Source organism: Lynx rufus, unplaced genomic scaffold (assembly GCF_022079265.1).
Source record: "Lynx rufus isolate CCGP_SWC_20201006 ecotype Redwood Valley unplaced genomic scaffold, mLynRuf1.p SCAF_2, whole genome shotgun sequence".
Lineage (NCBI taxonomy): Eukaryota > Metazoa > Chordata > Mammalia > Carnivora > Felidae > Lynx > Lynx rufus.
The window spans coordinates 115,995,503-116,116,112 of record NW_025814834.1 but is presented as its reverse complement, the minus strand read 5'-3'; the positions used below and the strand labels follow the sequence as shown (position 1 = coordinate 116,116,112).

General features: G+C 51.3%; 8 protein-coding genes across 51 annotated transcripts; 2 read left to right on the top strand and 6 right to left on the bottom strand.

Annotated features, from left to right (window-relative positions):
- Window positions 1-4,263: 4,263 nt before the first annotated feature.
- On the bottom strand, window positions 4,264-16,632 carry CELF3 (CUGBP Elav-like family member 3). 42 transcript variants are annotated; one of them, XM_047083738.1, is made up of 14 exons: window positions 16,545-16,632; window positions 15,372-15,524; window positions 14,086-14,168; window positions 8,863-8,921; window positions 8,308-8,453; window positions 8,086-8,165; window positions 7,065-7,208; window positions 6,763-6,904; window positions 6,331-6,480; window positions 5,854-5,920; window positions 5,518-5,584; window positions 5,448-5,466; window positions 5,117-5,200; window positions 4,264-4,391 (listed from the first exon to the last, which is right to left on the bottom strand). In XM_047083738.1, the coding sequence occupies exons 1-14, from the start codon at window positions 16,555-16,557 to the stop codon at window positions 4,264-4,266; spliced, it is 1,335 nt and encodes a 444-aa protein (XP_046939694.1). In that variant the 5' UTR covers window positions 16,558-16,632. The 42 variants fall into 42 exon arrangements, with proteins under 42 accessions (XP_046939694.1, XP_046939685.1, XP_046939696.1 ...); XM_047083729.1 differs by having other exon boundaries at window positions 5,057-5,200; window positions 5,518-5,579; window positions 5,855-5,920; XM_047083740.1 differs by having other exon boundaries at window positions 5,518-5,579; window positions 5,855-5,920.
- Window positions 16,633-21,794: 5,162 nt separating this feature from the next.
- RIIAD1 (regulatory subunit of type II PKA R-subunit domain containing 1) lies at window positions 21,795-29,431 on the top strand. Its single transcript, XM_047085696.1, has 5 exons — window positions 21,795-21,878; window positions 22,373-22,449; window positions 27,168-27,214; window positions 28,575-28,702; window positions 29,311-29,431. The coding sequence occupies exons 1-4, from the start codon at window positions 21,795-21,797 to the stop codon at window positions 28,643-28,645; spliced, it is 279 nt and encodes a 92-aa protein (XP_046941652.1). The 3' UTR covers window positions 28,646-28,702; window positions 29,311-29,431.
- A 19,630-nt stretch (window positions 29,432-49,061) lies between these two features.
- On the bottom strand, window positions 49,062-52,406 carry MRPL9 (mitochondrial ribosomal protein L9). 2 transcript variants are annotated; one of them, XM_047084524.1, is made up of 7 exons: window positions 52,275-52,406; window positions 51,945-52,101; window positions 51,367-51,491; window positions 51,115-51,165; window positions 50,022-50,123; window positions 49,428-49,511; window positions 49,062-49,320 (listed from the first exon to the last, which is right to left on the bottom strand). In XM_047084524.1, the coding sequence occupies exons 1-7, from the start codon at window positions 52,389-52,391 to the stop codon at window positions 49,186-49,188; spliced, it is 771 nt and encodes a 256-aa protein (XP_046940480.1). In that variant the 5' UTR covers window positions 52,392-52,406; the 3' UTR covers window positions 49,062-49,185. The 2 variants fall into 2 exon arrangements, with proteins under 2 accessions (XP_046940480.1, XP_046940481.1); XM_047084525.1 differs by lacking the exon at window positions 50,022-50,123.
- Window positions 52,407-52,875: 469 nt separating this feature from the next.
- On the top strand, window positions 52,876-58,856 carry OAZ3 (ornithine decarboxylase antizyme 3). The gene is given in 7 exon segments (XM_047084526.1): window positions 52,876-53,288; window positions 55,453-55,565; window positions 55,844-55,904; window positions 55,906-55,980; window positions 57,083-57,258; window positions 57,767-57,852; window positions 58,598-58,856. Coding segments are annotated over 7 exon segments (687 nt in total). The 5' UTR covers window positions 52,876-53,255; the 3' UTR covers window positions 58,741-58,856.
- On the bottom strand, window positions 58,751-75,006 carry TDRKH (tudor and KH domain containing). 2 transcript variants are annotated; one of them, XM_047084521.1, is made up of 14 exons: window positions 74,925-75,006; window positions 68,355-68,503; window positions 67,314-67,420; window positions 65,833-66,022; window positions 64,976-65,115; window positions 64,544-64,868; window positions 63,328-63,488; window positions 62,973-63,145; window positions 62,689-62,753; window positions 62,278-62,429; window positions 61,728-61,829; window positions 61,392-61,488; window positions 61,134-61,214; window positions 58,751-60,955 (listed from the first exon to the last, which is right to left on the bottom strand). In XM_047084521.1, the coding sequence occupies exons 2-13, from the start codon at window positions 68,476-68,478 to the stop codon at window positions 61,162-61,164; spliced, it is 1,689 nt and encodes a 562-aa protein (XP_046940477.1). In that variant the 5' UTR covers window positions 68,479-68,503; window positions 74,925-75,006; the 3' UTR covers window positions 58,751-60,955; window positions 61,134-61,161. The 2 variants fall into 2 exon arrangements, with proteins under 2 accessions (XP_046940477.1, XP_046940478.1); XM_047084522.1 differs by lacking the exon at window positions 74,925-75,006 and having other exon boundaries at window positions 68,355-72,796.
- An 8,982-nt stretch (window positions 75,007-83,988) lies between these two features.
- On the bottom strand, window positions 83,989-88,742 carry LINGO4 (leucine rich repeat and Ig domain containing 4). The gene is given in 3 exon segments (XM_047086025.1): window positions 83,989-86,311; window positions 86,832-86,878; window positions 86,880-88,742. Coding segments are annotated over 3 exon segments (1,965 nt in total). The 5' UTR covers window positions 87,003-88,742; the 3' UTR covers window positions 83,989-84,516.
- A 2,112-nt stretch (window positions 88,743-90,854) lies between these two features.
- RORC (RAR related orphan receptor C) lies at window positions 90,855-108,390 on the bottom strand. The gene is made up of 10 exons (XM_047085697.1): window positions 108,240-108,390; window positions 100,177-100,262; window positions 99,712-99,853; window positions 97,989-98,501; window positions 97,643-97,764; window positions 96,551-96,683; window positions 96,349-96,456; window positions 96,057-96,167; window positions 94,115-94,224; window positions 90,855-91,115 (listed from the first exon to the last, which is right to left on the bottom strand). Exons 1-10 carry the CDS (start codon window positions 108,244-108,246, stop codon window positions 90,954-90,956), a joined length of 1,494 nt encoding a protein of 497 aa, XP_046941653.1. The 5' UTR covers window positions 108,247-108,390; the 3' UTR covers window positions 90,855-90,953.
- A 10,735-nt stretch (window positions 108,391-119,125) lies between these two features.
- Window positions 119,126-120,326, bottom strand: C2CD4D (C2 calcium dependent domain containing 4D). Its single transcript, XM_047082641.1, has one exon. It carries the CDS (start codon window positions 120,152-120,154, stop codon window positions 119,126-119,128), a length of 1,029 nt encoding a protein of 342 aa, XP_046938597.1. The 5' UTR covers window positions 120,155-120,326.
- Between the last annotated feature and the right edge of the window lie 284 nt (window positions 120,327-120,610).

Genomic DNA, 120,610 nt, shown 5'->3' with positions numbered 1-120,610 from the left:
ATTAAAAAAAAAATACCTGGAGATGATGAGCACTGGGTGATGTATGGCATTGCTGCATCACTATATTGTACACTGGGAACTAATATAACACTATATGTTAACTATACTGGAATTAAAATAATAAGAACCTGGAGAATCCCTGCCCCAAAATGTTTTGTTTCCTCCCCAAAGACCTCTCTTGTGTCTCCTTCATTCAACTTATATTTACTGCTTCTCTGAGAAAATCTGGCTGCAGCCTTGCAGGGAGGGGCACAGCGGTGAGCAGGGACAGTGGTCTTCAGTGTTTGGTGAGGGGCTGCCCGACATCAGGGGACATGCCGGGAGTGGGAAGCTTCCCAGTCCCATTGCCTCCCAGCTCCCACAGCCCAAATCCTGGGAGAACCCAGCAGTCAGCATGTCACTCTGAGACATGCCCTTTGGTCTACAATTCACCTTCCATCTTTCTGTCCTGACCCAGAAACTGTTGTGAGGCCTTAGGTGAGACAGCCCCAGGGAAAAGTTCTAGTGTTGATACCCTACGTACACTTCTGCCTGCCTGTGACCACACATACGTACACACACACCTATATTTGAGATTTTGGATGCTCCTGGCTGGATTCTCTTCCTTCTAAGGCCCCATCCCTTATCTCTGCCAATCTAAGAAACTTTTCTTCCTGAAACAATGTCCATAGGTATGTTTCTATAATACTTCACATGTTGCTCTCAGTTTGGGGCGGTTTAAGAGAAAGTGAATGTGTGGGGGAGAGGTGGGGGGACTTGGTGGGGATTTACACATCCTGATGGAACAGCTCTGGCCTAAGTCTGGCTGGGCTGGAAGGTAAGTAAACAAGTTTAAAGCCGGGGGCATAACGAGGGCGGGGGAGCAGGGTGCAGGTGCTGTGAAGTCAGACTACAGCACCTGTGTGAGCGCCCTGAACCCAGCCCTAAGGTAGTTCACGGAGAAGGATCTAAGAACCAAAGCGGAGGGACCTTAGGGCTTATGCAATCCACTTCCGCTTGATGGGAGTCCCTGCAGCAGCCTGCTTGATGTTTGTTGGGATATTTGCCTTGGGTCAAAGAACAGGTGGTTGTGGTTGAGCCTGCTACTTGTGAGAGTAAGTGGGCTTTGGAGTCTGACAGACTGGGCCTCCTTCCTGCAGCCACCCTTAGTAGCTTTGTGACTCTGGGGAAGTCAGTTAATTGCCCTCCAAAGCCCTTTTTAACCTGTCTGTAAAATTATATCCTGCCTCACAGGGCTGTTGGGAGGTTAGATGAGGAAATGCACGTGAAGGGCCTTCCATAGAATTCACAGAGCAAAGGCTTAGCTCCCTATATGCCCACTGGTGGGTGCAGTAACAGCTCACCCCCGTGAACAAGGGAGAAATGGGGATCGGGAACGTGAGACTCAAGTCCACAGCCTTCAGAGGGACAGGACTGGACACAAGAGGCCTGTTGACCTGCTTTCTTGCCACAGAGCATTCTAGAATTAAGCCCTAAAGAAAGGTGGAAGAATGGGACCGTGAAGCCAGCCAAGGCCTGGGCCTGCTCAAAGGTCTTGGACCCTCCTGACAAGCTTCTCTCCTACGCCTCCCTTCCTCCCCTCCCCAGTGCACAAAATCCCCTATCCTCAATCTTCCAAGACTCTCACTTGATGCTTTTAAACTGTTTTCTTTATTTAGACAGAAAAGACCAACTCTTTAAAAGTAAAATGCAATAAATAAATAAGTTAAGCATAGAGAAGTGTCTGAAACGGACTCCCCAGTCTCCCCTTACCACTCCCTCCCCCCACCCGTTTCTTTCCCCTAAAACCTCTAAAGAAAATGATCAGGTAATAAACCCCTGTCACCCTCCCCACACCCCTCCTCCCAAACACCCAATTACCCCCAAAGCAAAGGGAGAAATCAAGAGAGAGAAAAAATCCAAGGGAAACATTGTCTAAACTCCCAGAAAGAGAGGTGGCAGCATCCGGGCCGGGCCGGGCTGGATAACGCACGGTGGTAGTGGTATTTACACGGAGGGACCAGCAGAGACTGTAAACATTCTTAGGGGTTCGCGGGAAGTCTTTTCCTCGTGAAAGGAGGAGGGTCTCTGTGGCTGACTGGTGGTGAGGCAGCCCTCAGGGCTCCCCCACACCCTCCTTAGAGGGGCCCATGGGGGAGGCAGTGAGTTTTAGGGCCGGGGGCCCAGGGTCCAGGGTCCAGGGATATTCTACCTCTAGCTGAGAGTGGCAGGGAGTGTGAGAACCAGCTTCTGAGAAACCCCTAAGGTGGGGAAGAGGCTGGGGCAAAGGTGAGGTGGGGAGCTTGTGGGAGCCCCCCGCTGCCCTCCCGGGGCCACAGGCCCGCTGGTGGGGGACACAAGTGCGAAAGCTGGGCCAGAAGGTCACCACAGGAGCCCCAGCAGAAGGCAGATCCCCCGGAGCCTTCGAGCCTGTCCCTTGGTCCCTCACAAAGGCCAAAAGGGCACCTGGGAGGAAACAGGCCCTTCAGGAGGGGCGGGGTGCTGGGATGGGCCGGTGTCCTGCTCCCCCAGGGCTATGAAGCAGCTTTTGCCCCAGAGCCCCATGGAGGCCCTGGGCAGGTGTGCAGAGAGGGCTGGGGCCAGTCGTGGGGAGCGGGGTGTGGCGCCCCTTCCTCTGGTGTCTCCAGACCTGCAAAGGAAGGAGACGTGAGTGAAGCTGCGGGGAAGACAGAGCCAGTGCACTGCAGGCCCTGCGGGGGAAGAGGTAGCTGGGCTGGCTGACGCAGTACAGGATGGGGCGGCCTGGGGCAGTTCATCGGGAAGGCTTCAGTCCAAACGGAGCCCCCCAGCTGTTGGACAAGGGGCAGGGACTGAGACAGGAGGGGAGGGCCCAGGATACAAGAAACCAAAGGACATTCAGAAGGAGATATTCACACAGCCCATGAGAGAAAGGCTGGAAGACACGGCGACAGGGACTGGAGGGGACAAAGCAAAGGAGTGAGACAACAGGCAGGCAGGCAGAGACAGCTAAGAGAAAGGAGGAGAAGGGGCAGCAGACAGACACCTGGAGAAAGAGCAAGGCGGCCAGGTGAGGGCCTGGGGCTGGGCTTGGGGCTGCAGACTTGAGGGCTGAGACCCCCCCAGCCCCTGGAGAGCACTCTCATTCCTTTCCAGAAAGGAACAAAGAAAGCGAGAGAGAAATGCACAGAACACAGACCACAGTCACCAACCACTGTTGACCAAGCACATCCCGCGAGCTGCCCCCGGCCCTGACCCTGGGCTGAAGGGCGCTTTCCCTCCACGGCCCCCTCCCCAAATAACAAACAATCGGCTCCAAAGACAACACGCTCGTTCCATGCAACTTACAGGGGCCCGGAGCAGGGGTCCGGGGATGGGGGCTTCGGCCGACAATGGACACGGGCCCTGGGCTGGGGGGCCCCCAGGGTGGGGGGAGTTAAGCAGCCAGGATTGGGGGGAAAGGGGGAGAAACAGAAAATGTGGGTATTGTTCTTGGGTTGTGTTTTTTCAGGGGTTTGGCCCAAAGGAAATTAAACACAAAAGTCACCAAAGTTCACGGCTCTGAGGCCATGAGGCTGTGGGGTGGTGATGGGCAGTGTGGGGAAGGGGACCCATTCAGTAAAATTCAGGCAGTCCGGCATTCTATTTGGCCTCCTCCACCTGAACTGAAGCTGCTCCTGGGAGTCCTGAAGCTTGGACTCCCCCCAGTCTGTTCTGTGAACTCTCCACTGTCCCATGGGTCTGTATTACATAAGAATCCAGAGTCTATACTACCTGGAGTCCAGGGCACCGAAGGTCTGATGTCCCCACCTCTCAGGAGAATGTATATTCCAGGAGCCATGATTCTAGGACCCTCCAGTATCCTCAGCCAGCCCCCTTGCCCCCCCCCAACTCTACTCCCCTAATTCCACTCTGACCCAAAGGAAAACCAGAGAGAGACGCACGAACACATGGACACTGACCAGACAAACGAGACCAGATACTGAGGAAGATCTGGGGAGTAGACACAGATATAGACAGACTTGGCTCCCTCTGGGGTCACAGTGTGTGTGTATGTGTGTGTGTGTGTGTGTGTGTGTGTGAGAGAGAGAGAGAGAGAGAGAATAACTCAGGTGGTTGAAACACAGTAGTGGAGGGAGTGATACCAGATCCCTGCTTCAAGTGCCCAGCATCAGGGGTGGGGTGGGAGTGGGCATCCCCGAGGCTGAGGGAATAGGGGGTGGGGCAGTCCGAGTGAGGGCCCTGGCCTCAGTGTGCGGGAGCTGGAGAGGTCACAGGACGGGAGCAGGACCCACCTGGGGGCCCTCAGTAGGGCCTGTTGGCATCCTTAGGCCGCTTTAGCTGGACTTTGAGGCGCTTCATGCCAATCTGGAAACCGTTCATGGCCTGGATGGCAGCCTGAGCGCTGGCCGGATTGTCGAAACTCACAAAGCCTGAGGTGAGAGGGGCATAAGGCCCGGCCCAAGCTCGCCTCACTCGCCTGTGCTTAGGGCCAGAACGTGCTCTTTGGTTCCCGGGCACCACCCTACTTCCTCCAGGGATCCTGGATGCCTGGAGAGCTGCCTGGCACATGGTAGGCATTTGATGGGTAGCTGCTGATCTATGGGTTGAGTGAATGAATGCAGTCCAGCCAGTCACATGCACTAGGACAGTCTTTCTGGCACTCTTTGAAGGGCAGCCCCTGCCTTAGCCTGGATAACTCTGAACCTGCCTTTTGCAAACACCCCTTCTGGCCCTACGTGACCCCTCAAGCAAGGAGGACAAAGCCCTTTCTCCCCTGAAGCAACTTTTCAAAGACTCGAAGGCAAAAAACTCCACTTGCTGAGCCTCTTCCAGACCTCACGGAGCATGAACGTGACCAGTGCTCAAGGAGAAAGGGCGAAGCTGTGGCATTTGGAGGACGGGCTGAGCCCGGACAGCAGCTGGTATGGGATGTCGCGGGCATAAGGAATGGTTCTTTCCAACTCTGGGACAATCTGGGTTTCAAAGTTTGGGCCCACTGCGACCCTAAATGCCTTCCAATGTCTCAGACCTTGTCCTCGTCTGGAGTGTGGCCAACACATGCCATATTTCGGGTTTGGGATCGTCCTATTCTTACCAAAACACTTGCTCTGGTTGGTGGCCCGGTCAACAAAGACTTTGGCTGAGATGACATGGCCAAAGGGGACAAACATCTGGAGGATCTCTGAGTCCGTGAACTCCTGGGGCAGGTGGTAGATGAAGATGTTGCAGCCGTCAGGGCCTAGGTGGCAGCAGCAGAGACAGAGGAAGAGCTCGGTGACTGGCCCCAGGGAAAGCAGGTCCTGAAGGACCCTCCAGTCCCAGCCCCCTGCGTACGTGTGGTGCCAGACACCTCATCCCCACTAGCTTTCTTCCCACACGAGGGGACAGAGCCAGGCTTGGAGCAGGCGACAGGGAGTCCCCAGCCCAGACAAGGGCACTTTCCATCCCTGAAGGCTGGCAGCCGGGGGGACCCGCCCAGGCCGCACCTTCCCTTTGCTGCTGCTGCTGCTGCTGCTGTTGCTGCTGCTGCTGGGGAGGAGGGGGGGGCTGCTGGGCGACCAGGGCAGGAGGCTGTGGGAACGCAGGCGCAACCAGGCTGTAGGCTGCTGGGTAGGCTGCTGGGGTAGGAAAACAGACAGAGCTAATGGGGGTCCCGGGATCCCCCTGGCCTCCAGCGCGCTCTGGCCACCCCATCTCCCTCCCCGATAACCCAGGCCAGTGAGGTTGACAGCGCCGAGAGGAGGCAGGAAAAGGGCTGCCTGTGACTCTGGGTGCCCTGCCCCTAAAGGTGGGACCCATGGTCAGGAAACCTGAAGGGGTAGCTGGCAGGGCGCCTCAAAGCCCAGCCCCCATCCTGCTTGGTCCCTCCTGTCAGGGGCCAGGGGCTCCTCACCTGTGTAGTGCTGCATCCCCGCGTAGGCCTGCTGCAGGGGGTCCACGGGGGCCGCGGGGCTCTGGGCTGGGGAGGGTGGCACCCACTGTGAGGGTGGGGCGGGGTGCAGAGCACGGGGGGGGGGGGCGGGGGGGGAGACGGCCGGAGGGGCAGGATGGCAGCGGGTGGGTGGGGGGGACGCCGGAGGGGGGGGGACAGCAGGGGGGGATGGCCACGCAGGCCCCGGGCGTGACAGGACAGCGCGCCAACACACAGAGCCTAGAGTCTGTGACTGGCTGTGCAACTCTGGCCGAAGCCTCAGCTTCTCTGGCTGGCGATAGGAGGGAGCATCCCGGCCCAGGGAGGACAGAGCAGGAGAAAGCACCCTCTAACCCCGAGGCCTGGGGCCGGAAGGTGTGTCACAGCTGTCTGCCGGCAGGGGGAGTGGTGGCTTGGATGGTTGCTGGGGAGAGGGGTGGGCAGGCGGAGACCCCCACCTGGGTAGGGGTGAACCCCGTTGGGATACAGAGCATCGGGGGCAGGCTGCCCGGTGGGCTGGGTGGGCACCGGGCTGTAGCCGTTGACACCCAGGGCGGCAGGGATCGCAGAGACGGGCGTGGCGGCCATGGCAGGAGGGGTGCTGGTTCCTGGGGGAGGAGGGAGCGACACAGCAGAGCAGAGACGCAGACACACACACACACACACACACACACACACACATGCAGAGAACCAGTCAGCAAGTCTGAGGGCAGAAGGGAGGAAGCAGGCTGCTCTCAGCCCCGAAGTCCCTTCCAGACCCTATCCATGGCCTCCCCTCGAGGAGTGCCCTGTGTCCCACCCCCCACTGCCCCCCACACCATGTGGTAGTTCATCCAACTCATCCCATCATCCCATTCACACCAGCCCAGCCTGCCTTGCCCGGGCCTTACCTGAGGATGGGGTGATGGGGGTGGCGATGAGGCCATTGGCATTGATGGCAGCCATGTGCTGCATCTGCACGGCAGCCATGGTGGCCATGGGGCTGAGGTAGGCACTGTGAGCCGCTACCAGGGCTGCCTGCTGCTGCATCAGCTGGGGGGTGGGGAAGAGAGGACAGCGGGGCTGGGTCCCCTGTGCCTGGCCCGGCTCCCCTCCCAACCCTGGGCCTTGACACGGGGAGGATGGGGGTGGGTCCCGGAGGCCAGGAGGAGCTGGGGACAGGCTGTGCCCAGCACCAGGGGTCAGTGCTCACGGCCTGGGTGTAGGCGCTGTAGGCTCCAAACTGCAGGGCGATGGGGCTGAACATGCCCAGCTGGGTGGCCACCTGCTGCATTCGGCGGAGACCTCGCTCCTTCTCTGTGTCAGCAAACTTCACCACCAGGCTGGACGAGGCACCCTGGGCGTGGGCCGCATGTGTGGTCAGAGGGACAGGGTTGGGGTCTTTCCTTCCCAGAGCCCTCAGGACCCAGCCTCAGTTCCGCCCATGAAGGCTTGGCCTCTTTGGGAGAGCAGCCATCACTGTGCCTCCGGCAAAGGCGGAGATTTTAATCCCACTCTCCCCCTGTGCCAAGGTGTGCCAGACACTAGAAAAAGTTGAGGAACTTGAAGGCATGTGCTTGAAAAGGGAAAGGCTGACTAGAATCCAAAGGGCATCCCTGGCCTCTACCTGAGGCATCTGGGCCAGAAGTTATCCCCAGGATGGATCAACCACAGCAAATGTTTAATCTCAGGCTGGTCGTGCCTGTAGCTGCCGCAGCCCCCCACCGTGACTCCTACCCCCGCACCCCAGTCCTCGTGGTGTGCTCGGAGGATGAAGCCTCACATTTTAATACCACCCTGCACTAAATAAAAACCCAGCCCAAGAACATTTGCAAGAACTGTTGTAGAATCTCAGAATCTGGAATGCAGTGCTCTCCCCAGTGTTGCATCGTCTGGACCAAGTTCCTGCTAAAGCCTTGCCCTGCCTCTGCCGAGGAAGCTTCGGAGCCAGCTAGTTCCATTTGAGATGTGTGCTCTGCTGGAGAGCCCTCCACAGGTGCCTTGGGTTGACCCTCTGCTAATGTGCAGAGGGCACGTGGGGCCTCTAAGCAAGTGTTCAGATGCCCAGCCGGTGGGGATGAGGGTACGGGAAGGTGGGAGAAGAGACGGGAGATGGAGAGGCGGAGCAGTGGAGGAGGCCAGAGAGGATGGCAAGGCTAGGAGGTAAGGGACAGGGCTAGGAGTCACAGTGGGAAGATGCCATCTGAAATGTGAATGTAAGTGGGGGTGCTCACTGGCAGGGTCCGGCTGCTGTGAAGGGTGTTGATGGCTGCCTGGGCCTCAGCGTGGGTCTGGAACTTCACAAAGGCGCAGCCTACAGGATTCAAGAGCAATGAGGAAAAGGGTGAGTGCCCACCCTCACGGGTCCCCACCATCCCCGTTGCCCCGGGGGAGTCGATGGGGGAGGGGCAGGAAGGCCAGAGGGCCCAGTTGGGGAAGGGGTAGCGACTGGGTACCTTTGCTGGTGCCATCTGGCCCCCGGAGCACAGTGCACTCGTCTATGGTCCCAAAAGGCTCGAACATCTTTCTGACGTCCTCATCTGTCTGCTGCTTCCCTAGCATCCCCACAAAGAGCTTCCGGTCTTCTGAGGGGTAGGGCACAGGAGGAGGGGCATGTTCAGGGCCTCCTGGCTACTTCCGCTCAGGACAGGTAGACATCCTGCCCTTTCATGAACTTCAGCAACTCCCTGGAGCTGCAGAGGCTCCCCTAACCATGGGACTAATGCTTCTAGTGTGTGACACTGGTGATGTCTGGGGCAATGGGGCCCAGTTCCACTGAGCGCTCAGCCCGGTTCTGAAGGACTTGTACTTTTCCCCAGGCTTCGGTTTTGGCATCTCGACAGTGGGCTGGATCACATCCCCTCCGGCCACACTGCCTCCAGTCCCCACCGTGACTGGGAACCCTTTGGAATTCTCAGATTTTCTTCCTCCAGAGAGGCTGTCCCTCAGCTTCTCCAAGCCCCGGGGCCTGCAGGTTGGCGGGGAACGACTGAATCCAAAGTCTAAAGGTCCAGAACCTACCTCCTCGGCTCTCGCTGTCGGCTGGCTTGACCTGGATCGGCCTGTTCATCTAAAAGGGGAGAAGAGAAAGCAACTGCTGGGGACCCGCTCGGAGCTCCCCCCCACACCCTCAAGAGCCCTCCCCAGGCCGGGACCTGCAGAGAGGCTAGAGGGAGTAAACCCCAGGCCCTAAATTGCTGATGGGAAGAAAGGGATGGGCCTAATCTTGTTTAGGATTAGGACCTGAGCGGATTAGAGGCAGTGGAAGGCGAGGATGTAGAGGAGGCTGCTCCTGGGGCTGGCTCCAGGCTCCGGCGAGGCCTCAGGTGACACGGCCAGGGATAAGTGATGCTCTCTTTGGGGGGAGAATGGAACTGCCCATAGGACCTGGGTTCAGAGTCAGAGCCCAACCAAAGGGCTATTCGGCAAGAGCTGCCTCGATTTTACAAAGTAGGAGCCACAGAGGCCACTCCATCAAGCAGCCCCAAAGAAGACAAGACCAAGGGACACCCCACAGATGCCCCGACTTCCTTCTGACCCCTAGAGGTGTGTCTGCCTCTCTTTCTGCCCCCCTACACCCCTTGACCCCAGGGGGAAGGCACTCGGGCAGCACAAAGGGAGCAGATGCCCAGTCTCCGTGGCAACGGGAGAATGCGCGCCATGGCAACCGCCCACTCAGCCTGATTTATCCCTCCCGTCGCCCTGGCGACCGTGGTGACGTCATCACTTCTGCTGCTCCACACACCCGGAGAAGGAGCGTGTGTGTGGGGGGGTGGGAACAGGGTGTGCTGGGGGTGGAAGATTCAGTGGGGGCTGGGAGGTGGGGGAGGGGCCAGGACAAGCTTCCTGATCTGTGTGCCCAGCAGGCTCTGCTGGGCCACACTGTCCCTTCCCCTGCCTTCCTCCTCTAGATCAAATCCTTGGTGTCTCCCGGCTGAGAGGGCTCTGAAGGAGGAACCGCTGTCCCGTGCTTGTGTGAGACCCTCCCTGTACTCTGAAGTCCTCCAGAGCTCTGCCTTCTCACTCCCTTTGTTCAGTCTCCCGTGGAAATGCAGACACCCCCCAGTTCCACTCTCCATGTTCTTGTCTGGTGAGAAGACTTAGCAATGAGTCCTGCAGGTTGACTTCCTTAACTAGGGTGGGAAGCACCTTTGTAACTGGAGGGAGGGGAAGGACTCAGTGTTTCACGTCTGAAAATACTTTGCTATTGCGGACTAGGACCATCGGGGCCACACCTGGTCACCCCACCCCGCTCATCGGATGGTGGGGCAGTCCTAGCTCCAGCGACCAAAAATAAATATTAACAAAAGAAACCATTTATCTACATTCTCGGGGGGCTACAGGTATCTGCAGGAAAGGCACTGGTCTGGGGCTCAGGACTGGCCCCACCACTCACTAGCTGGGTGACCTTGGATAAGTCACTTTTCTCCTCAAGGCCTCAATTTCCTCATCTAAAACAGTGGGGGCAGATCCGGTGGTGGTGAGTCAGGTTCCCCTCAGCTCTAGTGTTCTAGCCTTTTGGAGATCTTGTGTGCCTCACACAAAGAAGGGCAGGATTGATCATTGCCTCCTGCCCCTTCTCATCCTGGACCCTCTTCCCCAGCATCAGGTCATCCCAGACAGCCTGACTGGACTCTGCTGGTGAGGTATCCCCAGCCCTGGATCCAATCTAAGTCCCATCTCAGCTGACACTCCTGCCCTGCCCTACCCCCATGTATAGATCTGAGAGCAGCTGGTTGGGGGAGGTGGGTCACAGTCCCCCAAATCCTCCAGCCAATCTGCCCCCAGCTTTATCCTCCAGCAATCTGGGATTATCCCATCGAGAGACTCAATCTCTTCAGGAGTGTGTGTGTGTGTGTGTGTGTGTGTGTATGTGTGTGCGCGCGCACACGTGTGACAGAGAGGTGTGTGGGGGGGTGTCAGATGCTCAGGGTTCTCAGTCATGTACCCTCCCCCTCGCTGTGCTCCTCAGCACCAGCCACCCCCCTACAGAAGAGGTTGAATCCTAACCAGGGTGCTTTCACAGCATCAGGGAATTCTTTCCTTGACACTAACCCCTTCCCAAAAGCCCCTGAGGATTTGCTGTTCCAGTTGGGGGGAGGGGGGCTGAGACCCAGAGAGAAAGGATGCCATTCCCTTGCTGCACAGGCTCCCAGGCACGAAAATAGCACCTCAATAAATATCAGCTGATATAGATTCACACAAAGACACACGCAAGCGCACAGGCCACAGCACAGACCACACTGAATGGAAGGGTCCCCTCACTCCCTCACAGGCAGCTGCCCCATGCCCAGCCTCTCCTTCTTGGCCTGGCACTTCCTGTGGGAAGCTCGCTCTTTGTTAGCTCAGCTCGGGCACACCTGCCCCCTCCCTTGAGTCCAGCTGGGCCCTGTTTACCTGGCAACCGGGAGCAGGGCGCCTCTCTTCCCTAGCCACCGCCAGCCAGGTGATAAGCCCTCCCAAGAGCCTCCCAAAGAAGAAGAAGCTATTTATACTCCAAGTATCACTCAGGCCCCCCACCAGCTTGGTCACTCATAAGACCCTCATCCTCATCCCCAGTAGCAAAGACCCCACTTCCAGGAAGAGCTCATTATTTCCAGCAAATCTGATTCTCCCGAGGGCAAGGCCTGCTGCTCTACCATCCCTGGCTCCAGACTTCCTTCCTCCAAGTGTCCAGGACTGCACACGGGTCCTCTCCATGGGGGCAGAGTCCACTGGCCCCACAATGAGCTGACAGTGAGGGCCCATGTCTCCAGAGTGGGATTTGGGCCCAAGGAAAGGGGGCAGGGCAGGCTAGGCAGGAAGAGTCCCTCCCCAGGAGGCCACACCCTACTGGCAGGAGGAATCCAGGGGCTTCTGGCAGAGCCCCTCCTGGGAATACTCAGGAGAGAGAAAAGGAAATGGGGCTTGACAGCCACAGACCCAGCCTCCAGATTCTTCCTCTTTGCAGCTTAAGCGTCACCCTAATATGGTGGCACCTTCCAGATTCTGGGGTGACAAAGATGAGGAGAAAGGAGAGAGAGCTAAATGCTCCCAGTAAAAGAGAGCCTGTACTGGGGCGCCTGGCTGGCTCAGTCAGTGGGGCACGCAACTCTTGATCTCGGGGTTGTGAGTTCGAGCCCTGCGCTGGGTGTAGAGATTACTTAAAAATAAAATCTCTTAAAAAAAAAAAACAAAACAGAAAGAGCCCATATTAGGAGGGTGTAGAGGTTAGACAGCAGGAAGAACTTCCCACAGAGCTGGCACACTATACACACTTGCGTGCACACACATGCACAAACAACACTGCCAGGACGGCAGGTGGCAGAGAAAAGACCTGGGGGGGTACAAAGGGGTAGGCAGAGCCTGGTCACAGACATCTGTTCCCCTAGACTGCCCTGATCTGCTCCCCCCAACCCCCAGAATGCGGGGCCCTATAGAGGACGGAATCCCCCATTTCCTATTAGATAAGGCTCTGTCAGGACAACCTGGATTCTGTCCCCTGAGGCAAGGGCCAAAGCGGAGGCCTCAGTGTCACCTGAGAGCTCACGCAGGGGCAGGGCTAGACAATCATTAACCAGTCGCTCTTCTCCCTTACCTCCCACCCTGGGCCTATTTTTTCTGGAAGGGGAGGTGGCGCCTTTCTACACCCTGGGCAGCTGGAGCCCTGCCTGAGCACACAGGCAGCTGGAGGGGGCAGACCCATGACAGGTGCCCCGGCTGGCACAGAAGGCCCTGGGGGCTTATGTCCACCCCCAGGCCATCCCTGTCACCAAGTCTGCACTCTAGGCTCCCTTCTTCTCTCTGCCTTCTCCCTGGCCCCTTCTGGTTCCCGTGGTGGGGGGCTCCGAGAGCAAGACAACAGAAAGAGCCGGAGACACGGTGATAGAGATGAAAACTACTGATCTGTCAGGGTGTCCACAGAGAAAAGGAAGGAAAGGAAAGTTGAGATGTGACGTGATGGAAACCAGGCTGCCCGGGGACGTGTGTACCTACACCCACACACCCAGCCTGGCAGGGCGCACGCACGTGCATGCACACCCACACCTGTGGGCTCCCTGGATCCCAAGCCTTCTCACACACTCGCCCAGGTCCTTGATTCCATGGGCAATGGCTGTCCTGGCTGCCTGGCCACCAGCTAGGATGAGGCGGTGGGCTGAAAGCCGGCTTGGCTTCGAGATTTGCTCTCCTGTGCATTCAAGGGTTGAGGGCCACGGGGAGGGGGTGGGGCACAGACCTACTGAAGGTTTGAAGTTGGGAGTGGTTGAAGCAGTTCTAACTTTCCTGGATGCCCCCACCCTCTTTGCCCATCTGTCTATTTCCCTCCCAGGAAGAGATGGGGAATCAGCCTTTTTCTCCATTTCCCACATGGGGGAAGGGGCAGAGGCTGTGACACGTGTGTCTCCAGCACCCAGGTTGTGCTCAGCAAATGTTTGCGGAGGGTAGGGGTGGGGTTAGCTCTCAGTACTACATCCTGAGCTCACAGGGCAGAAGACAGCGGAAGCGGACAGACAGCAGCATGGAATGGTACATCCTTCCCCCCCCAGGCGCATGACTGGGGACAGCCCAAGATTCTCCATCCCTGCCAGCCCAGGCCTGGGGCAATCTGCAAGCCTGTCTCAGAAGAAGAGAAAAAGAGCTCTGACCTTGCAGGAGAGAGGCAATGGCGGAGGGCAGGCACCCCTGCTACCCTGGGCACACTTTGGGCATCGTCCGCAATGAGGCCTGCCCCTGCCCCTGCTTGACCCCCAGCCCGGGGCCCACCGGGGCCCTACTCCACTCTGATGCCCGAGGCTCTTCCTAGGAGACATGGGGGAGTCTGCTAGAGTTCAGAAGCCAGCACAGACAAAGATGGAAGTCCAGCAGGCACCAGCTGCCCCTGCAGAGCCACAAGAGTGCCTGGGTGCCTCCTGCTCATTTTGTTGCACACTTGGTGATCAAAGTCTATCCCCATGCTTCCCAACCAGCTGAATTCTCTCTCTAAGTGTTGCCCCAAGAGCAGGTTGGGAAGTGGGGACAGGGCTGCATCTCCTCCTTACAAAGGTCACATTTGCTCTGCTAATTGCTGTCTGTCTTCTCTCCAGGTAGAAAAATGCATGCATCTTCAGCAATAAAGAGGGGTGTTAGAAGGAGAGGGGTGCTTCCTGGTGTTGAGAGGAAGCAGAAAATGAGCTCCATGTCTCAGGAAGGTGGTGAGCCCCCTGTCCCTTCTAGGGCCCTTCTCAGACCCCTGGCCCTGAAAATACGGGACTCACCCCTGGAAGCGTCTTCTGTTCGTGCAGGGCGCTCTGGGCCTTCAGGGCTGAATCGCGGGCACAGTATGTCAGGAAGGCACATCCTGAGGAGGGGCAGGGGCAAAGAGACCGGGTGGGGGTGAGTCCCTGGTCTCCTCTCCCTAAAAGTCTCCCCGCACCGTGAGACTAAGGACTGGGAGGCTTGTCTCTTCTTTCCACCTTCTGCCTGCGGGAGTGGGGACCTGTCTGAGGGCCCAGACATTTCGCCCCAGGGAGTCTCGGGGCAGAGCCCCAGAGCCTGGGAGGTTTATATGGTGGTGATATCCAGAGAGGGGGCTTGGTGTTGGGGTAGAAGGAGCATGTGCTGGCCAGACAAGTGCGCAATGTGTTCCTCTCTTCCTTACAGCTGGCCTATTTTCCCCTTCTCCTTCGCCTCCACCTCCCTCCATCTTGGTCCCTATCACCCCTCTCCTCTCCATTTTCCCAATTCCTCATCTCTCTCCAACTCTGAGGGAGGCAGGTGGAGGGTGGAGAGTGAGATAGAGGAGAAGAAAAGGGGAGAACAGTTCCCTACAAGTCTCTAGGCCGGTGGAGGGGGAGACAGCGGCCCCCACCCCCACCACAACCCCCAGTGCCTGGAGCTCTCCAAGTCCTGACCGGGGCCTGACCCTGCTTAGTGAGAGTGCACAGCCCTGGACAGGCCAGAGGAGTGCCTCTTGGCCCAGCGCTCTTAACTTCCTGCCCCCATACTTCCCAGATCTGTACCAGTCTCTGTCCATCATACCCTGCTTCTCAGGTCCCTCTCTTGGGTCCTGGAGCTGCCCTGCCCAGTCCCTGTCCACTCTTACTACGTTGACCCCCACCCCAATAATGTCTGAGGTCACTAACATTCGCAGCCGCGTGTGCACACATACACGCAGACACACACACACACACACACACACGCGCGCGCGCACCTGCTGGGTTCCTTATTTCCCAAACCAGATCTCTTGGTCCTTCATCCTTCTTTGAGTTCATCCACACCACCACCACCACCACCACCACCCCTCCACCCCCCATCTCTAGGATCCACATCTCTGCATCCCCCTCCACAACTCTTCCCCCAAAGAGGCCCTCCTCGGGCCTGCATCTGAGTCCCTGCTCACCCTGGCTGTTCTTTTCCAGCCCTTCCATCGACTCCTTAGCCCCTGAACTCTTTCCTTCCACATTCGTCTTTTCCAGCCACTCAGGCCCTCCAGGCTGACTTCCCCTCCTCCTAGCCTCCCCTCCCACCCCTGACACCTCTCCAGCCTGGCCTGACCCCTCACCCTTGTGCAGCCCGGTGTACTTGTCCTTGATGACAGTCAGCTCGAAGATCCGACCGAACTGTTCGAAGATGGGCTTCAGGTCCTTTTCCTCCAGATGCCTCGGGATCTGCCCCACAAACAGCTTGATGGCATCCGGCTCCTTCATTGGGGCGGCCCAGGAGAAGGGGCCGAAGGGATCAGGGAGAGGCCCAAAGGCCAAGGGGAGCTGCCCAGCAAGGAGGCAAGTGGTGGGGGCCGGGGCCCAGCCGGAGCTGGCTTTCCCTTTGGCCCCCAACCACAGTGCTGAGCAGAGGGGCAGGTCTTCACACAAAGGAGGCCCAGGGAGTTGAGGGCTAGGGGTCAGGGGTCTAGGCAGACACTGTCATGCCACCAGGGGGCATAGCCCAGACAAATGACCTCCCTCCCAGAGATCTGGCAGATATCCCAGGATGAGGGTCAGTGTGCTCAGGACCTGGAGGATCAGGGTGGTATCAGGGGCGCTGGGGACTGGGGGCTAAGAGCTGGAGGGGGGAAAGGGCCTGCGGAGGGTGATGGAGAAGGAGGCTTAGGGGGGAGGGGCCTGGTAGGTTGCCAGCAGCTTCAGGGGTGGGGGCACTCCTGATGTGGGGCAGGTGGAGCTCTCGTTGGCTTTCCCGGGAGGACACCTCCCCTGTGGCTGATCCTTCTGCTGGGTCCGAAGATCCCTGATGCCAGATGCTGGATCTCTGATGGCGGCAGGGCTCCGGGGGTCCCTTTTGCCCTGCCGCCCCCCTTCAGCTCCTCCCCTCTGCCCCCCTCCCACCCCCACCCTGGTCCCCGGGCCTGGGCTGCTGCCGGCTGCTCCCGCTGCTGGGGCTGCCTGCTTTCCCGGTCACCTGGGTCCCGGAGCTCTGCTCTCCGGCCGCGCTCTCCTCAACAAAAACCTCCCCCCTCCACACCCCCCTCCCCACTCCCACCTCCTTTCCCCTGACATCAGTGATGTCAGTCTCAGGGGTGGAATACAAATTCTCTACCCTGGAGAGGGACGCACAATCCAGACAAGAGCCACGCCCTCTTTCTATCTCCTTCCTCTCTGACTCCCTTCCCGCCCCCAGAAGAGCAGCTGGTCCTGTTGATAATAACCCTTCCCCCATCTTACTCCCCAATCACGAGTTGGGCAAGACACTAAGATGGAGAATTTATAGAGGAGCCCTAAGGTGGGGTCCATTGTTCCGGGGGCTGGAGCTGTCCCCGGTGCTGGAGGCGAAGACCCAGGAGAGGGGCGCAGTGGGGAGGAGGAGAGGGAAGCCGGCATCTGGGGATACCGAGTGTGGGGATCCAAGGAAAGAATCCAGGGAACCGAAAATGGCTTGGGAACAGTTGGGCAGGTTGGGGGTGGGGGGAGGAGGGAGGTGTAGATGGGGCGGGAAGCAGGTCTCAGAGCCTGAAGGAAAGGGCAGAAGGGCACCCAGAGAGGAAAGATGGAAGGGGGGGGTGGGGAAGGGGAGAGCCAGGATGAAATGAGCGCAAAGAGAGAGCTGTGCAATTTCCAGAAAAGGATCCAAGAAAAACTATGTCTTGCTGGCATTTGCCAACGCCCCCTTCTCTCCCTCTTGGTGGTTTGTGTGTTTAAGTGCGTGGGCAGGGAGGCGGCAGTGGTGACCACTTGGAGAGCTATTGCTTGGAAGCTCCTTGAAGACCAGGACACTGTTTAATTCAGTATTTTACTGTTTGGTGTCTAGCACAGTGTGTGGCTCATACCTAGTTGCTTAACAGTTATTTCTCAAGTAAACAGTTGATGCAAAGCACCTCTGGTAAGAGGAGATTCCTGATTCCTTTAGGGGGAAGAACCACAGCTGGCAAGCTCCCCTGTAGGGCCAAAGAAACCCAATTTCTCCTCCCTTTGCCTCCTTCTCCCAGTTAGGTTCCTTGAGTGGGACTCTCAAAGTGAGTCTGGTAGCAAAAACGGGCGGGGGCAGCACACTTGTGGGCCATTACTCTCTTAACAACTATTCTATGGGTGATCTGTTTGCCCCATAATCTCCAGGGAGCTTAACCTCTCCATGCACTGGGGTCACTCATAGCACCACTAGGTGCAGGGAGTACCTGCTGACATGGACTCTTCTGGACAGGGCAGCCCTTGCCTGCAACTCTTGTGCAACACCCTGTCTCCCGTCATTCCCTTCTTCACCCCAGAGTGTGGCTGATGTCCCCACAATGGCACTGATGTCTCTGAAATATGTCCCGACTCAGTCCCAGCAGCCTCCATTATTCAGCTACCACAGCAGGCAGGCTTCTCCTCTGGACAGGAAGTAATAGTAATAGCCAGTGCTTAGATGACACTTATGGTGTCCCGGGCATTGTTCCAAGTGCTCTATATTTACTAATTTGTTTAAATCTCAGCATGGCCCTATGAGAAAACTTCTACCATTATCTCCAAATAAAGATGAGGGAACCGAGGCACTGAGAGATAAAATGGCTTACCCAATGTTGTACAGCTAGAAAGAGAGCTCAGTGAGGGTGGAGCCCAGGCGGTCTGGCTCCTCAGTCCTGAGTTTAACCTCCATATCAAATGCTCCCTGTGGGAGTGGGGACAGTGGTTAAACCTGGCCTTTCTTCCTCTGGTCTTCATTTCAGCCCTGTGTGAGAAATGGCCTTCTTTCTACTGCTTGATTCTCTGTTGACCACCTCTCATTCTTCCTTGGCCTGGGTTTGAAGTTTGTGTGTGTGTGTGTGTGTGTGTGTGTGTGTGAAGATATGATTATACTTCGTCATATTGATGCTCAGTTCCTCCCAGTTGGGCCCCTAAGATGGGCATATTGAGGGGAGCTGGTAGAGGACCCAGTTCTGCGTGGTCAGAACACCTGATGACAGTGCCAGGGAACCAAGAGTACAGACACATCTGGAAAGTAACTTCCCACACTCCACCCTCACTGCTCCTTTTCTTGCCTCTTAATCTGATCTTGGTATTTATGGAGATGCTAAATAGATCACACCCTCTGAGGATGTCTTGTCAGCAGGTCTGCTGCCCTGCCTCCCGTTTGGGCTTGGGGCTAATCACATTAATTGAAATATTCAACATTTACAAAAATGAATTATAATGAACTCCCCTCACTCCTCCTCCCAGTCAGCAATTGGGGAGACAGCAGCAGGCAGCAGAATGCCTCCAATCCTTTGCTTAGCTTGTGGTTCCCATTTGGAAGGTTTCCATCTGAAAGGAGAGGCAGGGGTAAGGGAAGAAGAGGCGGGAGCTTGCCTCAGGCTATGCTTGCTGGGTGACTGTGGGCACAACTCTGCCCTGGGAGTTAAGTCTGGCGGGGAGTAAATCCTACCACTTGGAGGCTATTCTGGGGAGCTGCTCTCCAGGAGGAAATGAGGCTTCCCAGCCCTCGGTCTTCCAAGGTTCTTTCTCTACCTGCCATCCCCAGGCTCACCCTCCTTCTTATTCTGCACTCGATGCTAAGCTGCCCTACATAAAAATGATGATTGACTTTATAAAGGGAGAGTTCTACTACTGATTTTAGATTCTTAGAAAATGAGAAATGCTGAATAATTGAGATGTTTTTCAGAAAGGGCAAAATGTGGTGGTGCAAATGGTGGGCAGAGCTGCTAGTCACTTGCTGCCCTCAACAACTGAAAGCAGAGGGAGGCCATCTGCAACAGAAACCATGAGCCCGTACTAGCAACCTATTATATGATCTTCCGTCCGTCAAGGGGCTTCTGTCTCAAATGGAGAGGGAAGACAGGCCAACATCAGGTGCAACAGCAAGGACTGAGATGCTGTAAGAAAGCAGAAGTAGTTAGAAGTAGCCTGTCTTGTGTACACAAGAGGGTATTTGGGCCATGGGATGTGATCAGTCAAGAAAGCTGGATTGCTTCTCAAAGCGCAAGGAGACCCCAGACTAGCAGAAGGAGGATAGTACTTATTTTATGCATGGGGTGTGAAGATGGAGAAAATTTTACATGCTTACACATGCGTGTGTGTGTGTGCACACACTTCCCAGTCCAGACAAGCGCTGTTTATTTATTTAAAAAAAATTTTTTTAACGATTATTCATTTTTGAGATAGAGAGAGATAGAGCATGAATGGGGGAAGGCCAGAGAGAGAGGGAGACACAGAATCTGAAACAGGCTCCAGGCTCTGAGCTGCCAGCACAGAGCCCGACGCGCGGCTCGAACCCACAGACCGCGAGATCATGACCTGAGCTGAAGTCGGACGCCCAACCGACTGAGCCACCCGAGCGCCCCTGGACAAGCGCTGTTTAATATAATGTGAGCCATATATGTAATTCAAACATTTCTAGTGGCCACATTAAGAAAGTTAAAGAAACAACTGAAATTACTTTTACTTCAAGTTTTTATTATTTATTGAGAGAGAGAGAGAGAGAGAGAGGGAAAGGGAAAGAGGGGGAGAGAGAGTATCCCAAGCAGGCTCTGTGCTGTCAGTGCAGAGCCTGATGCGGGTCTTGAAATCATGAACCCAAGAGATCATGACCTGAGCCCAAACCAATAGTCAGACGCTTAACAGACTAAGCCACCCAGGTGTCCCAAAATCACTTTTAATAATAGATTATACTTAACTGATATATCCTAAATATTATTCAAAGTGTTTATATATCTAAACTATCCAACATGTCATCCATATAAAGATTGTTAAGAGGTTTTACTTCTTCAAAAACTACATGTTCAAGGGGCACCTGGGTGGCTCAGTTGGTTGTGCATCCGACTCTTGATTTTGGCTCAGATCATGATCTCAGGGTTGTGGGACAGAGCCCAGTGTCAGGCTCCACACTGAGCATGGAGCCTGCTTAAGACTCTCTTTCTCTCTGCCCCTCTCCCCCACTCATGCTCTCTTTCTTTCTCTAAAAATAAGTTTAAAACAAAGTATGTGTTCAAAATCCAGTGTGTATTTTACACTTGATAACACATCTGATACAGAAACATTTTGAGTGCCCAACAGCCACCGGTGGCTCGTGGTGACCATATTGGGTGATGCAGCTTAAGGGTTTCCCTCACTAGCTTCTCTTGGGGGCGCAGGGGCAGGAAGAGACAGGTCTTGGCCAACAAGAACCACCACCTCTGATCAACCTCTGTTCCTGCTTGAAAAAAATCACTTGTGACAGATGGTAGCTTATCTACTTCCCTGTTAACTCTTTCTCCTAAAAACCAGACAAACCGCAATGATTGCTAACCTGAATGAGATTCCTGGGAAGAGGCCTGTAGCTCACTACCTAATCTACCTTCAGTGATTTTTCCCTGGCCTGGGAACTGCCAACATTTTCACTTCTCCTCCATCTTTGCTGAGAAGGATAGAGGCAGACCACAGAAAGACCCCCTCAGAGGCCATGGCCCAATGGTGGGCTTGCTTCTCCTTGGGCAGTGGTTCCCAAATCTGAAAGACCAGCCTTCCTTCTGAGCTCTTTTCCCTGTTCTCCAGAAGGCCTTTCCTGGGCATGATCTCTGGGTGTGCAGAAACCAGCATGGTGTGTGTTGACAAGGCTCCTGCCCTTTCCAGGCCTATTTCCAGCTCTCTGGCTTTAGGTTTCACTTTCTTTTCTTTTTTTTTTAATTTTTTTTTCAATGTTTTTATTTATTTTTGGGACAGAGAGAGACAGAGCATGAACGGGGGAGGTGCAGAGAGAGAGGGAGACACAGAATCGGAAACAGGCTCCAGGCTCCGAGCCATCAGCCCCTAGCCTGACGCGGGGCTCGAACTCACGGACCGCTAGATCGTGACCTGGCTGAAGTCGGACGCTTAACCGACTGCGCCACCCAGGCGCCCCTCACTTTCTTTTCTTAATTAGACACTAGAAGAACCCACCTTGAAGACCAACTGGCTTTCCCCTCCTCTGTTCAACTGGGAGTGGGAGGGATAATTTAGAATTTAGGAGGAGCACGTTGTCTCCACAAGAAAGTCCAAGAGGGGAAACATCTGGCAAGAGCCCCCCCCCCCCCCCCGTCCTTTCCAGTGTCTCTGGCGTGAGAACGTTCCTTCCTTTGCAGAACTCGGTTCACTCCATCCTTTGGGATGCTTTCAGGCTGCTAAGTGTCAAGTGTCTACAGGACTGATGGAGGGGTTCAGCGGAAGGGGAAGAAGCTTGAATCCTCTCTCCCTACTATTAGGTTTCAACAGTTGCCAAACAAGGGAGAGGGTCAGGAGCCAGATTCTGGGAGACTGCTAATTTAGGAATCCCTTTTCCAGTTTTCCTCTAGAGCCTAGAAAAAACACTATGTGAGGCTGGGTGGGGTCCAGAAGGGCCCATTCCATATACAACCACGACGGGAAATGAGCCCCCCACTCTGGGGAAGCAGATCTCGCGGACAGCTGCCCGAAGTTACTCCTCGGCCTGAGAGCGGCCCCCGCACTGCTTGCCCCAACCCCGCCCCGCGCGCGGGAGAGAGCCGGATTTGGGGGGGCGGGGCCTCTTTGGCCGCTTGGCCCGTCGCCTTGACGACCCGGACAAGATGGCGACGGTGCAGGGCGGGTTTCTGGGGCCGGACCCCGGGGCGCTGAGCTCCGCGCAGCAGGAGCAGCTAAGCCGCTTCAAGGTGGGTGCGCCCCCCACTCCCGCCTCCGTCAAAGGGCGGCTCCCCCGGGACGGGGGCCGCAAACGGGGGGAGGTCCGGGAGGAGGAGCGCGAGGGCCGGTTCCCGGGTAAAGGGGCGGACGGCTGGGGGGCCCCCGGCGGACCCCTGGGCTCGGGGGCCCTAAACCGAGCCCGACAGGCGCCTGCAGGAAGAACTACAGCGGGCATTTAGACGGGGAAGTGGATCGAAGTTATTGCCGGAGACAGTACCTTCGATCCAGACAAGAACTTCCGGGCGGTGGAGACCCGGCCTTAGTAATGGCCCCTGAGCCCGAGCAGGCGGCGGCGTGGGGGTGTTGATCTGTAAGAAAGCAGGCGGCTTAAAATGTCACACATCCCGGGGAGAGACCCAGGTCAGAGGCTCATCTTGTTTCCCCAAGGCCTCACCCCCGCAGGTCTTGAATCCTGAAATCTGGCTCCTCATGGAGCGTGACCTTTTTGCTCTCGTTCCCCCAGATTCAGACTCGGATTGCTAACGAAAAATACCTAAGGACGCACAAAGAAGTGGAGTTGCTCATAAGTGGTTTCTTCAGGTAGGTGGTTTTCCCAGCCGGCCACAACTAGTGGGAAATATGACCAGATCTTGGCTGCGGAGACATGAGTGTGACTGACCGCTTCTTTCTTTAAACACTCCTTATTGCTGCCTTTAGGGTCAGAAAGGTATTGTGTGTGTGTGTGTGTGTGTGTGTGTGTGTGTGTGTGTACACACATATAAATATATTTTAAAGGTTGAGAATATTTTATTTTTTATTAAAAGTTTTTTTTTTTAATGTTTATTTTTGAGAGAGACAGAGCATGAGCGGGAGGGACAGAGAGAGGGAGACACAGAATCTGAAGCAGGTTCCAGGCTCTGACCTGTCAGCACAGAGCCCTTTGCCTGGGGCTCGAACTCATGAACCATGAGATCACGACCTGAGCCAAAGCTGGACGCTTAACTGGCTGATCCACCCAGGTGCCTCAAAAGTTAGAGAATATTTTAAAATTGAGTTTTTGGGGCGCCTGGGTGGCGCAGTCGGTTAAGCGTCCGACTTCAGCCAGGTCACGATCTCGCGGTCCGTGAGTTCGAGCCCTGCGTCGGGCTCTGGGCTGACGGCTCAGAGCCTGGAGCCTGTTTCCGATTCTGTGTCTCCCTCTCTCTCTGCCTCTCCCCCGTTCATGCTCTGTCTCTCTCTGTCCCAAAAAAATAAATAAACATTGAAAAAAAAAATTAAAAAAAAAAATTGAGTTTTTTCTAACTCTGGGATTTGTGGCACCCAGAGTGTTCTTAAGTTATCTCTAGAGGTTTTCTTCAGTTATCTCTCAATTCTCAAAAATATGAATATTCAGTCATTTTAGCTGTAAGGGTAAGTACGTATCTTCTGACACTTGGAAGAGGTAATTTGGCATTGAGAAACTCAACAGGCAGCCATTGGGTGTAGGACACTATTTTGTTATTTTTGACACTCCTTTGTCTTTCCTGGATCTTACCGTTTGTTCTTCATATCCTAGTCATTTCTCCAATGGCAACAGATTCTCACAGGGCAGATAGGAGATGGAGAAAAGGAAAATAGAAACTTGTCTGTGAAGGTTGGTTTATTTGGGCCAGGCATAAGGCTTGGGCAAAAAATAGTTTAGGGGGTCTTTTGTCAATGTCAGTCCTGGGGAGCAGGCCATCACTTTTGCACTTTTTCTTTTTTTTAAAGTTTAATAATTAGAGTGTGTGTGTACCCGCATAAGAGGAGGTGGGGGTGGGGTACAGACAGTGAGGGAGAGAGAGAGAATCCCAAGCAGGCTTCGTGCTGTCAATGCAGAGCCCCACATGGGGCTCGATCACGAACCGTGAGATCACGACCTGAGCCGAGATTAAGAGTTGTGTGCTTAGGGGCGCCTGGGTGGCGCAGTCGGTTAAGCGTCCGACTTCAGCCAGGTCACGATCTCGCGGTCCGGGAGTTCGAGCCCCGCGTCGGGCTCTGGGCTGATGGCTCAGAGCCTGGAGCCTGTTTCCGATTCTGTGTCTCCCTCTCTCTCTGCCCCTCTCCTGTTCATGCTCTGTCTCTCTCTGTCCCAAAAATAAAATAAAAACGTTGAAAAGAAAAAAAATTAAAAAAAAAAAAAAAAGAAATTGCAAAAGCCTGGAATTCAGGTTTTTAAAAAAAAAAAAAAAAAGAGTTGTGTGCTTAACCGACGGAGCTGCCCAGGCGCCCCTTTGTACTTTTTCTTCTAAAGGGAAGTAAAGGTTGACATCATTCATATCCAGGGAGCTTGCAGTCCACATTAGGAATGACTCCAGCAGGGAGGTTAGGGAGAGATGTTAAAAGCCTGAATTAAATCATTTGCGTTGTTCACAAACACAAGGTGTTGGGAGGTGGTGGTGAATGAAAAGGGTGGTGTTTTAGTCACATGTCAGGGATGGCCCAACTTCTCTGTCCAGGAAGTTTCTAGGAAGAACTGGATGTCTGCCTGGCTGCTTCAAGAATAGCCCCTTCTCTTCCTTATTCCTACCTTCCAGGCCAGGGAAGCCGCCAGGATTTTCCCTTTGCTGATCTTGAAGCTACCTACAGGAAATTCTCCTGGCCCCTTTTAGGCCTTTCTCTTTCTGAGGTGGAGGTGGGAGGAGGAGAGGAAGTGTACTGGATACTTCAGATGGTTGTCCCCTTGGGAAAAGAGGAAGGGAGAGGAGGGGATGGAATTGGACAGCATACCTGCCCTCACCTGTTCTTCAGGTCTCTGTTCTAGACTCACTCTAACCCGTGAGAAGCTCCAAAGTGTTTTTGTTGGGAAGCAAGCTCTCCACTTGGGTTTTCCAGATCCTAATGATTTATGGTCATTCAGTCACAGCTTTCCAGGGTATACTTGTACACACTGTATGGAACTCTTATATCTTGAATTTTGGACCTGAAAAATGGGAAGAGTAGGGAAATTGTAGAAAGGCATTATTAAATATTTTAGTATATAGCTAGGCAGATGAATCTTCCCAAAATTTAGAAGAGATAATGTCATTCCTTGGCTGGAAAAATCTTCAGTGACTCCACAGTATTGCCCCCTCTGCCTTTTTTTTTTAACATTCTGTTGAAATGTAATAAAAAGTAGCATACCCTAACCTGAGTGAACTTTCACAAGATGTAGAATATACATGGTACTAGGGTCCAGATCAAGAAATAGAACCTGACTAGCCCCTCAGACCCTTCCAAGGGGCCCTTGGCCCCTTCCAAGCACATCCCCCCTCCCCCCAAAATGTAGCCAGGATCCTGACTTGTCTTAGCATAGATTTGTTTTGCCTTTTTTGCACTTTAGTAAGTGGAATTCTACAGTACATGCTCTTTTGTGACAGTTGCTCAATGGTATCTCCTAGATCCCCCCCCCCCATTCTCATGCCGGGTATGTTCCACTTTGGGACTAGTCTGAGTGTTATTCACCCACCCCCTCGCCTCCTGAACTGAGTGTAATCATCTCTCCCTGGCCTTCCAGCTCTCCATAATACGGCCCCTTTGCTTTCCCCTGTTGTATGTGCCTGCCCCCCAACCAGCCAGACGGAACCTCATCATTCCACTGACCCCATTGACATTGTTGAGGGTGCTGACACTCCAAGTGCTCTTCTGACCCTGGGGTTTCAAAGGTGGACAGGGCCCAGTCCCTACCCTGAGGAGTTCACCATCCACAGAACACGAGCTGTTTCCTTTCATGTCTGGGCCTTTGCTGCCCCCCTCGGTGTGGGATGCCCTTGTCCTGTTTACTGAAATCTCATGTGCACCTCAAGGGATGCCACAGCTGCTCTGTGAAGATTCCCCCTGCCACTCTCAGTAACTGTCTCCCTGTCTGCAGCACACTGTTAACACCCTCTTATAGCCCTTCCTGGAGGTTGCTTGGCCTTTTGGACATTTGAGAACCTACCCCTTCTTGGGGCACCTGGGTGGCTCAGTTGGTTAGGCATCCGACTTTGGCTCAGGTCATGATCTCGCGGTCCATGAGTTCGAGCCCCGCGTCAGGCTCTATGCTGACAGCTCAGAGCCTGGAGCTTGTTTCAGATTCTGTGTCTCCCTCTCTCTCTGACCCTCCCCCGTTCATGCTATCTCTCCCTGTCTCAAAAATAAATAAACGTTTAAAAAAAACATTAAAAAAAAAAAAGAACTTACCCCTTCTCTTTTACTTGACTAATTTCTTTGAGGGGGTGCTGTATTTTATCTTTTTTTTTTTTTTCAACGTTTATTTATTTTTGGGACAGAGAGAGACAGAGCATGAACGGGGGAGGGGCAGAGAGAGAGGGAGACACAGAATCGGAAACAGGCTCCAGGCTCCGAGCCATCAGCCCAGAGCCCGACGCGGGGCTCGAACTCACGGACCGCGAGATCGTGACCTGGCTGAAGTCGGACGCTTAACCGACTGCGCCACCCAGGCGCCCCTGTATTTTATCTTAAAAAAAAAAAAAAATCATTCCCTCGTATCCAGTATAGTTACTTACACAAAATCTGTGCTCAGTAATTCTCAAATGGAATTCAAGGAGGAGGGAGGCCAAATTCTTAAAGCTTGGGAGGCAGGGCTTTCTGGGTGGGGAGGCCTTCTTCCAGGCTGATGGGCAAGGGCATCTGTGGCCGACGAGATGTGATGTAGAGAGCACTGACCTTGGTACCACAAGACCTGGGCCCTTGGCCCTGTATTTACTCACTTTATGAACTTGGGCAAATGATTAACCTTTTGAAGGTTTGATTTCTTTCATATGTAAAATGGAGTGGGCTCATTGCTGTTTCCCAGGGTTGTAAAGTGAGATAACATTTGTGAACATTCTTTATGAACCATAAAACTCTGTGAGGGACCAGGCCCCACCGGCAGCTCAAGTTCATCTTCTCGGCTTTGTTGATGGTATTGTCCCCTGGCCCCTGTGGGAATCCATGGTTGAACGTGATCCTCGGGCTGTGGGGTTGTGTATCTGTGCCTCGAGGACTAGGCAGCGGGCCTTCACCGCCCGCCTGTGGCTTGGCCTCCGGTTCTGTGAAAATGTTTGTTGAATGAATGACAAGCCTCGCTGGGCTGTGGCGCAGCTGTCCTGGGGGGGCAAGCAATGCCCGGGCTTAGTGCCATCTGGAACACTTTGCCCTCTGCCTCTGAGCAGGACCCAAAGGACAGTCACCAGTGGGAGGGTCTTTGTCGGGAGCCCTCCGGCTGACTGACCCCTGGGCGGGTCCATTCCCTGAAAGTGCGGGACCCACAGCCCAGCCCGAGCACAGCCTGCCTTCAAGCCAGCTTTACTCCTGCCCTTATCCCTCATGTTTTCCAGAGAAATGTTTTTGAAAAGACCGGACGACATCCAAGAATTTGCTGCAGGTAAGGCAGCGTCGGTTTTGGTGTCTGAGAAACCAGCACGTTTGTATTATCGCAGATTTGGACTCTGGACGAGCCCACGATTCTCCCTGGGAGTCTGGGTACCTATTCACCTGATGTCCCCCCAGGGAGCTTTGTTCAGAAGGCCCTTTCTTCCACTGTCACTTCCTCAAAATGAGGACAGATCAGAAAGGAGGCGGAGCTTCCTCCTGGTGAGAACCATGAAGAATTTTGAGATTCCCAGAGGAACATACTGGCAGCTCTTTTTTTTTTAAATGTTTATTTATTTTTGAGAAAGACACACACACACACACACACACACACACACACACACACACACGCAGAGCATGAGCAGGGGAGGGGCAGAAAGAGAGGGAGACACAGAATCCGAAGCAGGTTCCAGGCTCTGAGCTGTCAGCAGGGAGCCCGACATGGGGCTCGAACTCACGAAGGCTTAACCTGTATTTAAGCGGACGCTTAACGGACTGAGCATACTGGCAGCTCTTTCCCCACCCCAGGAATCCTAAAGCAGGGTTCTCCCCCCTGGCTACGCATTAGAATCACCTGGGGAGCTTTTAAGACATGCTTTTTAAGAAATGCTGATGCCTAGGCATACTCCCTGAGGTGATTATTTAATTAGCCCAGGGTTGGGGCCCAGCCCCGCAGTTGTAAAGGCTCCCCAGGTTATCCTAATGGGCTCCACTACCTCCCACTCCCCAGCCACTGGCTTAAGGTCAAAGGTATTTGGAAGGAAGGGCTGGGTTGGACACTTTCTTGGGTCCTGTTAGCCCAGGGAGTGGTTTTGGCCTCGCACCATTTCTGAGTGAGTCTAGTGTGTCTTTGCTGCCACAGCAGATGCCGCCTCTGATTCACATCATGCCGGGTGTATGAAAACCCTCCTCTGGCGTCATCGTGTGAGAGCCTGGCTCTCCTCGGAGAGGATATTCTCAGAGAGGAGAGGGCGTGATGTCTCCTAGACGAGCTGGCAAGCTAAGCTGAGGCAAGAATAACACTTGGCATTTGTTTGGGCCCCAGGATGGGCCGGGAGCAGAAAACCCCGAGATCCCTTAGCCCTCTGATGGCTCCCTGTGTTTCAGCACGCCGACAGGCTGCCGGGCAGCGGGGAATGGACCGGAGCCATCCTGTGTAAGCCCTTCCTGGGAAGGCCTGAGCTGGCAGGCTCGGGCGGGGACAGCGACCTCCGGATCTGCTGTGACCTCTCCCTGTACCTCGGAAAGCTGGGCTGCCGGGAACAGCCCTACTGAGGCCGAGCCATGCTGGCTTTTGAGCCGAGTAAGCCATCTCCCTCCCTGCCTTTTCCCCTTGGGTTTAGATAATTTTCTCTTTTCGATTCTTATCCCAGAGTATTTCACGGATCCAAGACTTCCCAACAAGATTCACATGCAGCTAATTAAGGAGAAGAAAGCAGCTTAATTAGCAGAATCTTGATGCTCAGCTGCTGAGAGAGACCAGCAAGAACACAGCCTCAGGGTGGGTGTTAACCTCACTTACAGACAGAGGCTTCTTTACTCCTGTCAAAATAAGCACCGTGTTCCCGTGTTCTCGGCCGGGTGGGAAGGAAACCAAAGGGAGAAGCTGCAGAGAAGTTTCACACAGTGTTTAGTTTTCTTGACACTATTTTGGGGAATTAGGGACTGTGAAGAGCGGCCCAGGGTTCGTCTGGCATGTCCATGGCAGGAAGAGACATCTGTCTTCTGAGCCTAGTGAAATGCAGGCGTGTGGGAGTGAAGGGAGTGAAGAGAGCCAGGGAAATGGGGTAGGGCCCACTCTGCCCGCACCCTGCTGTAGGACTGCAGGGCCCTGAGTGCTCCCACAGTGCCCTTTTCTTTAAGCCCCTGGTGCAGGGGCTTCCCATTGCTTCTGGAAGGGGCAGGAGCAGTTTCCCTCCTTGCATCTTGGGCTGGGGGCTTTCCTGCTTGGTGGAGGGGGGACATCTTTATACCAGGCTCTGCCATGAGGGCTATCTCACATTTTTCAGGCAGGATGATTTCTGAAGTGATTTTGTGGGTTGGGATTGTTTGGTGTGAGGTGGGACAGGGCCACGTTCCTGATTTAACAGCACCGTTTGTGTTTTGCAGGACCGCCTGGAAGCAGGAGAGCCCTGGTGCCATCAGTGTGGGTTTCCAGGCCGCCTCGGGCCTGGTCTGCTGTTACAAAGGCTTGCAAAGCTACTCATTAAAAACAGATGTTTTCGCTGTATTTCACTCCAGAGGAGGAAGTCCTTCTGTGTGGGGGTAGCTCTGCTCCCACTCTGACCCACTAGGCCAGCCCGCCTCTTGCTCCCAGAGCCAGGGCTGGACAGAATAGGGATGGGGACCCTGTGGAGACTGCGGGGGGGTCCTGTGGGGTCCCTGTGGACAACTGATTGGGGTGGAAACAAGCTGAGCCCACGCTTCAGCGGGGCTCTTTGGGGTTTTTTCTTTCATCTTCCCTCCTGGGTTACTGTACAGAGTGTGCGGGCGATGACAAACCTCTTTAGCAGTGACACCAGAACCCGCTTGAAGGACGGTGAGAAAACGAGATGGGACCGAGAAAGCCCATTTAAGGTAATGTGTCTTGTGAAATATGACTCTAACAGGTGACTCGAGGTGGTGGAATTTGTTCTTGAGGATTTTTAGCAACAAGCCACCCGTCCATTTAGTTTTCAGCTAACAGGCAGGGGAGTGGACCAGTTGGCCTTGAGAGGTCCTTTCCAGGCCCAGAAGGCATAGACGTTTCCTGTGTTTATGCCCCACCTCTCTGACCTCCACATCCCACTGTTTGAAGGACCTCTCACCTGTGTGTCTTGTGTCCACATCACCATAGCAACAGGCACAGCCACAAGCAGTCTCGTCCATCTTGTTCCCAGCTGCCAGCACCTGCCGTAGTAGAAGAGCATCTCGAGAACTATTAAAACTATTCATGATAAGCTATAGAACAGGAACCTGAGGAGTTATTTGGGTACTTTCAGAATCACACTTCAGCAGCTGTGGCTCCGACAGTGAGGTGTCCCTGTTTAGAAAATCTGAACGAAGTCTTCAGCAGAAAACACACATGTGCTGAGGACCTCTGATGTGAAGTGTTAAATTAGACACTCTTAGAAACTTTCCTGGGAGGAGAGGCCTGCAGCAAGGTGGGGAGAGAACGAGGTGTTTTTCAGATGCTTGAGTGTATGATGTGATCCTGTGAGGGTACAGTGGCTCATTCCTGGGGGGTTTCCTGGCAGGAAGAAGAAATGCATTTTGAATTTTTTTTTTTTTTCAACGTTTATTTATTTTTGGGACAGAGAGAGACAGAGCATGAACGGGGGAGGGGCAGAGAGAGAAGGAGACACAGAATCGGAAACAGGCTCCAGGCTCTGAGCCATCAGCCCAGAGCCTGACGCGGGGCTCGAACTCACAGACCGCGAGATCGTGACCTGGCTGAAGTCGGACGCTTAACCGACTGCGCCACCCAGGCGCCCCTGCATTTTGATTAGCATGTATTTGCGAGCCAAGGAAAGCATGCATTTGGCACGTGGTCACAGTGCACCTGCTCTGTGGGACACAGTCTGCCAGGTCCACTGGGTGCGATGGGGAGGCCATCCTGCCACGTGATGGCTTAAAGTCTGGGAGGAGATATGCAGGTTTTCTCCCCAAACCTTAACCGTTTGGATCTCTCGCCTTTTAGACTGAAAGCTCCATCAGAGCAGGGACCAAATCTATAAACCGGACTTGTTCAGTGCTGAGTTTCTGACTTCCGGCCCAGTGTCTGGCACACAGCTAGTGCTCAGTGACCATCTGTGGGAAGAATGAATGCTTGCATAACTGAGCAGTCGTGTTATATCAGCCACTATAAAGGCTAGAATGTAGGGCCCCTTGGTGGCTCAGTCGTTTGAGCGTCCAACTCTTGATTTTGGCTCAGGTCATGATCCCAGGGTGGTGGGATCAAGCCCTGCATCGGGCTCAGGTGAGCGTGGAGCCTGCTTGGGACTCTCGTGCTCTCTGTCCCTCTCCCCCACTCATTCACTCTCTCTCTTTCTCTAAACAACACCACAAACAGACTGTAAAGTTAGACACTGGTGACAGAAGTAGGTACATATAAAGGAGGAGGGAAGAGAATACATTGTCAGTCTGCAGGAGTGAGGGAAGCCTCAGGGGAACTGACATGTGCTAGGTGGGAAGGGATTTGCCAGGGAGATGTGGGGGTGGGGGAGTCAGGGTGCCACAGGTGCTTCCATTTTGCTGAGGGTGGTGGTGGCAGACCCTGTTTGTTGCCGGCTCATCCTTGCCCCCCCCCTTTTTCTTAATGTATTTATTTTTGAGACAGAGACAGAGCATGAGCAGGGGAGGGGCAGAGAGAGGGAGACAGAATCCGAAGCAGGCTCCAGGCTCTGAGCTGTCAGCAAAGAGCTGGAAGTGGGGCTTGAACTCACGGACTGTGGGATCATGACCTGAGCTGAAGTCGGATACTTAACCGACTGAGCCACCCAGGTGCCCCATCCTTGCCCCTTTCTTGCTAATGGAGCATCGGCTTTGTTGAGGGCAGCAGTGGGCTCGGCCCCAAGCGGCGGAAGGATGGCATTTACTGAGCAGCAACTACATTCCTTGGTTTCCCAGCCTGCCTTGCAGCAAGGGCAGCCACGTATACAAACACACTGTGGGTTTCTAGGAAAGCTTTTACTTTCTTAACAAAAATAAGGGGGAGAGGGAGTTTGACAGATGAAGATGGTGTGCCCCACCCCCCAACTTTCTCACCTTCCTGATTTGAACCTGCATGTGATGTCTAGAGCCAAGAAGCCGTGGTAAGGCCGTGAAGGGATGGGCAGGAGGGTGAGAGAGCCAGTCCTCCGGAGTGGCAGAGAGGAAAGATCAGAAGACTGAGGCCCTGGTGGCATCTTTGAGCACTTGAACAGCCTAGCACATGCCTGCCTTCGGACTTCTGGACAAGTGAGAAAAATCCATCTGTGATTTGTTTTGAAAGGCCACCAGAATTTAAGTCCTGACCCAGCACTTACTAGATGTGTGGCCTTGGCCAAGGCACTTAACTTCCGTGAGGTTAGCTTTCTCACCTATAAACCAAAACATGTAATTTGTTCCTCTTGGGGCTGCTGGGTTAGGGACAAAGCAGGGACAGTGCCTGGCATGTGGGCAGTGTTCACGAGGGGGTCTGACTGGAGGTGGGCACAGTGCAGGGGCGGGAGTGGTGGGAGAAGATGCCAGATGGGAAGGTGGGACAAGTCACAAAGGGCACTGCCTGCTGGGCACGGGAGGGGGATTTGTATCGTGCAGGCAATGAAGAGCCAGCAAAAGATTTTAAACCAACAGTTCATGAAGAGATGTGCGTTTAGGAAGTGTCAGAGTGTGAAGACCAACTAGGGGAAACTCGGACTAGAAATGGAGAGCCCCGTAGTCCACACCACTTCCCCACCCGCATCTTAGCAGGTCTGTGCCGACTCCTGCCTGCTTTGTGAGCTGCTCTGCGTGGAACAGAAAATCAATTTACAGCCGCTCTCGCCAGTGGGGCGTTATTCTTCTCACCCAATAGAACCCCAGGCTGTAGGCAAGATCCAAAATTTCAGTGGTGTCAACCAGCACCCAGACGGGCTTCCGTGTCTTCTGCCTTAGCCTGGGGCCTCACTGTTGGGAGGGGCTGCTCTGTACTCCAGGCGGGGAGAAGGAAGGAGAAGAGAAGTTTTCCTGGAAGTCCCCGTCACCTTCCTCTCACAGGCCAGATCAGGGTTGTGAGGTCTACCCAGGTGCTCTAGCGACCAGGAAAGGGAACCTTTAATTCCTCTAGCTTCTAGAGAAGAACGTGTCCAGAGAAGAGTGGGAATTGCTGTTGGGTCAGCCCCAAAGCAGTGTCTGGCCTCCATGGTTCCTTCTCCATGTCCTGGCTAGTATGATCCTCTAAGAAACCTGAGTCAGACTGTCACTCTCCTGCCTGAAACCCTCCCGTGGTCTTCCAGGCACTTAAAATCCAGATGGCTCTCCAGGAGCCTTGGAGCCTTGCAAGACCCCCTCTCCCTCTCGGACTTTTCGGGCCCCCTGACTCCTGCCTGTCCGTGTTCCAGACACACAGGTCTTTTCTCCTTCACACGTGCCAGAGGAGCTCCCAAGCCAAGACCTTCGAACTCTGCTTGGATTCTCTTCTCCAGGCCTTCATGGGGCTGGCGGTCCAGCTGGGATCACCTGCTCTGAGAGGAAGCCTCTATTTAGGGCGCAGGCCTTGCTTCTCACACATGTTGGGTCCAGAGTGGTCTCAGGACCTGCCTCTGCAGTTTCCCCCTTCCCGCAAGGCTGAAGGATCAGCAGGAAGGGACTATACCAGGGATACTTGTCTCTCTTTTCTGGAAAGTAGGTCTTCCCCAGAACACTCCGCCCCCCACCGCCAGCTCCCACTACCATCTCATCGACCAGACCTGTGTACATGGCCTCCTCCTCAAGGGAGGCTGGGAAGTCCAGTGTTTAGTCAACCCACGATGCCTGAGATAGGCACTTTCTCCGAGTCCTTTCCTAGGGATCCAACTGTCCAGCCTTCCCCAGACATTTTTAATTGTCCCGCCCCGCCCAAGGCTGCAGCGCGGGGTGGGGGGCGGGTGCTGATCTGTGCACGGGCCTGGAAATAGATGAAGTCTAGTGTTAGGAGGAGGAGTTGGCGGGATGCAGTTTGAATGCGGTGGAGTTCTAAGGGAAGGCACAGGCTCTAGAATGACTTCCTGGCTTCTTGTATGGGCAGAGGGAGAAGTGACGGGATCACTCACAAAGAAGGGAAGCAGGGGGCAGGGGAAACGGAGATGGATTCAGACCCGGAGGTGTCCACTGGGTTTACAACTGGGCTGTGGGCGAAGTTAGTGTGAACCGCTGCAGCGGGGTCGATGGGGGTCCGGCTGAGTGGACTTCCTAGCGGATGTGAACTGGGGAGGTGGGTGTGATGCACCTAGCGTGGCGGCGGAGGCTGCCGCTGAGGAAGGGCGGTAGTCAGCCGTGGCAGCCGGGTCAAGGGTGGGCTCTTGTAAGGGGAGCTGGTTGGGCATCCAGCTATCTGGCATTTTTCATCTCTTGAGATCTGGTTTACCTTCGGGCTAAAAACGGTAGGAGCCTCTTGGAAATGTTGCACAGGTTGGTCCTGATATCGGAGGTAATGGGGACTAACAGGCATACCTAACTATGCCACCTTGTGACCCGGAATGACCTGTGTCAGCTCTTCCTCCTCACACTTGGGGCAGTGGCTCTCACAGGCCTGCAGGAAGAATCGCCCCAGTCTTTTTTTTTTTTTTTTTTCCTAATACTTATTTTATTCTTGAGAGAGAGAGCGAGCACAAGTGGGGAAGGGGCAGAGAGAGAGGGAGACCCAGAATCCGCAGCAGGCTCTGAGCCACCCAGGCGCCCCTGGATCGCCCCAGGCTTGAGGCACAGGGTGGCAAGGAGAAAGGGCAGCATCTAGAGGGTGAGGTGCTCTCCTTCCAGCCAGACGGGCTTCTACCGCCCTCTTCTGGGCATGGCTGCGGAGCCGGGACGCCCCTGGAGACCGCCCGTTCCAGGCCTGAGTGAAACGGTCAGCTCAAGAGAAACAGGGCTTAGGAATGGAGAAATAGTCACAAATTCACAGATTCCTGTAGAAGGAAGTTTCTTCAGAAGTTACAACACCCAGGGCCTCGTCTCTAGCAGTCCTGTTCCATGAACTCCTGGATGTTTCTTTCTTTTTTTTTTTTTTTTTAAGTTTAACGTTTGTTTATTTTTGAGAGTAAGACAGAGTGTGACTGGGGGAGGGGCAGAGAGAGAGGGAGACACAGAATCCGAAGCAGGCTCCAGGCTCTGAGGTGTCAGCACAGAGCCCGACGTAGGGCTTGAACTCATGGACCATAAGATCATGACCTGAGCTAAAGTCAGATGCTTAACTGACTGAGCCACCCAGATGCCCCTGAATGTTTCCTTCTTAAAAGTGCCGGAAGAAAAAAACCTTGGAAGGTTGATCATTCATTCATTCATCAAATATTGAGGTATACTATGTAGCCAGGATGCAAAGTTTGGGGAATAAAATACTCTTCCCTCGTGGAACTCACAGTCTAGTGAGGGAAGACAGATGCATAGATAGATAATTATAATACAGTTTCAAAGGTGAAGGAAGAGAAACATGCAACTCATGATGGGCATGCAAAGGGGGTGAGCAGACAATGTGTCCCAGCGTGGGAACAGAACACCACCAGATGGACCAGGATTGTGGGCCCAAGTTACTAATACCACATCTCCCCATTGTTAGCTCTGAAGAGCAGTTCTCATTTCCTCCAAGGGAAGTTCTTGCTGAAGTCTTGCCTCACTTTTATGTCTGTGTTTAACACAGTCTGTCAGGGCCTTGCTTTTCACAGAGGGGCATGCTACTAGATGTTACGTTTGAGCATCACTGACATGACCGAACTCTAGGGATGCTAATATTCGATGCACAAAAACATCTCCCTGGGAGCAGGTCGGCCTGTGCCTATGGACATCCTTGGGAAAATTCAGCTTTGATCCAAAAGAACCAAATGTGCCTTACGTACCATTGCCTCTCCCTAAATGCTTGTTGAAAAACAATAGACTCTCAGTGTTCTTTTTTTTTAAGTTTATTTATTTTTACTTATTTTGAGAGAGTGTGTGAGTGGGGGAGGGACAGAGAGCGAGGGAATCCCAGGCAGGCTCTGCACTCTGAGTGCAGAGCCTGATGGAGGGCCCAAACTCATGAACCGAGAGAAGCTGAGCCCAAGTCCAGAGTTGGATGCTTAACCAACTCAGGCACCCAGGCCCTCAGCGTTCTTAAACCAGCCCTTTTTGTTCCCTTGGGTTGCTGAGTTTCTTCATCTCTCAAGGGGAATAACATTCCCTTGTGGATTTGTTGTGAGGGGTGTCATTATGCACCCAGGCACCCATACCCATGTCTGGCCTGTGGTATTATTTCAACGAAGGAGCAGAACTCAGTGCATTCTCTCTCTAGGGCCAGGATTGGTTACCGAGGACAGGTCACAGTGGGTGCCCTGGTGAAGAAAGGGAGTAAACTAAATGCAAGTTAACATGTTGGAGTTTAGGACTATTTACTGTGAGACTGATGATGTAGAGCTTTCTCAAGAAAGCTTCTTCCGGGCCCAACACAGTGCTTCAGTAATCACACTTCTGACCCCATCTCTCACAGGCCCCAGGGGGACTGGAATCGGAGATCCTTCAGAAGCAGGACTTCACAACGTACCCTATTCTTGCGTCATCAGGGTGGAGAAGTGACAACACAGAGCCCTCAAAGAAGTACAGAGACGTGAGGATCTCTGGGGGTGGGGAGAACAAAATGCTAGTAGGTGTCTGATAGCTGTAGGGTGGCTTCATTGTCCAATTAACAAGTACCTGAAAACAGAATCTGATGGAACGAGGCTCAGTTGATTACTGTGATTCATTTCCACACTTCATGACTAGAGAAAAGAAAACCAAATGCCAAAGAGGACTGAATTGTAGACCTTCTCCAAGTGGAAATTGCCTTAGATCCACAAGTCCGATCTTAGTGACAGATGAAGAAACTTGCCCACTGATGAGTGGCAGAGGGGCTGGCAACCCCCTGATTTCCCATCTAATGTGATTCCAGTATTTCATGCTAGAAAAAATAAACCTAGAATTATTTAGCTGGGAGAACAAAGCACGGCTACATGACAGTTCAGGAACACGGAAGTGTTATACCTCTGGGTAGTTAACCAGCCTTCTAACTGTAGGTGAGGACAAAATCCAGTCATCCCTTCGGCTAACATTGAGTGCTAGCTATATCTCACTCAAAACCATTTCCGGCTCCATGAGTTTTGTGAATTCACTGTTCTGCACTTCGTCTTGAACGAGATATGGGAACATCTACTGAGTGTAAGGAAGGGAAGTCCCCCGCCTCTAGGAAGGTGAGCTGCCCAGTGTATTCTTGATCACATGTACTGAAGAGGTCATAGTGGTGTTAGGACTCATCTATACAATCCAAACACATTGTTTGGTTTTGGACTATGCCACTTTCTGATTTTTTTCCCTCAGCTGATGGCCCTGCCTGCCCACCCCAGACCACCTAGGAGGGAAGAGAAGTTGTCTGTGGCTGTCCTCGGTGCTTAAAGGTGCTGTAGTGGATGCTATGCTGTGCCATCCATCCGGACACCCCTCTTCAGGACTGACACACTCACCCCTGTGCCCCCTCCTGTCCATGCTGCTGGGAATTTTGGTGGCTAACAGTTCTCAGCTGAGACCCATCTAGGGATTGCCCTCCATTGAAAAATCATCCAAGTCCACACCCCCTCCTGAGACAGCCTGTAGCGGTTGGTCAGTGTGGGAGGACAGAGGTCTGATTCTCTTGCCGCTGCGGGGAAAACTCTGAAGGGTCACAAGAGCTCCAGAGTTCCTGTGTCCAATTCTGTGGCCTTCTCGCTCTCACAGGTGGTACTGATACCAACACAAGCTTCATAAGCCTTTACTCAGATTTCTTTAAAAAACAAAACAAAACACATTTTATTTATTGTTTTTAAGTAATCTCTACACCCAGCATGGGGCTGGAACTCACAACCCTGAGATGGAGAGTCCCACCCTCCACCGACTGAGCCAGCCAGTGGCACCCTTTACTCAGATTTCGGTCTCAAAGTGTGTTTGCCCGGAAACTCAACCTGCCAAGAATCGGTGCCAAGACTACCAAGGAGAGCTGAATCTAAACTGTGATTTTGTTTTATTTTTTATATTTTACTGATAGATTGGTGTGGTTGACATCTTTATTGCTTTGGAGGTGGGGGCAGGTGCTCAGGAGCTCTTGGTGGGGGCGGCTCCCTCTTCACCGGCACAGGCTTCTGGCAGCCATGTGCACATCTGGGCGGTACTTGCTCTTGCGGGTCGTGTGCCTGGTGCTACTGAGGGTGGCCCGGGCATTCTTGTTGACAGCAGTCCTCACGCAGGAGGTGGCGGGGTTTCGCTGGCCGGATCTCTGCTTCCTGACCACCGCTGCACCATGCCTTTGGTCAGCAGCTCGGTGCCCACCTGTGCCCACCCATGCCCACAGTCTTGCGGTGAAACAAGCCTGTTGTAGCAGAAGGAGTTGTGAGCCTTCGGGTTATCTGGCTGGGTGCTGGGTGTCTTCTTCTTCCTCTTGATCAGGAAGCTGGAGCAGCGCCACACGACCGGACGCGGCAGTGGGCACACCTGACGCAGCCTCGCACTATGGGAAAACAAATGGGGATTTCAAAGCCGAATCACCTGTTGGCCAGCTGGCAGTGAGGCCCCCCATCCCCGGTGGTAGGTAGAGCATGCGTGGCCCCCGCACACTGGATCAATGCAATTGTTGAAACCCTCACTGGCCGTGAAGTAGGATGGGATCCTGGGGAAAGGCAACGCATCAGTGGGGGAAATACACCGTGTCTGAGAAGTTATAAAGACCGTGGGACTGGGCGGCTGCTCTGCTGGAGGCTCTTGATACCTCGGGGAAAAGGTGATGAAGGGCTGAGGGTAATTAATCACCAGCTAAAGGCCGACTGTAAAGCCTGAGGCCCTCCTTGGCAACTTATAAAGAGACTTTTACCTCCTGCATCTTCAGGACCCTGAGAATAAGCTCCAAGATTTAATTATGAGAGTAGGAGAGCTCCCGAGAAGTTTGAATTCTTAACTCTGGCAGGTCTGTTTGGAAGGAGACACGAACTGGGACATCTGGGTCGATGCTTTTGAACATCCTGAATCCCCCATTCTCCTGCATCCCTCTGGCCTGCGAAAGTACCCACTTCTTCCTGTCAGAGGCCATCCCTCCTCCCTTACCCAGCTGGGTGCCCCCTCATGGAAGACTGCCCTGCAGACACCAGCGGGCCTGGCCAGCATGTACTGGCTGCAGATGGTTGAAGATGTGTTGGGCTGGGTTATGAAGTGTTGGATCAAGGAGGGTGGGATATAAAGTTTGATAAGGAAGATGGATATGGAAGTAACTTCCCGTGATACAGGACTTAATGCTCTAACAAGGCCCCCAAGAGATGTTGCTAATACTCGGATAAGGTGCCTCTTAGAAAGCCAGAGGAAGCCATGGCCCACATTAAGTGAAGCAGAAATGCCAGAACAGGGTGCCTGGGTGGCTCAGTCAGTTAAGCGTCTGACTTTGGCTCAGGTCATGATCTCAGTTTGTGAGTTTGAGCCCCGTGTCGGGCTCTGTGCTGACAGCTCAGAGCCTGGAGCCTGCTTCAGATTCTGTGTCTCCCCCTGGCTCTGCCCCTCCCCTGTTCGTGCTCTGTCTCTCTCTCTCTCTCTCTCTCTCAAAAATAAATAATAAAAAATTTTACAAAAATGCCAGAACAGTCATGGTAGATGGTGGAAGAAAACATCAAAGGGCTAAAAAACGTGGGCATCTTAGGGTAAATATGCTAAGTAAAGCCAGAAAAGTCACCAAATGATTATGTTCCATGAGAGGGCCCAAGGGTAGTCCATCTACTGAAGCGATGAAGAATGTCCTGGTGAGACAGGCACCAGTTTCATTGAGAAGCTCAGGGATGGCCTCACCCTAAAGCTAGTGCTGAACTGTCACAGAACTGGGCTCACTGGTAGCAGTGGGGATGGCAGGGCACTGGAACAGGCAGGTGGTGGGTGCCTAACTGTTGGAATCAAAGTAACTGAATTACTGCACTGGGCGGGAAGGTTGGACAGGCATCCAGGGTCTGAATCTGATTGGCAGATTGCTGGAGATGATTCACAGAACATGGCTTTCCTAGGAACGAGATAGATGGCACTCAACAAGGCTATTTTTTTTTTAATGTTTATTTTTGAGAGAGAGAGATAGAGCAAGTGGCGGAGGGGCAGAGAGAGAGGGAGAATCTGAAGCAGGCTCCAGGCTCCGAGCTGTCAGCACAGAGACACGGGGCTCAAACTCACGAACTGTGAGGTCATCACCTGAGCCAACGTTGGACACTTAACCGACTGAGCCACCCAGACACCTCTCAACAAGGCTATTATTGCCCAATCTGTACCATAAAAAGAAATCAAGGATGGACGATCAGGAGGCTGAGGACAGCCACCTGATAAAAAGTTACAATTCATTAAAAGAGAAAACCTTATAGTTCCTTCCTGTTTCTACACCTGAGCCAGCTTTAAAAAATCATCCTTTATTGGGGTGCCTGGGTGGCTCAGTCAGTTAAACGTCCGACTTCGGCTCAGATCGTGATCTCATGGTTTGTGGGTTCAAGCTCTTCGTCGGGCTCTGCGCTGACAGCTCAGAGTCTGGAGCCTGCTTCAGATTCTGTCTTTCTCTCTCTCTCTCCCTCTCTGCCCACTTGTTCTCTCTCTTTCTCTCTCTCTCTCAAAATAAATAAACATTAAAAGTTTTTTTTATTGAAGTATAATTTATTTACATTAAAACTCACCAATTTAAAACGTACATTTTAGTAAGTTTTTCAAATTAACCATCACCACAAGATAGGTAACATTTCCATCATCCCACAACATTCCCTTATGCCCAGTGAGGTACTAGAAGAGCCAACTTATAACATCTAATGAGATCTGATTGTTAGCTAGCACCTCTTGCATACGCAGTGTTCAATGACATCACACTGGATACATGAAATTGTCAGTGGAAGGGGTATTTACACCACAGAAATTGGCAAATGCTACAAACCAGGGCTTCCTTCCCACTGAAAGCAGGTTGTTAAACATTTACTAGCCCACCACTGCTCATGCCCCTTTGCAGTCCAAGCCCCATCCAAAGTCTGTCTCCTAGCCACCGCTGATACTTTGTCACAAGAGTTTTGCGTGAATGGAATCATATAGCATGTAGTCCTTTGTGTTTGTCTTCTTTCACATAGTGTATCTTTATATATTTATTTTTAATTTATTTAGTTTGAGAGAGACATAGTGCGAGTGGGGCTCGAACTCACAAAATTGGGAGATTGTGACCTGAGGTGAAACCACGAGTCGGACACTTGACTGACCCAGCCACCCAGGTGCCCCTCACATAGTGTATTTTTAGATTTATCAGTGCGGTGTGTATCATTAGTTCCTTTACCTTGATGAGCAGTATTCCATTGTTTATGTAATGTTGATGGCCATGTTTCCATTTGGGGTCATAAAGTTCCTATGAACATTAATATATCATTAGTAATTTTTCATTTCTCTTTAGTAAATGCCTGGGAACAGGGCTCCTAAATTAAATGGTAAGGACATGTGTAACTTTGTAAGGAATTGCCAAAGCCTTTTCCAAAGGCTATCGCATCCTGCATTCCTACCAGGAACATCTGACCAGTTTCTCTGAATCCTCACCAGCATTTGGTGTTATCAGTTTTTAATTTTAGCCATTAAAATTTTAAAAAAAATGTTTTATTCATTTTTGAGAGACAGAGAGAGGCAGAGCGTGAGCAGGGGAGGGGCAGAGAGAGAAGAAGACATAGAATCTGAAGCAGGCTCCAGGCTCTGAGCTGTCAGCACAGAGCCCGAGGCAGGGCTCAAACCCAGAATCGTGAGATTATGACCTGAGCCAAACCTGGATGCTTAACTGACTGAGGCACCCCTAATTTTAGCCATTTTGATAGGTGTATAGTAAGACCTCATTTGTGGTTTTAATTTGCATTTCTCTCATGGCTAATTATGTTGAATATCTTTTCATGTGCTTATTTTCCCTCTATATACCCTTTTTGATAAAACATGTTCAGGTCTTTTGCCCATTTTCTGGTCAGATTGTTTGTAATTTTTTTCACTTTGAGTTTGAGAGTTCTTTTTACATTCAAGATACTGCTCCTTTGTTAGATCCATGATTTGCAAATATTGTGTCCCAGTAGCTTGTCTTTTCATCCTCTTCACATGGGCTTTCCAAGAACATATTTAAATTTTAATGAGGTCCACATTCTTGATTTTCCCTCTTATGGATCATTTGGCATCAAATGTAAGAACTCTTTGGGGTGCCGGGCTGCTCAGTCGGTAGACCATGCAACTCTTGATCTCAGCATTGTAAGTTTGAGCCCTGCATTGGGTGTAGAGATTACTTAGAAATAAAAATCTTAAAAAAAAAAAAAGAACTATTTGTCTATTCATAGATCTTGAAGATTATCTATTTTTTTAAAAAAAAAGTTTTATAGTTTTAGTTTATATTTAGGTCTGTGGCCATTCTGAGTTAAATTTTGTATAGGGTGTTAGATGTAGGTTAAGTTTTATTTTGTGCCTATTGCTCTAGCTTTGTTGAAAAGGTTGTCTTTCCTCCATTTTATTGTTTTGGTATCTTTGTCAAAAAAAGAAAAAAAAGTTGGGCACATTGGTGAGTCTGTTTCTGGGATCTGTATTCTGTTCCATTGATCTATGTGTTTATCTCTCCACCTACAGGGATACCCAGCATTGATTATTATAGCTATATAATAAATCTAAAATTTGGGTAGACTGATTTCTCACACTTTATTCTTCTTTTTCAAAATTCTTTAAGTTATGCTAGTTCCTTTGCCTTCCACATAAACTTTAGGACAATCTTGTATATGTTTACAAAAAAAAAATATTGGGATTTTGGTAGTAATTACATTAAACCTGCATATCAGTATAGGGAAGAAGTGACATCTTTACTATGTCAAGTCTTTTGATCCATGAACACAGTATGTCTCTCCATTTATTTAGATCTTTGATTTTTTCATCGACATCATGTAGTTTTTACCATATATATGTCGTATGTTTTGTTAGATTTATACCTATGTATTTTTGAACAATTTTAAAGTGTATTGTATTTTTAATTTTGGTGTCCACATGAGTGTGTGTGTGTGTGTGTGTGAATTTATTTTTAGGAGTTTTTTTTGTAGATTCCTTTTTTGTAAGATTTTCTACATAGACAATCATGTCATCAGTAAATGGGGACAGTTTTCTTTTTTCATCTGTATGCTTTTTAGTTCCTTGTCTTGCCTTATTGCACTGTCTAGAACTACTAGCAGTATGTTGAAGAGGAGTGAGAACAGATATACTTGCCTTTTTCCTGATCTTAGGAGAAAAGTGCTCAGACTTTCACCATTAAGTATAATATTAACTGTAGACGTTTTGTAGGTGCTTTTGTCAAGTTGAAGAAGTTTCCCCATACTCCCATTTTTCTGAGAATATATATATTTTTAATCATGAATGGGTGCAGACTTTTACCAAATGATTCCTCTCCATCAATTGATGATCATGTAATTTTCTTCTTTGGAGGGTTACTGTGGTAGATTACACAGATTGACTTTTGAATATTGAGCCACATTTGCATCCCTGGAATAAACCCCAGTTGAGCATGGTATATAAATCTTACCACAATTTGATACAATCTATGTGCTGATACTTTGTTAAGGAGTTTTGCAGTTATATTCATGAGAGATATCGGCCTGTACTTTCTTTTGTACTATTGTTTTGTTTGTTTTCATGGTAATACTAGGAATTGGGAAATATTCCCTCCTATTTTGTGGAAGAAATCATACAAAGTTAGCGTTACTTCCTCTTTAAACATCTGGTAGAATTCTCCAGAGAAACCATCTGGACCTGAGAGCTTTTTGGGGGGACATGGGGGGCGGATCTTTAAATCATGAATTAATTCTCCTTAATTGTTATAGGGCTATTCAAACGATCTGTTTCACCCTGGGTCAGTTGTGGTAGTTTGTGCTTTTCGAAGGATTTGGTCCATTTTGTCAAATTTATGCATGTAGAGTTTATAGTGTTCCCTTGTCATTTTTTGACATTTGTGAAGTTTCTAGTGATATGCTGTGTTTCATTCCTGATATTTGTAGTTTGTGTCCTTTTTTAGTCAGTCTTGCTAGTGGTTTGTCGATTTTATTGGTGTTTTTCAAAGAACTAGCTCTTTCATTGATTTTCTTTTTCTTTTATAAATTCCTTTGCTTTCTGTTCATTTTTTTTGTTATTTCCTTGCTCATGCTTGTTTTGAGTTTACTTTGGTCTTCTTTTTCTAAGTTCTTGAGGTGGGACTTTAGATAAAATGTATGCATTTAGTGCTTTGATTTTTCCTCAGCACTGCTTTAGCTGTGTGCAACAATGTTTGGTATGTTTTCATTTTTATTCAGTTCAATGTATTTAAAATTTATTTCCCTTGAGAATTCCTTATTGACCCATGAATTATTTAGAAGTGCATTTAGCTTTGAAGTATTATAAGATTTTCCTCCTTTCTTTCTACTGTTGGTTTCTATCTTATGTCCATGGTCATCAGAGAACATGTTCTGTATGACTCCATTTTTAAATCAGTTGATATTTGTCTTACGGTCCAGGTTACGGTCTATCTTGGTATATGTTCTGCTGGAGCATAATAAAGGTCTATTCCGCTGCTGTTGGGTGGAGTGTTCTATAAATGTTGATTAGGCCCTGCTGTGTTGTCATTTCAGTATTGGCACCTATTGATTGTCTTTTTTCATTCAGTTTGAGATCTTCTTGGTTCTTGGTATGAGAGACCCCCTCCCCATATATAATGACTTTATTTATTTTAATGTTTATCTATATTTGAGAGAGAGAGAGAGAGAGTGCACAAGCAGGGAAGGGGCAGAAAGAGGGAGACACACAATCCGAAGCAGGATCCAGGCTCTGAGCTATCAGCACAGAGCCTGATGTGGGGCTCGAACCCACAAACTGTGATATGATCTGAGCCGAAGTAGGATGCCCAACCGACTGAGCCACCCAGGTGCCTCAAAACTTTATTTTTTTAAGTAATCTCTACACCCAACATGGGGTTTGAACTCACCACCCCAAGATCAAGAGTCGTGTGCTCTTCTGACAGCCAGTCAGGCAACCCATGATGACTTTTTATTGGAACCTAGATATTTTTGTGTTATGAGATTGAATCAAAATTTAAACTTCTGTTTTAACTTTCTGTGAACTGCTTTGGCATGGGAAGGGGAGGTGGGACTTCATGACCCTCCTCCACCAGCTCTAATCTCTGGCTTTGAGATTCCCCCCTCTGCCATGCTCCCTACAGCACAGTGCAGGAAACTATCTCTAGGTTCGTGGCCATTCTGAGTTAATTTTTGTATAAGGTGTTAGATGTAGGTTTTTATTTTGTGCCTATTGCTCTAGCGTTTGTTGAAAAGGCTGTCTTTCCTCCATTGAATTGTTTTGGTATCTTTGTCAAAAAAAAAAAAAGAGTTGGGCACAACTCTCAGTAAACTGAGGCTATCATAGGGCTCATCTCATTTATTTCCCTTTTCTCATTTAACGAAGTTCTGTACTACTTGCTTTTCAATATCCATAAACATTTTTTATAATCTTGTCTGGTTTTTTAGTTGTTTATAATGGGAAGGTGATTTCTGTCGGTGGAAGTAGAAGTCTTCCCGAACCAGTTTTTCAGCTGGAAACAACTGATGTAAGAGGCTAGGCCCCTAGAACAGCATGACTCTCTTGCAGGTCCAGCATATGTCCTGGACCATATGGACATTCCACAGATCATCACATTACTTCATTCAAGGTAATAATTCCCCTGGTCCTATAAGGACTCACGACCATTTGCTTAATACATGCTGGAGAAAGAGGCACAACCATTTGAGAAACTGTTGTATACAGGGTCTTATCTGATACTGATGTCCATGGATCTGAAGCATCATCATGGCCCCCTGGTAGAGTGGCAGTGTATGGGGATGGGGTGACAAATGTATTCCAGACCCAGGTCTAGCTCTCAGTGGTCCTACTGGGTTCGTAGATCCACCCAGCGGTCATTTCACTGGTCCTTAATGGGTAACTGAGATGGATATATTTGATAGTTGGCAGAACTACACTAACCATGATAGGGTTAGAAAGGCCAGCACGAAGCTCCTGAAGTTGCTGCTACCATCTCAGGCCAAGATAATAAAAACTACCATCGTAGTGGCCCTCTTGCAGATCTAAAGGATGCAGGGATGGTGGGCCCATTAAAACACTATTTAATTCACTAGTCTGGTCCCTGGTAAAATCAGAAAGTTCTTGGAAGATCTCAATCATTTCAATTGTATCTGCTGTGCTAAATGCTAAATGTGGTGTCTTTGCTAGAGATTAACACAGCCGCAGGTACATGATAGGTGGCCATTAATCTGAGCAATATATTCTTTTCCATCTCTGTAAGGACCATAAAAAGTACTTTCACTACTGGGATGAGCAGGAATAGTCTTGCACCTGGACCATGTAAAACCTCCCACCCTGTCATAATATGTCCTGGACCATATGGACATCCCACAGATCATCACGTTACTTCATTGATGACATCATGGTAATTGTACAGGATGAGCAAGAAATGGCAAGTGCACTAGAGGCCTTGATAGGATAAACATCCTTCAAGTAGTGGTACATAAAACTGCAAATACCCAGTAATGTTTTTAGAGGTCCAGTGGTCTGGACCATGCCAGGATGTTCCCTCCAAAGTAAAGGAGAAATTTTACTTCTCACATCTCACTCCCAAGAAGGGAACACAGTGCCTGACAAACCTCACTGGGGTCTACAGACAGCATATTCCACACTTGGAAATACTGTTCTGACACATGTATCAATTCTGATAATGGACAGATGCAGTCATGGCCTGCAAGGGCATAATGACCAGGTACCTTATCAGGTAACCTATTTGGACCAGAAGTACAAGTTGAGGGGGTGTGGGTAGGAATCTAGATGGGGAGTAGAGAAGGGAGACGAGTACCAGTGCAGACAGGGTAAGTTACAGCAGCAGGGGCTACGGCCTGTCCCAGACCTTCCTCTGTTAATCAGTTTTCCCAGGAAAAGAGGCCCATCAAATCCTGAAGGGATCACTCTAGAACTCAAGAAACAATGGATCCGAACAGCACGAAAGGTGGACTATAGTGAAGACCTAGTGTGCTGCCCAGATTCCCCGCTTCAGGACTGAAGCACTCATTTCCCAAGCTGCTGAGAATGCGGACGGTGCTCTTCTGAGTCCCCTTGGGAGCTGCCTTTTCCCGAAGTCAGACACCTCACCCAAGGTCATGGCCCCTTTTTAGCCAACGTGGGGGTACGTATGTGGCCACTTGCCTCAATAGAGTACACATTTCCACACAGCCATCCTAGCTTGAGTGTGAGGGACTGACGGAGGTCTTTGTTGAGACCAGCTTAACCTCCTCCTCTACCGAATCCTGCTTCCTGGACTCCCCCACAGGTGTCAACCCAGTCTAAGATCCCTTCATCATAAACTCCCTGCACACAAATTTCCAATTCAGTTTGTTTCGCCAGGAACTTACACTATGACAAATATTTAAACACTTTTGAGACGAGCTGTGTGGAATGTTGTGGTTGTTGCTCAGGCAATTTCAGAGATGTTCTGATGGGGACATGGTGGTGTGGAAAGATGTGTTAAATGAGCTTTTCACCAGTAACAGTAGGGATGAAGATCATTGAAATGGCAGATTTCAAACAACACCAGTCGTAAGTTTCAACACACCTTGAGTTATGGAGTCTGCTGGCTAGTGTGTGGCTGGCTAGTTTTCAGCGCAACTGATGATAGACTTCTATCAGTTGGGATGGCCTCATGTGAATCAAAGTGCTTAACGGACTCATAGTGGTAGGTGAGCTCAAACATTAGGTTAGAAACTAGTCTCTCTGAGCTTCTGATAAAGACAGCAAAGAGTCATAAATTGTGTGACCTCACATTGTATTGGAGTGACTAGCACAATCCATTTGTCAGCAGTTGGATCTTTTTTCCACTCGTAGACCTTGAACTTAGGCAGAATTATCTACTTCCCTTATCTCCTATCAAGATACCTGTTCCATAATTACCTAATGACTAGCCCTATATCTTAACCTTGCTCTGGAAACCAAGATGCCATCTTTTTCAAAATTTCAGGGTTACAGAAACAAAGTAAGTTCCCTTTTTAAGCTTTTTTCATTGCAGCTTCATTTTCTCCAACAATTACCCTTAGGCCTTATTTGGATCCCTTTAGAAAAGTAGAATCCATTGTGCTTATTCATATTTATAGCTTTATAAATATACCTAACAAAAATGACTTTTAAGACCTAAGACATATCAGCTTGTTAAGTAATTTGCCCATAGCACCCACAGGATATAGCCTACAAATGAATTTTATTTTCCCTTCCTTTTTAGCACCAAACCCCAGTAGCTCAAGAGTACAACCTACTTGGAAGTTCTGCTCCCAGTCTACTCATGCCCAGTAAACAGCATCTAAGAACACAATCTCTCTAGTCAATGGTTTTGTAATAGCACTGCATGGTGACAAACGGTAGCTATACAGCATAATGTATAGAATTATCCAATCACTACGCTGTACACCTGAGGATGTAACACGGTGTTGTCAACTATACATTAAAAAAACCTAAAAATTAAAAAGGTAAAATTTATCAAAACTTACGCACACACGTAAAGACCATACATGGTGCCATTTGCTTGACAGAAATGTAAATAGACATAAAGGTGCAGTACTAAATCATAACTGCATAAAATTAACTGTAAAGACTGTAATAAACTAAAAAATAAGTAAAAACACAATCTCTTTATTTCCTCTTGAGATACAAATGTTCAATTTGTATGAGAATGAGCCTAGTGACGGAGACAGTGACTAGCTCTTCCATTTGTTCCAGTGAATTTCAGGCTAAATAAGATCCAGACTGTTTCCACCTGTTAATATTCAGCTTATCAAATCTACAGCCTGGTACTCCTTGAGCAGGACTACCCCAGTAAGGCCAGATGTGGTAACAGTCCAAGACAGAGGTGGGAAATACGGAGGATTCAACGTGTATATGCAGTTTCGGCTGTTGTCTCCATATGCTCTGTAAAATTCCACTATTTCGTCAGAGCTGGGAGTTGATCAGGGTGATGGCCCATCGTTGCTCCACTGCTCCTGATTCGGCTCTTCTTTTTTGCTTATTCATTTGGGAAGAGAGTGTGAGTGGGGGAGGGGCAGGGAGAGAGGAGGACAGAGGATCCAAAGCAGGCTCTGCACCGACAGCACAGAGCTCAATGTGGGGCTCAAACTCACCAACCGAGAGACCATGACCTGAGGTAAAGTCAGATGCTCAACTGACTGTGCCCTCCAGGGGCCCCTGATTCTGCTCGTCTGATTTTGAGGGAGAGTAGATTCAGAAAGTCTGGGAGCTGGTGGGGGCCATTCCCTTGGCAGCTTGTTGGGCTAACCAGTACTTGTATCTTTTGGTCTTGGGCCTCTCAAAGTTCACCACAGACATAGGTACCCTCACAGTGTCAAGTCCATTTACCTGTACACAAAACCAAAGGAATCCTCAGAGGTTAGCTGGGCAGATAAGAGCTAATACCAAGCTTTTTACCCAGCCAGAAAAAAGGAGACAGGACGTGAAATACTCACCGTCACCTCACACCAGTACTTGCCCCACTGTGTAATGGGTTCTTCTGGTAACTTTAATGCATGTGGGGCGACCACAACACCAAGCTGCAAAAAAGTCAAAGCCAAAAGGAGCTCTGTTTATGTTGATGTAACTCTAGGCAACCTCAAAGAAGGTTCTGGAATTTCCTGTACAGGAATGAATAAAACTGAGTTTACCCTGGCTGATACCATGTTTACCCTCCACAGATAGTGGCAGAGAAACTCAGTCCCAATTTCTCAGAAAGGGAGGAGGATCCACCAGAGAGAAACAGGGCTTGAGACCAAAATCACTTCCTCCACACAAGAGTAGAAACTCCACAGTGGGTCACATTTCCCAGGTTTTTCCTAGAGAGGAAATAAATGATGCCACCATCTTTTCCTATCAGTCTTCAAATTTTGACCACCCTTACTCTTTAGTCATTTCCCTTCCTCAACCCTGCAACCAAGAACACTTTCCCTAACTCCAGCTGGACGATCACACCCTTTCCTAACGAAGGGATCGATCCTGGGCCTCCTTCCCAGGGGTAGCTTCTGCCCTCAGAGGGACAGTGGTGCTTGGTGCTTGGGAACACTCACATTTTTGAAGAAATGGCGGGCAACTATTTCAGGGTTTAGTTCCCATTTGACGTTGTTTTTCATCCCCACCTCCAAGTGACAGCTTTTGAGAAACGTCACTGTCTGATAGGAAATATAAACAGGGGCTAGGTTAGAGTTGGAATCAAAGGAGAAGAAACATGTTAGCAAAAGGCACAAGGTCTGAATTCAGGAAAGAGGCACAATGTCTGCCTCACAAGCATACAGGTGAGAAGATGAATAGGAAGGCGAATATTTCTACTGCCTCAAGGCTGATTCTGTACAAAGAAGGAGAATGTCACCTATTCCTGGTTGTTCCTAAGCAAGGAGAAACAGGCCATGTCAAAGTTAGACTTATCAGTGGGGACCACTGATACACCCCAGGATAGAATGGCTTTCGTACACCATTTTAACCCAATACTTCTGGCCCTTCAGTCCCACCTCTATCCTTTCTGCTTATAGAATGAAATATAAATTCATCAGCCGAGGATTCAAAATGTTTTACAAATCTCACCCCAACTCCCTTTACAGCCATAAGTATTATCCTGTATGAGTCCTCTGTTTTTGCTAGACTGGTCTACCTTTTATGTTAAAGCGTGCCTTAATTATCTACGTACACTTTTTCTTCCTTAAGAATACCTTTCCCACCCTCCTGGCCTATCTAAAGCCTACTAATCCCACAGGGGCCAATCTAATCCCATCTGAAGAAAAGCCCTCTCCATCACTCTAATCCTTTTTGGTCCATGTCATTCTTCTAATCTACTGCCTTGAAGTTACTGATCACTTTCTCATGTGTCTCATGTTTTTTGTGACTTGTCTGTAAACATCTATGGAGGCAGAGCCCTCATCTCACACTTTTCCATGGGTCCCCTACTACCTGGGTTGGGGCTTTACTCAATAAGCTAGGGCACTTCACCCAACAAGTCAGGATCTCCCAGGAGGTCTCAAAACCAGTTTTGGCAGCCAAGCATTTCCCCTTTCTCCTACACGTGTGTCTGCAATCAGGATACTTCAAGGAAATCAAGGAGCCTCTCAGGAAGAGGCTGGTAACTCCTTAAGTGACAAATAAGTAAGAACTTTCCATGTTTTTACTCACCATCTCACCCGCCCTGGTCTGGATCCTCTCTAATTTTCCTTCTTGTCTCAGCTAGAAAAAGAAAGTTAAAGGTGAAAAAAATGAAAAGAAAAATGAGTCCATGATAAATATCAAACTCTTATTATGCTGGACATAGGCTGGGTTTCTGGATTCCTATTCTAATCCCTATTTCGTTTTTAAGTTAAATATCAAAGGGAAGGAAGTTGCTAGAAGAAATCTTGAGGTTTTATTCTTCCAAGTCCCTCTGCTCACCAATTTCTCCTCTTCAAAGAATTTCTTGTTTTCAGGGGATGCATATACAGCCAGACCTTGAGGCAACAGTCGATTCCGGCCCAAAGGTTTCTTCACTGAGACCAGGTCACCCCGGACTCCAAGTCCTGCCAAGGAGAACAGACACTGGATCAGATGACCTCCTAAAGAGGCGATGATCAAAGACACACCTCTTATTCTCTCACAGTACTTATTCCTCCTAGAAAAAATATTAATACTAAGAACAACACTTAAGAGACTTCTAATTAGTTTTTTTACGGCCTGATTTAGAAGTTTCACATTCCCTGTACAAAGTGAGAGTTGTCCCATCACAGGGTTTCAGTCATTGTAGCACATGCTGTTGGGCCTCCTTTCCCCTCTACACAGTTGCCCCATTCGCGTTCCTTTTTCTATGCAGGAGGCCAATGGCACAATCACAGTACTTTTTATGGCTTCCTCTCCTCAAATACAGAGCAGATCATTTCTACAAACGGCGAGAAATAGCTAAACGGGGAGGGCAGGAAAGAGCTGACGCCAAACGGGGCCAGCCTGAGGTAGGAGATACCTTTGCCGGGCCTTACCTACCACCGACTGGGTGAGGATGAGCTCCAGGTTGCCTTTGGGCCCGTGTTTCGTGTCCTCTACCAGCTTGTAGACGCGGTGTCGCCGGTGCAGGCGCGGCTTCCGGCCGTCTCCAGCCAACGGTACCTTCCACCAGCGCTCCACGATGACCGTGCCCTGGCAGTTGGGGAGCGGGGGTGAGCGAGTCTCCCGGGGAAACTCCTGGCGCCCTCGGGCGCCGGCACAGTGTGAACCCGCCACCCTCAGGCCGGAACCCCTCGGAAGCAATACTCGGGCGTAAAGAGCCCCGCCGGAGGCGAGGACCGCCACGGCTCAGAGCTGGGCCTCACCCGACTGTGAGAGAGGCTGAAGCCGCGCTCCGGGCCGGGGGCGGCCCCCGCCGGCGGCAGCCGCAGCAGCTCCCGGACGGCTCCTCGCAGCAGCACCCACGCCCCAGCCGCCGCCATGCTCCCGGCGCCGAGGGAGAGCGGAGGAGGCCCCCGGCGCCGGCGCAGGAAAGGCCCCAGCGGCTGCCCGCGGCGCGCCTGAGCCGCCGCTGCTCCCGCCGGCGAAGCCGAGGGGCAGGCCCGGCCCGGGTCTGACCGGCCTCCCAGCCGGGGTCTGGGTTGACGCTCCGTGCTTCAGCGCTGCCTCATCCCCTCTTCACTGTTTCTTCTCGGGGCAGGGACGCCCGTAGTTATTGGCAGATCATGGAGGGAGCTGGAAAAGGCACCGTGTCCCTCTTGGCTTCGCTTTAAAATGGGGGCTTCATGGGGCACCTGGGTGGCGCAGTCGGTTAAGCGTACGACTTCAGCCAGGTCACGATCTCGCGGTCCGTGAGTTCGAGCCCCGCGTCGGGCTCTGGGCTGATGGCTCAGAGCCTGGAGCCTGTCTCCAATTCTGTGTCTCCCTCTCTGTCTGCCCCTCCCCCGTTCATGCTCTGTCTCTCTCTGTCCCAAAAATAAATAAACGTTGAAAAAAAAAATTAAAAAAAAAAAAAATAAAATGGGGGCTTCGGTTTAGCTGCAGCAGCTCTGAGGGTTCCAGCTCTGGCATTCTGTGATAACCGGATGCTGAGGGAAGAGGGACGCTGCTTTCCCTTTTGCTTACTGCAGATCTGCCTAAAAGTGGGGGAGGGATGGGATCCTCTGGAAAACTATGGCAGCCCCGGGAGGAGGCTAACCCTTAATCTTTACACCTGCGGTATTTAAGCTCGTGTTTAAAGCAGAATTCAAAATCACAAGGGAGATGAGCCACAGAAAAAGGAAACTGTGGTAGAGTCTGGACCGTTCGAGAGTCTCAAGCCCTCGAGAGAAGACCATCTAGATGGGATGAGCAGGGTCTGTTTTGGCAGCGGAGATTGTGTAAGGGCGCTCTCAGCATCGTGTTGTTTTACTTGTTTGACCGGTAAACGTTGTCCCTCCTCCTAATTGCGCTTTCCTCGCTTAGCTTCCAAGACACCAGTTTTGTTTTTGTTTTCTTCCTACTTCACCAGTTTTCACAGTCTCCTTGCCTGGTTTCTCCTTTTCTCCGAATTTCTTAGGGTGCCGCCTAGGACAGTCTTTGGATCTTTACTCTTCTCAGTATACACCCCCGCTTTGATCTCCTTCAGTCTTGATGACTTCCAAAGTTCTCCATCCTAGACTTCTCCTAACTTCACCCAACTCGAATAGCCTGCTGCTTACTCCTCTTCTTGTGTGTCTAGTGGACACTTCAAAGTTAATATGCTCCAAACTAAACCCGTCTCTAGAGCCTGCTTCAAACTGTCTCACCTTGCAACCTTACCCATCTCAGTTGATGGAAACTTCTTTCAGTTCTTGGACTCAACTTCTTTCTCTCATGCTCCAGGAAATCCTGTGGGTTCTATCTTTAAACGATTTCCAGAATCCAACCACTTTGCACCACCTTCAGTGCTTCAGCCTGGAATAAGACACCATCTTTCTCCTGGATCACTGTAGTAGTTAGTCTCTTGGCAAATCTCCTTTAATGCTCCCCAGTTTATTTACAACACAACAGTCAGGATCTTTTAAAAAACATAGATAATATCATATCACTCCTCTACTCAAAACTTCACAGTGACTTCCCTCACACTGTAGTCTACAAGGCTTTCCCAAATCTGGCCCATTAGCTCTCTGACCTCACCTCCTGCTTTCCTCAGAACTTACACTGCAGCCTCCCTGCTGTTTCTTGAAAACACCGGGCACTCTCTTCAGGGCTTTTACATCCACTGTTGCGTAGGCATGGAATCCTCTTATCCCCAGATGCTGGCTTGGCTGACTCCCTCACTTCCTTTAAGTCTTCGATTAAATGCCATCTTTTCAATGAGGCCTACTTGGATCACTGTATTTGTTTCCCCAGCCTGCCCCACCCCCTTCACCTCCTGACCTTCCTTTATCCTGCTCTTTTCTCCATAGCAGTTCTCATTGAACATCCTAAGTTTTCTTACAATGTTTACTGTTTTCTTTTGTCTTCTCACTGTTAGAAGCTAAGTTCCATTAGGCAGGGATCTTCGTTTATTGGTGGATCTCGGCACCTAGAATTCTGCCTGGCTTTCAGTAGGCCTTCAATAAATATTTGTTGAACGAAATGAGTGAATGAATATGCAGAGGTCTCAAACTGGTGGCCCCAGAATCAAATTTTGCTCACAATGTTGATTTTTTTAATCAACAGCTTTTATTTTTTAATAACCACTCCTTTTAAAAATTTGGAGGAATTTAGCACAAAAATCTATCTTTCCATTTTATGTTGAAAAATCATATCATCTGGAAGCACTGAGTCTGCATTTCTGCAACTGGATGAAACTGAGTTGTCAGCTTATTTTAGACAGTATATGAGCTTTCCATTTTGCTACAGCCCCACCCAGCAGCTCCATTAATTTCCATTAGCTGTCTTGGCTCCTAAAGGCATTTATAGTTTGCAATTTCTACCCTCCAGGGCAATGAGAAAGTTCAACAATGTGTAGCACCCCTGGATTATTAAAGGTAGGGATGACAATAAAAATATTGAATTGATAGGAACTGAGAACCAATGAATCAAGTCAGGCATTGGATCAGGGCTTTGGAAACCTACAGTGTCAGACACCAACCATTTAGTTGCTGAAGTGGGATGTGTGTGGTGTGTGTTACATGAGTGTGCGCACATGCACGCATGCCGCTGGAATAAGGGGCCAGGTTGAGGGCACTCAACAAGTGTTCAGGCAGGGCTATTCGCCAATCAGTACAGAAGCTAAAGTACTGGTACAATTAAAAAAAAAAAATCACTGGTACAGCCATGAAGTACATACTAGGTAAGTAGGAGGCTTAGTTAAGGGGGTTGGGTGGGGTGGAGGAGCAGCAGAGTGGAGTCTTGAAGTGACATAGGGCTGACCCTTTGCCCATGTCATAGTGCCCACCGGGTCACAATGACACCAGACTGCCTGAACCCCTGCCACTCATCTCTGAACCTCACTTTGCCGCAGGGAGGCACTGAACTGAGAAACTGCCTTGTAACAGGTTGCGCCCTTCTATCTTCTCTCTTTCTTATATCAAGAGGGGAAAAACACGGAACTACCTCTACCCGATCTGGTCACCATACGCCTATTACCTTTACTGTTACAAATACCGGATCACCCTCCGGGAGAAGATGCTGCCTTGTTATAAAAGGTACTTGTTTTCCTCTCTACTTGTAGTTGTTTACGTAAACTGTCAGGAAAAATAAGAGAATTTGAAGGAAGTGGCAAGAGATAATAATAGCAAAATAGGATGGAAGGCTGGCATGGAACTTAAAATTTTCCCACCTGGCTGGCCTGGGAGAATGGAAGCAGATAGGCTCATCCACAAAAGATAGTGCCAGAGCCTGGTCCTATGTACCTGGAAGTTATGAACCCCTCCCCTTCTCAGATGCAGAGGTAAACTAATTTGGGCCCCCTTTTCCTAACCAGCATCATATATAAGGAACGGGAGGACTTGACACTCCGGCCCCGTTACTGCCTTCAGTGCTCCTGAGTCCCCAGCAGGCCTCCAGGGGGTCAGAAGCACCGAGCAGGGTGACCACGACCAGCTTAAAGAATTATACTCGGTAAGTGGACTGCACACTGATGCTGTCCGGGGGCGGCCCCTGGCTTGCTGTAATGACACCTTAGGGAGAAGGGGCATAATTAGCTAACTGGAGAACAAATTTTAAAGTTTTTTTTTTTAACGTTTATTTATTTTTGAGACAGGGAGAGACAGAGCATGAACAGGGGAGGGTCAGAGAGAGGGAGACACAGAATCTGAAACAGGCTCCAGGCTCTGAGCTGGCAGCACAGAGCCCGACGCGGGGCTCGAACTCACAGACCACAAGATCATGACCCGAGCCGAAGTCGGCCGCTTAACCGACTGAGCCACCCAGGCGCCTCTGGAGAACAAATTTTAGATCTCGAGGCTCATGCAGAACAGCTACTTGCTTTGGAAACAAGGATTCTGGCCCAGAGATATTAAGTCAAGATCACAGAGCTGGTGGTGAGAAGCAGGATGGGGAAAGAGGAGGTTGGAACAAAGAGCAGAACGGATTAAGAGTTCTGGGACGGAAACTTGTTTAGATGCCAAGAGGGGACTAGAACCTAGAACTCCTCGACTTGGCCCTGTACCATACTACAATAACATGCCTGTGGGTGACCTCTGCATTTTAACTGAGAAATCCGAGAATTCAGAGAAAACCCCCATGATGTAAAAAAAGTGGAAGAACACGGTCAGTGAGTCCGTAAACAGATGACATGGCATTGTTTAAAGAATAAGCTCCCTAGGTGTGCCTGGCTGGCTCAGTTGGTGGAACATGCGACTCTTGATCTCGGGATTGTGAGTTCGAGCCCCATGTTGGGTGTGATTAAAAATCTTAAAAACAAAACAAAAACAAAAACAAAGCTCTGTGATGTAAATATGTTTCTGAAGTGTTGGTGCACCCCTCGGGTGAGGTTAGCAGGCAGTGATATTGCAACTGCATTGACTGCTTTCCAGATTGGTATCAAGGAAAACTCCACAATAGAGAATTAGGTCCTAGGACTAAGGGACAGAGTGAGGATTTGGCTCCAATTCGGTCAGCCCCAAATTTGCTTCCTCAGACACAGCCAAATTGGCCTGAGATCTGACCTGAGGACTAGATGAGAACAGGAGGCTATGTTACTCTTTTGTTTCCTTTCCAGGCTGGGAACCTGACGGTGCTGGCTACTGACCCCCTGCTTCACCAGGATCCAGTACAGTTAGACTTCCACTTCCGCTGCACCCCCCAAACCTCTACCCATTGGCACGGCCTTCTCTGTGATCATCGACTCTTCCTGGATATCCCATATCAGGTCTTGGATCAAGGCAACTGGGAAAGGTGACTGAGCCCTGATAGGAAAGTGGGGTGGGTGAGCGGGGAAGAGGCAGGAGGGTCCCTTCTTTCATCATGTCATAATCAGGTGGTGGGCGTGCTAACCCATGAGGGTGGATTCAGGAGCTAGATACTTTCACACCACCGAACTGGCATGCAGGCAAGCCCGTGAGCTGAGCCACGATCTGGGCTTCAAGGGAGAAGAGCCCCCAGGGAGATTGATGGACCCCGATTCAGAAACACAGAAGTGAGGATCAACAACAGGATGTGTCTTCGGACTGTCTTTCTAGAGTGGCTCCTTCTCCCCAGGCCCCTCTAGGATATGGAGGTCAGTCCTGTTGTAATCCCTGTTGGGCTTCGAAGAAACATTTACCAACACCAGCTTATCAACTTTCATTTCCTGGCTTGGGTCAGGAAAAAATTGAGCCATGAGGTTTCTTCTACTCAAGTAGGTGTTTGGATTTTGAATTCACTAAATATTTCATCAACTAGGATTCCTCTTTCTGGCCCCTAGTTTGACTGCCACACTGGAGTATGTGGAAGAGAAGACCAACGTGGACTTGGTGTTTGTAAGCTTCCAAAATAACCGGAATGACAGAGGTAGGGATTGGCAGTCCTTCCTGGCCCCTGGTGCTGAAGTAGCTGACAGCAACTTTTCCTTTGTAGGAGACCCTCTTCCCTGACTTTTTAAAAAAGATCACACTCATGCACATTTCAGGGATTTAACCACCATCATCCCCACCCCCGTTCCAAGGAAATGAAGGCAACTAGCACTCTGTTCTCAGATTGCACTTGGATTATGAGGAAAGCCTCGAAGGTAGATTTCAGAAGCCAGACCGAGGAAGCACTGGTGACATTAACAGAACTATTCAAGGCATGTAGCTGGTAGGACAGAAAGGACCTCAAATGTATTAAGCACCTACAGTGTGAAAGTGTTGGGTATAGGGCCAGGAAGATAGGAATGGGTTTATCCGGATGCTTGGAGCACACATTCCAGAAACTACGACCTCCTCCCTCCTCCTCCCCCGCTTCTGTGGGACAGAAGATGGTCAAGAGCTTAGTACACCATCATTGTTAGGCATTTCATGATCATCTTATTTAATCAAATTCTGAGGAAGATCACCATCTTATAAATGGAAAAACTAAAGCTCCAAAAGGGTAACTTGTACAGTGTCACAAAGCTTAGCAAGCCTTAGAGCCAGGGGTGGAATGTAGGTTTGTTAGTCCAAAGCAGATCACCCTAATGCTTGCACTACATGGCTTCCCTTCAGCCACTCCCTAAAGAAGCCAAATCCAGGGAAAGTTGTATAGAGCCTCAAAAAATGTTCTAATTTTTTTTTCACAGGTGCCCTGCTACGGGCCTTCAGCTACATGGGCTTTGAGGTGGTCAGACCAGATCACCCTGTCCTCCCTCCCTGGGACAATGTCATCTTTATGGTGTATCCCCTTGAAAGGGAACTTGGCCACCTGCCTAGTGAGCCTCCCTGAACATGCCTATTCCTGTTGAGGGGCTGGGAGCCTTGACCAGTGGGAACCAAGATGTGATTCAGGACACCTTTCATCCTAGAAATAAAGGGTAGTGCAATCCTCAAGTGTTCACTATTTCTGGGGGTGTGGGGGAAGGCAGGGTTGGCTGTAGTGGAACATTAGCCTTACAGAACTGAATTCACTATAGAATAAACGTTTAATGATGGAAAAGTCAGAAAGGGAAGAGAGCCAAGGATTTTAGGTTCCTTTGCTTTCCCCTCTACTCCAAAATCCATTTACTTATTCTAACCAGTAACTGTGTACTTGCCAAGAGCAAAAGCCAGGGACTAGGGAATTCAGAAAGACAAGCCTTGTTGGGAGTTTTTCCTTCACATATTTCAGATTGGATTAGAGGCAAGTATGAATTCCTTCTCTTTGGATGTGGAGAAAATCCAAGAAGGTAGCTGGACCCCACAGCTTTGGCTCAAGGGGAAGATTTCAAAAGACAAAATAAGAAATATGGAATAGAAGAGGGTGTTCCAGACAAGGACAGGGTGTGTTGGAGCCCATCCAACTGGGACATGAACTGATGAGACATAAAAGCCACATAAATGGAACAGACTTGTACTCACGGGAAGAAGCCAGGGCTAAGAATGAGGCACTGCTTGTTTTCCTCAGCAAGAAGTCCTACCAATGAATTACATCAGGGCCTCCTTTAAGAGTGAAGGCCAAGGGGCCGAGGAGCCTGGTGACTGACTAGTGGGCCTCGTGACCCTGTTGTGGAGCAGTTGCCAACCCCAGGGCTGAGCCTGCTTCGGGGGGGAGGGGGGGACCACGGTAGTTCACTGCAGCCAAGGTCCGAAACCTTGTCAAATCAATGGCAGCCCTCCAAGGATTCTTCCAAGATCCCACAAACTCATCAGAGATGCTCCTTCACTGGAGCCTTTCTCTAACACATGGTACTGTTTTCTGAGAAAATAAATTTTGAAAATTTTGGCTATGGGAAAACCCATGCGGTATATGGGTAGGCCTAATTACTAGATTAAAAAAACAAAACCCTGCATAAAGCATCCTTATGTGCTAGTTTTAAGTTTTGTAGTTCATCTTACAGATCCTTAAAAAGCCCTCCCTGTTCATCGGCCATTACCCCACCACTCGCATTACTACACACTTACACTTGCTGCCAAGTCCCTTTCACAGCTCTCACTGGCTGAATGCTACTGGCCACGATGCAGGGGTGCGTGAAGACATGGCCTCCCGGAAGGCTTACAGTAAGGTCATAGTGGAGACCTACCAGAACCCAGGCCTCTTCCAAATACCTAGTTTGGGTGGGGTCCTTATTCACAAAGGTTTGGTTCTTAGTGAATGTTTAATTCTGAAATACCTTTAGGGAAAGGATAGGATCTGTGCATGGGATGGACACTCGCTTCAAAGACGGGCCCTCCACGTAAGGTATGTGACAAATTCCAGGACCCATAGTCCTGCTTCTACCTTGATTCAACCAACATTTAGTTTTAGATCTTTCTTGAGAACTTTATTCATCAAAGAATCCCCCAAATGATTTAAACGGCTATGGAAGTTCTCTTTCACTTCATGGAGGTGTGTGTGTGTATACATATAGATACTACACTAGCACTTTAGAGTATTTCCTGAAATGCCCTCTCTTTGTCTAACTTGTATTTTAACCAAAGTTAACAGGGAAATAGCTGGAGCACTGTTTCAAAAAACCTACCTCCAATAACATTTCAGCAGTTGAGGCTGGGAGGCAGTGTTCTCTTCCCATTTCCTGAGGCTTTTTAATATAATCATGCTGATTTGTGCCTGTGCCTCCCAACTCAACTGCGGTCTTTGAGCTAACCACTCAAAAACCTCCTTTAATTAACAGAGTCACCTGAGGAGGTGAGTCAGAAGTCTGCAGAATCATCACTTCCACTGACCAAAACCTGGCTGCTTTCCAGCCTCAAAAAGGACACAGCCTTGCAGAAGCATACAATAATCGCCTGGCAGAGAGCAGCGGACCAGAGGCTGAGCAGCCTGGAAGCAAACTCGAAGAAGATGGGGTCGGGCAGGTGGAGAAGGGACATGTACTTGTCCTCTTCTCCACCCCACACTCTTTGTGGTAGTCCAACAGAAGGAGAGCATGCATTTGGTCCACAGCAAGCCAGATCATGTAGGTAATGGAGGAAGGACTGCATAGATCCCTTTATCATAGGCTCCTCTCTCCAGGCACCAAATCCTGCCAAGACACAAACACACAGACACAAAAGTCTGAATAGGCTCAACCTGAGAACGAGTGAAACTGCAGGAAAGCAGCTGTAGTCATGCTAAGATGGGCTAGGGAAGGGAGGACAGAGCAAGCCCCAGCTGTCCCCTGGTTACTTTCCTGTTGCTAGACAGAGGAGAGGTGCACTCACATGGCACAGCAGACGGCGTCAGCTGACTTCACAGTAAGTAGTCCTCTTCAAGATTATCATCACCAGACACAGAGGCAGCTTCTGCTTAGCAGAAAGGGGAGGAAGTTAGGCATGGCCACTGAGACTCAGGGAATACGGACTTCTTGGTGCCCCGTGGCTGCTTTTTAAGAGCTAAGTCTTAACATTGTCCCTAGTTTGGAGACCCACTGAAAACCAGTAATTCCCAAAGATGCTCTGGGGAGGAAATGCGGTTTGTACCTGACAAGCTGAGACAGGACAGGGTATTTGCTATTTCTCCAGGGCTCTTCCTGGTCTCAGCGAGCATGTTGCCGAGAGAGACCTCTGTTTCTGTGGCCTGCAGGGATGAAGACAAGAGAAGAAGACTGTAGTGGCTGGTGGGAAAGGAGAGGCCGCCCTCTCATTTTGTCCTCAGGCTCTGGTTAAGGCAGTGGAGTCAGATAGCTGAGAAGAACAAGGATGCCCCCTTAGGAAAGGCATCCTTAGCACAGAGTCCATAGCACGTCACGTGTGACCAGAAGCCCTCCCGTCTCCCAGGGCAGACTCGCCCCAGGGAAGCACATTACATGTACTCACCACATCGTGCAACATGTCTGGGATGGCTCTGTTTTCTTCCATGTCTTCAGGAAGTTCAACTGCATATCCTTTACGAACTAATTCTAACCCAATATCAAGTTTCTGAGAAGAAAAATGCAAAGGGAATGATGTTCTCTGTAGAGAGGGGCATATCTGAGGAACCAGGACAGCAGGGTTAGGAGTGATACTTTAAAGACATTCCTTCAGGGGTGCCTGGGTGGCTCAGTCGGTTGAGCGTCCGACTTCAGCTCAGGTCATGATCTTGTAGCTTGTGAGTTCAAGCCCCGTGTCGGGCTCTGTGCTGACAGCTCAGAGCCTGGAGCCTCTTCAGATTCTGTGTCTTTCTCTCTCTCTGCCCCTCCCCCGCTCACACTGTCTCTCAAAAATAAACAAACATTAAAAAAAAATTAAAGACATTCCTTCAGTAAGCAGGATCTTAGGAGGCAGGAATAATAGCAAATATCAGATAAGGGCTTCTGGGAAAGAAAAAATGAATGAAGATATAAATATACTGACGAGACGGTGAGCAATGAATAGACCCCAGTCATACCTTCCCATTGCTAGTATCATATAAGTAAATCTTGGGCCAAGTTGAGATCCCAGTCTGGACATAGCTGGAGATCTTAGCCACCAGGGGCTTCCAGTCAGCACAGTGAGTGAGTCTGTCAAACTCATCCAAAGCTTCCTCTTCCCACTGTTCACCTGGCAAAAGATTGCAGGGAGAACCTAAGAAGGAGTCCCTACTGATGGGATGAGATTATACCCACCTATTTCTACTCCAAAAGACACCTATGTCTGCCTGCCAGGCGTGTTCCTAGTTATTGCTTTCTACTGCTGGGAGGGAAAAGACAACTGAGTGCCCAGAACTCAAAAAGCCTGGGAATGTGAGAAATCCTGCCAAGTGCTATAAGGAAGTTATTTTATTTGGAGGCAAGGTCAATAGGTATTGTGACCAATTTACCTGAGGGGGCGATCCGTGCCAGACTACATTCTATTGCTTGAAATGGAAGACTTAGGAAGTCACTCCTAAAGGAAAGAAACAAATTAGAATCCCAGTGCCAGAAGGGCCTCTTACAGTCTGTGTTTCTAGACATCACCAATGAACCCAAGGGAGAAGATAATCATCTGCTCTCTGTCAGCAGGCTCTCTTCCCAACCCCCCCAGTGATGAGTGCCAAGAGCACACCACCTGCGATGGCCAGGGCTGAGTTAACAGCTGGGACTCCACCCCGGCCTCCACACTGACCTGAGTGCCCGGAGGTCCTTCAGTGGGCAATCGCCATTATCTCCAAAGTCAACGAAGTACAGGTCCAGGTTCCCATTCTCCAAAGTGCCAAGGACCCGAGCTCGGTACCAGGAGCCATTTGTAGGTAGAGGTGCTGCTACAATGTCTCCCACATGCACAATCAAGTCTTCAGGCTGCACATGAGGAGGGGGATCAGGATTGGGAGAGTTAGGATGGGCAGGCTAAAAAACAGATAAGCAGTAAATACGAGGAGGAGAAAGAACAAGTAGTTGTTCCCTAGGAAAAAAAGAGAACATATCACAATAAAAAAGGCCCCCTTTTCATCAAACCCAACCCTGTCCCTACAGTAACTCACTAGACTGTTCTCATAGTGCTGGGTCATCTCACTGACAAGCTTATCCAGCTGCAGACTGCGGGAGCCAATGATCTGGATCCAGAAGTGGTTAGGGTGTTCAGAGGCAGACACGTAGACTTCCAGGAACTCATCGGCATGGAAACTGAAGTCCGGACTAGGGACTAAACACAGGGATAAGCAAGTTAAGCTACAGAATCCTCACCATCTAACCTGGTGACCATATTAAAACTATGGTTGAAATGGGGAGACTGGAGGTGCCTGGGTGGCTCAGTGGGTTGAGTATCCCATTCTTCTTTTCAGCTCAGGTCATGATCCCAGGGTTGTGGGATTGAGCCCTGCATCAGGCTCCACATACAGCACGGGGCCTACTTAGGATTCTCTCTCCCTCTCTCTCTCTCTCTCTCTCTGCCCCTCTCCCCTGCTTGTGCTCTAAATTAAAAAAAAAAAAAAAAAGGCAGACTGCATCAGAAGCGAGAGTTACAAAAATAACCAAGTGGCTATCACCATTTAAAAAATGGCTGGAGGGACAACTGAATGATTCATATAAGAACATCCTGAAGAAAGGTGCTAAGCTGAGTGGTGTACCGTTCTATGTAACTGAGTAATAAGTTTACACTTCTAGTCATCTGCCATGTATTCAAATCAGACATCAATTATAACTGCAACATGGACCAAAGGAAAGATGTGGGCCTGTTCCAGATCCTACTCTATCACTGACTCATTGTGTGACCCCCAAACAAGTCTATGAACCTCTTAGGGGGCCTGGTCTTCCCCGTCCATCCCCAAACCTATGCACAGAAGAGAATGCTCACAATCTTTTCATCCTCCTTGAATGGTGATGATTTTTAAAAGCAGTAATGAGATAAGCCAAAAAAAAAAAATCAGGCTGAGTATTTTACTTGTTTAATAAATCTGTTTAGAAATGAATACCATGTAAATTCAATTACTTGATATATTACTCAGACTAGTTTCCTGTGAACTAGTATATTTCACTAGTATATTATCATTCTCCATCACTAGTCTGGTTTGTGTTCCGAAAATTATTCATGGTTAATAGTAACCCAAGTAAAATATCACCACACAAAAGGACTTCTGTGAAGAGGCTCATAAGTGCAGTCAAGAAAACAGAAATTATTTTTACTGCTTCCTTTTTTGGGTTGTCTAAGCCAGTATTTCTACCTTTCATATGGTAAATGGGTTCCCATTTGTTACATACTTTCAAACATGGACATCTCTGGACTGGTCTGGGCTCCAGATTTCTGAAAGCTGTCCCCATTAGGTTTCTCCCAAGCACCTTCTGGCCCTTCGACAGCCATGTCACTGCTTCCTTTTCGGGGAGGAACTCTCAGTGGTGTAGCCGGCTCCGGCCCGGCACCAGTATCAGTGCTCTTCCACAAAGCTGGCTCTCCAGCTCCACCAGACTCTATCGCTTCCTCTCTTCTTACACTGATTGGCTGCTTGCGTGGGACTCTGGTTTCTGCAGAATGAGCAATTCTCTTCCGAAGTTCTTCATCTTCTGAAACTTTCTCTAGTATCAAATGCTGTGGAAAATAAGAGAGGAGATCGATTTGGCCACATATTTTGACCCAGGGTGGAGTAAAGGATTCTTCTCATTCTTAGACACAATTCAAGTCTATTAACTACTTGCCTTGGCTGCTGCCACTTCCTTCTGTGTTCCTGAGATTTTTATAAGCCTTGATAGTAGTAGCGTCCCCTCTGATTCTTTGTCACAAGTAATTTTGGCTCCAGAGGCTTTACAGATAGAACGAATTGTCTCGCCACCCCTCCCTGCATTGAAAAACACATAAAAACCTGTCCTTCCCTCTTGGCCAGCTTTAACCACTAGAAAAATCACTATTTTGTATATACTAGGAGAGGAGAGTCTGTTCTTATTTTCAAAGTGAACAGAATGTAAGATACTGACTAGAAAGCAGGAACTATTGCAATCCTTACTATATGAAGGGGAACAGGGACAATCTTCTCTTTCTGCTTTACTTAAACTCTAAACATTTAGTGTACTTCACGTCATTCCCATTTTTTGGCCACTCAGCACACTTTATATCTGCACTTTATTAGAAGATATCCTACACAGTGTGAGAGGCACTGAGGCAAGAATGGACAATTCTCTGCCTCTAGGAGAAGCATAAGGACTGCTCTAGGGGAAGGCATAGCAGGTGCTCTCTGGAAGAGCACGGTCTTGAAAGATCTGGGATAAATATGAGCAGGCTTAGCTCTCCTTTAAAAATCTATTGTGAGGTAAATACATTTACCTGAGCCCTTCTGGAGCCTATTTGTAAAGTTCAGACCATATAGCTTCTTGGGGTAATGGGGTTTGGGTTTACCACTGCTTCTGTAAAAATGTACAGCTCTGGTCTCAATGTTCCTGTCTCCCCACGCTCTCTCAGGAAGGTGATGGGGAAGAAGGCCAGGAAAAACCCTTGGGAAGGTATGAAAGGAAGGCAAAGGTGAAAGAAAAAGGAACCAGCAGAAGCTGTCCAGTGGTACCTATGATCCTGCCCACGGATCTCTGTGGAACAGAAAGCTGCTCAGACACAGGGGTATTCTCTGTCAGGATCTGATGGATGGCTGCTTTGGCCTTGCACACCTGCACAGGAAACCCACTGATAAGCAGCACCCGTTCATCGCCTACATCCTCTGTGTCCACATCAATCCGAGCACCTGTCTGTTTCCGCAGCTGCAGAGAAAAGGATACGTGGCAGTCCGCTCTGGAATAGCTCCCATTTGGGTCAGCTAGGTATACTTTCAACTTAACCCTGGAAGTAGATGGAACTGGACAGTTATCAGTTAAATCAAGATGCTATAAGCTGTCCTCAACTATCTGTACTGATGAAAGGCGATTAGTGACAAAGGTAACCCCAAATAATAGTTCATTCAAAACAGTTTCTCTTTATATTTTTAAAAAAATTTTTAGATGCTTATTTATTTTTGAGAGAGCGTGCACGAGTGCAAACGGGAGAGGAGCAGAGAGAGAGAGAGAGACACAGAATCTGAAGCAGGCTCCAGGCTCTGAGCTGTCAAGCACAGAGTCCGATGCAGGGCTTGAACTCACCAAACTGCAAGATCATGACCTGAGGCAAAGTCAGAAGCTTGACCAACTAAGCTTCTAACTAACTAACTAACTAACTAACTAACCAACCAACCAACCAGGCGCCACTCTCTTTGTATTTAGAACCCTCTTTCCCTCTCATTTTATTTGGATCAGAGAATCCAATATTTTGTTTTCTTAACAAACTGAATAGATAATAAGAAAAATTAGGCCAATTCAATATTTACTATCAATTAATGAGAGCTAATTAATTCCACAGTAGAAAAGAATGGTTCAGACTGCACCAAGTTTAGAATCACACAATCAAAAATTCCCATTTCAGGGCATCTGGGTTGCTCAGTCAGTTGAGTGTCCGATTTCAGCTTAGGTCATGATCTCATGGTCAGGCTCTGTGCTGACAGCTCGGAACCTGGAGCCTGCTTCAGATTCTGTGTCTCTCTCTCTCTCTCTGCCCCTCTCCTGCTCGCACTCTCTCTCAAAAATAAATAAACATTAAAAAAAAAATTCAAGAGCACCTGGGTAGCTCAGTTAAGTGTCTTGACTTCAGCTCAGATCATGCTCTCCCATTTTGTGAGTTCGAGCCCCACAGCAGGCTCTCTGCTGTCAGTGCAGAGCCCACTTAGGATCTGCTGTTCCCCTCTCTGCTGCTCCCCTGCTCACGCGTGCATGCTCACTCTCTCTGCCTCTCTAAAATAAACATTTAAAAAAAAATCCCCATTTCAAGCTAAGTCATGCATACTCTGGGGAGAAGTACTCTTCTTTAGAAGGAAAAGAGCATGGTTAGCTAAATGTTCCTTTATTTTTTTCTTTTAAAGACCTACATAGTGCAGGTGGCTTTTGTGGGATGGGGGCGAGGAGGGAAGAAGTTATTAAGCAGAATCAATCCCTGGGAAAGCCAATTGCTTGCTTACACACTTACCTGTTTAATATTGGCTCCTTGCCGGCCAATGATGAGCTTTACGGCCTCCTGGGGAACTCGCATCTCTATTTCGATGTCGTCCTCCCCAACAAATGTCAACCGTTCTTCTGCATAGATCATGGCTCATCAGATCAGACTCAGATAGCATCCAAGTACCCCAGCCCTCCCCTGAAACTAGGTGTCAAAGAGACTGATCCACAAGACAAAGGATCTCAACCATAATGACAAAGAAAAGTAGCACCTGAGTAGGAATTAGAGGGTCCCAGAAGATAGGCATTGTTTCTGGGATACTGTTTCAGATGCTAAAATGGGAGAAGCATTTGGCTCTGCAAGAAAGGGGTGCTGGATTTTGGGTAAGCTGTGTCTCCCAAGATAGGACTCCTGGAGAAGAACAAAGACTAAATTGCCCAATGAATACACTGGGCTCAGAACTTCTGCTTGTACCTAAATCCTTTCTCTAGGTTCAGCCTGTGTGGAAGCTGGACCCCATGGTTAGCTTTCTAACAACTAAATGCAAAAAGCATATAAAAAAGATAAAGAGTATATGGGGCGCCTGGGAGGCTCAGTTGGTTAAATGTCTGACTTCGACTCAGGTCATGATCTTACGGTTCGTGGGTTCAAGCCCCATGTTGGGCTCTGAGCTGACAGCTCAGAGCCTGGAGCCTGCTTCAGATTCTGTCTCTCGCTCTCTGCTCCTCCCCCGCTTGGGGGCACATGCTCTCTCTCTCAAAAATAAACATTAAAAAAAAAAAAACTATTGTAAAAAAAGAGATTATACTCTTTACTATCTATAGATACTAAAAAAGAAAAAGAACCCATTGCAGTGCTGCTGTTGCTGAAGGGAACAGAGAATAGAATTAGGAGTTCTTCATTCCACAGACTAGCTTCACATTAAGAACACAGAAAAGAAGACCCCCTCACAGAAAGCCAATTACATCCCAATAGACATACCCAGTCCAACAAGGAAAATTTTCATTTCAATTTAACAAGGCCAGAGCACAGCCTGAACATTTCCATATTTACAGCCGGGGGTCCACATACCTCTGCTCTCCCTGTACCTGCGGTATAGGATATAGGCAACTGTTGCACTGGCTGGGATCCCGAGGCCCAGCGCTATTTTCTGAATAGTGGACAAACTTGTCCAAGAAGTTCGTTCAGTGGACATTTTCTGCTGTATTCTGACTTACATCCTGAAATAAGCAAATGAGGGAAAAGAAGCAATTTCATCCCAACCTTTACGACTGGCAGAGAAGCATGGGAACATATGACAATATTATTGAAAAGAATACTACAATATTATTGAAAAGAATACTGCCTACCTTCCCATATCAAGAGCTTGAGCAGTATCAAAATCTTTTTTTCCAAAAATCTATTTCATGTAAAAAGGTCTCGGTATTTTTTAAAAGTTGCTAAGGGACATACACAACAGAGGCATACTTCATTCCTTCCCCCCTCCTAGGGAGAACTATACGTTGATCACAACTTTATAGGACAAAGGAATAAAAAAATTATTATATGAATCAAACATTACAAAAATACACCTTTAAATTTCACATCAGACTGCTTCAAATTCCTTATCTGTGCTCTTCCATGTCTCTAGGCCTTTCCAGAAGCTGTTGTCTCTGTAAGGAATAGCTTTCTAGGCCTTTCAGGCTCTCCTCCCTTCGACTTCTAGACTCCGCTGCTTCCACTTCATTTTCTTTTATCTACACTCCTGATTTCTAGTCATTCCTCAGCGAACACTGGAAGGAGGTCTGCCCTACTCCTTTACCAAAACAACAACCTCCCAGGTAGCCAACAGAGATGGCACGTATAAGCCCTACCTAATCTCCCCTATGTGCCCTTCTTCTCTTGGCTTCTCCTTCTCTTGCCCTGGAGGTGCCTTTGTGGTTTTGGTCTTGTTTTCCTGTGGCCTCTATCCACTGCTACTGTCACTCTGCTGTCTTTGGGCAATTTCATCCACACCTGCAGCCTCAACTACTACCTATATGCTAGTAACTCCAACAACACAGCACCTGATTCAGAAGCTCATTGAATCTCATTCAGACCACTGCAACAGCCTTCTTGCTTAGTCTGACTCTGTACCTTCATTTTGCTGCCTAGCTAATCTTAACATCTTCACTATATTTCCTTATTCTCTAGTCTTTCTCACCCTCCCAGGCAATTCATACGGTCTCTTCTCAAGCCTCTAGTGCCTCCTTCTCCATCCTCACTCTCAAATCATGTTCTCTTCACTTCCTACTCCACTGAGAAAGTAGAGCATTCAGAGAAAACATTAGCCAAGTTCCACCACATTTACCCATCTACTTCTATCTATGCCCAAATCCCTACCTTCTCTCCTGTAACCATGGATGAACCATTTCTGTTCTGGGCACTGAAGTCTCTCATAAAAGCGTCGCTCTCCTTCCTTCTCATACATTGTTAAGGTTTTCCTCTCTACTGGATCTTTCCATCAGCAAACATACCACTGTTTCTAGTTTCTTTAAAACTCTTGATTCTACTTATTCCTCCAAATACTTCTCATTTCTTCCCTTCCTTTTACAGGAAAACTCACAAGTGCCAATACTTCTGTGCTCAATTTCTCTTCTTGAACCCACTCCCGCTGCTCTTGCCAAGGTCACCAGTGACATCACATTGCTAAGGTCTTCACTCTACCTGCCCTTGCCCCCACATCTGGCACAGCTGGGGATCCCCCTGCTCGGAGACCCTTTCTTCACTTGGCTTCCATGACAGCACTCTCCTGGTTTTTCTTTCTCCTTTCTGGCTGCTCTACTGGTCAGTTTCCTTCTCCTTCTTGTAACCTCTAAATACTGCAGTGCCCCAGGGCTCTGTCCTTTGCCCTCTCCTCTCCTCACTTCCTTGGTGATCTTGCCAAATTTCATTCACAGCTTGGCTTTAAATCCCATCTATGCTGAGAACTCCCAAATTCATAGATCCAATTAGGACCATTCTCCTGAACTCCAGGTTTGTATACGTAAATGTCTGGGAGACAACATCTCCACTGGATGTCTAATAGGCATCTCAAACTCAAACTCAACAGGTGCAACACTTGTCTGTAGTCTTGGCTGACTCAGTAAATGGCAACTCCATTCTTTTGCTCAGGTTACCCTCAAATAGCACCTCCAGGCTATCAGCAAATCCTATTCGTTCTACCTTCAAATTATCCAGAATCTGACATTTTACTACTCCACTGCTATGACCACCATTTGCTTTAAACATCACTATCTCTTGCCCAAATCGCAATCAATTATATCCCAGCATTTGCCATTGTCCAGTTTATTCTCAACAGCTGGAGTAAGTCAGATGTTGCTCTTCCACTGAAAACCTTCCAGTGGTTTTCAATCTCACTATGATTCTAAGCCAGAGTTATTATAATGACTTGTGAGGCCTTCGTTTTGATTGTATATCCACTGGAATGTAAATTCTATAGGGCAGGAATGTTTTCATTCTTCAGTGCCTAGCACACAGTAGCCAGTCAATAATCATTTGTTGAATGAATAAACTTCAACAACTGTTGCTTTCATGAAAAGTCATTAATGGCATGAAAGTTCTTTATCATCTGATCTCTGCCTACTACCTTCGCAGCCTTCTATTCTAACCCCACTGCTACTAGGGGAAAAGGACATGCTCTCCTGTATATCCTTACTCTGACCCATGTGTCACTTGTCTTCCTTATACTCCCTAGCCCATCTGATCTCCCTGGCAAAAACCCTACTCCTTCCTCAAGTCTCAGCTCTACTGGTACACTCCTTCTAAGGCCTGTAGGATTTCCCCTGGCTGGCTTAGGGTTTCTTCTTAGTTCATGCTGCCCCGTAAATGGTACTTCCCTGATGGCACTTGTTCACACTGTATGCAACTGTGTACCTGTTATGCCTGTGTCTTCTAGACTAATGGATTCAGCAGTGCCATTCAACCACATTTATTAAGCACTTCTATGTGCTAAATGCTATTGTGGCACTAAGGATGACAAAGATGAAGAGATAAATGTACTGAGTAGCTACTATGCCACTAGGCCCTTTCCATACATTATTTTAATTGATCTTCATGCAATCCTATAAGGTAGGAAGGAGTATATATGCTTAGAGAGGTCACCTAATCTCTTAGCCAGAGTCTGGGGTATTATTTGGATATTAAGAACCTTACAAAGTAACTTTAGGAGCCCCTCCCCCTTTTCTTTCACATAAACTTTCAGCAGAACAGTACTTGGGTGTCTTTACTTTGGCAATTCAAAATTAACAAATACTTGTTTAACACTGAAAACACTGTAGCTGGTAAAAAACTAAAGACAGTGTCTATTTCCAGGTAGTACAATCTAGTATAATACAGCATGGCTTTTAACGAAACTTGCCTTAAAATGAGTGAGGAAATATAATTTATGCTATGATTTGCCTCCAGGTACAAAAATTCAACCCAAATGATTATAATATCCAAGAAAATAATGTGTGTGTGTGTGTTTTTTTTTTTACCTTAAAAAAACTAGTTGTATCGTAGGAAGGCTAAACACTCGTTAATAAAAGACCTACTTAGGAATAAAACTTTGGTTTTAAATGTGCTTTTCCTGAAAGCCTTTCAGGAAGAGTGAAGGAAAAGAGAAGTCTTTGCACAGAAATCTCCTTCCAAGGAGCAGATAAAAGTCATGTCAAGACCGCAGGTGGATTTCCTACTATTAAACAGAGGACCGAATTTTTGCATGTGGCCTCATAGAGCTTTACTGACCAGTAGAAATAAACAAAGTTCTTTAAACAACCACCAGAAGTTTGCCAGATCTGTTTTCAACCAACAGTTTTAAACAAATTTAATTCACTCTCTTGCCTACTCATGCCCTGAAGAGAAAAAACCTTGTATTACCTGGGTGAGTGACCCTTTTCGAGTGTCGTTATTCCAGGCAATTAATTATTTAGTAAGTAGGTCCAATATATATAGTGTATCACTTGGAGATTCAGTACAGACATGAGGGAATTTTTTTCTTCTTTAGTGGGTAGGAAGAATGGAGTTTAGTATGGGTTTGAGTTAGGAGATTCCTTTCCTAACTGAATTAAAAAAAAAAAATTTTTTTTTTTCCTAGGCTGTAAATAGACCCTTTCACTGCTCTCTATAAAAGTTTGGGTGGGATCATATTTGCATATACTAAAAGAAAGGAAACAAACTGTTTCACAAGGATTTTTGCTTACATTCTTGAGTTTTTGAACCTCAAACTATTTTCTTATATTACGAGATGGTTTATTCTGGGTATTTGGAAAAGATTCACCTTCTTTTATCTAGTGGTTACTGCATGCATTTTCTCATACAGTCTCTAAAGTGCAAAGCTTGTCTTCACTATTAATGTGCCTCACTGAAAGAGTGCTGGCTCCTTGTTATGGGCTGAACATGCTGGGGACACAAGCAGGAATAAGAATTCTTGCCCTGAAATAAAGTCTAGGAGGAAAGATAAACACCAAAACAACTAATTGCAGGCAATGCAAAGACAATATAAATCTTGGTTAATGGAGCAGCCTGGAGGAGCGAGAACTTAAAATGTTTCTTAGATGGCACAGAGTTGAAAACCACTTCATTAAAATACGAATTTATCTTCTGCATTCAAACCAATAAACACTGAGTATCCAACGTGTACTTGGCCCTGGGGATACAACAGTCCAGACAGACTTGGTAGCTCCTTCATGGGACTTCCTATTAGGCAGGGAAGGTTTTATCTTGACAAGCAGGAGTCTGTAGGTGTTGAAGGTTTTGGGAAACAAATCTAGGCCTGTGAACCAGAGCAGTAACTTAATCTCCACTGGAGTGCTGTCTGCCTTTTAACACCACTTTTCTGGCTATAATTCATGCCTAAAAAAAAAATCACAGAATTTTGGAATTGGAAGGACCAAAGAGATGATCTGATTCTACTAATAATGTTCCCACTGGGGAAACCAAGGCCCAGGGAAATAAAGAGATTTCCCTAAGGTTACACAGTCATTTCCATACAATGCGGTATGCAAAGTGGTTGGAAGACCAGTCACAATGGCACCTCTTTAAGGAGACTCAAACAAAACAAAACAAAAACCCCAACAGCATTTCCCCTCCAATTCAGAAACTATCAAGATCAAGGCAAAAATATATGATATTCCTCTGGCTCTGCAGCCAAACCCCCCTTAATCCCGAACTTCTGTGCTTGGGGTTTTATCACTATGGGCTTCCATAGTTCTCCAAACATCCCTTCATAACACATGCATTGCTTGCCAATTCTTGACTAATGACGGTCTATAGGAGAATGAATTGAAGGCAGCAACTGTGGGGGTAGGGAGACCAATTCACAGGCTAGTCCAGGTGTTAATGATGGAGACAGAGAGTAGTTTTGACAGGTAGAATACACAAGACCTAGCAACTGATTCAGGGAAAGGTTAGAGGGTGAGCCAGGGAGCTATCAGGTTTTTCATTTGAGCACCTGGTAAATGTAGTGTTTGAGAGAGAATGTTAATGATCTGGTGGTGGAAGGAATGTGCGTGATGGGAAGATGAACGTCCGCGACCAGGATAAATTTATTGCATGGCTTTTCTTTGAATCCAAAGCTAATTTCCACTTAACTCCTTTTCACATATTACAAATGAAGTTTGCGCTAATTGAGTTAGTGGTCTCAAAGAAGGAGTAGCTACTTGATTATGATTTTATTTATAATATACATATTTCATACGGTGTCTCTTTAAGTGGGAAATAACACGACACCAAAGGAGAGGTAACTGTATGTACTGAATGCCAGCTTATGTTTGATTTTAGGACTTCAAAAATGAACGTGAAAAGGAGGTTGGAACTGAGAACCATAGTTCCCAGGGGAAGCAGAGTGAAGAAGAGGAGACATGTGGCTCATTTCAAGGGAAGAAATTCAACTAAATAATGGTTTTCAGTAAATACTGATTTTGAAATTTGACATTTACATGAAACAGTTGCTAACTACCTGATATGCATAACTATGGCTTACTTTTACATTATCATTTCAAAAACATCGTTAGCAAATCACTGCAAGCTCCACGGGGGCGGGGGGGGTGGGGTGGGGAGATTTCTCATCCCCAGTATCTCCTGATAACCAGAACCTACAAAGTGGCTAAAACATGGGGATATGCTTGTGGAACTGAAACAGCTCAGTTTTTCCCATCCTTGCTACATTTATCTTTAACCAGTGAGTGGAGAAAAAAAAAAAAAAAAGCATCAACCGACTTCAAGCTGTGAAAAGAGTAAAAATGTAACTTTGACACGGGAGTCTTCAGCATTAGTAAGGAGGGAAACTGGAAAAACAAACAAAAACCCCAATTTACTATTTTCTGACAACTGGAAACAGTCATCCTATTAGAGAGAAAGAAAACACTGGAGAAAAATCAAAGGCAAACCGATAAACTGATGGCGGTTCTCAGTGTCAAAAAAGACCAAAAACACCAGTCGCGGAGTCCAAACTGGCCTGGGGGTTCGTGGTGGGGCCAGAGCACTTCCTTTGGATTCCGTTAGTAGCCCTGGCGTTCTGCTGACCACGCCCTCGGACGCCTCCCTTCGCTCGGCCCCACTTTCCCGCCTGCTTGTGGCACGGGCACCCGAGGCTCGGCCTCCCGCACTCCCCAAGCCTCCGCGCCGCGTCCCCGCCTTTACCGCTCCTCGACTCAGCCGTCGCGCGCTCCGCCTCGCACCTCACCCCAGCGGCCGTCACCTCCTCCCTCTTGCACCGCGACTCCAAGCCCCGCCTGCCCCGCTTCAGCCGCCTCTTCCCCACCCCCGCAGCCCGCCTGCACCAATCAACGCCCGGCTCACAGTCCGACCAATCGTCTGCCGAGCCGCAACCAATCCTTCAGCGGGCTGCCCCTGAGCGACGGGGCTGCTGCCTGCTCAGACCCAATTACCCGGATGGAATTCAAAGCCGGCCACCGCGTCAGCCAATAGGAGCCCGGGAAACCAGACGTTGTTAATTGAGATTGCACCTGCTGAGAATTAAACAGCCAATTAGAGGCTTCATGGAATCCTTCCAGGCTCCCTCTAGGCCAATTACCGAAGAAGCTTCCACCTCCCCTAACCTCGGAGAAAATCAGCGCTCCCGAAGCTGGGACCGAAGTGCGAGAGCGTGGAATCACTCATGTGTGTCATCGTTCGCAAAAAATTAGTGCCTTTGTGCAGAGCCAGTGTCACTCCACAGCCCAGTGACCATGGAGAAAGCAGCCTTATGATGGGCGATGCTCTGCCACTTGTTTCCTCTGCGATCTTTTGCCTTGATTGGTCCTATATCTACTGTGGCAGTGACTCAGGTGGTATGGGAAACATTTTGGGGGGAAAACCTAAAACAGGCGGCGTAGAGTTGGAGAGGTTGAGGGGAAGGAGCTACGGCGGAGGAGTGAAGAGACGATGTGGACGCACAAGGCAGCAGGAGAGATGGAGAGGAACCCGAGTTCGAGCGCCCCGTGGTAAGGGAGCTGCGGGTGGTGCCGGCGTCAGGGGTTCCCCTTTCCCTAGGGATGGAGGGGAACGGGTCGGGGGATCAGCGCAAACGCACAAGCCGGGGGTCATTTCTCGGGGGGGAGGGGCGGAGTTTTCTTTGGAAGCGGGCATTCCAGCCGCGGTCCTGGACCCTCGACCGTTAAGGACGGTTGGGCCCTACTACCGCCTCTGCGCAAGCCTCGCAAGCCGGACCCTGCACCCCACCCCTCCCCGCTCCGCACCCGGGCTCACCCTGGGACGCTGGGTTGGGCGCTCCTGGTAACGCGCGGAGGGCTTTTGCTTTAGCTTCTATTGCTGTGCCGGGCACATGATAAGCACTCTGAATGTTTAATGAACGCGAGATTGTCTCTTTGGTGAACTAAAGCGATCTATGCCTTGGGGCCTCAGGTTTTCGTTTTGTATTAATTTTTTAAATGTGTATTTTGAATAAGTAATACACATTCTACAAAATTCGTAAGCATAACGGGTGATTACAGTGAATACCGTCTCCTTTCCCTCAAGAGGCAACCAGTTTAACCAGATTCTTGTAAAATTTTCACGAGATATTCTATAGTAAATATATACATATTTTATGTATTTATATATATTTATTACTTAGTCGATAACTTACTGTCCATACTGTTTTTGCAATTTCCTTTTATGTAGCCTAGATAGCTTACCATAGTAGCACATGTATTTGCTTCATAGTATGTTTCACGGTAAGCCTAAGGGATATATTAACATATGTTTAGTCAATCCTTTCACATGTTGATGCCAAATATATGTCATTTGGCTCTTGTATATCTGTATAATAAATGCTTAGGACTGCAAATACTAGGTCAAAGAAATGTGTGCATTGTTTTTTTAATTGGATAGATACAATTTTGCAAAATCCCTCCCTTGCAAAGACTCTTCTCATTTTCGTTCCATCGGCAATGTTTGGAAAAAAAAAATTGGTAAGTATAGTATGTATTGCCAAACTGCCTTCCACAGAAGCTTTAAATTCTCTCTCCCATCAGCAGTGTATGCAAGGGACCTGTTTGATAACGTATGCTTTCTGATTTTTGACAGTCTCGTAGTGTAAATGTTATTTCATTGTAATTTTAATTTCCATTTCTTTTAAGTCAGGTTGAACATCTTTTAATGTTTAAGTGGCTGTTGTATTTTGTTGGTAAATTGTTCATATACTTTGTTCATATTTGTATTGGTTATTTTGTCTTAATATTTGCTCCTTGTTGGTATATAAGTTAAAAATGGTTTTCCCTTTTCTCAGTTTGTCCTATGTCTTTTTACTTTTGCTTATGGTGATAGTTTTGCTGTGCAAATCTTTTTTATTTTTTATGTATTTGAATTTGTCACCATTTTATTTTTTATATAATTTTTTAAATGTTTATTTTTGAGAGAGAGAGAGAGAGAGAGAGAGAAAGGAAGGGAGGGGCAGAGAGAGAGGGAAACACAGAATCTGAAACAGAGCCTGATTCGGGGCTCGAACATCAGGAACCACGAGATCATGACCCGAGCCAAAGTGGGGGGCTTAACCCACTGAGCCACCCAGGCACCCCAAATTTGTCACCATTTAAAAAATAACTTCTGGGTTTCCTCTGATATTTAGAAAAATCTCCTACTAAGATTATTAAGAAATACTATGTTTTTTATTTTTTCAGTTTTTATTTCACTTTTTTTTTTTTTTTTTTTTTTTTTTGAGAGCACACGTGTATGTTTGCTGGGCTGGGTTGGAGGAGGCAGAGGGAGAGGGAGAATCTTAAAACAGGCTCCCAATATGGGGCTTAATCTGGCAACCATGAGATCATGACCTGAGCCAAAACCAAGAATCCTAGGCTTAACTGACTGAACCACCCAGGTGCCCCAGAAATTCTCCTATGTGCGTATGTTTTTAAAAATACTTTAATAGTGTCTTTTTGTATATGTAAGTATTCTCCTGGAATTTATTTTGGTGTAAAAGTGTGAGATAGAGATCCAACAACTTTGTTTTATCCATTCCTACTTATTGAATAAACCCATATTTCCTCCGTTATTTTTGAATGCTACCTTTATAAGACCCAGTTGCCTGAATTGTATTCAGACCTGTTTCTGGACTTTTCATGTTCCATTGATCTATTCACATTGTAATTCTATACTGTTTTAAAAAATTAATGTACTTTATGTGTTTTTTCAACACAACTTTAAAAAGTGATGTACATGGGGCATCTGGGTGGCTTAGTCAGTTAAGCGTCCAATTTTGGCTCAGGCCATGATCTCGTGGTGGGGGAGTTCGAGCCCAGAACCTGGAGCCTGCTTCTGATTCTGTGTCTCCCTCTGTCTCTGCCCTTCCCCCGCTCATTCTCTCTCTCCGTCTCAATCTCTCTCTCTCAAAAATAAACATTAAAAAAAATAAAAAAAAAACTAATGTACAATATACAAACAGAAAAGTGCACAGATGAAAAGAATACATCTTGATGAATTTTCAAAAATGTAACCAACACCCAGATCAAGAAACAGAACATTACCACTGTACCCAAAACCACTCTACACAAGGGGGTAGTCATACTCCCCTCAAGGGTAAACCACTCTTCTGACTTCTAATTGCACAAACTAGTTTTGCCTGTTTTTGTTTTTTTATATAAAGAGAATCACATGGTATGTGCTTTTTTGGGGTCTGGCTTTTTTTGTTTGACGTTATTTTTGTGAGATTCAGCCATATTGTTGTGTGTAGTTTAAAACAATTTTTTCATGTTTTATTTATTTTTGAAAGAGAAAGTACAGAGCCCAATGTGAGGCTCGAACTTGTGAACCTCGGGATTGTGACCTGAGCCGCAGTGGGACGCTTAACCAACTGAGCCACCCAGGTGTCCCTGTTGTGTGTGGTTTTAGTCCATTTGTTCTCATTACTACATAGTATATTGTGGAAATATACCACAATTTACTTTTTGATTGTGCTGTTAATTTAATTTTGATTGGAGCCTCATATTGTTAGATTACCCAAGGGAGAATTGTATTTATGATACAGATTCTTCTTACTATATACACATTTAAGCCATTGGTGTCCCATCAGTAGCATATTAACGTTTTTGTCTTATAGACTTTATTTCTTGTTAAAATTATTCCTAAGTATTTGAGTGCCTTGAGTGCAATATCCATTTTTACTTTTAAAAAGGTAAACGAGTAGTTCAGACCCATTATTACAATAAAAAGTGTAGGCCTGCTTTATGAAACCATTATCTTTTAGCTCCAATAGGACTTGGTGGGCAAAAAGTAATGAAGTGAAAGTCCAAGAAGGATTACAAATTAACAAACCACAGGAGGAATTTCTTAATCAGCAGCAAAGAGCCAGGTGTAATCACTTTTCCCAGAAACACTTTGAAGGAGGGTTGACTTCTAACTGGCTGGGCAGGGAGGTTGGGGAGTAGAAGGGATGATTCCAATCCTATCTGGGATCTGTCATCTCACGCATCCCCCAAGAGCCCAAGTCAGGATTGAAAGATTGGGTTATGAGGATGAGATTGGGTAAATTGCAATTTTTGTGTTCTCATCTCCAGTTCTGAAGAGTCCTCTTTCCTCAAAAGGTGTTCTGAACAGGGTGTGGGAGTAGGTGATACCAGTTAAAGGTCTGTGTTTTCCAGAGCATTCAGTGAACAGGTGTTTCCATTCAATAAGCCAAGCAGGAGAGCAGACTTCAGCTAGAGGGCCAGGCAGTGAGAGGTTCTCAAAGGCAGTAGGCTGGTTCCAGAGCCTTTGCTGCTCCCAGAGTTCCCTTCCTGGACAGCAGGCAAACAGTCCAGTCAAACAACATTGAGCCACTGGGTTTTTGGAAAACAGCACTCATATCTCCCTTTGCCCGTTGTAAGAGTTCTTACAGAGCCCTTCTTCCCCATGACTCAAGGTTCTGCATCAGAAAGCAGCAACCCAGAGGGTGGGCCTTAGTATCAGCAATTACCCTGGCCTTGCTCTTTAGCTCTGACTGATGGATTGTGGTGGGCGTCATAAGACAGAGCTGCTTCTCTGGCCTCCACCACTCAACTCTAGTCTTCCTACTTATTTCCCCTTAGAGTAGTTTGGAGAAGAAGGACTCAGGATCCCTGGTCTCAAGTGCTCTCCATCCTGAATCACCACCACACTCACTTCTTTAAGCAAAAGTGCCCCCACCCCGAAGTCTTCTGCCTCCTCCTGAGAGATGGAAGCTCGCTCTAGGAGGAGAGCAGGGGAGGGGAGAAGCTGGAGGCCCTAGGGACCTGCTATGACCCATGCTAGTGTGTGCTTTGTGCTATAGTCCTTGCCAGCCTTTTCTCCTTGTATGTGATGGACCCAGAGAGTACGGACAGGCCGGTGCTCAGCCTCCCCTCCCCACCCGATGCTTCTCACAGTAGACCTTCTTCACCTGCTTTCCATCCAGGCTGCAGTGGCTTCAGGGTGACTGAGAACAATCCATGCACATTTTTGTTCATAGCTCACACCAGGCGTTCGCAGAGGGGTCTGTGACTCAAAAATGCTCACAAGGCTTTCATCCTTGAATCAGGGATCCAGCACAGCAAAGGAAATAGAGAAATTAGAATATATCAGGGACTGGGGCTCCTGGGTGTCTCAGTCAGTTAAGTGTCCGACTTCGGCTCAGGTCATGATCTCACAGTTCGTGGGTTCAAGCCCCATGTCAGGCTCTGTGCTGACAGCTCAGAGCCTGGAGCCTGCTTCAGATCCTGTGTCTCCCTCTCTCTCTGCCCCTCCCCTGCTCACACTCTCCCTCTCAAGAAAAAAAAAAAAAAAAGGAATATATTACGGACCAAAATGGTGGGGAGTGCCCAAATGCTACCAGAGTATCTTGGGGTCCAAGCTTCTCTTAGCTGAGGTGAGACTGTCTCTGAAATGGAAGAGAGGGGGTGGAGAGGGCAGGGTGGGGTGACCTCAGGAAGTTTCTGTCAGGGAGGGGTGGGCACACTCTGCCGGAGCGGACAAAGCCTGTAGACTGTCCTGCTGTACTAGATTCCTGATCAGCTTCCTGTACCCTAAGAGCTTGCTGAGATTAGAACCCAGAAAAGGACCTAGAAATGTGAAGCCCCCAAATCGTGAGAGGCTCTGTTTCTGGCAGCCAGGATTTCAATTCGGCCCATCCGATCCCGGGAATTGCTGTCCCTTTCTGGCCAGTCCCTGGGGCAGAGGCAGCAGAGGGCACTGAGAAGAAAGGGTAGCCACCAGCCAAACAACCCTCAGCTTCCTGAGTCAGGTGCCTCAGGGGTCCTGAAGGTGGGGCACCACCAGCAACTGGCTTCGTCCCCCTAAGGGGCTGGCTCAGAGTGGCAAGTGGAAGAGCATCTGGGTCAGGGACCCATGGCTGAGAGGCCCTGCAGACGGGCTGAAAGAGCAGGCAGTGACTAGGACAGCACAGGTGGTGGAAGGCATTTGGGCTTTTAATTTAATTTGATTTTTTAATGTTTTATTTTATATTTGAGAGACAGAATGTGAGCAGGGGAAGGGCAGAGACATGGAGACAGAATATGAAACACAGAGCCCGACACAAGCTCGAACGCATGAGCAGCAAGATCATGACCTGAGCCGCAGTCGGATGCTTAACCCACTGAGCCACCCAGGTGCCCCAGGCATTTGGATTTTGAGTCTGACAACCCCGAGTTCAAAAGCAGCTCCCTCACTAACTAGCTGTGTGTCCTCAAGCAAGTGAATCTATTTGACCTTCAGTGGCATCAGTTAAAGTGTCCTGTGTTACAGAGTTCGTGGAAGGATTAAATAAGAAAACATACAAAGCCGCCGACACAGCATAGGCTCTGGATGAGTGTCTTCTCCACTCCTGCACAGCCCTGGGGATTTCCCCACAATGTGACCTGTAACATCCCTGAACGTGAACACACACCACTAGCACATGTCTCTGGTTGCATTTACATGCTGGTTTACACACACACACACACACACACACACACACCCAGCCTGTACAGTCGCAGTTGGCTAAGGGCAGCCTTCCCCAGCAGGTCAGATAGGGACCTGGCTTGCTGATGATTGGACAAGCTGTGGAAGTGCCCATCACAGTGACCTGTCACATCAAAAGGCTTTAGGAAAAACCGTGTTAAGGAAACAAGGGGTGGCAATTGGGGGTAAGTCCACTGGCGTCCCGCACCCCGCCCTGCCCTAGGAATGTGCCTCTCAAGGGATGCCACGCCCACCTCTGCTGAGAAGGCCCTGTCGTGCCCAGAGGTGATGTGTCTGCAGCTGTGCTGTCGAGGAGATTGGCACTGGCCACATGTGGCTTTTGAGCACTTGAAAGATGGCTGGTGTCCCTGAGGAGTGGAATTTTAAGTTTATTTCAGTTAAGTTAATTGAAATGTTAAAACTGATACTTGATTTGGTGGAAAACTTTTTAACATGTTTGGAACAACTTGTGTGAACCTACTTTTTCAACAATGAATTTTATGAAATCTAAGAACAGATCAGATCTTTCTGGTGAAAATTCAGTGAGATGTGCTATAAATGTAAACTATACACTGGGTTTTAGAGACCTAATATGAAAAAATAATGTAAAATATTTCAATAGTAATTTTCATATTGATAACATGCTGAAATGATAATAGTTTGGGTACCTTGGGTTAAATAAAATATAGTATCAAAGTTCATTGTATATGGGTTTTTTTTGCTTTTTAAACGTGATACTAGAAAATTTGAGATGACCTGGGTGCCTCACGTTCGATTTCTGGGCAGAGCTGCTCGGGAGACTTTGGGACTTGGCAGCTGTGGCCCCTGCTCCCTGCGTCACCTGTGCCCCACTGTCTCTGGGGGCTTCCCTGAGATTTCTCTGCACAATATTGCTGTTTTTGCTGTCTTCTGCATTGCAGGGTGGGCAATGAGAGTGAGAACCTCTAGTACTTGACCCCCAAGTCCCAACCTAGTAAGCCGTGGATGGAGGGTTTTGGAGAGGAGAGAAAGAGCTGTGTGGGGGCTGGGGGGAAGCGTGGTGGAATCTTTCCGGTGCCTTATAAACTGGAGAGGGGAGGTTGTCAGGATGCTAAGAGAATTGTGAGTGTGTGGCGGGGGCAGGGTTGGAGGCTCAGGGGTACGCTTTTCTCTAGATTGTTGGATTCTCCAGCCTCCCTCTCCCAACCTCCTGTTCTCATCTCTGACCCACCCCCAGAAGCCCACCAGGGCCCCACTGAAGAGCTTGCCTGCTGGTCAAGTCTGGCTGCCTCCTGGATGGCGTCTGCTTCTCTCCCCTGTGGGGATAGTTTGAGCTGGGAATCTTCTAATGAGTAGAGTCTCCTCAGAGCAAGGAGCAAGGACGAGAGCAGCAGGAATCAGCAGGAGGCTGATGATGCTTGCATACTGAGGGGTGGGTGGGGGCCCTTGAGGGTGGAGGGGAGCTAAGGACACTGAGCAGATGCTGCTGCAGAGAGACCCAGGGCCTCGTGACTCCCCACTTCTCAGTCCTTCCTCCCTGCCCCTCCTGTCCCTTCACTCCTCCCCTTCTGAGATGCTGAAGCTGCTGCCTCTTGAATCTCTCCTTTTCCCTGGCTTGGCTTTGCCACCTATTTGAAGCACGCTCAGAGCAGTCAGCGTCTCCTCTCAGCCTGCCTCTGCGTCTGGGGTCTCCATTAGACAGTAGCCTCTATCCAGAGACAGCTTCCCACCTGGGCTACGCTGAACAGGGAACAAGAGGCCCCTGCAGAAGGGCAGTGGAAATTAACTAGGCAGCCAGATCCTGCTGCGGCCCCTTCCCTCTGCTCTCCCTACAGTGTGCAGTGCCCTTCCTGCCTGGTTCCTCCAAGCCTGGTCCTACCGGGTTCTCGGTCTGCCTGCTGGGACAACTGCAGATCTGTGCTTTTGTTAGGCATTTTCTAGGAGTTCCCTTTGTACTTTCCCCCTAGGGTACTAGGGATCTGTGATTGGGGGATCCCAACAAGAACTGGAAAGTAGGGAAGGAGCCAGGTACCCCAGGCTGGAATTTCTTCAGAGGGATCCCTTGGAAGGTGGAGGATCCCTCCTTCTCTAACTCCAGAGTACAGGGAAAGGGCCGAAATGGAAACAGACTGAGAGTTTCTCCAGAACATCTCTGGGCCTCCTTTGGTGTTAAGCTTATATGTCGGGGAGGCTGCTGGGGTACATGCTCAGTGGGCAGGCAGAAAGGGTAGGAAGGGAGAGATTTGATAATGAGGGGGGAGAAAGAGTGAAGTAAAGAAAACTCCGGATATCACATTAATTTAGACTGCTGCTGTTATGGCCTTTTGGCAGCAAGTTTAATGATGTGACAGATGGGGCAGGTGCTGGAGGCCTCATGCAGACACAGCCAGTGTGCAGTCTCCCCCCCCCCCCCCGCCCCCCTGCATTGTACACTCACATCTTCTGAGCCTGAGATCCTTGGCCCTAGTTCCTTGCTCCTGGGGAGGAGCAGAAAAGAGACCAGAAAAGAGAGGTAGACTGCATGGTTGAGAAGCAAGCGGCGCTTCTCAGCCTCACCTCTGCAATAATCTCGTAGCTGTGGTTAGCAATTGGTACTGGTTGTTAAAGGGTGTCAGTGTGTGTGAACGAGTAGACTGGAGCCTTGGGGATGTTTCCTGCTTGGTGGAGGGGGGTGCGGGGAGGGCTAGACTGACTACAGGTCTACAGCTTCTGCTCCCATCCTCAAACTGCAAAAGCAGGGGGGAGGCAGACCTTCTTGAGAGGCGTCATTAGCTGTTGGCACGATGCAGGCGGGGGTGGGCCTAGGTTCTGGTTCAAGCAACCTTGGTTTTCTTCCCTTTTGGTATCCGAAGCTGTCTTGGCTGGAGCTCCGATGTGGAAGTAAAGGTCAGAAGAGCTTGGCGGTGACCCGGTTACCCCCCGAGTTCTTATCCCCTGAGGGCCGAGGTGCCACAAAGTCAAAGGTCATGTGATGTTTGACCCGGCCTTTGCCCTTGCTCCAGAGGGCAATGAGGCCAAAGCAGAGGGTCACCGAGGTGAGGAAGGGGAGGAAGCCAACTGCTAGCACCATAGCTACGCCTCTGCTATCCAGGAAGAAGGGCCCTGGGATCCCTGGCGTGGTGATGTTAGGGTCAGAGAGAGTGCCATTTGGTGGTTCAACTTGGAGTACTTCGAGCCAGGTCCTCAGGGAGTCATTCCCAGCAACATTGCTGACCACGCAGACATAGGCCCCTCTGTCCTGCAGCTGCACTGAGCGGATCTCCAGTGTCCCATCCTCCAGGACCCTCACTCGCCCAGCCCTTCCCAGCCAAGGGCCCTGAGGCCTCCTCCAAGAGACCGTGGGCGCTGGGTCTCCGTCTCCGGAGCAGGAGAAAACGGCCTGCCCCCCCTCCTCTGCGATGACCCATCGCGGCCCAGACTTTCGGATCAGGGCCGGTTGGCAAGTGAAGTGCCCTGGAGGCAGGATGTCTGAGAACTCCCTCAGGCTCTTACCCTGCATGTGCCGGGGGCTGGCACAGGCAGGGGGTGCCGCACCGAAGTCCAGGCGCCTGCGCAGCCGGAGCAGCCAGAGGAGGCGGCAGTCACATGTCAGGGGGTTACCCGACAGCCGCAGGGTGACTAGTTGGTCTGGGGAAGGGAAGGCCGTTTCCTCCAGCGTCTGAAGGGCATTATCTGCCACGTCCAGGAGGTGGAAAGCGGTCAGGCCGTGGAAGGCGTGGGTGGCAATGGAGGTGAGGCACGCTCCCGCCAGCCGGAGCTCCTGCAGCCGCACCAGGGGACTGAGGCTTCGGGCGGGGATGGCTGAGATGGGGTTCTGAGACAGATCCAGGACCCTGAGGAAGCTCAGGTGGCGGAGCGCTTGGCAGGGTACTGCGCTCAGATTGCAGCGGGTGATGGCCAGGTTGCTGAGATTGAGCCCAGCCAGGCTCCCAGGCTCCAGAGCCCCCAGAGATGGCCAGGAGTGGATCTCCAGCTCCTTTAGCTGCCCCAGCCCCCGTAGTGCCCCAGCTGGCAGCCTCCCAATATCCAGTTCTCGAAGCCTCAGGGTCACTAGTGCCGGGAGGCGGGCCAGGGCCAGGCCGGGCACTGTGCTGAGGTTGCAGCGTTCCAGGGTGAGGGTGCTCAGCTGGGCCAGCCCTGCCAACGCCCCTGGAGCCACGAACACCAGGTGGTTGTCCCCCACCTCCAGCTGCCGGAGGCTGCCCAGCTCCCCAAAGGCTCCGTCAAGGAAGAGGACAATGTGGTTGAGGCGGAGGTCGAGCAGCGTGAGGGCAGACAGGCCTGAAAAGACCCCGGGCCCCATGATTCGCAGCCGGTTGCCCTGCAGCCTCAGGGTCAGGAGGCTTTGGAGGCCATAGAAGGCCCCAGGCTCAAGGGTGGACAGCTGGTTGTAGCTGAGGTCCAGTTCCTGGAGCAGGCCCAGGCGGGAGAGCATTCCGCGCTGAAGCCCCCACAGGCGATTTCCACTCAGGTCCAGGAGCTCAGTGTCCGCCGGGAGTCCCCCAGGCACAGCCTCCAGTCGCCGAAGGGGGCAGAGCACTGCCCGGGGCTGGGAGGCACAGTCACACACGGCAGGGCACCCACCACAGCTGCCTCCAGACAGGAGGAGCAGGAACAGGAGAGGGGGCCATGGGGGCCAGGCTTGCTTTGGAGCTGGACCCATAGCCTTCCCCTCTTCAGTCCTGGAATAGATGATGACATGGTCCTGTTTGGAAAGTGACTTCAGACGATGGTGACCCTGGACCTCCTGGGCCTCCGTAGAGGAGAGGGAGATTGAGCTACCTGTGTCAGCATCACCAGCAAGTAGGGAAGACCCAGGAACAGTTCTGGGGGACTGCCTCCTTGGGGGGCTCCTGGGCCTCCTCTCTGGGGAATCTCTGCTTTGCTCTCCCTCCCAGCCCTGGGTAACAGGCCGAGTGCCTCCTGGCTCATGGAACGTGAGTGAAGCCTAACTTCAGCCGGGAAAGTTGTACGTGAATGGACAGGAAGCGGGGAAGTAATGTTGAGTCTCCCCATTTTCCTATGTCTGTGAGATCCAGGAATACCGCAGGTCCCTTCTCCCTGACACTTGTCTTCCCCAAGCTCTGCCCTCCGCTCTCTGCCCACCCTGTTCTCCCATGTTATCTATCCATAGCTTTGTCTATCTGTCCATAGCTCAGGGGGAATCACATGCTTGGATTCTGATGGGAGCACGGTCCTCACCTTGACGAAGTCCTCCAGGGCTGGGAAGTATGCTCAGCTCTGTGCCCCTGGACTCCACCTACTGCCCCTCTGCCCTTCTGGAGCCTGGCCCAGGGCCTGGGGCCCTGAATTAGCAAGACCCAATCTCCCTGAATGCCTGTGTGGATGACAGCCAAGCAACACGTTAGCCATGGCACAGGCTACCGGGGGGCACCCGAGTCCCTCATGAGAACCCTACATGCAGCCCCTATAGATGACACTGTGGTGTGTGAGGGACCCAAGGGATGCCTGGGTTTTGAGTGTTGTTGCTTGGTCCTCAGGCTCAGGCTCCTGTTATATCCCTCCTCAATAGTGTTTTGATTTAGTCCAACGTGGAAATCTGAGGGAGATCTCTTGTCCCCAAACAATACACAAGAGACAGACTGTGAGCCAGGGAGGCATAGACAAGGAGGAGAGACAGCACCTGGCCAGATGGTGTGGGTGGGGAGCAAGGGAGCCCTTGGCTGGCACAGATGATCTCTGGGCACAGGCCGTGTGCAAAGCATGTAGACTGCAAGTGGGTTTCTGGGAACCAAGGGCCTGGGCAGAATCAGGATAATGGCAGGTATCATGGCCACTGGGGACTGGTCGAGGTGACAGAGGAGAAGGGGCCCCATAGGTGGTGAACTCACTCTCACCTCACCGTGTTAAATGTCAACAGGGCATTGAACCATGGAGGGGAGGTGTTGGGACCAAGAGGTAAGTGATGCTCCCTAGGAGGCAGGATGCCTGGGTTTCTTTCTAGCTGCAGATCCAGATGGCCTTTGGGGCTTCAGGCTGTCTGTGCCCTGAAGGGTCAGCTTTCTGTCACACGCCCCATTTTCTCCCACGTGGAACTTTACGAGGTGGTGTGACTTCTTCCCATTGCGGGGTCGGGGGAGGGGGATCACATCCCTGGATCCTGATTGGAGTGAGGATCTGCACCCCTCCTCTAGAAGAGTTGTTCTGGCGCCTCTCCCGCTGTAGTAGTGGGAAACCAGAGAGCAAAGAGGCCCGGAGAGCAGAGGGATGTAGGACACCATCCTGAGGCTTGGGAGGAGAGAGAATGGTGCGGGGCGGGCAAAGGCAGCTGACCAGGCTCCTCTTGTCCCTAGACCGACCTGGCAGGTATCTCTGGCATGCTGAGAGTTCTCCAGGGACAGACGTGTCCCAGTCTCCCTCGTTGTCCCTACTTCTGTTCTGGGAAGTCCACTCGACAGCTAGCTCTTTATCACTACCGCTGCAGCTACTGCTCCTCCTTTGTGCTCTGCACTCAGCAAAGTGCACTGAAGCATGTAACCCAGCTTCCCTCCCTCCCCCTTCTGTCAGTTTCCTCTTAGTCCCCAAAGCCTGCTGGCCCAGGGGCTGGGGGATCTAGGGACAACCCCTTTTCTTTATTTATAACGTGGCTAATTTAATCCCAAACTTCCCTCGCCAGTCTCCATGGCTACAAGACTGGCTTCCAGCCACTTTGCCGGAAGAAATGGGTGTCAGAACCACTTCTTTCTTTAGATGGGGTGGGGTCTCGGGCATCAACCCTTCAAGGAGTAGGAAGCTTTCTTCTTCTTGTCTCCATGTGGCAATCCAGAGACACATATGAACCTTTAAAGCAGACCTGACTGGAGACATGGGGACTTGCGTGGGGAGGGGGCTTTTAGGGGAAAGATTTCTGGAATTTCCATACTGATAGTGGAGAAACCCTTCCCAGAGGTAGAGGAAGCCCTGGGGAGACGGAGGGAGGTCTCTTTAGAGTCCTTCCCCATAGAGGTGTCTGGGACATTTTAGTTTTCCCATCAAAGTCCGGTGGGGCCAGGATCAATGGCTGGTTGGGGTGGGGTGGGGTGGGGAAGGGGGGGAGGGGCAGGAGGAGCGCAAACCCTCTAGCCTGAAAGGGACGCTGGTCTGGCCTTGTCTCTGAGAATATTGTAGAGAAGGACAGCTGCAGCTTTGGGACAGGAGGTGGGGGCACTTACCGGAGAAGCTGGAGGGCGGCATCAAGTTGGACACTGCCTCTGTCCAGGGCTAGGGGCCGTCCCATTCAAGCTGCACCCCGGGCCGCTGGGCCTCACTCCCCTCACTGCCCACTGCCCCGCCGCCCTCCTGCCCGCCTGCCCGCTGGGGCTGCTGTTGCTGCTGTGGCCGCTGCTGCCAAGACCGAGGTAGAGAAAAGAGCCAGAAAGCATTTCTCCTTTTTTTTTTTTTTTCCTCTCTCTCTTTTTAAACCAGGCGAGAATGAGTCTGCAGCAACCCTGTTGGTGCAAAATAAATAAATAAAGCAACCAGGGAGGGCTGCAGCAAGCGCCACTACAGGATGGAGAAGGGGAGGGAGCGCAGACGGAGACTTTGGGGTCTAGGAGGGGTCAGGAAGTGGAGGCAGCCAGCAGCTCTGAAAGGGTCTCTGGCAGACATGCTGACTCCCCTCTGGGGAGCTCAGGGACAAACACCTTCCTCTCCCAGATGCGGCCTTTCAATCTAAATGCCCCCCATGGGTATCATTTTGTGGGGAAAGGTCTCCATCCAGAACATCTGCTGTGGAGCTTAGTTCGAGACTCCTGTGGGGGTTTCTGAGGAGCAACTCCCAAGCCTCCCTGGGGGCTGCTCAGAGTGGGGGCTGCGATCCTTTTGATGCTCATGGGTTGCTGGGCTGAAAACCTGGGTCTCCACACAGGAATGAGACAGGAGAGAGCAGCTGGTCGGTGGTCTGATTTAAGACCCTCCCCCCTCCCGGCCCCCACCACACATGCCCCTGGCCTTTAAAATCATTTTATAAAGAATAGCACAAGTTAGGATTTATGTCTAGCCTATTAAACCCTCCCCTGAGAGCAATACAACCCCCTCCCCCGCATCACCTGCTGTTTATCCCTCAGAGGATGGCTCATAGCGATTTGTAAAGCCAAGCAAGAGAAGTTTTGGGGCAGCCTGAGAGGCAGGTGTCTGCCCTGTTCCCTGGTCTCCTCCCTGCTAGAGTCAGTAGTGCCCCATCACAAAGTGATGAAATTTTGTCTGTTGCCTTTCTCCATAATGACAGCAGGACTCCTCCAACGTCTGTCTGGGACCATCTGACTGACCAGTGTCCAGCCATCTCTTCTTCTCCTGGGATTTCTTGTGCTAGAAGACATCTGGGGCTGGGATGGCGTTTGGGCCACCCCAGGTGTAAGGTTGGTGGACTGGAGCACCATGAAAATGTTCTGGGGTCCCTCAGGGTTGGGACTCTTTTCCTGAGGCCACTATGCACCTCTGAGCTGTGACCTCAAGGAAGACAGGGACTGTGTCAGATTAAATGTACTGCAGAGGTGCATAATTGCAGGTTGAGTTTGTGAGTATGTGTTTCACCTGTGCATGGGTGTGTGTCTCTCATCAGGTTTGTGTTGACCCTTAAAGTCTACTTCTAAAGTGCACATAAGAGGTTTGAGTTCTAACTCAATCTATGATGCTCTTGGCCTCCATTGTACCTTATCCCTAAAAATCCCATAAAATCCCGTAAAAGATTATCCCAGCCCCTTACCCCCATCTCATCCTTACCCTCCACATATCCAGTTTTTTTTTAGACCCTGGGTAAAGGGAAGTGTGCCCAACCACTTCCTTGCTGAGCTGAGAGGAAGAGGGAAGGCAGAAAATCTAAAGATCTGTGTTCATGTTATATACAGGTCCTTCTGGGCTCCAGCTGCCAGTCTCTGAGCTTGACATACCTCCCCAGCCAAAGCCCACAGGGAAACGCAATGAGGTATTTTAAAGTCCTGTTCTTAGCTTCTGAGCTCAGAGTTGAGTTCCATTCATCCAGGGTGTCCTGGATCCCCCTGGTGTCCTGAGGACACTGTGGTCCTCCTAGAGGTCCCTATGTGCCACCCTGGGCCTCTCAGAAGCTGGGGGTGAAGAGTCATGGTGAAGGAGACGCGACCAAGCTGAGGCTGGAGATGGTGTTCCTTCGTCCCTACCCTCTCTGGCTCTTGGCCCACCGCTGGGCATGCCTGTGGGCAGAAAGCCAGTCTGAGCAATCGCTCACCCCCAAAGAACAGGCAGGGTCCACCCTCTCAGAGCACAGGAAAGAAAAAGGTGAGGGTAGGAGGAGGGCTGGGGCGAGGGCCAGCGGGCTCCAGAGAAGGGAAAAGCAGTCCCTCCTCTGGGTCACTCGGACAGCCCCTCAGGTGACTCAATTTCAGTGCTGAAGAGTTCCTTGTAGAGTGGAGGGAAAGCAGCCTGGACCACGATGGGGTGCAGATGCTGGAAGGTTTGCAGCTTTTCCACGTGCTGGCTACACAGGCTCCGAAGCTTCCCCTTGGGTGGCAGCTGGACATGGGTTAACAGGGGGGGAGGGTCAGTACGCCAGCCTCCTCCCCAGAGCCAAGATGTCCTCTCGGCCCTCCCGGGCTAGGGCAACCCTCCTTGCTTTTCCCTCTGCACTTGGCATCGGAGGGGTGGCTGGATTCGATCCCATCACAGGGGAAGTATGTGTTCAGGAAGCCAGAGGCAAGCGAGGGCTGCTGCAGGACAGGTGTGTGTTTTCTGAGTGAACCCCCAATCACATTCCCGCTACTCACCTGGTAAGTGCTCCAACTCCCACTTTCTGCTCTTAGGATGGTTGGATCCTGTGACTCTGTTATGTACTATCACTGGCCTTCATTGATGCTGTTCTCACGTGGAATGCCTTTCCAGTTCTTTGCTTGGCTAATTCTTCCTCACTTTCAAGTGTCACCGCCTCTGGGAATGTTTCCCTGACTACCCCTCCCTGGATTAAGGGCATTTCCTTTGGGCTTCTCTCTGTGTAGTAGCACTTAAATCTGATTGTAGGAAAACGGTCTCATTTGTCTGCCTTTCCACCCTAGGTCTAATCTCCTTAGGTAGGTTCTCTCCCTGTCTCCCTCTCTCTCTGTACCTTTTGTTCCTATCATAGTGCTTGGCACATGACAGTTGCTCAGTAACTATTTGAACTAGTTTCGAAGCAGGTACCCAACGCTACCAATACTCAGTTGGAGGGGAATAAAAAAAGCCTAGAGACCCAGGAAGAGACAGAGGTAGGGAGACCTTATTGAAGAAAGGCCAAGAAAACCATTCATCTTCTGCAGCTTCCTGTATAACCAAAGTAGGCTTGAAAAGACCGCTCTCCAGCTACCACCTCCTCTCCCACCACCATCTTAGTTTCCTAGGAAAGGGGCAGTCAGAGAGGACCAGGCAACATGGATCCCTTGATATCTTTTAGATTCATTCTTTTTTCATTTCTACTGCTTTACTTTGAGTTTGCCTGGACTGTCACAGTACCTCCATCCTTCCTTCCTTCCTTCCTTCCTTCCTTCCTTCCATCCATCCTTCCATCCATCCTTCCTTCCATCCATCCTTCCATCCTTCCTTCCTTCCTTCCATCCTTCCATCCTTCCATCCTTCCTTCCATCCTTCCTTCCTTCCTTCCTTCCTTCCATCCATCCTTCCATCCTTCCTTCCATCCATCCATCCTTCCATCCTTCCATTCAATAAATGTTTGTTGAGAAGCTACTCAGCTAGGCACTGTGATGGGGTGTGGGGATAGATCAATGGATAAAATAAGGTAGAATAAAATATCTGGCTTTATTAAATGCATATTCTAGTGAGGGAGCCAGAAAATATAATATGCCTGAAAATTTCTTAAAGAGCAATAATGCAGGGTGGGGTGGAGGGCTTTTTGCATCAGAAAACCTCTCCAGAATGGAGGGATGGGGCAAGCCATTTGGAAAACTAGGGGAGGAACCTTCTAGACAGCAGGAACAGCAGATACAAAAAGCCTGAGGTGCAACTGTGTGTGATGTGTTGAAGGAATAGCCGGGAGGCGACTGAGAGGGCAGGGAGAGGAGAGGAGGTGAGAAAAATTCAGGGTCATATTGTACGTGAGGCCAGTCAGCCATGACAGACCCTACAGGTGAGTCTCAGCAGGATGGGTGGCTATAGGAGGGCTGAGACTTATGCTGTGTGGCTACTGCAGGGCAGAGGAGGGAGGAGCAGGGGCCACTGTAACAGGCCAAGTGAGAACTGATAGCTGGGGGAGGTGGGGGGTGATGGTGGAGGGGGTGATTCTGAAGGTGGAGCCAGACCTGCTTTCCAGCTGCCCCCCCCCCCAGGGTCCAGTCAGTCTCTCCTTCCAGCCCGTCCAACTGGACTTAAAGTTCTTTAGGGCCTAGACCGTTGTGTAAGTCATTTCTGTATCCTTGGCACCTAGCACTCACTGTGCCTGCCACATAGCAAGGGTCCATTGCTTGAATGATTACATAAAAGGTTCTTTTACACTGGTTCCAAATTAAATTGCCTAAATAATAGCTCTGATGATATCATTCCTCCAGCCCTCATGGCTCTCCATTGCCTGGAAATAAAGCCTTCACTCCTTAATATGGCACTCAAAGTCCTCTCTGATTTGCTACCTGACCTGATTTCCAGCTTCTTCTTGTCTTCTGCTACTTCCCTGCCCTCATCAGTCAGTGCCAGCTCCCAATCTTATGCTTCAGTCAAAATGTACTATGAGCTATTCCCCATATATGTACTATTTTGCCTCCTTATTTTTGCTGATATTGTTCCCATAGCCTGGCATGCCTGTCCTACCACCACGAATGTCTGTTAAAATCTGTCATACTTCATGGCCTACCTTAAATGCCACCTTCCCTAGGAAGCATTGATGACCCACTCTTTTTACCCCAGATTATTTTTAATCCCTATTCTATGCTCATAACATTTCCCCAATATCTCTTACCGAAGGAACTCATCAGGGGCGCGGGGACACAGTGGGAGAGCACTGGGATTCAATCTTGTTTTTATTACTCGCCAATCATGCAAACGTCGGCAAGTCGCTTAAGTCTCCTCACCGCTAAAGGGATATTTGAATACCTGTCCTATTACTGAGTTGCCCTGAGGATGACAGCATGTCTGTGACAGCACCTTGTTAATCGTACTACTATCGTTATCACATACCATATGCGACTCTGTACCAGAGTACCAGTACGAGCCTCTTCCTACCACACTACGAACCCTCAGTGGGGGCAAGGATCGCTTCTCTGTAGCTTTCCATTCCATGGTGCCTTGCACAAACAGATACTGGGTAAGCGATGGCTATATTAAACTGAACTGATTCCTGGAGCCCCCCCCCCCCCCCAATTCCAGGCTCTCTCATGTTCCATCTGTATGCAAATGGCAGCGATTGCTTGTCCCCTTGGTTTCCGTGCTGCTGCTGCAAGCTCTCTAACACCATATGGTACTCTGTCCCCACGGAGCCCCGGGGTCCCAGATCTCGTGCCAGGCCTGACCTCCTCCACCTTGGGGACTGCTCCTACCTTGGCCAGGATACCTTGGCGGTGGGTCTTGTAGAGATGGTGATGGAAAGCCAGCTCCAGGTTGTGCTGCAGCTGCTCTACTTTCCTCTTCTCTTGGAGCCCTGGCCGGTCTGAAGGAGGGCGTGGCACCATGGCGAGAAGAAGAAAGAACATGGATGTCAAATTCCCCCAACAGGGTGTGTCGTGTTGGGTATCTGTGCTGGAGCACGGCCTCCAGTGCGCGTGCACATGCGCATGTGTCCTGGCTTGATAATGAAAAGCTCTGGGGGGTGGGGGGGTGGCGCCTGGGTGGCTCAGTCAGTTAAGTGTCGGGCTTGGCTCAAGTCATGATCTCACAGTTCATGAGTTCAAGCTCCACATCGGGCTGTGTGCTGACAGCTCAGAGCCTGGAGCCTGCTTCACATTCTGTGTCTCCCTCTCTCTCTCTGCCCCTTCCCCGCTCACTTTCTGTCTCTGAAAAATGAATAAATCTTAAAAAAAAAATTTTTTTTTTTTTAAAGAAGAGCTCTAGGGCCTGGGGCTGGGCTAGCTGTCTACAAGGCAAACTGGGGAGAGATAAGGCGGATAAGAACACCCAATTTCCTGATGCCCAAGCTGCCTTCTCCCTGATACCCTGATATTTCACATGGCCCCTTCGATGCTGGGATTCCACTATGGGGGGATGAAGTGGAAGAGAGCCCTGCCCCCTGGCCAAGGCTGAGACCAGATGGGAGATTGCCTTGGTGAAGCCTCCTAGGCCAGCATCAAGGCCTCTGCATCAATTGGTGGCTAACTTCAACAGACAAAGCACCTTTTGCCCTGGCTCCATCAGATAGCCAGAAGTCATCTTTTTTTTTTCCTAAATGTTAATTTATTGTTGAGAGAGACAGAGCGTGACTTGGGGAGGGGCAGAGAGAGAGGAAGACACAGAATCGGAAGGAGGCTCCGGGCTGTCAGCACAGAGCCCAACGTGGGGCTCGAACTCACAGACTGCGAGATCATGACCTGAGCCAAAGTCAAACGTTTAACCCACTGAGCCACCCAGGCACCCCACCAGAAGTCATCTTTTAAGTCTTTATTTCTAGTTCAAATGATTAGGTCTCTGCTCATTGGCAGAGCCAGACAACAGATCGTCTTCATCTGCAAACTCAGGTTAGTAGCTCAGCTCATTAGCCCAGGTTCTCCAAATACTTAGCATTCCCTGGCTCAGCCCAGCCCACTCCATTCCAGTGGAGAGGGTGTCCAGAGTTCCATTGTGATGGCACACAGTCTTAAAATTAGCTCACGCATGGGGTGCCTGGGTGGCTCAGTTGGTTGAACATCCGACTTTGGCTCAGGTCATGATCTTCCGGTTCGTGAGTTCAAGCCCCTGCGTCGGGCTCCATGCTGACAGCTCAGAACCCGGAGCCTGCTTCAGATTCTGTGTCCCCCTCTCTCTCCGCCCCACCCCTACTTGTGCTCTGTCTCTCTCTGTCTTTTAAAAATGAATAAACATAAAAAAAAGTTTTAAAATTAGCTCACGCAGAGCAGTGATTCTCAGATTTGGTGGCACACGACAATCACCTGTGGGAGGCTGTTAAAAATCCTGGTGCTCCAGGCTGCACCCCAGATCAATGACCTTAGAGTCTCTGGGAGTGGAGCCTGGAGAAGAATCACTTTTAGAGCTTCCGGGTGATCACAGTGTGTGGTCATGGTCACACTGGACACTCTGGCGTGAGCTCACAGGCCAGCTAATTTCTCTCTGGGATGTGGCTCACTTCCTTTCATCCCCACGGCTCCCTGGCCCCCCACTTGTCCCAACTCCACCTTGGGAGCCGTTTCCCCTTCTCAGGCTCCTCTGACCCTTCATTCTGCTCTTTAAAGCAGTTTTCCAGACTTAACCACATTTGAAGGTCCAGACCCTTCACTATCCCTTGCCCCTCTGCCACCCGAATGTCCCTTAGGCAGGCCCAGCAACACTCACTGGCGTTGATGAGCACGAGGGCTGTGTAGAGAGCAATCTCATCCTCAGAAAAGCGCAATGTGCTCAGGGAGTGGGAGAAGTCAAAGATGGAGCTGATGAGCTCCCCACAGCCTAAGGACGGAAAACCAAAGGATTTGCCGGGTGAATGAGGCCACGGTGCCCGGGGACACCCACCCTCTTGATGTTTGGAGCAGAGGGGGTGATCTGACCTGAAAAGAGGATACCCTGGTTCTTGAAGCTCTAGGGGGCTTGCCATCCCACCCCTCCCTCTCCATTTCCCCCTGCCCCTCACCCAAGGCTCGGAACAGCTCCGTGCCTCCGTATTTGCCTTCGAAAAAGACTGTGTGGTTGTCAGCGTTGTAGGCCCGGCACATCCTGACCAGGACCACTTCCATTGCTCCTGGAGAGGGCAGGGACATGCAGGCAGGAGTCAGGCAAAGCAGGAAGCCAGCTCTGTCCCCCTCCCCCCAGGCCTGCCCACCCTCCCTGGGCACCTGCTTTGAGAAGCACAATCTGGTCATTCTGGCAGAGCTCCATAAAGCCTGAGAGCCTCTTAGCGAACTCCACCACGTACTGAATGGCCTCAGTGAGGCGGTGGGCACAGCGTTCCCACATCTCCCACATTGACTGCAAGGAAGGAGGAGGTCCCACTGTAGCCCGGTTTATGACCCTGTCACCCTCCCAAGCCCCCAGGAGCCCGGACTGATAAACATCAGGAGTGAGGTTCAGAACTTCCACACTGTCTGCTCCGGCATTTTTAGCCTATTCTCAGCCCAGATGCACACTTGGGGTCAATGCCTGTCACGTGGTTGCACTCACTGAGCCCCCACCAGCAGCTGGCACCCGGTTAGCTGTCCATGGGGAAACAAAACACATCTGAGATGCAGCTTTGCCCTCAAAGAGTTTGCATTTTGTAGGGGTGAGAAGGACACACTGACCCCTCTCCCAAAAAGACACACCCAAATGTCTTGATAACCTGGAGAAGTGAAGGCTGAATGCCAAACAAGTATTTTTAGAACAGGTTGTATTGTGAGAGTGTGATGCAAAAGAGTGTAAACTTTGGAGCCCGGTGGATCCGAACATGCCTTTGGCTCCACGATTTTGTGGCCCAGGAAAAGTCTGTGAACCTCTCTGAGCCCAGTTTCCCGGTCTGCTAAGAACCGAAATAAATGCCAAGCTCTCAGGTGGCTGTCGTAAGAATGGAAGATAATTTATGTGAAGCGTCCAGCACAGCGCCTGGCAGAGAAGGGGTGTGTAACATCAGGGTTCTGACTACTGTTACCATCAGAGGACGAGGAAGGAGAGAGAGTATGCCGAGGTCTGTACGCCAAGGTGTGGGTGCTGGAGGCGGTAGGATGAAGGGCAGGCAAAATGTTAACCAGCAGGGGCCAAGGAAGAGCTCTCATCCATTGGCTAGACACATGCACACACGCACACACACACACACACACACACACACCCCATGTTTCAAAGCGGGGACACCCTTGTGCGTTGCTCCAGCCCGCTCGCCTGTGCAGGTGGCCATCTCTGCACTCCCCCAGTGGAGGCGGGATGTCCCCCCTTCCCACGGGCTCTCCTGGCCTCACCTTCCTCTGGTAGCCAGCCACCTCCTCCCGGGAGAAGATGTTAGGGCGCTGTCGTAGCAGGTCCTCCAGTCGCAGCTGACATGTCTCTCGGTAGGACTTACAAACGTTCTGCACCAGGTGCTCTGGGGCCAGAGGAGGAAGGCACAGGCTCCGTGTCAGCCAGCTGCCACCCTACCCACACAAAGGGCACTCCTGGCCTGGCCTACCCCTGCTCTGCCTCCCTCCCCGCTTCGACCCCTCGGCTCCCTTGGGCTCAGGTTCGGTGTACATGGAGTGCTGGCTCGGGCCCCTCTCTTGGAAGCCCCTCCCTCATGGTCCCTGCCCTCTCCACCTCCCAGCTGCTCACCAGTCTCTGTCAGGGAGGCATAGGGCACCTCTGGGGTGCTGTGGAAGCTGGGGCTGCAGTAGCTGTCCGGGCCCTGTCCTGGTTCCTCAAGCCCAGGATGCCTGGGGTCCTCGAAATGAAGCCCACATGTGTCAGGGGGCAGCTGGCTGCCTGTGCCATAGAAGCCGTCTCTGGCCTCGGCCTTGCCCCGCTTGGGGCTGTGTCCCAGGTGGTATGAGGCCCCGTTGGGCCCCGCCTTGGCCAGGCTGCTGGGGCAGGAGGGCCCAGAGCCTGGGGCTCTCAGGAGGCCGGGGGGGCAGGCCGAGGCCTCAGGCAGGTCAGGCGAAGAGCCCAGGGGCAGCTGCCCATCTGGGAGTCCCACAGGGCATGCGAGGGCATCTGCTCCCTGGCCCCCCGCTGGCGGGGTCTTGGCCACTTGTCCCCGCTGCTGCTGTTGCTGCCGCTGTAGTTGTTTCTGCACCTCGGCGTGCAGGCTGTCCCTCTGCTTCTTGGACATGCGGCCGAACTTGACAGCTGAAAGAGGTCGGGGACCAAGAGTGTTCAAGGCAGGAGGACTTGGGTGCTGGGCGGCACCAACATGCATTTTGATCATTACAAATTCACTTGCTGTCCCCTGAATAGCTAGCACCGAGCACAGCTTCCTCAGGGGCCCCCACTGTTGCTTGAGACCTCTGCCACCTCTTAGGTGTTTGCTGCAGGGCCGGTCCAGCCCAGGCGTTTTGGTCTCCCAGGCAAACTCTCCCGGCTGGAAACTGGCTTCTGCTAATGGCATGAATCTGGACTGAGGACTCTGGCCTCCTGATGCTGGGGCTGGGGGTGGTCACGTCGGGGGCCTCGAGCTGTATTGGGGTCACCTCGCCTGTCTAGGAGGGTCGGAGGAAGAGGAGAGCTGAAAACACAGGTCTCCCTGTGGTCAGGCCTGCAGGCTCCCTGGTGACCTAGATACTCACCACAGCCCAACCCAGGCTCCGCGGCTTGTTTCTGAACATCCTCTTCTGCTCTCTCTTTCCTGCCTTTTCACTCCCCCCCCACCCCTCCCAGGTGTGGGGGCACAGCCCCTCGCCCCGCCTGCCCCTTTGCACCCCAGCGTGTTTCCTTTCACTTTGTTATTTTGGGCGCTGAAAAGTGCTGACGGACTCTTTCTGGCTCCTCATCACCTCATGCCTCCCCCAGCCCCTCCCTGGGCTCCCTCTGGGTGGTGATGGGGGGCTGTGCTGAGGCGGGGGCGAGGACACGAGAAAGCGCCAGGGACAGCAGCCCTCCCCAGGCTCATGACTTCTGGGTTGTTCTCAGGCCCACTCTGGCTCCCTTCCTAGCCACCATCCTGTGTCCTATCATAGGGCTGGCAGACCAGGAAGGGAGATGAGCTAGTACTGGAGCCATGGGGCAGCAGGGCAGCAGGGCAGCAGGGAGGATGTGGAAGCTGGATGGTATCTGGGCCACAGGTGAGGGGACTGAGGAGAATCCATCACAGGAAGAGGAAAGGGAGGAGTCGGGGATGTTGGGGAATGGAGGACTGTTCTAGCAGACCCTAAAACTGGGGACGGCAAAGTCCTTTGGTGAGGGTGGTGGGCCTACCCCACCGGGCACCCCCGTTGTGCATGGCCAGCCCATGCCCCACAGAAGGACGTTTCTACAGGGTAACCTCTGCCTAGCACAGCAGGCCAGGCTGCCTCTTTGGAGACTCCAGGGAAACCCCAGGGGGCTCCCTGCTTGGCCTCACCATCTCGGGACATGCCCAGTGCCAGGCATTTCTGTAGCCGGCAGTGCTGGCACCGGTTTCGGCTGGTACGGTCGATGGGGCAGTTCTGCTGGCGGGTGCAGGAGTAGACCACGTTACACTGCTGGCTCCGGCGGAAGAAACCCTGGGGAAGGCAGGCGAGGAGACCTTGGCTGTCTCTCCTGGCCAGGCCCACCTCAGTCCCCAGTGCTTCCAGCCCCAGCTCTGGCCCCAGCTTTCCCAGATTCGACCCCCCATCAGTTTTCTCTCCTCCATGTCTTAGCATGATGACAGTTTGTCCTGCCATCATGTTCCCAGCTCAGGACAAGGCCCTCCTGTGCACAGGGCCTCCCAGGTAAGGCACCTCCCAAGCAGCTCCCTAGCTGCTTCAGTAGACCATCCCGGAATAAAGGCCACAGAACCCCTTCTCCTCACCTCGGAAGAGACTATACGCGTGCACGTGCTCACCTTGCACCCCTCACAGGTGATAACCCCGTAGTGGATCCCAGACGACCTGTCCCCACAGATTTTGCAAGGAATCACTTCAATTTGTGCTGGAAGAAAGAAAGAACGGGAGGTCAGCCCAGGAGCCTTATCTGCCTCCTGCCCCCTCACTCGCCCTGCTCCAGCTTGTTCCCCTCTTGAAGATGGAAGGAAGGGAAAAAGTGCCAAACACTGCTCCACAACAGGCCTAGGGGGGCCGTGTTTGGTTCAGTGGGGGAGCCGGGGGCTGTTGCAGCCCCAAGGGGGCAAGAATGCAGCTGCCGAGAGGCCACCTGTTCAGCCCTTCAAGTGGAAAAGCTCCAGTTGCCTCCCTCCCGCCTGGGGACCTAAGAGTCCTCGCTGCTTTACAACACCTGCTTCCCACGCAGGGGGCTTCCTCTAGGCCCCCCTCCCCTACCAGGGCTCTGCTTCCATGGGAAGAGTGTGAAGCGTGGGGGCGGGGAGGGGGGAGATGTGGTGAACCAGCCGGGAGGCACTGGGGGCCAGGTACAGATGCCAGCCATCCTTGGCAAGGCAGTGAAGGCTCGGGGGTGGGTTGAGCAGAGGCCCCGGGGCCAAGCAGACAGGGTCCACAGAGTAGGGCCCAGGGGGTATGGAGAAGTGAGTTAGAGCCCAGGAGAGGGTTCAACAAGCCAGGTCTGTCAGATGCTGGCGACCCAGGGAGAGAATCAAACAGGGTGCTGAGGCCCCTGGCCCCGGAGCAGAGAGTGGGCAGCTCTGTGTGTATCAGTACATGAGAGTGTGGATGTTTACGTGTGCACGAGGGCCTCTGGGTCCCATCGTATGCCCACGCATCATGAATGCTAACTTTGGCTGGGACTAGGGACCATCTCATTTAAACTTTTTCCTTTCCTTTACAGGTGAGGGAATAGACCAGATGAGGTAAGTTTGCCCCAGGGCCGGGTCTACATCCTAGCTCCCCTGCTTTCCATTATGCTGTTCTGTGTACATGGCTTTTGGGGTACACACACCAGTGGGCATGTTTGAGGGTGTGTGTACACATGGAAGGTACACATAATTGTGAGCCAGTGGGCATGTCTGCTTGAGCCAGCAGTCTCACCTGCACGTTGGCGTGTTAGTGTTTGTTCTCTGGGCCACAGGGTCCCTGACCTATACCTGGCTCCAGATTCTTCTCTCCTTTGCCCTGGCTCCGTCAATGCCCACAGCTCTCTCCTGAATTTCAGGGACCAGCAGTTGGCCTTCTCCCAGCTCGTCGTTGAAGAGGAGTTGGGATTCCCACTATGTCAGGGGGACTCCGTCCCTCCCAAGGGACAGGGGTCTCTTGTGTGCCTTTGGTGTCCTGCTGCCTCCCCTTTGAGCAGGGAGGCTGAGGTGGAGCAGACCAGAAAAGTGGTCTAGGACTGCAGCCCCTGCTCATCGGTGACGTGTTCCCCATCCGTGTCCTACTCTGAGGGTCAGTGGAAGCAGCAGCTTGTCTATAGGACAAACCTATATTCCAGTGAGCTTACCTCTGGCTCTGGCCTGGGCCCTGGTCACACATATGCGTAGGGCCTCCCAATGTGAAGTGGGCGCCTTTACACCACCGACCCTCAAGCCAGCTTTGAGCTGAGTCAGAGTAAGCAGCCACCTCCTCGTGGGGGACTGGGCCCATGAGTATCTGAAACCCCTCCGTGAGAAGTCTGTTCTCTTCTCCACCCCAGCCCCCATCCGACTGCCCAAACCCCACGCAGGAGGCTGTGATCACCTGTGGCGGGGGGGGGGGGGGGCGGGGGGAGCGGTGACGGAAAGTGAGCCTTTCAGATTCTTTCCAGTAAATTAGGAGTAGATTGGAATGCATGGAGGGGAAGAGAGAACAAGACGGGGGATTGGTAGCTGGAAAAGGGACAGAAAACATGGAGACACTGCATGTCAAGTCACTTAGATTCTCTAGGCCTCAGTTCCCTTGCCAGTGAGACCGGGGTACAAATAACACTGTTTGTCCATGGGGGGATTGTAGGTAGTTTCGCAGACGCAATGACATTACCTGTGGGAAGCGCTGTGTAAGAGGCAAAACTCTACGTATGCTGTTACTACAGAGCAGGGCCAAAGGTGAAGAAGGCCAGTGGGCATTTGAGGCCTGATGGAAACACCCGTGCCCCATGGAGTCTGTGCTTGCGTCAACACCTTCCCCTTCAACAGTGTGGGTCTCCCTCTGTAGTGGCCCTCAGCCCAGAGAGGGGAGAAACCACCTTGGGTCACCCAAAAAAGTAAGCGGCAGGGAGATTAGGCCAAGCCACAGTGGGAACTCGGACTCCAGCCCAGCAGTCAACCACAGGCCTCCCTGCCTCTTCCCTTCTCCAAGAGCCACATCCGTGTGCGTGTGTGCACCAACCACACAGGTGACCCAGACACATCTCCCTGCCCTATGCCTGACCCACTGCTGGTCCTGGCCCCAGGAACCTCGCGGCACTATAACCAAGACCTTATTCTTCTCATAGGCTGATGTGGCCAGCCATGGACCCCCTTCACAAATACCTATTCTTGAGGGGGACGCTGGAGTTTAGACCCCAGCCACCAGGCCAGGCACTCCTCAGGGCTCCCCAACCACAGTCCCAAGACAGAGGTACACAGTGAGAAGGAACACAGAGTCAGAAGTTCCGAGCTGGGAGGCTCAGACTCTTGTAGCTTCTGAGCTAGAGAGACCAAGAGGTTCAGGACTAGCAGACAACAGAGACTTAGAACCTGAGCTGAAGATGCAGGTGCAGAAACACAGAAAGACCCACACCGATGTTCTGGCCCCATGCCCTGCCCCTGGCCCTGTCTGCACCACCAGGCCCCTGCTCTCCCTGCTCCCTCCTTCCCCTGCCACCTGTACCCCTTTCAATGCCATCTGCTTGAAACCTCAAAGAGAAAGTCCCGTTGCACGCGCGAGGGGGACTTGTGGAGGCGGGGAGTGGAGAGAGCGGGGAGAGAACGGGAAGAAGCGGCAGAGGTGGCAGTGAGGTGAACAGGAGCTGAAAGCACCCCGCACCCCTCACCTTCACAACCTACCCCCGAGCCCTTGCCTGCAGCAGCAGGTGATGGGAACCCAGGTTGGGGAGGGGGAGCTGAGTAATCACGGGATTACTCAAACGGTTGCCCTGGAGCCTGGCCTGCCAGGAACTTAGCGTCTAAGGACCTGATGGTGCCAGGAACTTGAACCAAGCAAAGGTCAGGACTGTCTAAGCCAGCCCCTGCGGCCCCCGCTGCTTCAGGAAGATCTTTGCACCTCACTGCTGCTCTCTCCCAGGGCCCATCAAAGGAAACCCTCACACTCCCAGGAGAGAGAGGTGTCCACCTACAAACGCTCCTGAAATCAGCTATTGATTACATGGCTCTAGCCCCCCATCAAGGGATCTTGTGAAAATTTTGTGAGCAGGTCCCTGCTCAGGTCTGAGGGCCCAGATCCTGCATATGGACAAGCTCTGCTTGGTGCCCAAGCTTGCTGGTCCTCAGTCTGTACTTTTGAGTAGCAAGAATTGAGTCCCTCTTGAAGCTTTTGTGCAGGGCTGCTCCTCCCTGGGGGACAAGGGTGGGGTTGGCCGTCTTTCCCCCAGCTCATTTTCATTTCTTCTCCTCAGCCTGTGAGGCCTCTAAAGCTGCATTCTGATAGGACACTGGGAAAAGAAAATGAACCCCTTCTCGATTGCTTCAGAGACTGAAGCATCCCCAGGGAGCTTGCTGTGTGCACCTCTGATGTGGGGGAAATCCGGTAGTGAGGAGGTGGTCTTTCCCTCCCTCCAACCCCTCTAGTCTCACCCTTCCCACAGCTGTGAGATTCATTGATAGCGCTCTCTGAATGCATCCAGAGCCTGGCTCTTAGGAAGCCAGCTCTGGGCCTTGTCCAGGTGCCCTATGCCACAGAGAGGAAGTGGTAGGAGCGAAGGAGGGGCTCTAGCCCAGGGGGATCTCTCCCCTCAAACCCCAGAACCACTCCCCCACCCCCCCCTCTGCCGCCCCGCCAACCCTGGTAGAGTGGATGCAGCCAGAGGCGCCCTGGGGTCCTTATCTTCTCTTGGTGCTTTGTCAGTCTCCAGATGGGCCTTTCTTCTCTTTCTCTCCCCTTTTCTCCAGCCGACAGGGGTTCAAGGGCGATGATAATGATAGACATAAGCCGTGGCTGAATTTTCCTTGGTGCCAGGCTTCGCATACGTGTTTCATTAATGATTACAACAACCCTAGGGACCAGGCATTGCTTGTACTGTCCCCATTTTACAGATGAGAAAACAGTCGAGGAGGGAGTAAGTGGCTTGACTAAGGTCACACGGCCTAAAGTGGCAGATCTGACATTTGAACCCAGGTCTCTGTAATTCTGTAACCCATGTCCCCAACCATTAAGCTATACACCCTGTAAGGATGAGATGCCCAAGTGAACCAAGCAAATGGGATACGGGACAAGGTTACTGGCCACAGGGGAAAGGTGGGCTGGGAACAGAATTCAGAGAGGACCCCCGGGGAACTAAAGCCGGGACTCATGCCTGGTGTAAGGACGCCCAGGGACATGGTCCCCTCGCTCCCTGCTTTTCATCTGCCGTGCCACCTCCTCCTGCCTGTATTCATGTCTTGGGGCCAAGGTGTCCAAGGCCAGCTCGCCTGACCCAACAGAGCTCCTCTGGGGGTGTGGGCTGGCTTTCATACAACGTAGTAGGCCTCTGCAGGGATGAATGAGTGGACAGGAAAGAGGAATGCACCTCTTTTCTTAGCTTAGCTCCCCCACCCCCACTCCCATGGAGACCACAGCTCTGGCCAGGGGTCCCAGTGTACCCTAGCCTGTCACCAGCCTCCCTCCTTTCTCAGCTCTCCTTCCCGCAGCTTCTGCAAAGCTGGAAACCACTTTGGTGTGTGCCCCCACAGGGGAGCGGGAGGGGGAGGGGTGGCGGGGGCCAGGAGAGAAGCACTTCTATCTGCTGAACACTGCTCCCAAGGTAGGACGAGGGTTTTCTGCTGATACACCCAGATCCCAGGGCTGAGAAAGTAGTGAAGCTAAAACTCAGGTGGGCGAGGGAGAGTCTGGGGTTCTGAAAAGCCACGAAAGACAGCCAGCCACCTGAAACCCCTCTGGGTGCCCCCGCCACCCCCGCAGTCTGGGACAGGAGAAAGGAGGGGAAACAAAAGAATTGAGTGAAAACAACCAGTGAATGGGGGGAGGGGATGAATCACCAGGAGGAAGCTCTGAGGAGTGGGAGCCCCAAGACACAGTCAGCGGCCTTCCCTGCCGCCAGGCTTGTGCGTCCTTTCCACAGGGCTCTGCTGTTCCAGGAGACCAGGAACCCAGAGAGACTCTGGCTGGGGTGCTGACGCCCTGCCCTGTAACCGACCCTCCCCCGAACACACATCCCCATCTTTTCTGAGCCCAGAGTCCCAGGACAGCATTGCAGTAGCAGGAAGAGTAGAGATTAGATCTCAGAAAGGACTGGCCGTGGAGGACAAGAGGAGACCCCAAAGCTGCCTTCCTTAGAGGGCTCTTAGCATAGGAAAGTCCCTGTTCCCTGTCTGAGTCAGGGGCACAGAGGCAGGGGAGATGAGGGGGCCCCCAGGAGGGCAGCAATACTGCTTCAGTGTGATGGGACAGGCTGCAGCGCCGCGGCCTCTAGGACCTTGGGCTAGGGGTATTTGGGATTCCAGTTAGGGATGGGAAGAGAAGAAAAGGCAAAGGTTCTGGGGTGGTGCAGGGAAGGAGGGGGCCCTTTGTAAAGTCTTCAGGTGGTCCAGGGCTCCCAGGATAATAGCTGTGGCACCCTTGGGGACCTGGACTACTTCTGGCCCACGGCTCCTCATTATCATGACCAGACTTGGAAAGATCAGGGCACAGCAAAGACTGGCATGCGACCTCACACCTCCCCTTCCCCTTCCCCCTACTGCCCCATGCACACTCAGTGGTTGGTGGGGGGAGCTCATGCCTATTGCCTCCACACTGGCCATGCCCTCAGAGAGAGATGACTAGGGCCACCATCCCTCTGGCTGGCTGGGAGTCTTTCTGGCTAATGGACATTTCCTCTTTGCTTAGCTGCAGCTTGCCATGGCAGGGAGCCCCTATCACCCTTCCAGAACCTCCATAAAATCCATGCCTCCCCCTTCCTGCCTTCCTAGACCCACTCAGTACTCAGCGTCTCCTCTCTGCGGCCCGTCCTCTTTCCTCCCCATCTCTCCCTGTGTCTGTGTGCCTTTCCATTGTCTGTGCTCCAGCTCTGTGTCAGGCTTCACGCGGTGCTGTTGGGGTGGTAGTTCTCCACTTACAGCTCCATCAGGGCATCATTCTTTCCCCAAGTATTTCATGACTCTGTCCTTTGGGTTTGGCCTCTGCACCTCTCTCTATTTCCTGGTGTGTTTCTGCTCCTTGTTTGTCTGCCCCTCAGTCTCTGGGTGTGTCATAGTCCCCAGCCCCCAGTGTGTAGACTCTCCCTGGCTATAGTCAGAGAGCGCAGAGGTGGCTGGCACTCACTAGGTGTGTGTGTGGGCAGGGATGGGGGCAGCCAGGTAACCTGGGGCTATGAGATACCCAGAGATGTCCAGGTGAGAAGGACTAGTGGCATCTACCCCCAGATCGGAGGGGACCCCCTTCTCTTATCTACCAGCCTGGATGGAGCTGTTGGGGGGAAATTATGTAGAACTGCCTAATGGCTCCCTCCTCCAGTCCTGGGGACTCCTGTTCTCCTGCCAGGCTCTGAAACACACCCAATCCTTGCTTCCCAGGGTGGATTTACTGACTGGGGACTATTTCTGGGAAGACTGGTTTGCTAACTTTTGCTGCTAGTCTGAAGAAGCTAGAAGGAAACTGAAGCTCCAAAGGGCCCCTCTTCCTGTGGAAATCTTTGGCTCTTTTCCTTGCCCCTCCTGACCCATCCCAGCTCATACACCCACACTGGAATCTCTGTCCCAAGCTCCTTCTCTTCTATGGCCTCTCTGTCTATGTCCTGGGAGAGTTGAGATGCCTTCACTAGCTTTGGGGGTGCTCACCTTGGGGACCAGGGCTCTCTCCTTGGTCGTGGGTCCTCAAGAACTGGGACCCTCTTCAGAGTTAGTTTTGTTTTTAAATTTAGCTCTTATTTTGCTTATGAGGAGACCAGAGCCCAGTGACTTGTTTAAGACTACGTGGCTAGTTGGTGACAGAGCTGGCATCAGAATCTGGTCTTTAGATTCTCAGCCCATGGGTCTTTCCAGGACCCAATATGGCCTCCCTTCTGTGGTTTGTGGGAAGACCCCAGGTTGAGGCTGGGCCTGCCTCAGGCCTCAGGCCACAGGGACATGGGGCTTCCTTTTTCCTCGTTTGCCCTGTGCTCCGAGAGGCCCTCCAGCTTTCCTGACGCGAACAGAGGGATTGTCTGATTTACTTGTGCTTGCTCTGCTAGAAGGCACAGGGACTGTACACATCTGCCCACAAGCTGTTGGCCCATGGCTTCACACCAGGAAGGGGTGAAACTGAAGGCTTTCTGCTCTGTCTCCCCTGCCTGATCCCCCCTCATCAAATGAATGAGGGAAACTGGGGACACACACACACACACACACACGCTGGATGTTGGGTTCTGACCCTCTCTATCTGCCGATCTGGCTCTCCTCTCCCTGTCCTGCTGCTTCAGGGCACAGCAACCCCTCTGGCTCCTCTTTGAACCCACTCTGAGGCAGGTTGGCAGCATGGAGGGAGTTGCTGCAGTGGGAGAGTGTGCCTGTCAGTCACCAACCTCCCTCTGCTGCAGCCCTGTGATCTGGGGTGAAGCACTGGCCTCGCTGGGGCTCAGTCCTTTCTTGTTAAACGCGGGGCAGAGCACCTCAGACACTCCTGCAGACCCTTTCCAGGGCTCATGACATACGTGGTCCTCCACAGCCCCCTCTATTACCCTGCCCTAAGAAAATTGCCTGGGGAGTGAGACTCCACAGCTACTCCACCCATCTCCCAACAGAACTTGGCCTTGACTGGGACACACCCTGTGGTGGGGGGAAGAGCCCTCAGCTTTTCTCACGCTGTTCCCAAGACACCTCTCTGTTCCAGAGGCCCAGGGATGACAGTGGCATCTAGGCTTCCCCACTCCCAGGTGGCCCCATTCACTTACTTCTCATGATTGAGCCTTGGGCTTTGCTGCCTTGGCTTTCTGTCCTCAGTGGGGGGTGGTCCGGGGATGGGGCACAGCTGGCAGCTGGGTTGGGGGTGAGGCCCTCTCTGCCGAGCTTCAGCCTGTAGCTCCTCACCTAGCTCCCTCCCAGTTCTTCTGGGCCAGGGGGGTTGAAGCCACCACCACACAGGTGGCCGAGTGACAACCCCCCCACTCCATCCCCACCCCCTCTGGGGTGCAGCGAGTAGGATGACAGGCGCTGCACGTGGCCAATCTGGGCCTGGGGCAGGGTGTGAGGGGCGGGGCAGCCAATTGCAGGGGGCGTTGGAAAATTCCAAAACCACATGCGACAGCCACACGCGGTAAAAGCTGTTTCCACCCGTCAAGGTAGTTCTGGCTGGGGAGCCAGAATGGAGCTCACGGGAGCCTGGGGCCAGGTTCCTACTCCCCCTCCCGCTGAGGACCAGAGCCTGACCCTCTTTGCCAGGCGACTCCAGGGACAGGGATGTTTCTAGAGGTAAGTCACAGGGTGTCTGCCCCCGGGGGGGCAGTGGCTGGTGCCACCAGAGACCCTGTGGACTGTCAACTGCCGCCCAGTGGGGTGCAGTCTGAGAGGCCGCCCCACCACCCCACCCGCCATGCTCATGACCTCCCTCCAGACATGGCATATGCCCTCGGCTAGGGACTAAAGATAATAGCAGCAGTAATAATCATCAGACAAATATCCATTATCCGCAGGTAGGGTTATTTCCTCAGGACCAAAACTACTGAAACTGGAATGCAGATAATGTTGGCAACGACGATGATGATGATGATGGTGGTGGTGGTAATAAAATAATAATAATGTTTACTATGTGCCAGAAACGGTTATTAATTTCTTATGTGGATTATCTAATACTCACAAAATACTTTATGAAGTAGGCACCATTATCCCCATTTTGAAGAAAGTGAGACACAGAGAGGTTAAGTAACTTGCCCAAGGTCACACAGCTAGTTAGTGGTGGGGTCAGTATTCAAACTCAGGCAGTTTGGCCCCAGATCCCACCTGAGGGATGGGAGAGCTTCTCTGGTCCATCCTCTAGCTCTTGAGGATGTCTCAGCTTGGGAGGTTTCCTGGCACTTGAGGCTAGAGTTTATTGGCCTGGGGGTCCTTCTGAGGGTCCCTCTCAGCCTCAGATCTGCTCTGTGGGGTACCTGGGCCTGAGGGTTCCCTCTTCAGGGCCCTTTAGTGATTAGGCCCTCTCTTGGTCTGGGAATCCCTCCTCGGCGCCTCCCTTCTTGGGACTGTCCTGGATCTCCTCCTTGGGTTGTCTCAGTTCGGAACCTATTTTTCTGAGGCTCTCGGCCTGGGGGAGTCCCTCATCTCTTCCGGATTCTCTGATCCTCTAAGAGGTCTCTGGTCTTGCCGGGCCTCTAATAGCTCCTCAGCACAGTACCTTTCCATGCTGGCCTTCCTCTGGCTCTCGGGGCAGCAGAATGCACATGCACGGAAGGCCTGTCACCCTGGCTTCTCATAGGACACTCTGGGGTGGGGGTGAGGGCTTGGTTGCACAGGCCCAGTGGGGCTGGGAGAGGGGAAAGGGGCGTGGTCTTGGTCAAGGTTTCTGTGGTAAGAGGTTAAGGTCGGGATGGAGTATAGGCTCCTCCAGTTCCAGCTGCTCCGAAAGTCCCCCTTCTTCCCCCCCCCACCCACATATGGTCCCTGGTTCCCATCCCCCGGTTCTTGAGCACGTCACTCCTTGACCTGCTTTCCTCCCAGGGCCCTGCTCAGCATTTCCGTGGGGCCCTGTGGCTAGGGGCAGGCGAGGCACAGATCTGGATTGTGCTGAGCCAAGCAACCCCCCACCCAGGAGGACGCAGCATCCTGGATAGCCCCCTGGCGCCTGTCCGCCCAGCTCAAGGACGAGGGGACGCTGTTGCCCTCTGAGATGTCCCTGCTTGGAACAGGGAGGCTCTAGGCAATCTTGGCAGCCGGGGCAAGGTCAGTGAGCTCTCAGGAGGAACTGGTAGGCAATCCAGGGGAGTGCCATGGAGAAAGGCAGGTGGTCTCTCTTGCGCCAGAGTGGTTCTCATTAATGCGCGGACCGTGCTTCTGGAGGAGGCCTTTCCCAGAGTACCCTCAGGCGGTTAAGGGTGCGCCTGGACCTGATGGGATATAAGCTTTGGGACTGAGATTGGGTGGGTGCATTTTCTGGGGGAGTGGCCTCCACAAACTAAGGGGTTAGATCCCATGTGCTGAGAGGTCCCTAGAGGGGATGCTTCCTCACCAGTGTCCATTGGGAAGTCCTTCCTGAGCTCTAGCCTTCCTACATGCTGTGGCCTCAGTCTTTCGGGGTCCAGAGTGTCCCTGTGTATCATGTTTCCTACAGAGGTGAAGGTTTTCCTGCTCTCCAGCTCTGCACGGCCTGGCTTGTTCACACCTCAGGATGTGTTAACCACCAAGATGAACACCAAATGTGGCTCAGCTGTCGCAAAGCCCGGTGCAGGCTCCCTGAGTCCTGAAGGCCAACGCTGCCTCCCCCTGCTCTCTGTCTCCCTCCCTCCCGCTGCCAGCTCCTGTGCCTCTGTCCAGCACCCCTCCTCTTCTTCTCCCACAGGTCTCTTCTAATCCCTCTCTCCTTCAGCCTGTGGTGCTCCCTCTGACTCCACAGGCTTCCTCCTGACCTCCCATCACCCTGATCTTGAGGTTTCTTCACACCCCACCCCCGGCTCCCCATCTCCCTGTTTCCCTAGGTGCCACCTCTGCCTGGCTCCTCTGTCTCTGGGCCAGCTCCGGAGCCTTGCTGAGCTCCTGCCATCTCTCCACACCCAGCACCAGGTGCTGCCCCAACCCTCTACTCACAGCTGTGGGTCTTCTTTGCGGCCAGCAGCTCTGGAAAGAGAAGAGAGGGGGTCGGGGCCAAAAGTTGAAGACCATGGGCACCAGGAACACCACCCCATCACTGGCCCTATCCCACCCCATTCCTTTCTCTTGAACCTGGTGTCTGAGCAGAAGGTGGGACCATCCTGCACACACCCCTCTCTTCGCTCTATGCCCTTCAGGTCCTCACAAGTGCTGGGCTTCTCACTGCCTCTGGGAGTTCCCCAAGCTCTTCCTTCTCCCTTCTCTCAGAATGCCCTTCCCTGACACCCTAGTCAGTGTAGCCAACTTCCCCTCATCCCTCAAGTTTCCAGTTGGAGAAGCTGTACATGCCCCTCTCCCCTCCCCTCATGCTGACACTCGGCACCTTGTATTTGATTTCCTGACACTCACCACGTTGTTCCCTAACTGCTATCATTGTGTCACTATCCGTGAAATGACGCTTTCCTGCTGGTCGGTAAACCCTGTGGAGGAAGGGACTGTGTCTGTCTTGTTGACCTTGCTATTCCCAGAGCCTTCTGTGGCGCCTGGCCCATTAGAGGTGCACAATAAATATTCTGCAGCCAGAGTGACATCTCTGTGGTCTCTCCTTTGTGCCCAAAAGCACCTGGGAGTGCCAGAGGTGTGGAGGTTGAGAGTAAGGCCGTGAGGATGTTTGGAGGAAGAGGATGGAGACTGGGAACACAGACTCTGCCCTCCGAACCCTGGCTCCTGTGGCATACCAGCCTGCAGAGGAGGGGGTCCCTTCCTGTGGCAGGTCTGGGCAGAGAGCAGACAGTAGGGTGCCCAGCGGCTTGACGTGGGGTGGGCAAGGATGCACACACCTTGCAGGGGCAGCTGCTGAGGAGCAAGCCTTTGCTAGAGCATTGTGGCGACCCGGTGGTGGCGATGGTCATTCACTTTGGCATTTATTGAACACCTACCGAGGGAGACCCTGGGAGGAGGCTTCCCCTGCCAGGTGTTGGTTGATTTCCTACAACCACACAACAGCTCCTCATAGAGCACAAGGCTAGCCTTTTGTACCAGAAAAGCCTGTAGCCCTGCCTTAGGCCCCCTACAGGCTTGCTCCCTAACCTCTGAATCTGCTCTGCTACTGGGGTTTTCTTTCTGCTGGCCATTCCCGGACACCTCTCCACCATCCCCCTCACACTGTCCCTTTGCCCAGGAGATGCTCCCCACAGGCAGGTTTCCTTCACGGGGCGGGGTGGGGGTGGGGGGGAATGCACTAGAAGGGCTGGGCTCTGCTGGGGTGGGGTGGGGGAGGACTGCCCAGAGAGGGAGTGACTCCATCCGGCCCCTCCCCCTCCCACTGATCCTGCCTGGCCCCACCCAGCTTCCTCCCTGACGTGGCACCCTCTCTCTGGCCTCCTGGGGTGGGGGTGCTTCCCTGCCAAGGCGGTGGTGTTCTTCCTCCACCAGGTGGCCCCGGAGCTTGCTGGCACTCACTCCCCTGGGTGCTCACAGCTGACCAAGCAGGTGGCCGTGCATTCTGCTCTGAGAGGGTCTCTGAGTTATAGACTGTGGGTGGGGACAAGGACTGCCTGACTCTGTGCATCCCACTGCCCCCGGCCTGGTTCCCCACGTTCTCTGCACAAATGAAACCTCGCACCCCTGGGCCAGTGGGGAGAAAAGTGCCAGGCTAGTGGGCATGGGCAGCGAACAGGGTGTGGTTGCTTCCTCCCCCCACCCTTTGTCTGTCACCCTTAAAGGCAGGAGGGGCTCCTCCATTGGTGAATGAACAGAAGGTGGGGTGGCCAGCCTTCCATCCACTGCTGCTGTTTGCCAGCTGAGTAAAGCAGTGTCCCCACCTCATTGCAGGGGGCGCTGACATTGGGAGGGTCTGCCCACATTCTGGCCCTTCACTGGATCTAGCTTCCTTCACTCTGTTCTCCCCCCACCCCCCACCACCCCACACCTGTCTTCCTTCCCCGCTGCTCCCTTTCTTTCCCCTCCCTGTGTTTCCTGCTTATCCCCCTTTCTACAGTCTCTTCCTCTGCAGTGTCCCCAGCCCCTCCTGCTTCTCCTTCAGTTTCCATCAGGACTGGCCTGCATCCCCTGCCAATCGATCTCTCTCCTTCTCTCTTGTCTTGTCCTCCTCCTCCTCTCTTCTTGACCAGAGTCTTCCTCTCTCTCTCTCTCTCTCTCTCTTTCTCTCTCCTGAACCTCCTGACAAGTCTTTTCCACCTGCCTGCAGGGCCATGGGCCTCTTACCCTGAGAGGCTCGGTGCTGTCTCTGTGGGGCCCTGTCCATGGGGCAGCTCCCTTGGTGCCGTCCTTGCTGCCCCGGCTGCCCAGGAGGGCAGGGAGCAGGGCCCAGGGGAGGGAGGAGGGAGCAGGGAGGGAGCACCTGGCCTGTCAGCAGGCAGGGGAAAGGAGTGGCTGGCAGAGTGGCCTGGCACCAGGAGGGGACAAGGAGAGAGATCTGAGGAACAGAGTTTGGAGCTTTGGAGAGAAACAGGATAAGTGAAGGGAAGGAGGCCAGCATTTATTGATCACCTACTGTGTGCCAGGCCCTTTGCCAGTCACTTTAGAAACCCATGATTCTCATAGCATCCGCCATTATTCCAGATTTACCCATAAGCTATGTGATGCTCAAAGATATTACTGACTTGCCCAAGAACAATAAGTGGCTGCACTGTGATTTGAACCCAGGACTTTGTGACTTTGGAATGGTGTGTTTTCTATCTGAACCAAGATAGGTGACGTGCAAAGGGGAGATGGGAAAGGGGTGGCTTCTCTGTGGGGTGGGGGAGCGCGGACTGTGACTCTTCTCCAGGATGAGGTCAGACTCCTCCCATGGTTCTTCAGTTCCTTGAGGCCTCTGACTGCTTAGCTCCTGCACCTGGCTGTCCTTCCCTAGAATTCTCTGACTCCCTGATGCCTCCACAGGTCTGTTGGTGGGCCGCAGGGCAGGGCTAGGGGAGTGTGCAGGGGCAGAGGAAGATGGGAGGGGAGAGATGAGGAGAGGAGAGATGCCGTGCTCTGCACCAGTTGGAGGAAGCAGAGCCCCTAGACTGGGTTGGCCTGCACCAGGGCCGGCACTGAGGAAGGGCCCTGCAGAGGGGCCTCGGGGCAGAGCAGGTCCGGACGCCACTTCTCTCCAGAGTTTGATTAGCTGGGCCTGGCTCTCCTGGTTACCCAACAAGCCGGCTGGCCAGGGGCCAGGCTGCAGTGGGGCGGCTCCCTGGCACCTCCCCCTGCTCTCACTCCCAGCTGGTAAACAGCAGAGTGGGGGCCAGCCATGCCGCAGCACGTGGCACCTGGCGTGGAGAGGGCAGGCAGCTGTCTTTTCCCTCTCCTGCCCCCCCACCGTGCCCTTCTCCACTCCTGCCCCACTCTGGAGGCTTCACGCTCTTGCTACCATCAGCACCTCCATTCCTGGGTAGCCCCCCAGTGTCTCCCAATGGCTGCAGCTTGAGGGACAAAGGTTAAAAGTAGAGGACTCCCCAACTCCTAGGATAGTGGGCAAGGGGATAGGGAGAGAGGAGGAATGGAGTGGACCCTTCTGGGGACCTTCTCATGCCGAGAGTCTGTGTGTGCCTGTGCCTCTGAGTAGCCCGTGTCCTTTTGGTAAATGCGTGGTCCATGCCTCTAAATATACTTCTTTGCACAGAACAGGATGCTGGTCTGCTTTGGGGACTCTCCCCCTTGGGCAGGCTTGGAGTGGGAGGCAAAACTCTCCAAAGCACCCAGTGCCCCCTGGCAGACAGGAGGAGCCAGCCTGAGGCTGAGGGACAGGGCTGCAGTGGAGGGCTGGGGTCGTGTTGGACTGCTCCCCACTTCCTAGCCCAGTGATTGGCTTTGCTTCCACTCAGGATCCTCTATCTGTGTCTCTCCCTGCCAGCTCCTCCCTGTCTATGGGTCTGTCTTCTGTACCTCTCCATTTTTTCTCCTCTTTCAGCCTCTCTTCCTCTGTGACTCTGGGTCTCCCAGGGTCTTTTCTGACATCCCAGTTGTGGGTACAGAGTGGAGGCCCTGGCACTGTGCCAGGTGGTCCTGCCCACCCCAGATACTACAGCCATGGCTGTCTCTCCTAGCCATGCTAATTGTGCCACTGTGCGGGGTGAGGACGAAGTGCCGGGGGTCGGGGGTCGGGGGTCGGGAAGACAGGGTCCTGGCCTCTGGGTCTTTGTGAGTCACGTGCCTCCTGGACACTCTCAGGTCTCTACTCCTTCCCTGCCCTAAGCATACATGCCTGGGGCTCTTTCTCCCTAGGGCAAGAAGGTACCATGGTCATCCTTTTGGAAGTCCCCCCCCCCCCCCCATGCCTAACCTTCCTCCCTCCTGCTCCAATCACAGCCCCTTTTTCTGGAGGAATCAGTCCTTTCAAATCAGGCAGTGGTTTTTTCCTCCGATGCATTCTTACATTCTTATGCAAGGAAGAGGCTGATAGGGATCTGAGAATCATTTCACCCCCCCACGTGCCCAAGTTCCCTTATCAGGCTGGGGAATCTCAACTCAGGGGGCCAGCAAGCAGCCTGGAGAGGGTGGAGGGTGGTGGTGGTGGCTTGGAACTGGAGAGCAGTCACCAACTTGTTTTCCCTCCCCCCCCACCCCCTAAGCCACAGAAACCACTTGAAGCTCAGTGCGAGCCTGCCCTTCCAGTGGGGTGCCTGGGGGTGTGGAGGTGGAAAGTATATGTGGGGCCTGGGCAGGCTGCGGACCACATACTACCCCAGCCCCATCCTCCAAGGGCCACCCCTCTGGTAAGCCTGATTCATTGATTAGGACAATCTTTCCTGGGTCTTCTCTAGGAGGTCCATGCGGGGCGGGGGGTGGGTGGGGAGACCTCAACCCACCAACCCACTGGAGTGACCCAAGGAGGGGGTTGTCCCTCCTCCTCCCCAAACCATTAGAAGAAGCACAACCAGTGCTCTATAAACATCTGTAGATCTCACAGCCTCCACCCCTCCCCTTTCCTGTCACAAAGGCCACTGTGGGTGGAGGGAACAGCAGGAGTTTGACCCCAGCTCCCGGCCCTGAACTTTCTATGGTGACCCTGCCTGTATCACTCATCTGTCAGTTAACATTTGTGGTCACTTAGGTTTGGATGCAGCAAGGAGGGTTGAAAGGCAGGAGCTCTGGTTTTTAGAGCCAAAAGACTTGGATAAGAAGGTGGCCTGCCATTTATTGGTCTCCAGTTACCACATCAGTAAAAAGGGGACAACAATAACTGTCCTGGAGGCTTTGAGGCCCCAGCTGTGTGCACACAAGAGGGGTTCTTAGGACCTGATTTGTCCTAGGGCACGTTTCTGTGGCTTTAGCTGGCCAGGAAGTTTCTCCAGGGACATTGTGGCCCCCATCACAGGGGCCGGCTGACAGCTTTGAACTGAGTGAATTGCTCTGTGAATTCCCACCTCACAGCCGCCTCTGAGCAGCAGGGTGGGGTGGGGCATCTGGTGGAGCCAGGGTCCTAAACCTTCCCTGCAGCCTGGCTTTTCCCCGACCTGCCTGTCAGGAAAATGGGACTAACAAACAATAACTACCTTACTGAGTGGTTGTGATGATTACTGGGATAACACAGGTAAGGCACGAGACCTGGTACAAAGTACTGTGGTTAACAAAAGATGTTTTGGTCCATCCCTCTCTCTTTCCATTCCTATAGTCCTCCCTTCTCTTTATCTGACTCCCCCTTTTTTTTTTTAATTAAAAAAAATTTTTTAACGTTTATTCATTTTTGACAGAGGGAGACAGAGCATGAGCAGTGAAGGGGCAGAGAGAGGGAGACACAGAATCTGAAATAGGCTCCAGGCTCTGAGCTGTCAGCATAGACCCCGAGACGGAGCTCGAACTCGAACTCACAAACTGTGAGATCCTGACCTGAGCCGAAGTCGGACACTCAACCGACTGAGCCACCCAGGCGCCCCAGTGACTCCCCTTTTCTATGCCCCTTTCCTGCTTTCTTTTTCTCTATCTTACCAAATAACTTTTTTTTTTTTTTTTTTTTTTTTTTTTTACATTTTACTTACTCACTTTGTAACTTGTTTGAACCTCATGTCTGTTTTGATCACTGCCTGGCACCTCGTGGGGCCTCCCTACCTTGTATTGCAGGAATGCAGGAATGAAAGTTAAAGGGCCTCTACATTTCTTTCCAGGGACTTTCAATTGGGCATCGAATGCAGTTGCTTACCAAAGGTTATTATGGGGGCAGGGGTGGGGTGGGGTTGAAGTAGGACAGTTCTAAGGACAGAGCTAGACCCATGGGTGACTTCACAGATTGAAAAAATTGGAGTGCTGTCATCCTAGGGCAGGAGGAGACCCCTTTCAGAGTATCCTGGTTGGGAACTTGCAGCTGGCACCTATATATTAGATAATGAGGGGATTAAGATGCCCAGACTCAAGCCATACTCTCTGGGTTCAAATCCTAGCTTTACTCCTCAGTAGATGAGTAAAGACCAAGGTCATATTGGATAACAATAGTACTTAACTCTCCTGGGAACTGCTGGGAAGAAGAAACTGAGTCGACAAGTTGTTGAACAGTTCCTTGCTTGGTGATAATCTTGGTAGCTGTTAGCACTTATTATTGCTTGGTCAATGCTACCACCTGGTGGACATCTGGAGCTAGATTTTACTGGTCTTGGGCTGGGGCAACAGGTGGGGGTACCTAACCAGAGGATGGAGAAGGAATCTGGGCGATCTGAATGGAGGTATGTGTGTGTTGTGTTAGCATTACATATACTGAGGGCTATCAGGATCCAGCAGGCTCTTCCCGCCCCTCCCTGCCCCCATTCAGGGCACCATGGAAACTGAGAAAGGGCCCAAGGGGGAGGGGGAAAGAAGCTGGTTGGCCCAGTGTCTTCTCCTCCCCCCTCCTTCCCTCCCTTCCTCCCTTTCTTCCCCTCCTCCCTCCTTCCTTTCTCTAAGCCTGGCCTGAGCCAAGAGGAACCTACTCCAGGGAAGGTGGAGAGAGAAGAAGGTCACTGCTGACATCGGGACATTTAGGTAGGAGGTAGACAGAATCTGACCTACATTTATCCATCATCCCCACCCTCCCCCTATTCACTGGGCATCCTTAAGAAGTGCTCTCGGGGCGCCTGGGTGGCTCAGTTGGTTGAGCATCCAACTTCTGCTTAGGTCATGATCTCGCGGTTCATGAGTTCGAGCCACATGTCAGGGTCTATGCTGACAGCATCAAGCCTAGAGCCTGCTTCGAATTCTGTGTCTCCCTCTCTCTCTGCTCCTCCCCCAGTCATGCTCTGTCTCTCTCTCTCCTTCAAAAATAAATTAAAAAACATTAAAAAAAAAAAAAAAAGAAGTGCTCTCACACTCAGGTGGGACTCCCTCCCCATATGAATCCCTGGGACATTTTATCTCCATCATTCAGTGCCCACGTGCTGGTCTGACTCTCGGTTCCTGCTTAGCCTCCTAGGATGGCACAGGAATAAGCAAGAGACAGGACACCTAACTCAGCACTGTGTCTGATGTCTCCTGACTCACTCATCAAGATACAGAAATTTCATCTCTTTTCATGACAGATGTGGGTACAAGTGGGGAGTAGATGAGTGGAGGATTGCTGGAATCCCCGGAGATAGGGGGACTGGTGGGGGGCAGGGGAGTGTGGCTGATGTTTGTTTCAGTCACAGAGCTTTTTTCTGGAGTGACTCAGTGATTGGAGGGCCCCCAGGAGGGGTGGAGGCCTTTTTGGACAGGATCTTAGGACCTACGCAGCCCGGACCTATTAAACTAGCTTCAGGGTCTCTTGGGGATGGAGCCCAGGAGTCTGCATATTTAACACACTCATTCAGCATTGCTGATGTCTGATTATTCTAATGCTTATTCAAGTTTGAGAACCACCACTTGAGGTCTGCTCCAACTCAGTGTGAACGCGCTTCTTCCATCCCTGGTACAGCCATGGCAGAGGGAAGAGAGTAGGCTGCAGATCTGAGAGTATAGGGTGCCAACAGGGGAGAAACCCTGCTAGAAGCAGACACTTTATTAGCAAAAATAAATACCGGCCAGGCAGCCTGAAAAGAACGAATACTGCAGATCGAGTGGAGGCCTCCTGAGGAAAAGACAGGTTCTCAGCCTATGGACTGAGATGGCCAGGCGCCAAGGAGGCCCCCGGACCCAGCTCCCCACCCAAGGGGGGCAGCAGGGCCATAAGAGGCGTCTCACACTCTCCCAGCAGGATATCTCGGCGGAAGCCCGCGCCCCGGTCTAGCACCTTGGCCCTCAGACTGCGGGCCACCAGGTCTGGCGGCCCCAGCCCGTCGAAGAAGAAGTCTTCGTTGAAGATGGGGTTGGCGCTGCACTTGACCACGCGGCTCCGTTGGCCCCGCGGCCGGACGCGCGGCCACAGCCTCAGCACCACGCAACAGCCGCCGCCGCCGCTCCCGGGCCCGGCCCGCGACCGCGGCAGGCCCTCGGCGCTCACCAGGCGCAGGCGCAGCCGCCCGGGCCCGGCCAGGTACTCGGCGGAGAGCCGCAGCTGGCCGCCTCGGGGCGCGAGGCGCAGCACGCTCTCCTTGGTGGGCCGCAGCCGGCAGCACGGGAAGTCCGGGTGGAAGAGCGGCGGCCCCACGCGGCGCGGCGCGTGCGGGCTGGTGCGGGCGGAGCTCGCCTCCTCCGGGGCCGCCGAGCGCGGCCGGGGCCGGCCGGGGTCTGGCCGCGGCGAGCCCAAGGGCGACGACTCGGGCGACGAGGCCGTGTCGCTGTCGGGGGCCCGGCAGAGGCGCAGGTCCGGGGCGGATACGTGCAGCCGGGCGTGCGCCGGGGACAGCCCCCTGGCGGCGGAGAGGGGCGGCGGGTGGAACAGGGACTCGCGCCGGCGAGTGTGCGGGCTCTCAGGCAGGAAGGCCCAGCCTTCGCGGCCCGCCAGGTGCGGCAGCGAACAGGCCGCGGGGAGGCCGCGCCCAGCCGGGGGCTGGGCGCCGCCGGGGTCTGGGAGCCGGGGCGGGATGCAGAACTGCGGAATGCGGTCGGGGGTGAGGACGTTAGGACAGGCGCGCGCGGGCGGGCCCCGGGCTCGGCGCTTGGGGAGCAGGTTGGACGGCGCCCATCGGGGCCCGGACTCCGGGGCCCCCAGCCTGTAGCCGGCTTTCTCCAAGAGCCACATGAAGTGGGGTGAGGATGGCGGAAGTCCGAATTCCGCGAGGCCGAGAAGGTGCAATTTCAGCGTTCCGGGAGGGAAGGCCTTCGGAGGAGAGAAGAGGGCTTGAGGTGGGTGACGCTCCGAACATACACCGGGTGGGCCGAGCACTTTGCCCCCAGCGCGCGGGCCCCTCTCTGGGCGGGAAAAACGGGGCTGTGAAGCCTGGAGGCCTGGGGAGAAATGGAGGATATCGGACAGTCACATTTTCAGATGCAGGCCTCGGCAAATGCAGACTCCGCAGTTAGTGCTAACGGTGTTCACTCTAAAGAAGGCCCAACATACCCACTAGAAAGAACTCTAGCTACTGTTAGGAGAATTAGAGGGACATTCTCGAATCACCAAAAGGTCTGTAGTCACAAACACGGACCCAGATCCCAAACTCCGCTTGTACATCTTGCTCCCCTGAAGAGGCATAGAGGC

What these genes read in the sequence shown, in the direction of transcription:
- CELF3 (XM_047083722.1), bottom strand. Translation starts at nt 15,516, where the DNA reads ATGAAGGAGCCGGATGCCATCAAGCTGTTTGTGGGGCAGATCCCGAGG. An exon ending in ACAGCAGCCGGACCCTGCCA is followed by an intron (nt 7,209 to 8,085) that starts GTGAGCACCCCC and finishes GCCCACGCCCAG; the next exon opens with GGTGCCTCGTCCAGCCTGGT. An exon ending in GCAGCAGCAGCAAAGGGAAG is followed by an intron (nt 5,201 to 5,447) that starts GTGCGGCCTGGG and finishes GCTGCCACCTAG; the next exon opens with GCCCTGACGGCTGCAACATC.
- RIIAD1 (XM_047085696.1), top strand. Translation starts at nt 21,795, where the DNA reads ATGGCGACGGTGCAGGGCGGGTTTCTGGGGCCGGACCCCGGGGCGCTG. An exon ending in CTCATAAGTGGTTTCTTCAG is followed by an intron (nt 22,450 to 27,167) that starts GTAGGTGGTTTT and finishes CATGTTTTCCAG; the next exon opens with AGAAATGTTTTTGAAAAGAC. An exon ending in CATCCAAGAATTTGCTGCAG is followed by an intron (nt 27,215 to 28,574) that starts GTAAGGCAGCGT and finishes TTCTTATCCCAG; the next exon opens with AGTATTTCACGGATCCAAGA.
- MRPL9 (XM_047084524.1), bottom strand. Translation starts at nt 52,391, where the DNA reads ATGGCGGCGGCTGGGGCGTGGGTGCTGCTGCGAGGAGCCGTCCGGGAG. An exon ending in TCAGCCTCTCTCACAGTCGG is followed by an intron (nt 52,102 to 52,274) that starts GTGAGGCCCAGC and finishes CCCAACTGCCAG; the next exon opens with GGCACGGTCATCGTGGAGCG. An exon ending in CCTCACCCAGTCGGTGGTAG is followed by an intron (nt 51,492 to 51,944) that starts GTAAGGCCCGGC and finishes TCTCCTTGGCAG; the next exon opens with GACTTGGAGTCCGGGGTGAC.
- TDRKH (XM_047084521.1), bottom strand. Translation starts at nt 68,478, where the DNA reads ATGTCCACTGAACGAACTTCTTGGACAAGTTTGTCCACTATTCAGAAA. An exon ending in AGGAAGTGGCAGCAGCCAAG is followed by an intron (nt 64,869 to 64,975) that starts GCAAGTAGTTAA and finishes TATTTTCCACAG; the next exon opens with CATTTGATACTAGAGAAAGT. An exon ending in AAGGACCTCCGGGCACTCAG is followed by an intron (nt 62,754 to 62,972) that starts GTCAGTGTGGAG and finishes TCTTTCCTTTAG; the next exon opens with GAGTGACTTCCTAAGTCTTC.
- RORC (XM_047085697.1), bottom strand. An exon ending in GGAGCTGTTCCGAGCCTTGG is followed by an intron (nt 96,168 to 96,348) that starts GTGAGGGGCAGG and finishes TTCCGTCCTTAG; the next exon opens with GCTGTGGGGAGCTCATCAGC. An exon ending in CCTCGTGCTCATCAACGCCA is followed by an intron (nt 94,225 to 96,056) that starts GTGAGTGTTGCT and finishes GCCCTCCTTCAG; the next exon opens with ACCGGCCAGGGCTCCAAGAG.
- C2CD4D (XM_047082641.1), bottom strand. Translation starts at nt 120,154, where the DNA reads ATGTGGCTCTTGGAGAAAGCCGGCTACAGGCTGGGGGCCCCGGAGTCC.